Source organism: Nerophis lumbriciformis, linkage group LG10 (assembly GCF_033978685.3).
Source record: "Nerophis lumbriciformis linkage group LG10, RoL_Nlum_v2.1, whole genome shotgun sequence".
NCBI classification, from domain to species: domain Eukaryota; kingdom Metazoa; phylum Chordata; class Actinopteri; order Syngnathiformes; family Syngnathidae; genus Nerophis; species Nerophis lumbriciformis.
In genome coordinates this window covers 37,890,009-38,034,187 of record NC_084557.2, presented here as the reverse complement: position 1 = coordinate 38,034,187, position 144,179 = coordinate 37,890,009, and the positions used below count along the sequence as shown (strand labels likewise).

The window sequence follows — 144,179 nt, the reverse complement described above, 5'->3', positions numbered from 1 at the left end:
GGTGTGAGCATCACGGTGATTGTTTGACAGAAGTAGAGACTGTGTCGACTTGCTGGACTGTGTGTGTCTGACGTGAGGAAGAGGAGAAGAGGAAAAATGGCTGACGGAGAAAGGAAGAGATTAATGTGGGACATTAAGAAGAGCCTGTTCTGCCTGTCACCAAACAACCTCTTTGACATTGCCAACAACGTGGGCCCAGTGCCAGGAGAAGAACAGCCAAAACTGGAGAAAGAAGATCACGAGGGTTGCTTTAATCACATCTGTGAGTTTATTTATAGCGAGCATCACATTAACAAAGAAGACGAAGGTATGACAGATTTTTTTGCTTCTGAAAGATGTTGTTGATGCTGCATTGCAGTCTCAAAAAGTGGTAAAATTTGTAAAACCTGTTGAAAGTAATACCGTTGATGCTGATGCTAGTGTTCATGTGGGGCCAACTGATCTTACTCAGGCAGTGGTAACCAGTGCAGCCAGGCCTGCTCAGTCAAATGACTCCATTTACACTACTACTGTAAATACAGACCATGTTACCCCAATCAGTGATAACATTAATACTGCTATGCCTGATTCAGTTGGTGCCGCACAAAATGTTGAGCTACAAAGAATGTTATTAAGCTATGCGGGGCTTGGGGAAAAACTTAAACAATATATTGACACACCTACCACACAGTCACTCACCTCACAACGTTCACTCACACCACCAGCTGTAAGGAACAAAGATTCATACACACCACACATTTCATACACACCACACACTCGCTATCAACTTGGACACAATACTCACCAGCCAGAAGAGAAGGTGGTCTCCCTCCGAGAACTGTCTTATCTTCACCGAAGAGAATTCAAAATTCAAGGGGGTCAAATTGGCGATAACACATCAGACATTACATACGGTAATGTGTGCCGACAGATTGATGAGGGAATACAAGAGGGTTTCAGTGACCCTGACATTGTCAGGTCTGTGCTCAGGATTATTAAACCTGGCAGTTTCAAGGATATGTTGAGTAACAAAGATGATGTGACTGTGGAGGAACTGAAAGGGTTTTTGCAGTCCCACCTCAGAGAAAAGGATAGCACTGAACTGTTTCAAGAGTTGATGTGTATGAAACAGAATGACAATGAAACACCGCAGCAGTTCCTTTACAGAGTAATTGGTCTCAAACAGAAGATATTGTTTACAGCACGCCTTTCGGATACAAACATCAAGTACAGCAAAGAGACTGTCCAAGACATTTTCTTTCACACAGTGTATCAGGGGCTGGGACACAGACACAATGACATCCGCCGGGAGTTAAAACCCCTCCTCTCAGACAACAATGTGAAAGATGAGGTGATCCTTAAGCATGTGATGAGAATAACCACTGAAGAGAGTGAGAGGCAACGGAGGTTGGGCTCAACACCCCGCCAAAACCAAACTAAAGCCCACAGTGCACAACTTGAGGCAAATGCAGCACAAGCCCAAGGTGCTAAGCAGCAGAATGTTGAACAGGCAGTTGGAATGGACAGCTGTCAGCAAAGATTGAGGCACTTACCAAAGTGGTTGACTCACTAAAACAACCAACACAGGTACAACCACCAGAACAGTCGTGTCAATGTCCCCAGAGGAAATCGACGACTGCTGGGAGAGAGAGGACTAGTGGCTGTCCTAAGTGTGTGGAGCAGGGCCTGTCACTTTGTCGCCATTGCTTCATCTGTGGTGAAGAAGGTCACAGGGCTGTGGGGTGTCTAAAAAGACAGAAGAACCAGGGAAACTGAAGCCGGTCACTGCAAGGGGGCAACCAGTGATCGGACACCAACCGCCCCAGCCACGTGGTGTCCAATACAGCCAGACTAATACAGAGGACACGACCAAAACAAAACCTTCACCATGTATCTGTCCAGTAGTAGCCTGTGCGAAACAGAGACGGGGACAAAGAAATATAACCGCTGAATTGCAATCATCCAACCCACTGAATGCAAAAAATGAACTAATTGCAAGACTAATTGGGAGAAAAGCGCTAATTCAATGTCATCTGAATGGGCTAGCTGTGAATGCTTTGTTGGATACTGGGGCCCAAGTGAGTATGATCGACCGGGCGTGGAAAGACAAACACTTCCCTCGTCTTGTGACCCGGCCGCTCACTGAGCTGATGAAAGAAGAGGATGAGCTGGGAGTCTATGCAGTGAATGGAGACCTCATCCCATTTGATGGTTGGATAGCAGTAACAGTAAACTTACCTGGTAATGAAGACCCTAACCTGTTGATCAGTGTCCCATTCCTCGTGAGTAGCATGGCTTTGGAGAGACCGCTGCTTGGTTTTAATGTCGTGGAGGAGCTGATCCGGGGGCAACCAGAGAAACTCATCCGAACACTGATTACCTTACTCTGCGGGGCCATTTCCATCACAACTGACAAAGCAGAGGCCATAGTGAGCTGTGTATCCATCACAACACCCAGCATGCAACACGTACGCCTGAGGCTAGGCCAACATAACATGGTCATCCCTGCTGGTCAGGTTTCATGGATAAAGTGCAAAGTCCCACCCAGCATGAGTCCATCTAATAGCCCTCTCTTGTTTGAGCCAGACGAGTGCAGCGTGCCACTAGAACAACTTGATGTGAGTGAAGGCTTGCTCGAAATACAGAACCAGAAGCGACCATATGTGACGGTGCCAGTTGGGAACAATACTAAGCATGACATCACTCTGCCTCGAAAGACTGCCCTAGGAAATGTTCAGACAATAGCAAAAGTAGTTGAAACATACTCACCTGACAACACTGAAACGGACTGGTTGGGGGTCGACATGAAGATAAACAGTGTCACTACTTCATCGGCTGATGAAAGTCCATCCTTGTGGGACCCCCCAGTTAATATCACCTACCTAGAAGAGAAACAGCAAGAGACAGTAAAGAAGATGCTGTACGAAGAATCGGCAGCTTTTTCACGAGACAGCGACGATATCGGCTGTATTCCAAGTTTGGAGATGGCGATCAATCTCAAAGACGATATTCCTGTTCAGAGAGCGTACTCTACCATCCCAAAGCCATTGCTCAAAGAGGTCAAAGAATACATCCAGGATCTCCTGGCCAAGGGGTGGATAGTGAAATCCACATCCTCCTACTCGGCACCAATGGCGTGTGTTCGGAAAAAGGATGGAACTATGCGCCTCTGCGTAGACTACCGCCTTCTCAACCAGAAGACCGTTCCAGACCGACATCCGTTACCCCGTATCCAGGACTTTACATACTCCCTTGGTGGCTATTCCTGGTTTAGTATATTGGACCAGGGAAAAGCCTACCACCAGGGGTTTGTGGAGCAGAGGTCCAGACACCTGACGGCCTTCGTCACACCCTGGGGGCTGTACGAGTGGGTACGTATCCCATTCGGCCTCACTAACGCACCCGCAGCCTTCCAGTGGAGCATGGAGGAGATGCTAGGCCCCTTGAGGGATGAGCACTGCATCCCCTACCTCGACGATGTCCTATGCTACGCAAGGTCATTTCAAGAACACGTGGAGACAGTACGCAAGGTCCTTAAAGCGCTCCAACAACATGGTGTGAAACTAAAGCCTGAGAAATGCGAACTGTTTCATCGAGAAGTCCGGTATGTGGGGAGGCTGGTGTCAGCCGAGGGAGTCAGAATTGACCCAAAGGATCTGGAGGCAGTGGTGTCCCTTAAGACCAAGACTCCACAGACAGTGGGAGACATGAGACGCCTTCTCGGATTCCTAAGTTACTACAGATCGTACATCCAGGACTTCTCACGGATTGCCAGACCTCTTTATGAACTACTGCAAGTAAAGCCTGAGATGCAAGGGTCCCTGACACGCAAAGGGAAGTCCAAAGGACCGCAGCTATCCTCCAGAACTCCTGTAGAGTGGACAAGAGAACATTAGATGACACTTGAGCGACTCGTGGACATGCTCACAAGCCCACCGGTACTGGCCTATCCCGACTTCAACCAGCTGTTCGTGCTGCATACCGATGCGTCCGAGCAGGGGCTCGGAGCGATCCTGTACCAGCGGCAAGAGGGGAAGTTGAGGGCCATTGGGTATGGTTCGAGAGCATTAACCCCTGCAGAGAGAAACTACAACCTACACAGTGGGAAGTTGGAGTTTCTCGCATTGAAATGGGCAGTGTGTGAGAAGTTCAGGGACTACCTGTATTACGCCCCTCACTTCACGATATATACAGATAATAACCCGCTCACCTACATCATGAGCAGTGCCAAGCTAAATGCCGTGGGGCATCGATGGGTAGGGGAACTGTCTGATTTCCGTTTTAATGTGAAGTATCGCCCAGGCAAGGTAAACATCGATGCAGATACGCTGTCAGGGATCTTGCTAGACATTGACAGATATATGTCCGCTTGCACTGAGGAGTTAACCCAAGAGGTGGTGTGTGCAACGTGGGAGGGAAACAGAGCGGCTCAGAGGAAAGATGTTGCCTGGATCGCTGCCCTACACATCTCCTCTCTGAACACCAGATAGCAGCTACCTGCACTCCTGCCAACGATAAGCCATGATGAGCTGGTGAGAGCACAGCGAGAGATCGTGAAGTTCAAGGAGACAAGTACAGCACTAACTGATGAGATGCGGAAAGCAGCCAATGTACAGTCTAGAAAGCTCTTACATGAGTGGAGTAAGCTACACTTGGAGAATGAACTCCTGTACAGACGGACTGATTCCAGACAGCAGCTTGTCCTACCTGCAAAATACAGACCTGTGGCATTGAAACATCTTCATGACGAGATGGGACATGTTGGTACGGAAAGGGTGCTCAACCTGGCTAGAGAACGGTTCTACTGGCCCTATATGAAGAGGGAGATTGAGGACTATGTTACCAGGAGGTGCCCATGCATCAAACAGAAGAAACCTGTCGCTCATATGCGGGCTCCTATGGGCAGTATAACGACAAGCTTCCCTCTAGAACTCGTCTGCATTGACTACCTACACCTTGAGACTATCAAGGGAGGTTATCAATACATCCTGGTTGTAATTGACCACTTCACGCGATTTGCACAAGCGTACGCTACGAAGAACAAGTCAGGTCATACCGCAGCAGAACGCATATATAACGACTTTGTCCCACGTTTTGGTTAACCGGCCAAGCTGCACCACGACCAAGGCCGTGAGTTCGAGAACAAACTGTTTCGGACGTTGCAGAAACTCTCAGGAGTTGGACATTCCAGAACGTCACCATATCACTCACAAGGCAACCCAGCAGAGAGGTTTAACCGCACCTTATTGCAAATGCTGAGAACGCTGGCAGACCGAGAAAAGGAGCGCTGGAAAGACCATCTACCACAAATGGTACATGCGTACAACTGTACTCGTGGCATGAGGCCACTGGCTACTGGCCGCATTATCTGCTCTTTGGCCATCACCCACGCCTACCAGTCGATTTGTTATTTGGGTTGATGGAAGAAACAGACCCAGTCACACCAAAAGGGTATGCACAGAAGTGGGCGAAGAGAATGTCCGAGGCTTATCACATTGCAAGTGAGAACAGCAAACAGTCAAGTGCCAGAGGCAAGTCATATTACGACCAAAAGATGAAAGGATCTGCCCTGCAACCGGGAGACAGAGTGCTCGTGAGGAACCTCAGTGAACGAGGAGGTCCTGGAAAGCTAAGGTCGTATTGGGAAAGAGCCATATACCTAGTCAAAGAACAGGTATCAGAAAACCCTGTGTACGTTGTGTATCAAGAAAGTGGAGACAAGCAGAAAACAAGAACCCTGCATCGTAATCTGTTTTTGCCTGTGAGTGACCTACCTGTCGAAACTCTTCCTGGTCCAGTGACCTCAGCACCTGCGGGAAAACAGAGAAAAATAATTCTTACCTGGTAGACTCCAACAACCTGTGAGGGAAGAAAGACACTTACCTGATCCAGTGGGAGTACCTGAAAGGGAATACCAAGGTCAACTACAAGAACAAAATGATGAAGAATACATGCCTGATCGAGTTCCATCACCTGCAAGAGAAGAACTGTGGCAATCAGAATGAACAAATGATGATGAACACTTCCCACTTAACAGTGATGTCAGAAGATCGGCCAGAGAGAGAAGACCACGACACATATTTACATATGATACACTTGGTCAGCCAACAGTAAACACAGTTGAGGCATACATACTATTATGGGGTACACCCTACCATATTCCACTAGCATACCCACCCGCACCTTACATGCCACAAACATATAGTCCATACTTTGCACCAATTCATTGATTTCGAGTTTTGAAGAAACATTTGTATTGAATATTTTGAGACTGTCAGGAGCCATTTTTATTTTGTCGGGGAATGTGTGACACCCACAAAAAGTTGTTATTGTGTATTTTTATAATTTGTTTCAATAATATTCATGTGAATGAGAGGTAATGGTGACACTAGGATCTCAACAGATGTCTAAACAACAGCTAACTACTGACAGTAGGGGGCAGTGTAGGTCTGTTTCACCGTGGGAGTCTCCTGTACACTGACGTACTTCCGCCCAAACTTCACAATCCTGTGGAATATGGGAAAGCGACAACACGTTTCAATTTGTGATCCTTGTGTCCATATTGCAGGTCAGTAATTACCTTAAAGCAGCTATATTTGAAACACAAATAATTTTGTGATAAAGTGCAGTCACTGAGCTTTAGTTTGATGTGAGGATGATGTCAAAGCGCTTTGAGTACCTTGAAGGTAGAAAAGCGCTATACAAGTACAACCCATTTATCATTTATGACGGTTGGTGTTCGTTTTGGGACATTGTGATGTAGTGCAAAGTGGGCTGCTGCAGTTTATATTTCTATTAATAATTTTCTAATCACTTCTGTAAAAGTGACAAGTGCAATGAGCCTAAAGGTGTACAATGTGAGTTTGTTTTTGTATTACAACTTTATATATTGTTTATTGGTCCAGTTCTGCCAATGTTGTTAGCATTAGCCACTGTCTGCTTTCTGTGTGCACTGTAGTGGTGCAGCTACTCACACGTGGGCTTTGCCAAAGCTATGTAGTGACACTACAATGATATGGACACCGTAGAAACAGTATTATGCTGGAAATGAAAATCAGAGATATTGATGAAGAGTACAAATGATGTAAAATGAGAATGGTGTTATGTGTTATGTATTGTGAATTTGATTAATGACAGAATGATTGTTATATTGATTATTATTGTGATAATATAAAAATATGAACATTGAAAAGACAATGGGAAAAAAACAAAAGAAAGAGACAGAATATATTTTTGTGGTTCAATAAAAACACAATCCTGTGGAATTTGGGAAAGTGACAACACGTTTCAGTTTGTGATCCTTGTGTCCATATTGCAGGATAACTATAAGCTGTAACCAGGTACCCAAGCCGGGACCTGTAACAAGTACAAATTTAGAACAGGAAGTATGTGTTAATAATTGCTATGAAAATAAAAAAGGGGGAGTATTAGATAAGCTTTGCTTCTTCCTATTCTTTTTTGGACATGTTGTAAAGAAAATATGTAAAATATGTGACATAGCATGTTCAAAATAAATTTCAACCAACCAACCAACCAACCAATAACATAACTTATTACTGCTCACTGCAGACTTCATGAGAGCCAACATACATAATAACACATCACATAATGTACAAGATCTGCTGTCAGGAGAATGCCGACTGATAAAATCTTGATGCATTTCTGTTGAAATGAATCCTCGCTAAGACAAGGGAGGTAGAGCCAAGCATCTCTTCGTGTCAAATTGGCTGTCAAAATCTACCAACTTGTTGGAATTTGCTTCGGCCTTCTTTAAGTCAGATGAGATGCATGATTTATGATCTACAATAAACTTCCAAGGAGCGGGGAAGCGAGGAAACAGCTGACCACTCGATGATGTAAACATACCAACATAAACTGGTGATCACATTGCTGCTATGTGTTAGCTCTTATAATAACAATATCACTCATACTTGGTTAATGTTGAGGTCACCAAATGTAAATGAAGTATTGTTGGCGCCTTTTGGATGGTTATTTTTTTGGGTTTCATGGGTGCATTGACTACTCTGTAGGCTGACTTTATTTACGTTTTTTTTTACAAGTTAGAATGCATTTAAAAAAAATCCATCTGTCATCATGTCTTTCATAATGATTGTGAACGATAGGCAAAATTCCTAAAAAGTGCAGTTCCCCTTTAAAGTCTCTTTCCAAATATTTTGTTCCTTTGGCCAGGTTATTGTCATTTTGTCACTGTGGTTTCTGATAACACAGTAATTTATACTGTGCTGAAAAGTCTCCATTAGAGTATATATTATGGTGTTTATTTATCATAATTCTTGTTTCACTGCCTTTTATTTAATTTGTTTTCTGTGTTTTTCCCTCATTTTGTACATGGTATGCAATTTAAAAGAAGGCATGGACAAAAGGCATGTTTCTAGCTAATGTTTATTTTAATAAACAATTAAACAATTAAAAAGTTGTAGATTAAGTTGTAGATTAAGTTATATATTTATAGAATGTCACTTTAATGTAGCAAGCTACCTTTGCCGTGTAGCTTGTAGTGTAGCTTGCTACAATTCTCTGGGGATAGCTTCACCTGTAGCTGAGCTACATTTAATCAAGATAAACTTGTAGCTTAGCTTACTACATTTTCCAAGTAGTTTGTCCATCACTGCATGCAAATCAAGATATATTAAGGCTTCTTTTGTTAGAATTTTGATGATTATGGCTTAGAGTTTATGAAAACCCCCAAAACCTCAGAAAAGTTGAGATTTTGAAAATCTGTAAGTCATGATCATAAAAAATGATATCAAATAAAGGCATGACAAATATAGAGCGTTTTCTATTCGGGCTCCAGTACTCTGGAATGCCCTTCCGGTAACAGTTAGAGATGCTACCTCAGTAGAAGCTTTTAAGTCCCATCTTAAAACTCATTTGTATACTCTAGCCTTTAAATAGACCACCCTTTTAGACCAGTTGATCTGCCGTATCTTTTCTCCTCTGCCACCCTCTCCTTTTTGGAGGGGGGGGGGCACAGGTTCGGTGGCCACTGATGAAGCACTGGCTATCCAAAGTCTCCGCTAGGGATGGTCTCCTGCTGGCCCCACTATGGACTGGACTCTCACTATTATGTTAGATCCACTATGGACTGGACTCTCACAATATTATGCTAGATCCACTCGACGTCCAATGCACCGGTTGCCCGGGTCCCCTCCAAGGTTTGTCATTGTCCCATTGGGTTGAGTTTGTTCCTTGCCCTGATGTGGGATCTGAGCCGAGGATGTCGTTGTGGCTTGTGCAGCCCTTTGAGACACTTGTGATTTAGGGCTAATAAATAAACATTGATTGACAAACCTCACCTTGCATGGAATGAGTTTATATCACATATTAGTTTCACATTTAAAGTTGAATTTTGACATGAATTAACTTTTGCACAAAGTTCTTATTTTTTTAGTTTCTTCTGAATAAGATGTCAGCTTTGTTCTGCCTTTTGCTCTATTTTTCCCATGTTTTTTTATTTTAGTTTTACAGTGTGCTGAGGGGCCAAAAACACTTTGGACCTCTCTGCTTTTACAGATCATCTTCATCAGTGTTAAGTGTTTGATTTGATCAATTGAGAAATCACAACTTTATTTGGCTTGTTAGATTTTCATTGTGAGGGAATGTTGTTAATTCAAGAGAGAAGTAGAGTTATTGTAGATCAAATAAATCAATGCATTACAACTGTCAGTCGTAACGATTTGCGTCTGCATCAGCTTGATAATCTTTTACAGTATTATTTTACGGTATTGTTATAAAGATCTGGTTTTCACCAACTCAAGTCCAAACTAAATCAGGCAAAATGCAAATGAGGCAATTTAATGGTGAAACGGTCGTTAAATTTGCTCTGCTGTGCATGAGAGTCAGATTTGTCTTTCTGAACAAAGTAACACGCCCATAAGTGCGCCTGTACACGTGTCATTTCTAAATGCTTTTTAAATTGTTCAGCTTCATGCTATCATATGCTTATAATAATAATAATAATAATAATAATAATAATAATAATAATAATAATAATAATAATAATAATAGTTAGGCTTTAATCACAATCTGTATGCTTGTCTTGATGTCAATTTACCTGATATTGTGTGCACGTGACAACATTGCTTGAGCGTGTGTGGTCACGAGCTTGATGCGCCAGACGGCAGGAACTAGTAAAATAGCTATATCTCTGCCAGGTTACAGTGACAAACATTCATTGTCACTTTTATGTTCTCCTATTAGTACATGTTGGATTTTTTCTTTGTCGTTGTTAACCCCAAATTACTATCCCCCCGTCATTGCGCCCTGTGGGCGCACGGCCTAATCTGTGAACAACTGACTGAGAAGCAGTCCGCTAAAAAATATGCCTGTTTATTCGCTAAGTCTTTGAGCCGGTGTGAAGTCTGGAACAGGACGGCCAAACGTGACGTCATGTCAATGCTATCAAAATATGTTAACGTTTGATTTTACGTGGATTGGATTCCGAAGGAATTTGGTCAGTACCTGTAAAAGTATCGACTTCCGTACCCATCGCTACTTTGAAGGTGGTATCACTGTTTGAGCTCTCTCAATGCACTATTGCTGCTGAGGTAAGACATCACATTTCCTAAAAGGTCCTGAAGGTTTTTGAACACAAAGGTCAAGTAGTAGACCCTGTTAAGAAGAACGCTATTTTATACTAAAAGGTTATATATTTTGAAAATGGGTGTAGGATTTGAGACCAGATAAAGTTGATACGTTTTGGAGGCTGAATATCATCTCCTGCATGGACTGTATTTTCTGAATTGATGACATGACATATGAGACAGCTTGAGAGGTCTGTAAATGCCACTACTCATCTTTCTCCAATTATGTAAGATTAGATCTAGAAGAGCTTTGGCAGCAACTAATGTCTTTAAATTACATTTGGTCTGTGACTTAATCTCCTCCCACATTTTATGAGCTCAAATGTCAGAATGAACAGAAGGTGTTGTTTGACTGCATGGAAATGGCAAGGGGAAAAAAACATGATTTGTTTGATTAGCTACAAGGCAGGAGCAATTCTAGGATTCAAACATTAACATTAGGAATAAACATGTAACACTGTGTGTTATAATGAATACATCGACTGAAAAAACATACTATTGTTGGTAGGGGTGTGACAAAAAAAATTAAAACATGGTAATATTTCCAGAAAAGCTGTCAAAAGTTTTCTGTTTTTATTTATATGTTTTTAAATATCGGGACTCAAAAGCATATGTACCTGTTCGTGCGCAAGGGATTTAAATAGCACATTAGGTGCTCAGCGCTTTATTTCACTCAAATTCAGAGCTGGAAAACCGAGCTTGCCTGCGTGTTTCCCACAGGTCTCGCCCACTCAGGTGGGCATGGCAGGTGAGACGCATCTAAAGGCTGGTACACAAATAAATATTTTCTAAATCTTAAGATAGTTTTGATCTGTTACAGACCCAACACATAAAGGCAAATAATCAGGCATTGATCAGTTTGATCTTTATGTGTGTGGTGTGCTACGATAATATCAACACAGTACACCACGCACGTAACAATTCCGTCCCTCCACAGAGCCAGACTACAGTCCTTCAAACCCGAAATTTCGCATGAACAAACGTGGGTGGGCGTATCAATGTAGATATAAATAGCTCTGCCAATCTGATACCAATATCAGGTTGGATATTGGTATCAGATTGATACTAGTGTGCTGGGATTCATACTTTTGTCGTAGTTTGTCATTTATAGGTTGATTATTTGCAGAACATATTTTTTCGAGGCAAATTCACAAAATTATTCAATGAGCCTCACGTTTCAAGTCAAAAGTGTTGGTTTCAATTTCGGCATGACTATCCCTGTAATTACAATACTTGGTATTTGATCTATGTCAAAAATCCCGGTATCACCCCTGCTAGTTGTAATGTTTGTAGTTGTACTTTGTTGCTGGTTCGATATTGAGACGGTTAGATGGATTTGGATGCTTTAATCATCAGTGTTGGGTTAGCTACTGAAAAGCAGTAACTAGTTACAGTTACTAGTTACTTCATTTCAAAAGTAACTCAGTTACTAACTCAGTTACTTACACCAAAAAGTAATGCGTTACTGTGAAAAGTTTCTTTTTTCTTTTTTTTTTAAAGTTCCAATTAATGCCCTTTTAGCCTTCATTTCAGTACTGTTATTGCACTGGAGAATAATACAATCTGTTGATCAACTTGACATGCATTTGCATCACTCAACTCTGCTAAGCCATGTGGTCTACATACAACACACAAAGACAAATATATGTTACAAAGGCCAATTTGTTTCTGGCCAGAACAAATTGACAAAACTATTTTAAATAGCTGCAACATAACATACATAAGTAACAAACAGCATAATAACAGCATAGCTGTAAAGCAAGAAAGGCACACACTACATACACAAAGTCTAACCAGGCATTTTCTTCCTCAAGTAATTCTGATACAAAATCATGTCTGAAGCCCAGAACACTACACATTTCCCCAGTTTTAGTTTAGAGATAAGGAAAGATTGGCCTGGCCCACTAGGATCCCTCTTTATGTTTGTGAACTTTATAGTCTATACATTTAGAGTGATGTGATAATCAAACACTCTAGAAGTCTAGAATGAAAGAGTATATAAGAGAATTGACAGCAACGTTCCCTCTCAGGAGCGCGCATGTGCAATTGCGCACTGCTCAAGCGTCCTCTGCGCACGGCAAATCTATGCCATGCACAAAATCAAATAAAAAAATAAGCGCATAACAATTTTCGACACGACACGGACACGACAGACAAAACCGTTTTCGTCATCATTGTTCAAATATTGTAACGTCTGTCGAGACGCTTTGAGGACATGAATTCCATCCATCACTTTACTGAGCAAAACTCTTTACTGTCGGCCATAAACACATCACCAAAACATTAGTAAAAAAAAATGATATCTAGCAAAACTGGTCATTTTCTGCAGTACAAACCAGACCAAAAGCAACTTTGTTATATCAACAGCAGCCGCTCGCTCTCTCACGTGCGCCAACACTTGCACATATGGCAACTTAGCCAGTGATGCGTTTACAGCCACACAAAAAGTCGGACAACTCCAACACCACACATAAAGTGTCATTCCAGGTCGTTACACTATGATTTACCAATCAAATGTGTGCTTATTCTAGTGTCATTTATTAGGAATCTTAATTTATAAATATTAATCATTAAAAGCTGTTAGTATATTAAATAAATACTAATAAAAATATATTTTTTACAAACAGGAAGTTGCAGGAATGTACACATGATCCCCTGCTTACATCTCATTGTGCAACATGTGAATGTTTTAATGGGAACTAAATGCAATGTCTGAAAGGGGTACAAATTATTTCCAAAGCAGGACCTCCACCCAGACAAACAATACAAGTACACAGTTCATGAAAAACTATATTTTTTGTTATTGTCATTATAAGTGGGCCTAAACACTTATATTAGAAATGGAAATGACTGCTGTCATTTGATTATAATAATAAGAGAATGTTGTCTGTCTATCTGTGTTGGCCCTGTGATGAGGTGGGGACTTGTCCAGGGTGTACCCTGCCTTCCGCCCGAATGCAGCTGAGATAGGCTCCAGCGACCCCGAAAGGGACAAGCGGTAGAAAATGGATGGATGGATGGAGATGTAAGTTGTTATTTAGTGAGGTTTGGGACAGGTGTGCTGCTGGTGTAGCCACAGTGTGCACATCTAAAGTTGCTCACATGGACTCCACTCAATGCTCAGGGACTTTTTGCATTTGCTCACACATGAACAATTAGAGGGAACATTGATTGACAGAGTGTGTACCTTCAGCGGTGAATGGTGGTGGTGGTGCAAGTAAAGTGGCATCAGAGTATCTGTCTCTCTTTACTAGCTTCGTCGAAGCATGTTGCTATGTGGCTTGTTTCAGCAGATTTGAATTGCTTTTTTGGGCAGTAGATGGCATCTTTGATCCAAAGCACAATTTACATTTAACTAAAATGTTATTTTCTTTGTGCTCGACAAAAGAAAAGTAGTGAAAATATCTCCATGTTAGCAAACTCGACTTCTGGCTCCGCCATGATCAGACACGCCCCCCCCCCTCCACACTCACACTCAGACACACCCACACAGAGCGCATGTCTCTCTCTCTTCTCCGGCTTGTGACACAAGAAGAATCAGAACGCAGCGCTCCGATAAAACACACTTTATACTACATAAAAAGTAACGTAAAATAACGCAGTAACGCATCATGTAGTAACGGTAACTGAGTTACTAAATATAAAAAATAACGCGTTAGATTACTAGTTACCGCCGAAACTAACGGCGTTACAGTAACGCGTTACAAAGTAACGCGTTAGTCCCAACACTGTTAATCATCAACATCGCTTGCATGCACCTGTCTCATGCATCAGGCGTAACTGTTCTAACATTGTCCACTAGTGCGTGTTGACGTCACCACGCAGCCAGCGTATAGATATCACATCACTCTGCTTTTTTTTTTTTTAAAGACAACCTGTCTATCAAATGGACACTAACACAGGTTCTAATACAACTTGAGTTATTCTTGTAAACTTAAAATTACTGCCTTGAAATCACAAGGGTGGACACTCAAAATATCAACATCATATTTCACATTGCATACACTTGTTGATACAGAACATATAATAGACATGTGTCCAGGCCCGGCCCTAACCAATCTGGCGCCCTAGGCAAGATTTTAGGTGGCGCCCCCCCCCCCCCCCCACATCAGCAGTGAATTGTATATACTCACAAGAAATGCTGTAAAATAATATTTCTATTATATAGGCTTTACTTTGCATTTTAATTAACGTGGGATTATTTTTTGTATTTAGAAGTAATAGTACCAAATTTTTTATTTTTTCTCCAACAGTTGTGGCACTGGCGTGGCGCCCCCTGATGGACGGCGCCCTTAGCATTTGCCTATACGGCCTATGCCACGGGCCGGCCCTGCATGTGTCAGTAAACTCTAAACAGTCCATTCATAGTCACGCAGATAGGCTGGAGGATGCCTGTGCTGCCTGACTGGATATCGAGGCGGTGTAGGTGCTGGTTCTGAGTGATCATTGCCATCATCAGGATCAGGATCCAGGTCGTAGTCGAGTGGTGGCAGTTGGTCTTGCTGCGCCATGGGATGGATCTTCTTGAAGAACGAACTGTTCCTAGTGATGGTTTGGCCATTCCATTCAGCTGTCACCATGGAGCCTTTCACATTAGTGACTGTGAGTGGTTCCTTGCTGTTGTGAACTTGTTCTGTTTCATTTGACGACAAAGCACAATGTCACCTGGCTTGATGTAAGATGGTGCTGCATGTCGTTGCTCATCAGAATGTACTTCATTATGTTTTTTTCCTCAGTGTCCCTTTTACGCACTTCTTCGTCAGCACTAATGATTGCTGAGCAGGCTGATGGTATCTTTGTATTCATGCGTCGTTGGAACATCAACTCTGCCGGAGATCTTCCTGTCGTGCAGTATGGTGTAGCTCGGTACTCGCGTAAGAAGACGTTTATTTGTTACTTCCATCGGATGCCTTGCATCGGAGCAATACGAATCACCTTCCCAATCGTACGCATTAATCTTTCTGCTGTCGCATTTGCTTGTGGCCAAAGTGGTGTTATTTTTCTGTGATCGAATCCCATGTGTTGAGCAAACTGGGAAAACTGGGTACCATTAAATGGAGGTCCATTGTCTGTCTTCACAACATGTGGTATCCCAAACATTGAGAAGATGTTGTCCATGCAGGGTATCACCACACTGGAGGAAATTGCATGTAGAATGTTCACTACTGGATACCGTGTGTAGTCATCTACAATCACCATCAGGAATTCTCCTGATGAGAGAGGTCCATAGAAATCTGCACTTACTGAATGCCATGGTGACTCCGGTAGCTTGGACATTTTGAGTGGCTCAGTCCTGGTGACTGGAGTGTTAGCCTGACAGGCTAGACAGGCTTTGATGATTGTCTCTGCTGATCAATGCCTGGAAACCACACTTTTTCTCTGAGCAGGACCTTTGTGTTGGCAATGCCTTGATGGCCTTCGTGAGCAAGTTCCAGGATATGGCGTTGTAGAGATGATGGAATTACAGTCCTACAGCCTCTGAGTATGAGGTCCTCACTTGCTGACAGTGTGAGTTCATTTCTTACATGTCTGTACTGCTGAAGTGTAACAACATGCGGTACTTTGTCAGGGATTGTGTGCCATGAATTGTTCTTAATATGTGCACGGACCTGTTGCAGAATGTCATCTTTCAGTGTCTCTGCTTTGATGTGGTCCAGCATCAATGCCTTGGGCGTAGCCAACTGCGATGTGAAGTTGACATATTCCTCTGCAATCTTGGAAGCTCTCGTGCTTCCGGAAGTCTGAGCTGTAAGTGGATGTCGAGACATGTAATCAACAGGATTGTCAGCTCCTTTCCTGTAGACAATCTTAAAGTCGTAGGGTTGAAGTCGAAGTCCCCATTGCTCTATCCGCTGATATGGGTTGTTCCATATCAGCTCCAACGGTTTGTGGTCAGTCACAAGGGTAAACTGATTACCGTAGAGGTATAGGTGGAAATGCTCACAGCTCCAGATAATCGCTAGGGCCTCTCGTTCTGTCTGCAAGTAGCGCCTTTCGACCTCCGTCAGTGCCCGACTGGCATACGCTATGACATGCTTCTCTCCCTTGTCTGTCTGAAAAAGAATTGCACCTAAACCACATGGGCTGGCGTCCACAACAAGTTCAGTGTCCTTTTTCGGATCAAAGTAGGACATGGTAGTGTCGCTGGTGAGGCGCTCCTTGAGTGCTTGTAGCGCAGCTGAATGCTCAGAACCCCAAGTCCAAGGTGCTCCTTTCTTCTTGGTGCAGTGATGGTAGAGAAGTCTTTGATAAACCTGGAGCAATAGTTTGCCATGCCGAGAAGGCTTCTGATCTCGGCAGGGTCTTTGGGCTCTGACGCTCGATGTATGGCTGCCACTTTGCGAGGGTCAGCTGAGATGCCGTCAGCTGAGAAGATGAAGTCAAAGAATTACAGTCTTTGCTTGTTAAAGGGCCGCTTTCTCTGAGTCTGCAAAAGACTGCCCGCAAAGCATCGTCATGGGCTTTCTGGTATGAGCCGTACCCAATGATGTCATCACTTAAATTCTTGACACCGGGGATGCCGTGCAATACCTGACAGATGGTGTTCTGGAAGACTTTAGCAGCCGACGATATGCCGAAGCTCAGTCTTTTGTACCGTCTCAGGCCTAGGTGAGTTGTAAAGGTGGTGATGTAACGACTATCTGGATGTAGCTCTAGCTGATGGTAGCCTTTGTTGAGGTCCAATTTTGAAAATATACGTGCACCGTTTACCTCATGGATTATGTTGTCCATTGTGGGCGTGAGGAGACGTTCACGTTGTATTGCCACATTTGCTTGTCACATGTCAAAACAGATCCTTACTTGATCTGGGTCTTTAGGCTTTGGTGGGTAACTATTGGAGAGACCCAAGGTGTTGGTCCTGTCACTCTTTCTATTATGTCGTCCTCTTCCAGCTTTCGTAATTCCTTTTCGACCTTCTGTCGGATATGGAATGGCACCTTTCTGTGTGGTTGACACGTTGGCTGTACATCTGGATTAATGTGTAGCTTCACACTGAAATTGAGCTTGACTATCCCAGTGAACAGTTCTGGGTAACTGTCAATCAGGTGATCTGACACACTCCTGATGGTGGGGTCCACAGCATTTACAATATGGATTAATTCAAGCTTGCTAGCTGTGTCATAACTCAAAAGAGAGTGTCCACTGCCCTTCAGCACATAAAAGGTTGTTTGCATGTTTCTGTTCTTTACTTTCACAAAGCACTCAAAAACACCAATAATAGGCAAAGCATGTTTGGACCCATATGAAAAAATCTTGATTTTGGCGGCACTCATTTCTGGCTGTGGCATGAGCATAGTGTATATCTTTTCACTAATAATGTTAACTGCTGCTCCAGAGTCAATCAACACTTCATTGAGCAGTATGTGTGTTCTGGGGTGTTTGGGGAAGGCTTCCCCATTTACTGAAAATACATACTGATCATCACTGCTTGATGAGTCCCTGTGTGTACCACAGTCTGATGCAGTCACTCGATTTACACGTCTTGTGGTTTCCTGTTGTCCAAATGTGGTGTCTTTATTGTGATCATGAGGTATATTTCTGTCTTGAGCTGATTTTCTATGATTTGAGCGGCATACCTTTGCAAAATGGTTTAGTTTTCCACATGCGTTGCAGTCCTTGCCTTTTGCTGGAGAGTCTCCTCTGTGAAGATATCTCCCCCCACAGTTTCTGCATTGTTATAATTTTTATTTTCCCTCTGATTGATTGATTGATTGATTGAGACTTTTATTAGTAGGTTGCACAGTGAAGTACATTTTCCTTACAATTGACCACTAAATGGTAACACCCGAATAAGTTTTTCAACTTGATACAGATATATACTATCATATATACTATCATCATAATACAGTCATCACACAAGATATCATCAGGGTGTATACATTGAATTATTTACATTGTTTACAATTCGGGGTGTGTAGGGGGGGGGGGGCTTAGGTTTTTGTTGTTATCATCAGTCATCAACAATTGATAACAGAGAAATGGATATTGAAACAGTGTAGGTCTGACTTGGTAGGATGTGTACAGCAAGTAGTGGACATAGAGAGAGAGAGAGAGAGAGAGAGAAAGAGAGAGAGAGAGAGAGAGAGAGAGAGAGAGAGAGAGAGAGAGAGAGAGAGAGAGAGAGAGAGAGAGAGAGAGAGAGAGAGAGAGATCAGAAGGCATAAGAAAAGTATGTACTTGATTATTAACAATCCGGGGAGGGTGTTAGTTTAGGGTTGAAGTTGCCTGGAGGTGTACTTTTATTGCGGTTTGGAAGGAGGATAGAGATGCCCTTTCTTTTATACCTGTTGGGAGCGCATTCCATATTGATGTGGCATAGAAAGAGAATGAGTTAAGACATTTGTTAGATCGGAATCTGGGTTTGACGTGATTAGTGGAGCTCCCCCTGGTGTTGTGGTTATGGCAGTCATTTATGTTAAGGAAGTAGTTTGACATGTACTTCGGTATCAGGGAGGTGTAGCGGATTTTATAGACTAGGCTCAGTGCAAGTTGTTTTACTCTGTCCTCCACCCTGAGCCAGCCCATTTTGGAGAAGTGGGTAGGAGTGAGGTGGGATCTGGGGTGGAGGTCTAGAAGTAATCTGACTCGCTTGTTCTGGGATGTTTGGAGTTTAGATTTGAGGGTTTTGGAGGTGCTAGGGTACCAGGAGGTGCATGCGTAATCGAAAAAGGGTTGAACAAGAGTTCCCGCTAGAATCCTCATGGTGCTTTTGTTGACCAGAGAGGAGATTCTATAGAGAAATCTTGTTCGTTTTTTGACCTTTTTGATTACCTTGGTTGCCAGTTTATCACAGGAAAGATTAGCCTCTAGAATGGAACCTAGGTAGGTGACCTCATCTTTCCTGGTGATAACAATGTCACCCACTTTTATAGTGAAGTCATTGACTTTCTTAAGGTTGATGTGGGACCCAAACAAGATGGATTCCGTTTTACCCAAGTGTATGGATAGCTTGTTGTCAGCGAGCTAATATACTGCCTTGGTGGACTCCACAGCTCACTGAGAGAGAGGGGGAGGGGGGGGGGACACGGTGCCGTTCACCTCTACCACTTGTTCCCTCCCCTCCAAGTAAGATTGCATCCAGCTCGATGAGGTTTTGTCAAATCCGATTGCTCTGAGCTTATCCAACAGTATTGCGTGGTCAACGGTGTCAAAGGCCTTCTGAAGATCCAGCATGACCATGCCGCAGTATTTGCCCGCGTCCACCTCATGTTTGATGTGGTCGGTCAGATAGAGAAGGCATGTGTCAGTGGAGTGGTTAGTTCTGAAGCCGGATTGGAATTTGTACATGAGTTTATTGGTGGCAAGGTAATCATCGACCTGTTCATAAACTATTTTTTCCATTACTTTCGAAATGGAACTGAGAATAGAAACAGGTCAGTAGTTGCCAGGTTCCAATTTGATTCCTTTTTTAAAGAGGGGAGTTATCTTAAAATCTTTTGGTACTTAGCCTTGTGAAATTGAGAGATTTATTATGTGTGTGATGATTGGGGCAATGATGGAGGCAGAGTCCCTGAGGAATCTGGAGGGGATATTGTCAAGGCCGGTGGCCTTCTTTGGGTGGAGCGCGCTCAATTTTTTAAGCACCTCATCAGCTGTGACCATTTCTAATTTGAAATCATTGTTGGATACTCCTAGCTTTCTGTAGAAGGCTTTAATGTGTTCGACACCAAAGCGTCCAGAGTGGTGGGACAGCTTGTTGACAAGAGTTGCGGCTATGCTGGTGAAAAAGGCGCTAAGTCTGCTTGTTATCTCCATTTTGTCTGTAATGAGGGAGTCACCCTCCTTGATGCTGATGTTGGTGAGTCTGGTTTTAAGTTTTTGGCTGCTGTTGAGAATTTTCCAGAGCTCACGTGGCTTATTTGTGTTTTCCTCTATTTTGTCGTTAATGTACATTTTTTTTTAAGGATTTAGTCAGATTAGTTTACTTATTTCTTAATTTATTGCATTGCTTTTTGAGAGTTGAAAGGAGTGATTTGAGGTTGTTATTATTAGGTTGTTTATCTACTTCTGTTTTACACTTTTGGTATTCAGAGTATTTTCTGTCTCTGTCTTTTATGGCAGCTAGTAGGTCCGGATTCATCCATGGTTCTTTGATCCTGACTGTTTTCACGGGAGCCATGTCATTTAGTATCTTTAGGAACACTGTTTTGAAGCGATCCCAAGCAACATCTACCAGGTTGCTTGCGAGCACAGGGGACCAGTCCCACTCAACTAATTTTAAATTGAAATTATCACTGGAGTATTTTTTAAGGGATCTGGATTGGGCTGTTATGTGGCCATTGGCTTTGGGGTTAGCTATTTTGCGGGTGCAGAAGGTTAGATAGTGGTCGCTAAGACCACAGATCACGACCCCGCTATTTTTTATTTTAGGCCGATCTGAAGTGAGAATGAGATCTATGGTTGATTGGGTGGAATCACACACCCTTGTAGGTAGTGTTATTAGCTGGGAAAGACAGTGTAGATTACAAAACTTGCTGTAGGATCTGAAGATAGGCGCATCTCTGCGTTGAATATCTGTGTTCAGATCTCCAGTTATAATTTTCTCCACGTTGTCTGCCCCAGCCAAGCACTCCTCCAAAGCCCCATAGAAATCACTCTGTAAACAGTCCCTATCAGTACCGGCTTAGCGTTTTTAAATTTGATTTCCGCCCACACAGATTCAAGGTCATTGTGGTTAAGATCAGTGCGAGTTATGTATTTTATATCCTGGTGAATATACATACAAACACCCCCACCATGTTTATTCCTGTCCTTTCTGATAACCGAAAAGTTTTCTATTTTTATATCTGAGTCAGAAACACTTTGATCAAATTTGGTTTCAGAGAAACACAGGATTTTTACTTTGGTGTTGAGGAACATTTCTCTGATTTGGTCGAGTTTGGTTCCAGAGATGCTCTTCACATTAAGGTGGATGATGTGTAGTCCACTGGAACCAAAAAGAGCATCAAAGTCCGCTGTGTAGTGGTACTGTCCAGAAAAGTTGTTGGTTGTTATTGAAGTTGAAGTTGGAGAGCAGTTCAGTTCGTTGTTTGGCTGGAGCTGCTTAGGGGAGCAAGAGGAGCAGGAGGGAGAGAAGGGAAAGAGAGGCATATTGATCTTCAGCCAGGTGAAGGGGGAGGGGTGGAGTTGGAGAGGGGGGGCCAGGTAGGGGGGGAGGGGACGGGTGTGGGGGTGGATTTCATTTTTGTGGGGTTTGGTCCGTTTGAAAGCAAAGAAAATGGAAGTATGAAGGTGCCCCCTAAATCCTCGTCCTCGACCGTCAGGGACCGGGTAGAGGCCGCGTGGACCCCCGCCACACTGTCTCCACTGCAGACCGGGGTGTCGATGTCGACAGTCAACTCGTTGACCGCCGCTGCGCTGCTCGCCGCCGTGTTGTTCGCTGCCGTGCTGTTCGCCGCCGTGCTGTTCGCCGCCGGGTCGCTGCCTTCACCGATGTCTGGGTCGTCCTTCGCCGCCGCCAAGCCGCCGACCGTGTCAATGAACGGGGCGAAGTCCTCCGTCGAGCCGCCGATCGCTGGAGCACAGGTGAGCTTGAGTTGAGATGAGCTGATAGGAGGTCCCGCAGCTAAGTTAGCTTCACTCACTTGTGGTTTATACTTGTGTTCAAGTGTTGGGCGGCATGGCGTAGTGGGTAGAGCAACCGTGCCAGAAACCTGAGGGTTGCAGGTTCGCTCCCCGCCTCTTACCATCCAAAAAATCTCTGCCGTTGTGTCCTTGGGCGGGACACTTCACCCTTTGCCCCCGGTGCCACTCACACCGGTGAATTGAATGATGAATGATAGGTGGTGGTCGGAGGGGCCGTTGGCGCAAATTGCAGCCACGCTTCTGTCAGTCTACCCCAGGGCAACTGTGGCTATGAAAGTAGCTTACCACCACCAGGTGTGAATGATTGTTGGGTTCTACATGTAAAGCGACTTTGGGTACTTAGAAAAGCGCTATATAAATCCCAGTTATTATTATTACTATTATTAAGTGTGTTAACAGCAGTGGATGCACCTTGTTCTATGCCCTCTGCTTGCTGTTCTGATATTTCTAACATTCTCCCAAAATTCAACAGCGCTTCCAGCGTCATTTCATTGTCTCTGAGCGCCCTCCTGCGGATTCTCGAGGAAGTGCAGCTCTGAATGAGCTGTGCTTTTATCTCACTGTTCACATCGAAAAATTCAGTCTTTGGATAGCATGCGTAACCTCGTGTGTGTGATATGTGTCCAGATTTTCTCCCGGTTGTTGTGTGGCTTTCCTAAACTTGTACACAATATATTGAGTCTTTTTCTTACGGGTGAAGTATCCATCAAGTTTCGTTTTTGTTGTTTCAAAATCATCATCTTCGTCCGCAAGCGTGTCATATATGTCATGCACACGTTCCCCAGCTAAGTGCAGAAGCAAAGCCCTTTTTCTTCCATCATTCACAATGTTCATTGCAACTAGAAAGTTGTCAAATCATTGGATCCACTTAGTCCATCTTGTCCCGACTGAAGTTGGATCCATCTCCGTGTCAAAAGGTAGAATAGTGGCATGGCTTGCTATGGCAGAGTTCAGCATTTTTATTTTTACCTTGCTAGTTTCTTAGCATCCACTGTATGTTGCTAACTGGTTAGCTTTTAGCTTTATAACTCACGTTGCGAGTTGTGAATGTTCAGCATCAGAACCTTTCCTTTTGAACAGTCTTCACGCGAATATCCATTTGAGTCCTTGTCGCCACTGTAATGTTTGAAGGTGTACTTTGTTGCTCGTTCAATATTGAGACGGTTAGATGGATTTGGATGCTTTAATCATCAACATTGCTTGCATGCACCTGTCTCATGCATCAGGCGTAACTGTTCTAACATTGTCCACTAGTGCGTGTTGACGTCACCACGCAGCCAGCGTAAATCTAAATATCACACTAGTGAGCTAACAAAATAAAAAAAGCTTCATAACAATCAAGAGGAAAACAGCAATGCGCCAAGAGATGAAGTCCCTATAACAAGACAACATTGCTCTGAAAAATATCATAGATAAGATGGATCAGAATAATGTGATTGTGACCCGGTAGTAGGGCTGGGCGATATGGCTTATTATTCATTTCTCGATATTTTTAAGCCATGTCACGACACACAATATATATCTCGATATTTTGCCTTAGCCTTGAATTAACACTTGATGCATATAATCACACCAGTATGATGATTCTATGTGTCTACATTAAAACATTTTGACACCGGCTCAATTGGGTCAGTGCTGGTTGCTTCAGACGTTTTGTTGGGTGTGGCACTGGCCGCAGATGTTGACATGCAGAGTTTTAAGCACTCTTTATTCTCTAGCAGGTGACTTTTCAAATGATGGTACAAATTACACTGTTGGCGTTGACACACTTTGTGTGTCTTTTTACACATTGAAATCAGAAAGGACGCGCATTTCTGGAAGCCCGCGCGTCCACGGGACGCTGTTTTTGTTTTTTTTACCGACCCTGCCTTTGAGGCACTTGTGATTATTGGTTATATAGATAAATTGTGATTGATTTACAGGTGAAAGCCGACAAAAACGTGGGGTTGCTTGTTTTTTTTTTTTTTATCGATTATCGCTTTCATGTTTTGTTTAGTTTATATTTATATTTTTCAAATTTCCGTCCCCGTTTATTGCGTTTTTATTGGTCATCTTCAGAGTAATGAACTTTTCGGTACAATTTCTTAGATTTTGATTTGCCGAAAGTTGTATCAGTCACAAAGGCAGTGTTTTTGGCAGTCCGATCCTCGGCTGCATAAGCTAGCTCTTGGGGCGTGGAACGTCACCTCGCTGGGAGGGAAGGAGCCTGAGCGGGTACGCAAGGGTGGAGAAGCACAGCAAGGGCCCTGGAACCAATTCTCTCGAGAGGGGCTGGACTCTCTTCTACTCTGGTGTTGTATGCAGTGAGAGGCGATGGACAGGGGTGGCAATTTTTGTTGCCCCCCGGCTCAAATCCTGCACATTGGACTTTAACCCAGTAGACGAGAGGGTGGGGTGACGGGTCCTGACTGTTGTTTGTGCTTATGCACCAAACATCAGCTCAGAGTATCCACCCTTTTTGGATTCCCTCGAGGGAATACTGGAGAGTGCTCCCTCAAGTGATTCCCTTGTTCTGCTGGGTGACTTCAACGCTCATGTTGGCAACGACAGTGAAACCTGGAGAGGCGTGATTTGGAAGATCTGAACCCGAGTGGTGTTTTGTTTGACTTTTGTGCTCGTCACAGATTGTCCATAACAAAGGACACTCTCGGCCTCAGTTCCATGATTGACTTTGTAGTTGTGTCATTAGATTTGCGGTCTCATGTTTTGGACACTCGGCTAAAGAGAGGGACGGAAATTTCTACCAATCACCACCTGGTGGTGAGTTGACTCCGATGGTGGGGGAGGATGCTGGACAGACCTGGCAGGCCCAAACGCAGTCTGCTGGGAACATCTTTCAGAGTCTCCTGTCAGAGAGAGTTTCAATTCCAACCTCCAGAAGAACTTTGAACATTTCACGAGTGAGGCAGTGGATATTTAGTTCGAGTGGACCATTTTCCGTACCTCTATTGTCAAGGCGGCCGATTGGAACTGTGGCTGCAAGGTGGTTGGTGCCTGTCGTGGTTGTAATCCTAGAACCCACTGGTGCACACCAGCGGTGAGGGATGCCGTCAAGATGAAGAAAGAGTCCTATCGGGTTTTTGGATTCCCTCGAGGGAATACTGGAGAGTGCTCCCTCAAGTGATTCCCTTGTTCTGCTGGGTGACTTCAACGCTCATGTTGGCAACGACAGTGAAACCTGGAGAGGCGTGATTTGGAAGATCTGAACCCGAGTGGTGTTTTGTTTGACTTTTGTGCTCGTCACAGATTGTCCATAACAAAGGACACTCTCGGCCTCAGTTCCATGATTGACTTTGTAGTTGTGTCATTAGATTTGCGGTCTCATGTTTTGGACACTCGGCTAAAGAGAGGGACGGAAATTTCTACCAATCACCACCTGGTGGTGAGTTGACTCCGATGGTGGGGGAGGATGCTGGACAGACCTGGCAGGCCCAAACGCAGTCTGCTGGGAACATCTTTCAGAGTCTCCTGTCAGAGAGAGTTTCAATTCCAACCTCCAGAAGAACTTTGAACATTTCACGAGTGAGGCAGTGGATATTTAGTTCGAGTGGACCATTTTCCGTACCTCTATTGTCAAGGCGGCCGATTGGAACTGTGGCCGCAAGGTGGTTGGTGCCTGTCGTGGTTGTAATCCTAGAACCCACTGGTGCACACCAGCGGTGAGGGATGCCGTCAAGATGAAGAAAGAGTCCTATCGGGTCCTTTTGGCTCATGGGACTCCGGAGGCAGCGAACAGGCAAAAACTTGGACAGGGGAAGAGTTTGTGGAAGCCATGGAAAACGACTTACGGATAGCTTCAAAATGATTCTGAACCACCATCCGCCGCCTCAGGAAGGGCAAGTAGTGCACTGTCAGAACTGTGTATGGTGGGGATGGTGTGCTGCTGACCTCGACTGTGGATGTTGTGGATCGGTGGAGGGAATACTTTGAAGACCTTCTCAATCCCACCAACACGTCTTCCTAGGAGGAAGCAGTGCCTGGGGAATCTGTGGTGGGCTCTCCTATTTCTGGGGCTGAGGTTGCTGAGGTAGTTAAAAAGCCCATCTGTGGCAAGGCCCCGGCAGTGGATGAGGTCTGCTCGGAGTTCCTTAAGGCGCTGGATGCTGTGGGGCTGTCTTGGTTGACAAGACTCTGCAACATTGTGTGGACATTGGGGGCGGTACCTCTGGATTGGCAGACCGGGGTGGTGGTTCCTCTCTTTAAGAAGGTGAAACGGAGAATGTGTTCCAACTATCGTGGGATAACACTCCTCAGTCTTCCTCGTAAGGAAGGCTCAGGTGTACTGGAGAGGAAGCTACGCCGCATAGAACCTCGGATTAAGGAGGAGAAGTGTGGTTTTCGTCCTGCTTGTGGAATGGTGGACCACCTCTATACTCTCAGGCAGGGTCTGAGGGTGCATGGGAGTTTGCCCAACCAGACTACATGTGATTTGTGGACTTGGAAATGTGATTCGACCGTGTCCCTTGGGAAGTTCTGTGGGGAGTGCTCAGAGAGTATGGGGTATCGGACTGTCTGATTGTGGTGGTCCGCTCCCTGCATGATCAGTGTCAGAGCTTGGGCCGCATTGCCGGTAGTAAGTCGGACCCGTTTCCAGTGAGGATTGGACTCCTCCAGGGCTGCCCTTTGTCACCTATTCCGTTCATACATTTTATGGACAGAATTTGTAGGCGTTGTCAGGGCGTTAAGGGGATCCGGTTTGGTGGCTGCAGGATTAGGTCTCTGCTTTTTGCAGATGATGTGGTCCTGATGGCTTCATCTGGCCAGGATCTTCACCTCTCACTGATCTTGGAGGAGTTCAAGTATCTCGGAGTCTTGTTCACGAGTGAGGTAAGAGTGGATTGTGAGATCAACAGGTGGATCAGTGCAGCGTCTTCAGTAATGCGGATTCTGTTGTGGTAAAGAAGGAGCTCAGCCGAAAGGCAAAGCTTCTTCCTGTTCTTTTTCGGACATGTTGTAATGAGAAACTGGAAATATATGATGTAACATATTGTAACTGTATGCATGTTTGAAATTCTCTAAAACCACAACCATATTAAAAGACATTTTTGTTTGTGGAAAAATTGTGGGGGTATTTAAACAATATTTTGAAATTATGTAATGAAGCTAAAATTGCATGACCTTCTTTTGTACCTCTGCAAACTCCTGGGAGTCCCTGTTAACCCTGGTTTGGTGTGTGTGTGTGTGTGTGTGTGTGTGTGTGTGTGTGTGTGTGTGTGTGTGTGTGTGTGTGTGTGTGTGTGTGTGTGTGATGATAGTGTTTGGGGGGCGGGGAGAGAAGGTGGATGAGGATGCACTGAGAGATAGATTTGCTGTCTTGTCTTCTTGATGTTTTTGATAGCATCAGACACTGAACATTTATTTTTGTTTGGGATTTTTATTTTGACTTTGCGGTTACATGTGTGTGTTGATCCAGAACGAAAACGAAGACGTTTTTATTTCAGGAAACAAAGCACAAATCGCTCGAACGATTTTTGTACTATTTTGAAGCTTTAATATTGTATATTTTTTGTTTGGTGTGTAAAATAAGTGTGTTCTTCTACATACATTATCAACATGTGGTCATGTATTACTGACTTCTTTACTTATGAAACCACTAAGTCGGTGGTGGTGAAGAGTTGGACCATCGGCATCATCAACAGAGTCGTCCAGCTCCTCATCTTCACGTACTTCATCGGGTGAGTAACAATCCATTTCTACGATTATTACACACAACTGCAACTAAAAAAACAATTTTCATCAAGTCCTCAAACGATGAATGCTACAAGTTGTTATTGAACCCATAACAACTACATAACTCTCACTAAATAAACTGAATACGTCTTTATTTTACTTGTGCTAAAAACAACACATTCGTTTTTAGGAGTCGACGTCCCACTGGGGTGAATTTTCCTTGCCCTCATGTGGGCTCTGTACCGAGGATGTCGTTGTGGCTTGTGCAGCCCTTTGAGACACTTGTGATTTAGGGCTACTGACTACTGCAAAGTTATCTTTTCCTCTGACTTGACGATGTGTTTGTGAAGAAATGTTTTTTATTCTATAAACTACTGACAACGATACTCCCAAATTTAAACAAAAATATTGACATTTGGAGCTTTTTTTTCTTTGCATTTTCATTTTTAAACAACCCAATTCTAGTACTTATTTTCACTTAAGAGTTCACAAACCAATATTTGGTGGAATAAGCTTGATTTGGATTATCCGCTTCCATGCGTCTGGACATGATCATTTTGCTGTTGGCTGCTGACGTATGCGATAACGTATTGTGTAATTTTCGGATGTGATCTCGCACAGCATAGATCATAAAATGGTACCTCAAGATATGAGCTCTATCTCAGCTAACTGTTATGGTTTAGGTTTGGAGCAAATATTGGGGTTACAAGCCTCTCTCTCTCTCTCTCAACTAGTGGCACCACTAGTTGGCAGCAGTAGGGTTGTACACTATATTGGTACTAATAAAGTCCCACTTTACTAATGAATTAAAAACGATATTATAAAGCCTTTGAAAAATACCTTTTTTTAATCAGCATCCTGCTGTGCTTCGGTGATGTTGCTGAGCCGAGGCGCATGATGTTGAGAGTGTCAAAACACACACAGAGCGCATACAAACAGAAACATAGTGGAGAGGAAGATTTGCAAAAAACGACAATTCTACTGGTTAATAAGGAGGGTGAATATGCAACGTAATATGGAGGTATTTGGAGTCTATCGATAAATGTCACGCTTTAAACACAGGTGCTGCAAGTGCTGCTTAAAAACATTCCTCGCCAAAGATGGCAATACATCTTCAAACTTAGCTAAACAATTAAAAAACAAGAAGTCAGATCTGTTCAAGGAGTTTAAAGAGCAACATGTAATGTCGCACAATTAGATACGTAGATGCGCACACAGCTGTTTGCTTGTTGCCAATTTTTAGCGGAGTCCAAACTGCCCACGTAACATAAAATAATGCAAGTTTATTGACTGAATTATATTACAAATTGCTACAATTTGTGTTTTATATTAAGCAATGTGTGTTGTACCTTTTCATGTCTTATCTGTGCAGCTATATTATTGTTTTTAGTATTTACTAAGGATTGTATTTGTTTGACAGCACAGACAATAAAACGTTCTATTCTTATCAAACCTAATTCTAGACTATGGCAGACTACGTGTAACATGTACACTTGTAAACTGTTCTTTGAATGCAATCAGAAAAGTCCAATGTGTTTAATGTGTTTAGATGTGTATTTAAATATTCTATAATTGTTCTTTGAGTGCAATAGGAAACATACATATGTTTAATATTTTTTAAGATTTTCTGTTAAAATTAAGCCACTATGACATTTTTTTGTGGTCTTGTTTATTTTAAAAAGTATCGAAATACATTTTGGTACCGGTGCCGAAATATTCGTATCGGGCCAACCCTAGTTGGAAGTGAAATAGGGATAGGTATAGGTTCTGATTGTATGATAACCTTAGGTAAAAATATCACAATGTGGTGTTACATTAACAGATATAAAACATGTTGTTTTGAAATGTCCTTATTGAAAATAACAAAAAAATAACTTTTCAGTCTGTGTTGATAACTTCTGGCGACTTTCCAAATCCTCTTGCTGACTTTTTTGTAAACAGCCACTAGCAACAAATCTAGCAACTTTGTATGATGTTATAGGATACTTTTCTTGTGTCTTGGAGACTCTGAGGTTAAAGCATGCTGCAGTTTGCTTGTTTGACAGCACAGACCAAGATAAATCATGAAGCATTTAATACAATGTCAACGAACAGTGGTGGGTGCTGCCATGAGCCCCTCCCCTGTGTGTGTGTGTGTGTGTGTGTGTGTGTGTGTGTGTGTGTGTGTGTGTGTGTGTGTGTGTGTGTGTGTGTGTGTGTGTGTGTGTGTGTGCGTGCGTGTGCGTGTGCGTGTGTGTGTGTGTGTGTATTAGAAATGTATATGAAAAGAAAAGGGATAGGTTTAAAGATCTACTTCTTCCTACTTATTTTCGGACATATTGTAATTGTATGCATGTTAAAAATAAACACCATAACCATAACTATGAAGGCATTGGAATTTAATGGAAAGTCAGAAAAATTGCCATTTTTCTTTTTGACGATATTATGAGCAGTGTTGGGACTAACGCGTTACAAAGTAACGCCGTTAGTTTCGGCGGTAACTAGTAATCTAACGCGTTATTTTTTATATTCAGTAACTCAGTTACCGTTACTACATGATGCGTTACTGCGTTATTTTACGTTACTTTTTATGTAGTATAAAGTGTGTTTTATCGGAGCGCTGCATCGTTCTGATTCTTCTTGTGTCACAAGCCGGAGAAGAGAGACATGCGCTCTGTGTGTGGGTGTGAGTGTGGGGAGGGAGGAGAGGGGCGGGCGTGTCTGATCATGGCGGAGCCAGAAGTCGAGTTTGCTAACATGGAGATATTTTCACTACTTTTCTTTTGTCGAGCACAAAGAAAATAACATTTTAGTTAAATGTAAATTGTGCTTTGGATCAAAGATCCCATCTACTGCCCAAAACAGCATTTCAAATCTGCTGAAACAAGCTACATAAGCAACATGCTTCGACGAAGCTAGTAAAGAGAGATACAGACTCCAATGACACTTCACCTCCACCACCACCACTTAAGGATTAACTCTGCCTCTGCTCATCATTCAGCACTGAAGGTACACACACTCTGTCAATCAATGTTCCCTCTAATTGTTCATGTGTGTGAGCAAACGCAAAAACTCCCTGAGCATTCAGTGGAGCCCATGTGAGCAACATCAGACGTGCACACTGTGGCTACACCAGCAGCACACCTGTCCCAAACCTGACTAAATAACAAGTTAAATATCCATCCATTCATCCATTTTCTACCGCTTGTCCCTTTCGGGGTCGCTGGAGCCTATCTCAGCTGCATTCGAGCGGAAGGCTGGGTACACCCTGGACAAGTCCCCACCCATCGCAGGGCCAACACAGATAGACAGACAACATTCTCTTATTATTATAATCAAATGACAGCAGTCATTTCCATTTCTAATATAAGTGTTTAGGCCCACTTACAATGACAATAACACAAAATATAGTTGTTCATGAACTGTGTACTTGTATTGTTTGTCTGGGTGGAGGTCCTGCTTTGGAAATAGTTTGTATCCCTTTCAGACATTGCATTTGGTTCCCATTAAAACATTCACATGTTGCACAATGAGATGTAAGCAGGGGATCATGTGTACATTCCCGCAACTTCCTGTTTGTAAAAAATACATTTTTATTAGTATGTATTTAATATACTAACAGCATTTAATGATTAATATTTATAAATTAAGATTCCTAATAAATGACACTAGAATAAGCACACATTTGATTGGTAAATCATAGAGTAACGACCTGGAATTACACTTTATGTGTGGTGTTGGAGTTGTCCGACTTTTTGTGTGGCTGTAAACGCATCACTGGCTAAGTGCCATATGTGCATGTGTTGGCGCAAGTGAGAAAGAGCGAGCGGCTGCTGGAAATACGCTATATTGGGAAATAGATGTGCTGTTTATCATTCACAGTCCTTAAGTAAGACAGGGCCAGATATGTTTTTCTTTTTTTTGCATTCTAAATCTTAAATAAACGTTAGCAAAAGTCAGCTAACAATGGAGTCAACTATTCTATTCGGTCCACAAAGCAAATAACCATCTACAAACCGCCAACAATACTCTATTTACATCTTGTGACCTGAATATTAACCAAGTATTAGCAATTTTTTTATTACAAGCGCTAAGGCAGACTCTTTTTTTTTTTTTAGTGATACATTAATCACAGAGAGCTAATTAGCTTGTGCTGCTATATTGACATATTGAACCGGTGGTGAAAGTTAATTCTAGATGATGAATTATTTCTCTCACTTGAATAGTAGAAGGGCGTGGCCATAAACCGCGATGTTAGTGAAGTTTGACATCCAACTTTGACTCGTAGATGGTGAGAAAGGAACACAAAAGAGGCTTGTTGTAGCAACATTTTTTATACCTTTTGTGTAGATTATGAATAATTTTTCATTAATGGAAAGATATAAACATCCCATCAGTCGGCATCCCAGTGAGAGCAGACATTGTACAGTAAGTGATTGTTTTTTTTACGCTTGTAGTTTGTATTTCTTGTTCAGCACTTAGCTATACCGCTGTACGATGCTTATGTGTTTCACTGAAGCTGCATCTGTTTAGCACACAGCTTCTCAAACGTGTTCATTCTCCTTATATTCAGGCTAAAAAATATAAGGTTCTGGATCATCATTTGTCCCAAAGGAGTCTTTGTTGTCTCTCACAAAGTATGCTGTGAGTAGTAAGTTTGTTGTTGGCATCTGCTCCTTCACGCTGCTGTTACTCTTTGTCTATTGCTCCGAAAAAGGCAAGAACTTGACTTGATGAAAGAAACAATGTGAATATGGCTCCCTGCTCTTCGTGCACCATTCTCATGGATATGTTGGCTTTACTAGAGGGCCGTGTCCGCCAGTTAGAGCAGAGTAATTGCGTAACTTTAGACGCAAAGAACACGTTTGCTAGCGTCAGCTGTAGCGAGCTGACTAGCTCAGCTTGTAGCAGCTCTAAGCGGCCTACAAGCCACGGTGAACCAGTTCAGACGCATAATAGATTCAGCCCTTTAGCTAGTCTTACACCCCAGTCTACCGGACACCACAACTTAGTCATAGGGGCCTAAGGTAACATACAGTTTAGTATACCATATTCCCTTGGCCAGAGCACCTAACACTGAAGCTAGTCTTATGGAGCTGACTCGCAACAGGCCTAGTACACACGTACAACATGCTAATTGCACCAGTAGCAACGCAAAATTAGTTGTATACGTTGGCTCTAATGACACTATGATGAGACAGTCAGAGATCCAGAGATTACAAAGAGGAACAAAGCTCCGACTTGTAATCTCGCTAGAAAGATGTCTCGGCATCGAGTGTTTGTCTCTGGCCCCCTGCCTGAGAGAGGCAATGATGAGAGGTATAGCAGATTAGTCTCGCTTAACAAGTGGCTCGCTAGTTTTTGTAGAGAACAAGGACTACTGTTTATCGATAATTGGCCCTCTTTCCGAGGAACACCAGGCTTGCTGAGGCGGGACGGCCTTACCCCAACTGGGAAGACGCCATCACTCTTTCCAAAAATATAGACCACTATTTAAGTTAAAGTTAAAGTACCAATGATTGTCACACACACACAGGTGTGTTGAAATTTGGTCCTCTGCATTTGACCCATCCCTTTGTTGGCCCCCTGAGAGGTGAAGGGAGCAGTGGCTAGCAGCTGTGGCCACGCCCGGGAATCATTTTTGGTGATTTAACCCCCAATTCCAACCCTTGATGCTGAGTGCCAAGCAGGGAGGTAATGGGTCCCATTTGTATAGTCTTTGGTATGACTCGGCCGGGGTTTGAACTCACAACCTACCGATCTCAGGGCGGACACGCTAACCACTAAGCCACTGAGACTAACTGAGTCACACTTGACTAACTACACTAGAGCAAGCTCGAACACAGGCAAGTACAGGGTGTGTTAGCCTGGGTGAGGAGTCAGTAAAAATAGAACTAAGCAGTGCAACGCTGGAAACTTCCTGCACACATTGCATTTCTCATAGAATAATATATAACTCACATTATGTTTTTTCTGTCGTGGCTGTGCCAGAGGTGGACATGCATTCTACTGAGGTGGCAAATTATGACGCCTTAAATCCATCGCAGCCCAAAGCAAATAATCTCAAGATCCCCAGCATATCAATTCCCAGATGTGATCGAAATTATTTAAGGCGCACTGCGCAAAATAGACGTAACATTATTAATATCAGTACTACGAATACCACTAACAAAAATGTCTCAAAACAGCCCACGACCAATGATATGGGCTTTTTATACATAAGATCATTGTCTCCCAAAACGTTATTAGTTATAGAGGTCATTAAAGACAACAATCTTAAGGTCATTGGTCACAGTGAAACTTAGCGAAAACCAGTTTAATTGTTCCCGCTTAACGAGGCATCTCCTCCTAACTATATGAGTGCACATATTGCCCATCCCTTTAAAAGGAGTGGAGGGGTCGCGCTAATATCCAATGAAAACCTTAACCCTAGCCCTAACCTAAGTAATAAATATAAATCACTTACTAAGGCACTTACTATGAGGTCTGTCACACCGAGACCTCTCCATCTGGCTGTTATCTATCAACCCCCTGAGCTTTATTCGGACTTTATCATTGAATTTTCAGTTTGTTGCTGATCTAGTGACGCACGCAGATAATATAATTGTAATGAAGAATTTTATTATGGATATGAATACACCGTCAGACCCTCCGTGCGTGGCGCTCCAGACTTTAATTGATACCTGTGGTCTCACAGAAATAATAAATTAACCCACGCATTGCAACGGTACTACGATAGATCTAGTCCTTGACGAAGGTGTCACCACCTTCAAAGTTGTGGTACTCCTGTACACTAAAGTAATGTTTGATCATTACCTTATAAAATTTGAAGTTCTGACTCATTGTCAATATGGTACTTATACGCAACGCTTTAGCAGCAGCAACATTAATGCTGTCACAACTACGACTCTTGCTGGCCTACGGCCTTCGGTAATGGCACCATTCCCAAATTATGTGGGCTCTATCGATAACCTTACTAATAACTTTAACGATGCCCTGTGCAACGCCATTGATAGTATAGCACCGCTAAAGCTAAAAAAAAAAGCCCCTAAAAGGCGTACAACCTGGTTCACAGAAGAAACCAGGGGATACCTTTTAACTATCAAGTGGAAAGCTGGAACGCAATTGGCGTGCGACTAAACTTGAGGTTTTCCGTCAAGCATGGAGTGATAGTTTAAAAACATATAAACACACGCTTAGTTAGCTAAAACCAACTACTACTCCAATCTCATCCGCCTCAATAAAAACGATCCTAGATATTTGTTCAATACAATAGCAGCGCTAACCGGACAAGGGACTCCTCCCAGTAGCTCCACCCACTTGGCTGATGACTTTATGAAATTCTTTACTAAGAAAATTTAACTCATTAGAAAGGAGATTAAAGATAACATGGCCCAGCTCCAACTGGGTTCTATTAATGCAGACACAAATGTATGTACGACGGAAATTGCTCTCCAAAATTATCTTTCTCTTTTTGAAGAAGTGACATTAGAGGGTCCTCTAATGTTATTGTAGTGGTATGCACTTGTAAACGGGAAAAAACAAACAACATGATTACTTGACCCACTTCCTGTGAAACTTATCAAGGCGCTGTTTGTAATATATCAGTGCTAAATATTATTAACTTATCACCTTCCCCTGGTACTGTTCCCCTAGCATTCAAAAAAGTGGTTATTCATCCACTGCCCAAAAGACCTAACCTCGATCCCGACCTCATGGTAAACTACCGGTTGCACAGCAGCTAAATGAACACTTAGCGTCTAACAATCTCTGTGAACCCTTTCAGTCCAGTTTCAGGTCAGATCACTCGATGGAGACAGCCCTCACAAAAATTACTAATGATATATTGCTAACTATGGATGCTGATGCATCATCCATGTTGCTGCTTTCGATACCATCCATCATAACATTCTATTAAAACGTATCAAAAGACATATTGGTTTGTCAGACTTGGCCTTTTCTTGGTTGAACTCCTATCTTACTGACAGGATGCAGTGCGTCTCACATAACAATGTGACCTCGGAGTCTGTTAAGTTTACATGCGGAATTCCACAGGGTTCGGTTCTTGCACTCTTCAGCATCTATAGCAGCGGTTCTCAAACTTTTTTTGTCATCCCCTACTTTGGACAAGGGGGAGTTTTTAGTGACAGTGGTTTTCTGAAGTGTTCCTGAGCCCATGTGGTGATATCCTTTAGAGATTGATGTCGGTTTTTGATACAGTACCGTCTGAGGGATCGAAGGTCACGGTCATTCAATGTTGGTTTCCGGCCATGCCGCTTACGTGGAGTGATTTCTCCAGTTTCTCTGAACCTTTTGATGATATTATGGATAGTAGATGTTGAAATCCCTAAATTTCTTGCAATTGCACTTTGAGAAACGTTGTTCTTAAACTGTTTGACTATTTGTTCACGCAGTTGTGGACAAAGGGGTTTACCTCGCCCCATCCTTTCTTGTGAAAGACTGAGCATGTTTTGGGAAGTTGTTTTTATACCCAATCATGGCACCCACCTGTTCCCAATTAGCCTGCACACCTGTGGGATGTTCCAAATAAGTGTTTGATGAGCATTCCTCAACTTTATCAGTATTTATTGCCACCTTTCCCAACTTCTTTGTCACGTGATGCTGGCATCAAATTCTAAAGTTAATGATTATTTGCAAAAACAAAAAATGTTTATCAGTTTGAACATCAAATATGTTGTCTTTGTAGCATATTCAACTGAATATGGGTTGAAAATGATTTGCAAATCATTGTATTCCGTTTATATTTACATCTAACACAATTTCCCAACTCATATGGAAACGGGGTTTGTATTATAAAATGATATTGCTGAATAGACAGTATGTCTATTATATTTTAATTCATGTATGTTGACACACACAGAATGAAGGATTATCTGTCCAATTTGTCCATGTGCAAACTGTGACGATGTGTACTAACTTTTCAGATGTACTAAATAAAGATGCAAAATAGCACCTGCAGAAAAGTGATTAGCATTGATACATCACATTGAGTGTGCTGAATAATTATATTTGCATCCCATGTAGTCTACACCCATCAGAGTAGAGACTAAAGAGTTTTGGCTAGGAACAGCTGCTACTACTTTACATTGTGCATTTATCTTAGACGAGATAACACAGACAAATATTTGTTATTTTGACTTTGTATTTCAGGTGGGTGTTTGTTTATGAGAAAGCTTACCAGGTGAGGGACACAGCAATCGAGTCTTCAGTAATGACAAAGGTGAAAGGTTTTGGAGTCTACAATGACAAAGTCATGGATGTTGCAGACTATGTCACGCCAACGCAGGTATGATCTTCTGTTGATCAATGGATACGGCATGACAGATAATAGAATGATGGATGTCTATGTGTTTGTTTAGGGAGCTTCTGTCTTCTGCATCATTACAAAACTGATTACAACAGAAAATCAAGTACAAGGACATTGTCCAGAGGTCAGAGGCTTCTGTCACTTCCATTGTTGTCATTGATGAAATACAGTGTAACCTTAATTTGGTTAGGGTTCGTAAAAAGTGTGTTTATTGAAGCAACTTTCTCTATAAGAACTAACGTAAACATGAATAAAGGGTTCGAGCCTCGACAAAAGTATCAGTCAATCAATCAAAATGTATTGATTTAGGCCTTAATCACAAGTGCATCAAAATACTTTACAAACAACAACATCCTCGGATCTGAATCCACATATTTTAGTAAAAGTTTGTACACTTGTCCCCTGCTTCTCCCGTGCCTTGTCCTCTGCTGGGAGTGTCTGTCCATAGCCTGCTGCTGGTCCTGCCGGGCGGCACAGTATGTCCAACTCTGGGGGTCCTGTCACTGGCCAACCTGACTGCGTGGGGACGGTGGTCCCTTGTTTCCTGGGCAACACACCTGCTGTTTTGGGTTGGGCTCTCTGGGTGGTTGGGGCCGTACTTTGACTCCCGCACACACTGGGAGACATATACTGTACACATTCATACTCACATACACACACAATTATTCATACATATTTACATACATACATACTAGGGATGTCACGTATGAATATTTTTTATCACGGTTATTGTGACCAAATTACCACGGTTACCATTATTATCGCGGTATTTTTTAAATGTGCTCAACATTTTCCAAAAGTACTTATAGTGAAATTTTTCAGCCACATTTTTTTTAAACACATTCAAAATTGTTACGTCTTGGACGCATGGTTGCGATTGCTGTGTTCCTTCCAAGGCAGGAGACAAGTTGGAGCGGAGTGCAGGTAAGATTTTAAGTATATTTAATAAATAAAAGGCAGGACAAAAATACAAAACTGAGGACGCTAGCAAGCGTGGAGCTAAGCAAAAACCAAAATGTCACCAAGGGTGATAAACAAGGAATGCTAGCGTGCACAAACTTACTATGAGGGACGGCGTGGCGCAGTGGGAGAGTGGCCGTGCGCAACCCGAGGGTCCCTGGTTCAATCCCCACCTAGTACCAACCTCGTCATGTCCGTTGTGTCCTGAGCAAGACGCTTCACCCTTGCTCCTGATGGATGCTGGTTAGCGCCTTGCATGGCAGCTCCCTCCATCAGTGTGTGAATGTGTGTGTGAATGGGTAAATGTGGAAGTAGTGTCAAAGCGCTTTGAGTACCTTGAAGGTAGAAAAGCGCTATACAAGTACAACCCATTTATCATTTATTTATGAGGAGAAAACCAGGGGAAACGTAAATGTTGCATGAAGCAAACATTGACCCAGCACTTACTGCTGGGTGACAGGAAACTATAAAGGGGAGTGATTAGCCAAAACACCTGGTGGAAACACTAATTGCCAAAACTAAGACAGGTGAGGAGAATCAGTGCCCATGGAAACCAAGAATAAACAGGGAAAGAGTGTGCACCCAGGAAACAGACTAAAGCAGAAACATAACCAACATAAATCATGCCATGATCCGGGTAACGGATCATGACATAACCCCCCCCCCTTAAGGGACGGATCCCAGACGTCCCAAACAAGAATCCCCTCCCCTACAAAAAAACCCCCAGAAAGTCAAAAGTCACGGGAGGGTGGAGGGAGGACTTGGTGGTGGGCCGCCAGGCCATGTGTCCACCGGGGACAAGTCAGGTGGCGGCGGCGGGTAGATTGTCGCCGCAATCGTCGAGGGGGGCGACCTCGGAACGGCCATGTCTGTGGCCGTTGAGGAGGCGGACGAGACTGGCGCCAGAACCTCAGCAGTCTTTGAGTCCTGTACCAAAGTCTGGGGCGTCGCTGCTGTTGGCGCCAAAAGCGTCCATAAAAAGTCCAGAAACGACAAGGTGGGCGGCGCCGTGGTGCGGCCCGCCGGACAAGAGGAGGTGGGCGGCGCCGAGGTGCGGCCCGCCGGACACGAGGAGGTGGGCGGCGCCGTAGTGCGGCCCGCCGGACAAGAGGAGGTGGGCGGCGCCGAGGTGCGGCCCGCCGGACAAGAGGAGGTGGGCGGCGCCGTGCTGCGGCCCGCCGGACACGAGGTGGGTACGTCGTAGGCGAGGCAGGCGCGGGAGGCGTCGTCGCCGTGGTAACAGGAAGCGTCGTCGCCGTGGAAACAGGAAGCGTCGTCGCCGTGGAAACAGGAAGCGTCGTCGCCGTGGAACAGGAGGCGTCGTCGCCGTGGAAGCAGGAGGCGTCGTCGCCGTGGAAGCAGGAGGCGCCGTCGCCGTGGAAGCAGGAGGCGCCGTCGCCGTGGAAGCAGGAGGCGCCGTCGCCGTGGAAGCAGGAGGCGCCGTCGCCGTGGAAGCAGGAGGCGCCGTCGCCGTGGAAGCAGGAGGCGCCGTCGCCATGGAAGCAGGAGGCGCCGTCGCCATGGAAGCAGGAGGCGCCGTCGCCATGGAAGCAGGAGGCGCCGTCGCCATGGAAGCAGGAGGCGCCGTCGCCATGGAAGCAGGAGGCGCCGTCGGCGTGGGCGGAGCCAGAGGCGGAGCAGGCGGCTCGTCTGTCGGCGTGGGCGGAGCCAGAGGCGGAGCAGGAGGCTCGTCTGCCGGCGTGGGCGGAGTAGGCGGCTCGTCTGTCGGCGTGGGCGGAGCCAGAGGCGGAGCAGGCGGCTCGTCTGTCGGCGTGGGCGGAGCAGGCGGCTCGTCTGTCGGCGTGGGCGGAGCCAGAGGCGGAGCAGGCGGCTCGTCTGTCGGCGTGGGCGGAGCCAGAGGCGGAGCAGGCGGCTCGTCTGTCGGCGTGGGCGGAGCCAGAGGCGGAGCAGGCGGCTTGTCTGTCGGTGTGGGCGGAGCCAGAGGCGGATCAGGCAACGGAGTATCTGCGGGTGGTGGATGTCTGAGCTGGACTGCTGTGTTGGCCGTAGGGGGAATCATCACCTGCAGTGCGGAGAGTATACTTCCCATCTGTCTCTCCAAAGCACCAAGGCGGGCGTCTTGGCGTTCCGCTATGGCGTTGACGCAAGCCCCAAGAACGCCAAACTGTTCCTCTTGTTGTCCAAGTTGTTTGTCCTGTTGGTGCAATGCCCATTTTACTTGGTTGGTCTCTGCGGGGTCTTGTGTGCTTTGCAGTGCTGGAGCAGGAGGTGGAGAGGATGGCGTTTGCAGGACCACCAGGGTTGATGGTGGCGTAAGAGTGGCAGGCGTCCGGGCTGTCGGCGTGGGAGGAGCCAGAGGAGTGGGCGACTCAGAAGTGACAGGCGGGGTCAGAGTGGTAGGTGGCTGCAGGACAGAACAGGATTGTTCCTCCCTCTCCAGTTCCTTCAGCACCCCTTGGTACCATTCGTCCACCCACTCTGCTCTGTACTTCTCTGGCGGATCCAACTTGCTTTTTGGCACTGGAGCAGGAAGTAGGGCCGAAGCAGACAGCGCCCCCGCTGGAGGAGAGGCAGGCAGCATCCTCAGTGGAATGAGGTCTGCTTGTCCCGCTGACACGCTACCAGCACTGGCCCCCCGTCCCTCAGGAAGCAGATTCCAGATGCTAGATGGAGCTGGTGGGGGGAGCGCTTGTGAGAGTTCGGCGGGAGCAGAGGGCACGGGTGGGTGGGCTCTAGGAAGCCTGGAAGCTGGCTTTGTGCGTGTGCGCCGCTGGCGCCTTTCCGGACAGTTGCCAGCAGGTGGTGTCTGAGGGGAGGAGAAGCCGCACGGGAAGAGCCTGGCAGACAATGTTGAGGGCAAAGTGTCCGTGTTGTACCCCTTCTGCGCCTGCGCTGAGCTGGCCCGCTGCCGGAGCTTTCGCGTACCAGGTGGGGTAGACGACATCCGGGTGGCTTGAGAGTGGGGGAGGAAGCGGGTCTCTGCTTCCGACAACTTCGCCATAAGCTGCCCCCATGCTACCATGGCGTCGGCCGGAAGGTCTTCCTCGGACAGCTCGGCTTCGTCCTCGTCTTCCCATGGCTGTGTGTCCGCTCTGAGCTCCAGGAGGATGTTTTGCTTGTCTTTGTTGGACAGGAACACTTCGTCTGGCTGGGTCAATCTGTTACGTCTTGGACGCATGGTTGCGATTGTGGTGTTCCTTCCAAGGCAGGAGACAAGTTGGAGCGGAGTGCAGGTAAGATTTTAAGTATATTTAATAAATAAAAGGCAGGACAAAAATACAAAACTGAGGACGCTAGCAAGCGTGGAGCTAAGCAAAAACCAAAATGTCACCAAGGGTGATAAACAAGGAATACTAGCGTGCACAAACTTACTATGAGGAGAAAACCAGGGGAAACGTAAATGTTGCATGAAGCAAACATTGACCCAGCACTTACTGCTGGGTGACAGGAAACTATAAAGGGGAGTGATTAGCCAAAACACCTGGTGGAAACACTAATTGCCAAAACTAAGACAGGTGAGGAGAATCAGTGCCCATGGAAACCAAGAATAAACAGGGAAAGAGTGTGCACCCAGGAAACAGACTAAAGCAGAAACATAACCAACATAAATCATGCCATGATCCGGGTAACGGATCATGACACAAAATGATGTACTTAGTATGAGAAACATTATTGTAGATACCCGTTTCATGTACCTCAAGTAGAAATTAAATGTGGATATGTAAGCAACATAACGTTACAAAGTAATACAGCAGAAAGTATATAATAAATTAATACAAATAAATGTGGAATGTGCAAGATGGCAAATGATGGCCATAAGATGTAATGTAACTGCACTTTTTTTCCTTAGTACACACAAATAGTGTTCATATAAAAGAGGTCAAGTCTTACACATTTCAGAGAACACCTCTCAACTATTTGAAAGTTTGGCAATGAAAGATGGCAGCACTGCGTGAGGTCGTTTGCCATTGTTGACAAGTGAGCACAAGCAGCTGCTTCTGGAAGGCATCAGGTATGTTCATTGTATGTGTGATGTTGGTAGATGATGATGAACTGTAGCTGTGGCATCAAACTTGCCCGCTGCACGCACACTCTGCAAATAAGGGAAAAGCAAATGTATTACGGTATAGACTTAGACTTAGACAAACTTTAATGATCCACAAGGGAAATTGTTCAACATACATATATTTATTAGATGCTGATTATTATTATACTCACCTGACTGACAGACGTACAATGACACACTAACCCTAATGTTCCTCTTCTAAAAGCAAAACATGTAGTGTTTTTGCTTGGATTTGTTTTTAACACTAAGTTTTAACAGTGACGTAAAGTAGCAGCAAAAAACACAAACAGAAGTACATTTTGCTCTGTTGCAGTATCGCTCTCATCGATAGCACCCAATCACAAGTAACTTTAGGTAACACTTAATAAAGTGTAACAGACCAACGATGGCATGTGCATTTTCAAACACTTTCCATCATGCAATCAGCTATATGTTGACTTACCTTACACTCAACGTGTAGTTGAGGATGGTGGTTCTGGAGTTGCCTCATCATTTTTTAAGTGTTGCCTCCCTTCGTGGGTACTTTTTTTCTGCATTTTCTGGTAGTGGGCTGACTATCCTCAATTATTTTACCATCACAATGCTTTACGAATCCAAAATACATCAAGACTTCAGATGTTGTCCATTTACTAGGTGGGCATAATCTCAAGAGCGAGGTCCTTGTGTTGTTTTTCGCCATTGCAAACAGCGCTCGTGCACATTTGCCTTTTTCGGAGGCGTTGCTGCTGCGTTTCCAGGAAGTGAGCAATGTCGTCTAAAAATGCATTAATAAATGATGGTTTTTCGATAATTAAAAAATTAAACGGTGTTACTAACCGTCCGGGATTTTACCGCCGTTTATCATTACACCGTTTACCGTTACATCCCTAATACGTACATTCATACATAAGCGCACACATTGGTACTTACCCACATAAATAGGTACAAAAGCTTCCACATACATATACAAATACAGTACATACATCTGCACACACATTCACTGTACAAACATACATATACACATTCTGTACATACACAAGTATATGCACACACACACTCATGCATATAGTCACGTTTCATTAAACATATATCAACGTTGTTCCCCGAGGGTAAATTGGGTAAAACACGCACACTGACAAATATTTTACCTATTGGAAATGTAATGGACCCGAGTGGTGGAAATTTAAAATCTAGTAAAATTTAGTTTAAAACAAATATAAATATTAAGAACCCAATGTAGTGAGAGCAGCCGTCCAAAATAAGGAAAGATAATTATGCTTGTTCACAATTTATTACAATCCGAATTAGGGTACAGTCACGACAGGCGTAGTGGGTCAGTGTCCTGGCTCCGCCCACTTCCACGGCGTCCTCCTGCACACAGAATTAAATCGGAGGCAGGCCACGGGGATAAAATCATTTAAAAACACGGAGACGCTCTCAGGGCTGACGTCACACTTACACGCAAGACAGGGCCCCTGCTGTAGTTCCGCATAGAAACATTGGGTACGCCCACTCTGCTCACCGGTCTCCGGTGGGACCTACGCGTCCCGTCTCGCTCCGCCTCTTGGTCGCTCCCGGGAGTCACCGCAGGTCTCTTGGTCCCGATCGATCCTGCCCACAGGACCACACAGCCAGCGCACAACGCACAAGCCTGCAAGCCCACAGCCAAAGGCAGTTGATCACCCCCACAGATCCACAATCCACAACACTTACTTCGGAGGCAGAGTTTCCTCTGCCCCTGCGTGTTGTGGGCTTCTTGGGGTCTTGCGGGGTCTGCTGTGTGTCCTGGATTCCTTCCCAGCCTGCGGGCGTCCACCCGGACGCTCTTAGCAAAGCCTGTCGATACTCTCCGGTGTTGTGCCGGTGTTGTGCCGGGTAACGCACCCCCGGCGTAGAATGCACCCCCTGACGCGGGAGCGCGCTTACGTCACTTGCTTACATCACTCACTTACGTCACTCACTTACGTCACTCACTTACGTCACTCGTCTCGACTGTAATGACCGAAGTGGCTGAAATCGCCTCTTTTAAATCGCCTCTTTCGGCATAAAGTGAAATAATCCAAGTTTTCCTTACTTGTGGATGGATTCAAAATTGTAAAATTGTGAACCTTTAATGATTTCGCCGTCATTCAAGTGGCTGAAATCGCCTCTTTCGGCATAAAAAAGTACATAACAAGGTGAAATAATGGATGGATGAATAAATAAATGAATGCATCTGATATCTACCATTGATTTGGTTTTAAGAAGTTTGAAATTGAACATTCACAAATAACGTTACCAAAAGTACCCGAAGTACCAGAGGTGGAGTTATGGTGGGGGTGCATTTTCAGGCAAGACGTTGATTCAACCTGCCTGAGAATGCACCCCCCATCTATCTCTGGCTAGGAAGGTCATAGAGACATGACACTCCCCCTGGTTACTCAATTTACACCCCCTGTATACAGTGAAAACCATGTGAACATTGGACCACCAGAAGTGGAGTTATGGTGGGGGTGCATTTTCCGGCAAGACGTTGATTCCACCTGCCTGAGAATGCACCCCCCATCTATCTCTGGCTAGGAAGGTCATAGAAGCATGACACTTCCCCTGGTGACTCATCATAGCCCCCCCTGTGTAGAGTGAAAATCATGTGAAAATTGGACCACCAGAAGTGGAGTTATGGTGGGGGTGCATTTTCCGGCAAGACGTTGATTCCACCTGCCTGAGAATGCACCCTCATCTATCTCTGGCTAGGAAGGTCATAGAGACATGACAGTCACCCTGGTGACTCATCCTTACACCCCCTGTATACAGTAAAAACCATGTGATGATTGGACTACCAGAAGTGGAGTTATGGGGGGAGGTGCATTTTCCGGCAAGACGTTGATTCCACCTGCCTGAGAATGCACCCCCCATCTATCTCTGGCTAGGAAGGTCATAGAAGCATGACCCATAACCTTGGTACAAGACACTATATTGTATCAATATATAAATGCTGGATATTCTGGAATTATTTAAGTAACATTAATAGTGCATGTGTGGAAGGGGTCCTCTGGGTCCTACTGTCTCACTTTCTTTTAACTATGTCAGGGGTGCCCAAACTTTTTGACTCGGGGGCCGCATTGGGTTAAAAAAAATTTGGCCGGGGGCCAGGCTGTATCTGTATATATATATATATATATATATATATATATATATATATATATATATATATATATATTGTGATGTGCGGTCACAAACCAACCTCCCAGAGACAGTTCTGTTAGGGTTCAAACGCAGCAGCGTTGCTTTATTCAGTCACTTTTTTGGAATGCAGGTTAACTTAAATTCCTCCTGGTTGGGGCTTTCATTTAAATAAACAAATTATCGCATTCCTCATGCCTTGATCAGGTCTCCTAAATTGCCTGGAACATATAGCAGAGAAATCTCTGATCAGTGCAAAGTTCAATAAAACACAGCATTCAATGAATCAAACATCTTACACATTTAGCAGACTAATTTACAAACTATATTTCAGTGGAGCAACACACTTACCACCCGATGGAAGCAGAAATTTCCCAGCAGGGAGCCAGCCACACAATGAGTCAAACACTGAGGTGCTATTTAAATCAAACACAGTGATTGCCAACCCGACACAGCTGCCTTGGGGCAGGTGGCCACACATCAGCCTGATTGAGGATAAAATTAGGGATGTACTTGCCTTCAATGACCACACCTAGAGGGTGGCGTAGTTTGACCGCCTGGTGCATGCTTTCGTTGTGATGGCTGGCCCTCCGCCTAGTCTCACCTGTTCGGGGGTATTGTGATGCTCCACAATATATATATATATATATATATATATATATATATATATATATATATATATGTGTGTGTGTATATATACATATATACATTGTCTTTATAATCTGTTTTGTCATTTAACATCAATTAATATTGATGTTCATCAACATTTAACATTGTCACGTTATTGATGGGAAAATTCATTTTTAGACAATATGATTTGCCTGAGCGGCTAGGAGACACCAAGAGTAACAAGCGGTAGAAAATGAATTAGAAAGAAAAGATTAAAAAATAAAAAAATAACAAAATACAAAATAGAAACTTTTTGTTTAACTTGGGACTTCCTGTGGGCCGGATTTTGGATGCTGGGGGGCCGGATCCGGCCCCAAGTCGTCGTTTTGCTCTAGGTAATACAAGACAGTCTTGATTTTAAGCATTTGAAAATTGGTTGATTGCTTAGCATATTGCTTTACTTTAACACATTTAAAAACAGATTCTAACATGTAAATATTTCTCGGTAAATGATGACGTATTTCAAATGAGGTTTGCCACTAACATTTTTAAACAAAAAATATTGATGGCACAGATTAAATCAAATAATCAGAACAGCCTAATACAATTACATATTACTAGAGTTTATTTTAATTTCAGCAAGATATTTGAAGAAATTCGAGAGTGAATATTGATGCATACTCTTTTTCGGAACAGATGATCTCAGCAAGGTCTGTCACAGCTGTGGGATGGAGGAGAGCGATAACCCTCAATGGGTACATTTTCACTGTGCAATACAGTCAGGCTGTGAAATAGCAGGGCGTAGATAACATAATTATTGTAGTAAAATGGAAAATGTATTTTGGTGACAATGCATAATGCGTATGAGTTCAAACAGTGTACCTTCTGTTTTAATGTGTTTGTGTACAAATTGGTTGAATGATAAAGAGGTAAAAAAAAAAAAATTGTAATAAGCCCTACAAATGTTAGTGAAACCAACAAATACGGAACAGTTTACTGAACTCTTCCATGACCTACTCCCTCATTTCATTCAGAAGCTGGAAAAAGGTCTCAGTCCACTTCATGTGTAGTATGAGCAAGTGGATTCTGTGGCTGTGAAGTCTCGATATGGAGCTGTAACAGTGATAATGATGAATTATTTAAATCCGGAATTTATATACATTTAATGGCCCAACTTGTCTGCCTCCTCAATTCCATCCTCCTCCCTCACCTTAGATCTGCTGTGACATCTGTGAGAGGTGGTTTCACCACGAGTGTGTCCTGAGGCCAGATGTGGATGGGGATTACCTGTGCCCTGCATGTTCATGATGAGGGATGGGGGGTTGGAAGTATTAAACTATATTTATGTTATGACCTTCTGCCCAATATATAATAATATTTCTGTTTATAAATGTATAGTTTCTTATGAGGAGTTACATTTTATTACAAAAAAGTTTTCTATTTTGATTGTCTTTGTGTTCACTTTATTTGACGTTTGACTTTGAATATTGTATACCGTATTTTCCGCACTATAAGGCGCACCTAAAAACCACAAATTTTCTCAAAAGCTGACAGTGTGCCTTATAATCCGGTGCGCCTTATATATGGGTTAATATTAATATTAATTTTCATAAACTTTAGGTCTCGCAACTACGGTAAACAGCAGCCATCTTTTTTCCCCGTAGAAGAAGCGCGCGGTGCATGCTGGGATATGTGACGTTTCATTTCCATTTGTGTGTTTATGTAAAGACCCCAAAATGGCTCCTATTAAGTGTGTTGTCTGTCTAATTATAAATAATGCAGACGAGGCGTGTTAACTGAGTTCTCAACGTTTACTCACAGCGTGCTCATAACCACATTCTAACTGCCAGCATAAAACAACGCTTCTCAGGGCTACCGCGCATGCTCGTCACTATCGTTGCATGCTGGGTAGTGTAGTTGTTATATTTGCTAGCTCATAACATCACATTAAGAGACACGCTTACGCGCTTAATTCAATACTCGCCGTCATTCCGGGTGGATTGACAAAAGACCTCCAGCCGCTAGATATTGGTGTCAACAGGGCATTCGAAGCTAGACTGCTAACTGCGTGGGAACAGTGGATGACAGAAGGCGAACACACGTGACGTTCAACAAGACAGGGAGACTTCGACGAGACGGAGCCGGCCATTTTGGATCCCACATTCGCCCAACTTTTCAATTCGGACACCGAAGGAGAATAATTCGAGGGATTTATGAATGAAGAATAACTTCAGAAAGTGAGCGTTATGTTTATTTTGTGTGTTGTGACATTAACGTTTGAGCAACATTATGTTGCTATTGCTCTGCACTATTTTGAATTTTACTATGTTTGTGATTGCACATTTGCGTACATTTTGGGAGTGAACAGAGTTGTTAGAACGCTGGTTTTTAATATATTATTAAAGTTTGACTGACCTATCTGACTGTTTTTTTGACATTCCTTTAGCGCAGTTAGATGCGGCTTACAACACGGGGCGGCTTATAGGTGGGCAAAGTTTTGAAATATGCCGTTCATTGAAGGCGCGGCTTATAACCCAGGGCGCCTTATGGTGCGTAAAATACGGTACATAAATTATTTAACCATGTGTGGATTTTGTTATTTGTTTGTATTAAAAGAAATCACATTATGCCTTGTTTGATAAGAAATTATATTTCTTCTCCTCTGACCTGAAAAAACCTATTTAATTACAAGACTGGTTTCAGATTATATTATCGTAATACCGATGTATTTATGATGTTTGGTGTGACAGGGACTTTATCTCTATTGTGAGGTAAACTTTGTTAGAGAAGTCCCATGTACCAAGAGCTGGGGATACTGTACATACCAAGAAAAACATAGGAGGTGCATTCTCAGGCAGCTGGCCTGAACGTCCTGCCTGAAATTGCACCCCCCCAGAATATCCAGCATTTATATATTGATACAATATAGTGTCTTGTACCAAGGTTATGGGTCATGCTTCTATGACCTTCCTAGCCAGAGATAGATGGGGGGTGCATTCTCAGGCAGGTGGAATCAACGTCTTGCCGGAAAATGCACCTCCCCCCATAACTCCACTTCTGGTAGTCCAATCATCACATGGTTTTTACTGTATACAGGGGGTGTAAGGATGAGTCACCAGGGGGAGTGTCATGTCTCTTTGACCTTCCTAGCCAGAGATAGATGGGGGATGCATTCTCAGGCAGGTGGAATCAACGTCTTGCCGGAAAATGCACCCCCACCATAACTCCACTTTTGGTGGTCCAATTTTCACATTGTTTTCACTCTATACAGGGGGTGTAAGGATGAGTCACCAGGGTGAGTGTCATGTCTCTATGACCTTCCTAGCCAGAGATAGATGAGGGGTGCATTCTAAGGCAGGTGGAATCAACGTCTTGCCGGAAAATGCACCCCCCCCATAACTCCACTTCTGGTAGTCCAATCTTCACATGGTTTTCACTGTACTTAGGGGGGCTATGATGAGTCACCAGGAGGAGTGTCATGCTTCTATGACCTTACGAGCCAGAGATAGATGGGGTGTGCGTTCTCAGGCAGGTGGAATCAACGTCTTGCCGGAAAATGTACCCCCACCATAACTCCACTTCTGGTGGTCCAATTTTCACATGGTTTTCACTGTATACAGGGAGTGTAAGGATGAGTCACCCTGGGGAGTGTCATGTCTCTATGACCTTCCTAGCCAGAGATAGATGGGGGGTGCATTCTCAGGCAGGTGGAATCAACATGTTGCCTGAAAATGCACCCCCACCATAACTCCACCTCTGGTACTTTGTGTACTTTTGGTAACGTTATTTGTGAATGTTCAATTTAAAACTTCTTAAAACCAAATCAACGGTAGATATCAGATGCATTCATTTATTTATTCATCCATCCACCCATGACCTTCTTCAAGTTAAAGAAAATGTCATATTTTTAAAATACGAGTATTGGATCACGACAACTCGTCAAATGAAGCAGCAAACATTCGTTCTCCTTGATGTCTCTAAAAAAGTACATATAGAGGTTTACTTTGGTGTAAATATTCTTTACAGTAAGCTGTCAAGGTAGACAATACTACATTTTCGGGACAGCAAATATTCCAATATTAAATGCTTATTGTTTTCGCCTTATCTGAATAGCCTGAATGACGGCGAAATCATTAAAAGCTCACAATTTTGAATCCATCCACAACCCAGGTAACAAGTGAACGTTATGTGAACGTTAGGAGAATGTTGTGGCATTGTTTTGGGAAGGTTAGTTTGTAACGTTAAAAGAACGTGAGTTTTTTGAGTTCTTGCTTGGCTAGCAGAACGTTAGCCATGAACGTTTGGCTAGAACGTTTAGGGAACTGTTTAGGAACATGCTATTTACGTCTGTTTTTGTGCTATATTGTCAGGACTAACACTCAAACAGAAAATTCAACTCTAATTCTTTATTAGTGATAATTATAATACAATAGAAATGGAATGCAGTGGTCTTGGTCATGCGCGTCAGTGTACTCCTGCCCCTTCTTGTTGGTTCTCTTCCTGGAAGTAGATAATTATAGATATTCACAAATACAACAAAGACAGCACTGGAATGTAGATGAATTTAATTAAATTAAAACATGACATAATTTACTCCTTGTTTACCTGCTCAATGCTCACTGGTCTCACTGTCCCGTTTGCTTGGTTCTTTTCCCTTTCCCTTTCCCCGTTTTCTTCTTCTTCGCTTCTTGCAAGTAGTTATAATCGCAAATTCAACAAAGAACTGGGATCTTAATGAATTCAAATGAAGAATTGGCATAATTACTTCTCATTTACCTGGTCACTCATCTCACTGTCATTCTCACTGTCCGTTTTCTTGGCTTTATCCTTGTTCTTCGCTTCCTGCAAGTATTTATAATTGCAAATTCAACACAGAACTGGGATCTTCATGAATTGAATTAAAAAATTGGCATAAGTACTTTATCATTTACCTGGTCACTCATCTCATTGTCACTCTCACTGTCCCTTTCCTTTGTACACTTCCCTTTGCCCTTCTTTGCCGTCGCTTCCTGCAAGTATTTATAATTCTAAATTCAACAAAGAACTGGGTTCTTAATGAATTTAATTTAAAAAATTGGCATTATTACTTTATCATTTACCTGGTCACTCATCTCACTGTCACTATCTCTGTTCTTTTGCTTGTTTCTTTTTCCTTTTTTGCCCTACCTCTTAATTCCTCCTCTTCTCCTGCAAATAGTTATAATTGCAAATTCAAAAGACATGCAGTGGAACTTCAATAAAATGGAATTCAAAATTGGGATATCTTATCTTCTCCGTACCTCAAACTTTGAACCTCCCTTTCGAAAAGTGGCCCGTTTCAAGACCTCTCCAAGCTCACAATCCACTTCAGCTGTGGTCGTCTGTTTGTAAACACCCCTGCATGCCTCTGGAATCACCAGCACAATTTAGAATTCCCTTTAGAATAAATACCGTAATAATAACAGCTAGATCGACCTAGAGAGCATACATGCAACATGTTCAAAGATGCAAACCTATTATTAACACTTACTATGTATTATTCTGTAAAAGGGCAAGTCCTCAAACGCCACTTTTCCTGTCTTTCCACGGAGGCCAAGCTGCTCCAGGACTTTGTTTGTGGCAATTTTCCTCAGCATTGTCCTCACCGTGTCTGCCAAATTCTGCCTACCAAGAGCAGTAAGAGCTTTCACCTATACAAATAAATAAACAACAATATTGTACTTGATTAGAACATGTTTTTTGATAACTGAGCAAGATAATTTTGCAGTGGGGAATTAAAACTAATTACCAGCTGCTTTCTGAGCAGAAGATCAGTGTCGAGCCGTTCACAGAAGGCCTTAAGCTGCTCAAGAGTCTCGAAAGGCTTCTCAATGAGATCTTGAACATCCACAGCTTCTGGCCCCACAGACTGTGCTGCCAGCCCTCTCAGCATGTGCATAATTTCTCCCTGGTTCTCAACTATATTTTAAACTTTCATGTTCAACTGGAAAACTGCAAAGACAACAAAAGTCAAAGAGGTAATTCGTCTTATTACTGCCAGTTGTAACAGCCTGTTTACCACCACCTATCAACAGTTAAATAGCCAACTAACGTTCACTGTCAAGGGCATTTCTGCTGCTTCTTGGAGTGGTTTGGTACTGACTCGTACTGGCTGGAGTGGTCTGGTACTGGCTTGAGCTGGATGCATTATTCCTGTCTGGACTGAGCCTGAAAGTGCTGCTTCTCGCTGGGCTGTGAGGTCGGCCTGGATGCCTTGGAGTGGTCTGGTATTGGCTGGTACTGGCTGATGTGGTCTGGTACTCGCTGGAGATTGGAACGTTAAATGGTGGGAGTTCTGGCAGTGGGGGTGCCTGGACGAGGATCTGTGGTTTCTCTTTTCTGCACTTCTTTTTTAGCTGAATTTCATCTTCGTCTAAACCAACGAAGACAATAAAAGTTATGCACCACTAAGTAGTGTTTGAGTATTGTAAGTAAACAGTCTTTGAAAAGTGACTAACCGTCAGCATCAAACACATCCTCCTCATCGTTTCTATAAAGTTCAGGGGTGATGTGGCTCCGTTTGGTTGACATTTCTTCTTCTTCTGGGCTCGAAAACATTCCAGCTTGTTTTTCGTATTGAAAGGCCTTGTCAAAGTCTTCTGCAAAATTTCAAAGTATCCTGATGACTCAAGATTAATGTAACTTATGTTGTTTAAGATATACATGTTATGACTTTGACAATATTCCCTTACCAGTCAATGTTTTCCTGAAAACCCGAATTGGCAGCCTATCCCAGACTTCTTTGTCAGGAATCTCAGCTTTACGGATTCTGGAGTGGGTAGGATTTGGCTTTGGCCAATAGCAGAAGCTATTCTGAAGATAAAATAAACCAGTCATGATGAATGACATAATAATGAATAATAAGCTACAATATTATGCCTATGCACAGTACTTTTCAGAAAAAGTAATAACCTTTCCATCATCTTTTGTCCATATCGTTGGGACAACAGCGACTGAACGTTCACCAAGGAACTCAACGACCACATACAAAGGAGCCATCTGGAAAACAATCAGATAATATTACCATTTCGATACTGGGGGGGCGTGGTCGGGGGGGGGGCGTGGTTAACAGGTGAGGAGTATATGTACAGCTAGAATTCACCAAGTCAAGTATTTCATTAATAAATATATATATATATATATATATATATATATATATATATATATATATATATATATATATATATATATATATATATATATAAGAAACACTTGACTTTCAGTGAATTCTAGCTAAATATATATATTTATTATATATATATATATATATATATATATATATATATATATATATATATATATATATATATATATATATATATATATAAATAAGAGAAATACTTGAATTTCAGTGTTCATTCATTCACACACATAACACTCATCTACTCATTGTTGAGTTAAGGGTTGAATTGTCCATCCTTGTTCTATTCTCTGTCACTATTTTTCTAACCATGCAGAACACCCTCTCTGATGATGCATTCTGCTTCGTCTCCTTGTTGCGTATACAGTTGTGCACTGCACTATCTAAAAGCCCTAGATGTTAATGTCACATATGCATGTACAGTAGATGGCAGTATTGCCCTGTTTAAGAGTGTCACAACATTGCTGTTTACGGCAGACAAACTGCTTTACGGTAGAAGAAAATGTGACTGCTGTTGTTGTGTGTTGTTGCCGCGCTGGGAGGACGTTAATGAAACTGCCTAACAATAAACCCACATAAGAAACTAAGAACTCGCCCTCGATCATTCTACAGTTATAACGTGATTGGGCAGGCACGCTGTTTATATTGTGGAAAAGCGGACGTGAAAAAGGCTGTCGACACGTCACTCAGGTCCGCCTGAATTTCGGGAGATTTTCGGGAGAAAATTTGTCCCGGGAGGTTTTCGGGAGAAGCGCTGAATTTCGGGAGTCTCCCGGAAAATCCGGGAGGCTTGGCAAGTATGCGTTCATGGAACGTTCAGGCAACATTCGTGCCATATGGACCTCAAACCATGCTCGAAAAACACAACACGTTCGCAGAACGTTAGGGAAACGTTACAACATACTGTCTAAAAAGTACATTTGCGGAAAAAAACACTTCTAAAAGCATAACGGTCGCTGTTTCCATTGCAGGCAAATTCTATTTGGTAGTTGTAGATCATTTGGTAAAATGACTGTTTTGTTGTTGTAATTTTCGAACACACCACCAGGGTGTGTACATCAGGGAATCAGTTATTACCACTCTCTCATGCAGTGCGTATGTAAAATTGCTGTCCTCCTGAAGTCTTTATTAAAGCCAAGTTATTCATGCAGCTCGACATGGTTCTTCCTATTGGTAACCACAAACAACAACATGGTGTCAGAGTAGTGGACAAACTTCTCGCCTGTGAGTACTTTTTGTACTAAAATTTGCCACCGGAGATTTTTTTCCTGCCGTGCGGTGGACACGCCGATCCATAATGGCGGACGGGTTTCGTCGTCCAGACCCAGTCGTCTTCAACGACAATGTCGCGGAGAACTGGCGCATTTTTGAGCAAGAATATGACATTTTCATTGCTGCTGCTCACTCGGACAAGCCCGCGAAGACCCGCGCATACATCCTATTAAACCTCGCTGGTCCAGAAGCGATCAAGAGGGAGCGATCGAGAGGGAGCGCTCGTTTGCGTACGTGCCAGAGGTGCATGCCGCCGGCGCGGGCGGTGCTATTCTTGCTCCTGCGGAGTCGCGGGAAGATCCCGAGTGCCTGAAGAGGAAGTTCAGAGAAATGTGCAATCCGCGAACGAACAAAACATTGGAAAGGCACAAGTTCCATTCGAGAATTCAAAAGCATGGGGAGAGCATGGAATCATTCATCAGTGATTTGAAGATTAAAGCCAAAACATGTCAATTTGGAGATCTAACTGATGAACTCATATGTGACAAAATTGTGTGTGGCATCACAAACGACTCTCTGAGAAAGACATTACTGAGGGACAGTGAATTGACTCTTGCCAAGGCAATCTCAATCTGCCGTATTCACAAAATGACAGAGGAAAATATCAAAACATTGGCTACACAAGCTACCAATATTGATGAGATTAAACCCACACAATACAAGCAATTTAAAGGCAAATTCCAGAAAATTGCCCAGACTATCACAAAGTGTAACAATTGTGGAGGGAGTCACACAGCAAAAAAGGAAATGTGTCCAGCGTTTGGACAACAATGTCACAACTGCATGAAACAAAATCACTACAAAAAATGCTGCAAGTCAAAGCCACAGAGCCAGTCCAAGTTTACCACAAACAAGCGCTATGGACACTCTGTGCATGATGTGACAATGGATCAACAAAGCCAAAGTGAAAATGACACATTCTATGTGGATGGCTTGGAAATTGAAAATTGCGTTGACACTGTAAATCCACAACAAAGAGACCAAGATGAAGGATTTGTCACAGTGTGCATAAATGACGTGCCAACTGAAATGAAAGTGGATACAGGTGCTAAATGCAATGTAATGTCATTAAATACTTTCAATAGAGTAAACAGCGGCGTGAAACTCGCCAAACAAAACAAAAGCACAAATTTGGTTGCTTACGGAGGAGCCAAAATCGAGACACAAGGTGAAGCTACACTGACATGCTTTTTAAAGGCACAGTGCCACTTACTGACATTTTTCATAGTGGATAAAAATGTGACATCGCTGTTGGGCTTCCGTGCATGCCTGCGTATGGGGCTAGACGAGTTGAGTCCCAATGTGCACCATGTCACCACAGAGAACACTGGAGAGTTCAGCGCACGGATCCTCACACAATACCAAGATATCTTCAGTGAAGAACTCGGAGAACTACCAGTTGTTTACACAATGACAGTGGACCCCAATGTGCCGCCTGTTGTAAGGCCGGCCCACCGCATCCCCGTAGCGATGCAAGATTGTGTGAAAGCTGAACTTGAACGCATGGAACGCATAGGCGTTATTACTTCAGTCACCGAACCAACAGATTGGGTGTCATCCATGGTCGCTGCGCACAAGAAAGGCAAATCAGAAATCAGATTATAATCAACCCCAAAGATTTAAATGAAGCACTAAAACGGCCCCACCACCCCATGAGATGTGTGGAGGAGGTAGCAGCACAAATGTCAGGTGCAACAGTGTTTTCGGTGCTAGACGCAAAAAATTCATTCTGGCAGATCCGCCTGGACAAGAAGTCCTCAATGAAGACAACATTCAGTACTCCTTTAGGACGTTACAGATTCCTTCGCATGCCTTTCGGTATTAACTCTGCAAGCGAGGTATTCCAGCGCACAATGGATCAACTCTTTGCTGGATATCCATGCTCAGTCATTGTCGATGACATCATCATCGGAGGTCGTGATGTGGCGGAGCACGACGCCAACCTAAAAAAAGTGCTTGAACGTGTGAAGGAAATAAACCTCAAACTCAACCCGCAGAAATGCAAGTTTCGACTTGACCAAGTATGCTAAGTTGGTCATATCTTCACAAGTAAAGGATTGAAAGCTGACCCCTCCAAAACTGCTGCTATCACGGAGATGCCAGTCCCCACAGATGTCACTTCACTTCAACGTTTCCTGGGAATGGTCAACTATCTTGGCAAGTACATTCCAAACCTCAGTGACATCGCAACGCCACTGAGGAAGCTGACTCACAAAGAGACGGCATGGTGCTGGTTCCAGCAACATCAAGATGCTTTCGACCGCCTGAAAGCATGTCTCTCCTTTCCACCAGTATTGGCCTACTACGATGTCAAAGAGCCAGTCACGCTGACCTGTGACGCGTCATGTTTTGGACTAGGAGCTGCTTGCATGCAAAATGGAAGGCCAGTAGCCTTTGCATCCCGCACCCTTACAGAAACAGAAACTCGATACGCTCAAATTGAGAAGGAGCTTCTAGCTGTTGTGTTTGCGTGCACCAAGTTCAGAGAGTATGTGTATGGCAAGCCCACCATAGTAGAAACTGACCACCAACCGTTGGTGACTATCTTGAAGAAACCAATTCACAATGCCCCTGCCCGTCTTCAGCGGATGCTGCTACGCCTGCAAAGCTATGACATAAGCTTAGTCTACAAAAAAGGAAAGCACATGTACATAGCTGACACTCTTTCAAGAGCCCCTAATGCGACAGACAGTGAGAGCCCATCTGATAGTGGTTCTTTCGACGTCATGTCGGTGAGCTACATTTCTACGGCCCGCCTGGAAGAGCTCAAGAAACACACGGAGGAGGATGAAGTACTGCAGACTCTCAATACAGTTATCCAGCGTGGATGGCCTGCCAGACAGACTCAGCTGCAGCCTGCAATTGAAGTTTTCTTCCCCTACAGAGACGAACTCACTGTGGAAGATGGAATCGTCATAAAAGGGCAGAAAGCAGTTATTCCCCGGTCACTACAAAAAGAGTACATTAAGATTGTACATAAAGGTCACCCAGGCATTGAAGCAACCAAACGCAGAGCAAGAGGTATCATCTTTTGGCCATCAATGTCACGAGACATCACTGAAGAACTACTTTCTTGCACAGTGTGCAACAGCACAAAACCACATCAACAGAAAGAACCGCTCCATCTCCATCCAGTTCCAGACCTTCCCTGGTCCACAGTTGCTACAGACATTTTTGAATGGCGTGGACAACACTACCAGGTGCTAGTGGATTCCTATTCTGGATGGTTTGAAATTGACCTTCTACAAAACATCACAGCGACAGCTGCAATTTCCAAATTGAAAAGACATTTTTCAGTGCATGGTATACCACACACACTGCTATCTGACAATGCAAGACAGTACAAGTGTGAACAATTCAGGAAGTTTGCTGAGGAGTGGGACTTCATCCACACCACTAGCAGCCCAGAGTTTCCCCAGTCGAATGGACTTGCGGAAAGAGCTGTCAGGAGTGCCAAGCAACTGATGGAGAAATCCCACCGGGACAAAACTGATGTCTTACTAAACCTCCTTAACCTCAGAAACATTCCCCGAGATGCGGACATTGGTTCCCCTGCCGAACGGTTAATGTCAAGACAAACGCGCGCAGCTATCCCAGTGTGTACCAGACTACTACAGCCAACAGCAAAAGACTCAAGACAAGTACACGCTCGACTAGTCGACAAGAGAACTACGGTGAAACGTCACTACAAGTCAAGTCGCCCACTGAGTCCCATGGCAGAAGGGCAAGTGATCCGTATGCAAACTCCTGCTGGACATGACCGACTTGGAATAGTGGAAAAGTTGTGCGAAGAGCCACGTTCCTACATCATCCAATCCGATGGGAGAAGATACAGAAGGAATCGTCTCCACATCCTCCCGGTTCAAGAACGACCACCAATACCTCTCCAGAACGACGAAGCAGACTCTCAGGATAGTAGACATACCGTGGTGGACTTAGTCCCTCCCACACCACTGAGAGAAGAGACAGTGATTAGGCAAACGGAAAGTGCATCACCAATTCGACCCAGATTCATGACGCAGACTGACACAGCTTATACAACACGTGCAGGTCGAGTGTGTAGACCCAATCCAAAATATGTGCAGTAAGAAAAAAAAAAAAAAAAAATGTACATGTGATTTATTTTGAGAGATAGTATTTTTTCTACCTGTTCTGTGATGTGTTTAGATATTTCATACAGATAGTGAATTGTTTGTACTTACCCTACACAGTTAAGAGATTTAATCTCTGTTACATATAGATATTAATTTCACTTATCTGCTTTTGTTTTTTATGAAAGACTCTTAACTAAAAGGGAAGGATGTAGATCATTTGGTAAAATGACTGTTTTGTTGTTGTAATTTTCGAACACACCACAAGGGTGTGCACATCAGGGAATCAGTTATTACCACTCTCTCATGCAGTGCGTATGTAAAATTGCTGTCCTCCTGAAGTCTTTATTAAAGCCAAGTTATTCATGCAGCTCGACATGGTTCTTCCTACTGGTAACCACAAACAACAACAGTAGTGTGTGTCAGATAGGTTTTGATATGTTCTGAGAATGTTCTTAGAACGTTCTCATCTTGCATAACCAAACGAGAACCATACAGTAACGTTACGCTAACGTTAGGTGTTACCTGGGAAGTAAGGAAAACTTGGATTATTTCACCTTGTTATGTACTTTTTTATGCCGAAAGAGGCGATTTCAGCCACTTGAATGACGGCAAAATCATTAAAGGCTCACAATTTTACAATTTTGAATCCATTCACAAGTAAGGAAAACTTGGATTATTTCACTTTATGTACTTTTTTATGCCGAAAGAGGCGATTTCAGCCACTTGAATGACTGCGAAATCATTAAAGGCTCACAATTTGGAATCCATCCACAAGTCAGGAAAACTTGGATTATTTCACCTTGTAATGTACTTTTATTAAAGGTTCACAATTTAGACTCCATCCACAAGTAAGGAAAACTTGGATTATGCCGAGGCGATTTCAGACACTTAAATTACGGCGAAATCATTAAAGGTTCACAATTTTGAATCCATTCACAAGTAAGGAAAACTTAGATTATTTAACCTTGTTGTGTACTTTTTTATGCCGAAAGAGGCGATTTCAGCCACATTACAGCCGAGATTAGATATACTTTTCGAGACGCGTGACGTAAGCAAGTGACGTAAGCGCGCTCCCGCATCAGGGGGTGCATTCTACGGCAGGGGTGCGTTATCCGACACAACACCGGTCGCTTCCCTCGGTCCCTCTCCTCGGTCCGTCTCCTCGGTCCCTCTCCTCGGTCGCTCTCTCTCCCTTTTAAATGTGTGCAGTCCTAATGCTCCACATGTGCGTCTGATCTCAGGTGTCGTCCGATTGGGCACTTTGGTTGTCGGGGGCAACAAGCTAAAAGGGGCAACGTCTTAAAATGCCAGCAAAGTCCACAATGAGTAAAAACATGCAATTGAAAATACAATCAAAGTCCACAAAGTGTAAAAACATGCAACTAAAAATACAATCAAATTCCACAGCAATAAAAACATGCAATTAAAATCCACAACAATAAAAACACTCTAAGACATGCATGGCAATGAAACATAAAAAATAAAATCCCCTACTTGTGTCCCATCACATTACTATAACAATTTACAAGGTTAATACAGTTAGCTTCTCTTTCTTCCCCTCAATTTATCTGGTTTCTTTTGTAATTATTATTTACATATATGTATTGCTGCATTTGAAACAATTGATAATAAAAATTATTATTATTCATTATTAATAGTGCTATTACTACTGGTATTTTTATTGCTACATTTACAGTGCAATAATGTTCATTGTCATTTCTGTGTTATTAAAATTTACCTCACTAACTGCTTCTTTGCTATCACTTTTCGTATCATATTTGTACATATTGCATTTGCTGATGTTCTTCTGTTGTTGTTATTGCTGTGGTGGTCTCTCTGTCTTATTCCCAAGACAAAAATAAGTGGTGTACACTTTGAAAACAATATGCTATCTGTTGTGTATTAACAGTCCTAGTTTTGTCCTGCTGAGATATCGTCATGCCTCCTGCTCTTGATGTCACTTCCTGTATCATACAGAGTTGTTGTTGACCTGGATAGTAGTAAATGTGAAGCTACAGAGCAACCAACGTTTATGTGTCCTTATTATTATTGGTGTAATGCCCAACCATATATATGGGTACATAACAATTGGCGATGAGGTGGTGCGTCCTCACATTGTGTGTTTTTTTTTTGACGAGCATTAACGAGCAACCGCGGGATACAGGCGGGGGTGCTGTCTACTTGCTGGAGAGTGGATGACCAGCATGTTACAGAGCACAGCTCTATTGCAAGAGAAAGGCACGTTTCCATGGTTAAGGACACTTGGAGAAGAGAAGAAAAGACATTGACATACATCCAATTTCTGAAGCAGAGGAATATATTAGGGACATTTTTTTGAACATGGCTACACTGATTGGACATATTGGACCTTTTGAGGAGGACACAGAACAGTGGAGTTCATACACTGAGAGGTTTGAGTATTTTGTACTGGCTAACAAAATTGAAGATGATGTTTTGGTGCCAACATTTTTGAGTGTTATAGGAGGTAAAACATTCATCCTATTGTGCAGTCTACTCCAGCCTGACAAGCCAGGGGACAAATCCTATAGGGAAATAGTGACAATATTGGGGGATCACTACTCTCCTAAGCCACTGCTAATTGCAGAGAGATTCAGATTCCATAAAAGGAACCAAGAGGAGGGTGAATCTGTCTCACAGTTCATAGCTGTATTGAAACGGTTGTCTGAACATTGTGAATTTGGACTTTCACTCAGTGACACCATATGTGACAGACTGGTGTGTGGTCTACGCAGTGAGGCCATCCAGAAACGACTGCTTACGGAAGCTGATCTAACCCTGGAAAAGACTGTGCGTATAAGTACATCAATGGAGATGGCTGCCCATGAAGCACAGCAGTTAAGTGCCTCAGTTCAAGTTAATACATTGTCTTTGGAGCCACAAAACAAGGCGACAGCTGGCAATCCATGCTACCGCTGTGGGAGGCCGGGACATCAGTCATCAGAGTGTTGGTGTAAGGACTTGGACTGTAGAAACTGCGGGAAGAAAGGACACATCGAACGTGCCTGTAAAGCAAAAAAGGCTCAGACGAGCAAACAGCACACTGAGACCAAGAAAAGTGGTTTCCAACGGAACAAGAGAAAACGGGTGAATATGGTGGAACGCAGAGGTGTGGACTCGAGTCACATGACTTGGACTCGAGTCAAACTCGAGTCATGAATTCGATGACTTTAGACTCGACTTGACAAAATGCAAAGAGACTTGCAACTCGACTTAGACTTTAACATCAATGACTTGTGACTTCACTTGGACTTGAGCCTTTTGACTTGACATGACTTGCTACTTTCCCCAAAACCCAAAGATTATAATGATAAATGGGTTGTACTTGTATAGCGCTTTTCTACCTTCAAGGTACTCAAAGCGCTTTGACACTACTTCCACATTTACCCATTCACACACACATTCACACACTGATGGAGGGAGCTGCCATGCAAGGCGCTAACCAGCACCCATCAGGAGCAAGGGTGAAGTGTCTTGCTCAGGACACAACGGACATGACGAGGTTGGTACTAGGTGGGGATTGAACCAGGGTTGCGCACGGCCACTCTTCCACTGCGCCACACCGTCCCTCAAAAAGTTATTCAGTGCTCCGTAGCTTTCATTTTGTACGTGTCTGTCTATCTATGAGCGTATGTGCTGCTTGTCAGCTGCTTGTCAGCGTGTGTGCTCTCAGTACAACAGCCAATCAAATTAGATCTATGTTGTTTTCATCACGCAGCATTCATCCAATCAAATTGTAGGACAACCACCAAACAAGAGTTGTCAAACAACGTGCCAGTGAAAAAGATTTATACCAAAGTTGGTTTCATTCGGGTATTAAAACTACGACTTGGTCAACAAAAAATGAATTGCAGTATGCTAAACATGCAGTTCGAATATTGCAGACGGAGACGCAACAACTTCCAACTTCGTTCGACATTTGAAGATGCACAAAGAAGGGTAAGTTTTGAATGTAAGCTAACGTTTATTGGCTAAGTAACGTGACTTTGATTTGCTGTGTAGTTAAATCAGTGAGGCTGTCAACTCACTGCTAACGTTATAACCATAGACATCTTATAAGTAGACGCAGCATCGAGCGCTACTGCCTACTGGCGCTGACGAGACGCGGGGCCGCCATCTTGGAGTGGTGATCCGCTCCACTCAGTGCAATTCATTTGACAGGAGCAATGCATTTAATTCATTTTACCTCACTTAATACCACTGATTTTCACACGTTTTTTTGTCATACGTGTAGCTATAATAAAGGACACATGTTTTGGCGTGTTTTATTATACCTAGTTTGCTTAACAGTAATAGAATAATCTTATATGCAATAAGTGACCAGACGTCCGAGATCAAAACTGGGAATATAATCCCAGAGAAGGGGGAAAAAATGGTAAGCTATTTTAAAGTTGAAGAAACAATATGATTAGGTTATATATACATGCGTATATCCTACATAAACAATGTATGAATACATTATATATATATATATATATATATATATATATATCTTAGGGACCTATAGACTGTATCTCTGTTGCTGCAGCAGCAGAGAGTTTATTCTGTCTTGACACTTTGTATTGATATTTTGTATTACATTCTTCCCTTAAATGATAATGTTTACAGTGATTGTTTTATATGTATTTTTTATGTATGTCGCTTTGGATAAAAGTGTCTGCCAAATACTTAAACATAAACATATATAAACACCTGAAAGTCTTTATATCAGCTAAACCATCAATTTGTTTCACTGGATGCAGAATAAAACCAAATTCTGTCTTACCCAACAATGCTAGTATTTGAATATTGTTACTTGAAGACTTATTCCTGGTTACAATTATACTGTTAAGAAAGTATTGTTTTATATTTTGCCTAAAATGAGAACGCATCATAATCAGTGGCGGCTGGTGAATTTTGTTTTAGGTGGGGAAGAAAGTTTGTAAACCAAACCCCTGTAGGGGGGTCATCCTCCCTCAGAAGATTTCTTTGTGATTTTCACATACAAATATTAAAGATCTTTGCTCCTTCTCAACTGTTTGGTAATATTCTTTTCACAAAACAAACCAATAGTACATTAATGTTAAATATTACTTGTGAATAGTAGTCCCTTGATTCCTATTTTCAACACTCATTTGAACAGGAAAACGCTGAACACCATCTTTGTTTTCTACCTGTCAACTGTTAATTTTCAGCTGCTCGCCGACTCCTCATCACCACTTCAAGATGGCGGCCAAATTGCTCGCGTCACAGCAGCCAATGCTGCGTCTACTTATAAGATGTCTATGGTTATAACGTCATTGGAAACACGGCAATCTGTTGCATCTACTGCAGATCGCAGTGGTTAATAGTGCTATTATGAAGTGCGATGTCAGCACTATTTTTTTTTCCTGCAATTTCAAATGCACTTGTTTTAATAAATAAATAACAGCATTTGAAAAGCATACACAATCTGTGTAAATATATTAGTCTGTGGTTAAAAGGACTTGAAAGGACTCGAAACTCAAAATGCAGGACTTGGGTCTTGACTTGAGACTTTCCAGTCTTGACTTTGTACTTGACTCGGGACTTGCCTGTCTTGACTCCGGACTTGACTTGAGACTTGAGGGCAAAGACTTGAGACTTACGTGTGACTTGCAAAACAATGACTTGGTCCCACCTCTGGTGGAACGTGACCAAGATGAGCCGAGCGACTGTGACTCTGATGATGAGATCACAGTGCATGTTTTATCCGTCAGGGACAGTGATGATGGATATTGGGTCACACCACTGTTGGAGAACCATCCTATAAGAATGCAAGTAGACACTGGTTCACGCGTATCTATGGATGGGGACACAGAACCACTACAGGAGATTTTAAAGACACATCCCCCCGTTTTTGATGGAGAACTTGGCAGCATGAAAGACATTACAGTTAAGCTGACAGTGAAACCAGGAAGCGTGCCAAAAGCTTTCAAAGCGAGACCTGTTCCATATGCCATAAAACCGAAGGTGGAGGCAGAATTAGCCAGGTTAGTGAAGAGTGGAGTACTGGAACCAGTGAGCACAAGCGAATGGGCAACACCGATTGTTCCAGTCATGAAAAAGGATGGAACTCCACGGATCTGTGGTGACTTTAAAGTCACATTGAACCCTGTCCTACATGCTGAGAAGTATCCTTTGCCCCTTATTGAAGAGCTTTTTGCAGGCCTAGCTGGAGGCCAGATGTTTAGTAAGATAGATTTATGTCAGGCCTATCTACAAATGCATGTGGATTCAGAGTCACAAGAGTTGTTGACTATAGTGACACACAAAGGCCTGTATAAGTACCGCAGGCTCTCTTTTGGAATTACCTCTGCCCCAGCACTTTTCCAAAGAGCCATGGACCAGATTCTCAGTGGGATACCAGGGGTCCAGTGCTATCTCGATGGCTCATCACGGGACCGGATGAGCAGTCACACTTGAGAAATCTGGACATCACACTGCAAAGATTGGAGGAATAAGTGTGAGTTTTTCCAGCCTTCTGTTTAATACCTGGGACATGTAATCGACAGCACAGGACTCCACAAGGCACCATCAAAAGTGAAGGCTGTTGTAGAGGCTCCATCTCCGAAGAATGTAAGTCAGCTGAGGTCGTTCCTGGGCCTCCTAACATACTATGCAAAGTTTGTGCCTAACCTTGCAAATGTATTGAAGCCTCTGCATGAACTTCTGAACAAAACTAAGAAATGGAAGTGGACGTATAAATGTGAGACAGCTTTCAAGGAAGTGAAGACAGCGCTGTCACAATCTGAGGTCCTCACTCATTTTGACCCCACATTGCCAATTCAGCTGGCATGTGACGCCTCACCTTATGGTGTGGGGGCAGTAGTGTCACACATAATGCCATCGAGCGATGAAAGGCCATCACTTTTGCATCAAGGACATTGAGTAAAGCAGAAAGCAATTACGCCCAAATTGAGCGTGAGGCACTATCTATAGTGTTTGGGGTGTAAAGATTTCACCAGTACCTTTATGGCAGAAAATTCACGCTACTGACTGACCATCGGTCTCTCACCTCCATTTTTGGTTCCCATACTGGCATTCCATCGCTTGCTGCCAGCCGTATGCAACGATGGGTTCTTTTACTGTCTGCCCACCAGTACGACATTAAATATAAGAAGGCAGATCAGCACGGAAATGCTGATGGGCTGTCAAGACTTCCACACATTGAGCCGAACCAGGCTGAGATATTCTACTTCAAGGAAGCGGCTGCTACCCCAGTGACCTCAGCTCATGTGAAGAGACACACTCGCAATGACCCAATCCTGTCTGAAGTTATGGACATCATTGCTTGCGGCAGAAAAGGAGATATGACCCAAAGCTTAAAGCCATATCTGATGAGGAGAAATGAGCTTTCAGTCCAGTCTGGATGCTTATTGTGGGGCTATCGTGTCATTATTCCTCCACCATTAAGAGAAAAAGTGCTTGATGAGCTTCACTCGGGGCACTGTGGTGTAGTGCGAATGAAAGAAATGGCACGCAGCTATTTCTGGTGGCCAAGCCTGGATGCAGCTATAGAAGAAAAAGCCAAGTCATGCTCTGCCTGCCAGAAACTGAGAAACCTCCCACAGCTGGCTCCCTTGCATCCGTGGGACTGGCCTGAGGAACCATGGCAAAGAGTCCATGTTGATTTTGCTGGACCACTGGAGAACCACATGTTCTTAGTTGTAATTGACGCTCACAGCAAATGGCCTGAGGTCGCTGTCATGAAGAGCAACTCGTCAGAGAGAACCATTGAAGAGTTGAGATCCATTTTCAGTCGTAATGGTCTGCCACAGCAATTGGTTAGCGACAATGGTCCACAATTGGTGTCAGAAGAATTTAAGGCGTTCATGGGGGAGAATGGTATTCAGCACATCAAGTCTGCGCCCTATCATGCGGCTACAAATGGGCTTGCGGAAAGATTTGTACAGGCTCTGAAGAAAGCTCTCAAGTCCTCTCCAAGCACGCAAACCCTTAACAGGCGCCTCAATGCTTTCTTGTTGGCATATCGAAACACCCCTCATGCTACCACTAAGGTGTCCCCTGCCTCAGCGATGTTCAAGAGACAACTCCACACTTGACTAGATCTCCTGAAACCTCTAAAGACAAGAGAGGTTGTGCACCAGCAACAGATGGCTCAAGTGGAAAGACGGGCAAATGCAAAATTGCTTCATGGTAGGAGACCGGGTTCTTGCTAGGAACTACACCAACGATATAAAGTGGGTGCCTGTGACCATTGTTTCCAAAACAGGTCCTGTTTCATATAGTGTAGAAACCAGTGACCATCGCATCTGGAGAAGACACCTCGACCAACTGCTGCACACTTCTGGTTATCATGATGACTCACGCCAGCCGACATCTTTTGTTCCAGAGCTGTGTCCTTCCCTGGAGCAGCCTCAAACCCCAGACACGGCTGATGTTCAAAGTACACCTGGATCTGCTCCTGGCACACCAGAACCTGCACGAGTACCTGCCTCAGGTTTCACTTCACCCAGACCAGAACCCACACCATCTACAGTGACCGAAGTGCCTAGATTTCGTGTTTACCCTCAACGAGAAAGACGACCCCCAGATAGATCATTGTAGTCTAGGCACTGACCCGTGTCATTGGGGCAGAATAATCCCCAGGGTTCAGTTTGGGATTGAGGTAGTCCACCCTCATTCTCTAGTTCAGGCAAGTGTTGTATTTGTTTAAAGTTATCGTTGAACAGTTTATATTTCACAAAAGAGACTGACGTGTATTTTGAAGTTGGCTTTGATTTTATTTTTGTTAAGGGAACCTTAAAAGTAAAAGGGGATGGATGTTGTGTATTAACAGTCCTAGTTTTGTCCCTGCTTAGTTACCGTCATGCCTCCTGCTCTTGATGTCACTTCCTATGTCATACAGAGTTGTTGTTGACCTGGAGAGTAGTAAATGTGAAGCTACAGAGCAATCGACGTTTCCGTGTCCTTATTATTACTGGTGTAATGTCCAACCATATATATGGGTATATAACACTATCCAGTACTATATATCAAACAAACATAAGTCCAATTTAACATGGTGGTGATGGATCGACTTTCAATGTTGACAAAGCTGTAGATAATTTCTGAATGTTTCTAAGCCCACATTGCTTGTCCATTGCTGTGGACTCACATTGAGCTAGCAAAAGTTGAAAAATGCTCTAAGAAGTTTAAAAATAAATCACACAAAGTTGCACTGAGCACGGCAGCTACAGACACCACTTAAAGTAAAGTTAAAAGTTAAAGTAACAATGATTGTCACACACACACTAGGTGTGGCGAAATTATTCTCTGCATTTGACCCATCACCCTTGATCACCCCCTGGGAGGTGAGGGGAGCAGTGGGCAGCAGCGGTGGCTGCGCCCGGGAATCATTTTGGTGATTTAATCCCCAATTCCAACCCTTGATGCTGAGTGCCAAGCAGGGAGGTAATGGGTCCCATTTTTTAAAGTCTTTGGTATGACTCGGCCGGGATTTGAACTCCCAACCTACCGATCTCAGGACGGACACTCTAACCACTAGGCCACTGAGTAGGTCTTCTCTGCTGACTGAATGAGCACCAGGGATCATTCAGCCCGCTCACAATGGATGTGCTGCTAGGCATAAAATAGCTGCACTGTAATGCTAAAAATGGGTGTATGAAACTTAGATACCAATAATTCAACACCAAAGTAGACTTTGGTTCGTAAATAAAAAATAAATGTACATAAGGAGTTTGTAAATCGAGGTTCCACTGTATTATACTAAAGGTGTGATGATAAGTTCAGCTCAAGATGAGACAATACACCAAATTAGGTTCACGGGACGAGAGGATATTTTAATATTACTTCTATCCATCCATCTTCTTCTGCTTATCAGAGGTCAGGTCGCAGGAGCAACCTAAGAAGAGACTTCCCTCTCCCCAGCCATTTTGTCCAGCTCCTCCCGGGGGGTCCTGAGGCTTTCCCATGCCAGCTTGGAGACATCCCCAACGTGTCCTGGGTCTTCCCCGTGGCCTCCTACCGGTCGGATGTGCCCTAAACACCTCCCCAGGGAGTTGTCCGGATGCCTGACCAGATGCCCTAACCACCTCATCTGGTTCCTCTCGATGTGGAGGAACAGTGGCTTTACCTTGATCTTCTCCAGAAGGACAGAGCTTCTCACTCTATCTCGAAGGGAGAGCCCCACCACCCGATGGAGGAAACTCATTTCAGCAGCTTGTACCCGTGAGCTTGTATTTTCTGTCAAAACCCAAAGTTCATGACCATAGGTGATGATGGGAACGTAGATTGACTGGTAAATTGAGAGCTTTCCCTTCAGACTCAGCGCCTTCTTCACCACGACAGGCCGATGCAGATGCCGCACCGATCTTCATGTCAATCTCACGATCCACTCGCCCCTCACTCGTGAACATGACTGCAAGGTACTTCAACTCCTCAACTTGGGGCAAGATCTCCTCTCCAACCCGGAGATGGCACTTAACCCTTTTCCTGGCAAGAACCATGGACTTGGACTTGGGGCTGTTGATTCTCATCCCAGTCACTTCACACTCAGCTGCAAACTAATCAAATGAGAGCTGAAGATTCTGGCCAGATGAAGCCCTCAGAACCACATCATCTGCAAAAAGCAGAGATGTTATCGTAGAGCCACTAAAGCGGATATCCTCAGCACCCGGACTGCGCCTAGAAATTCTGACCATAAAAGTTATGAATGGAAATGGTGACAAAGGGCAGCCCTGGCGGAGTCCAACCCTCACTGGAAATGGACCAGACTGGAATGCGGACCAAGCACTGACACGAATATTACAGGAAGTGGACTGCTACAATCAGACGGTCCGATACCCCATACTTTCTGAGCACTCCCCATAAAACTTCTCAAGTGACATGGTCGAAGGCCTTCTCCAAGTCCACAAAGCACCTGTAGACTGGTTGGGCCAACCCCCATGCAACCTCAAAGACCCTGTCGAGAGTATAGAGCTGGTTCACAGTTCCACGACCAGGACAAAAACCACACTGCTCCTCCTGAATCCGAGGTTTGACTATCCGGTATATCCTCCTCTCCAGTACACCTGACTAGACCTTACCAGGAAGACTGAGGAGTGTGATCCCACGATAGTTGGAACACACCCTCCGGTTCCCCTTCTTAAAGAGAGGAACTGCCACCAGGTCTGCCAATCCAGAGTTACAGCCCCTGATGTCCAAGCAATGTTGCAGAGTCTTGTCAACCAACACAGCCCCAGAGCTTCCAGAGCCATAAGGAACTCTGAGCAGATCTCATCCACTCCCGGGGCCCTGCCCCAGAAGAGCTTTTTAAATACCTCTGCAAAATCAGCCCCAGAAATAGGAGATCCCACCACAGATTCCCCATAGGATGATGTGTATTTGGGATTGAGGAGGTCTTCAAAGTATTCCTTCCACCGATCCACAACGTCCTGAGTCGAGGTCAGCAGCACACCAACCCCACCGTACGCGGCTTTGACAGTGCACTGAGGCAGCGGATGGTGGTGTAGAGTTGCTTTGAAGCCATCCGGAAGTTGTTTTCTATGGCTTCGTCAAATTCCTCCCAAGTTCAAGTTTTTGCCTCTGCAACCACCAAAGCCACGCGTCGCTTTGTACCTGTACGCTTCCGGGGTCCCATGAGCCCAATGGACCCGATTGCACTCCAATTATCGCCACGACAGGCACCAAAACACTCTGCGGCCACAGCTTCAATCGGCTGCTTCGACAATAGACGTACGGAACATGGTCCACTTGGACTCAATGTCCAGCACCTCTCTCATGACATGTTCAAAATTCTTCCGGAGGTGGGAATTGAAACTCTCTCCGATGGGAGACCCGCCGAATATTACTTTTAAAAGACAAAATATAGGAATGAACACACTTATTTTATTGTATTGAAGTCAGTAACAAAACAAAGTAGGTGCATTTTGAAAATAAATTGTAACTTTGAATTATATGTGTAACTTTAAATAATATTTTAAGTGTTAAACTTTATTTCTGTTCAATCATGTTTTTTAGAAGCACAATGAAAGACACTGTGGGACTCTTCTGTCCCACAACAGTGATCTTAAAACGATACAGCAGCTTCACAAGGTCTTCAGCATATCTTATATCACATTTTTTAAGTGTATGAGTGATTTGGGTAGTCTGTCTTGTCTTGCTGTTCCAAGTAACAAGCAATCATATCCAATGTGCTTTTCCATCAAATACCATGATTATCTTGTGAGATGGCAGTTGATGCGGCTTTTCCTTGGACATATACAACGGCTGCAGCTGTTAAACTCTGATGGGGAAAAAAAGCAGCCACACGTCGAACCAGCCTAAGTAAATGAGTGACGCGAGGAATACTGTGCAATGGTTTGCAAGGTTTAGAATATGCACAAAGCACTGAATGTGCCGTTCCAGTCACATCACATCATCAAAATAGCGACACAATAGTTTTCATTTAAGCTGCAAGTCAGTGACAGCTGTTTGTAAAACCTCAGCTATGTTTACTTAGACTTAGACTTAGACTTAGACTTCCTTTTTATTGTCATTCAAATTTGAACTTTACAGTACAGATAAGAACGGCATTTCGTTACATAAGCTCATGGTAGTGCAGGATAAAAAAGCAATTAGGTACATATATAAATAAATAAATAAATAAATAGATTACTATACAGATAAATATATTGCACTTTTTCACATGCATCCACGTTTATGGATGTATGTTATATTGTCTTTTTTATTCCAGCGAGTTAATCCATTTTGGGGGGAGTTGAGGGGATAATTTAATTATGATGCGTTCAAGAGCCTTACGGCCTGTGGGAAGAAGCTGTTACAGAACCTGGAAGTTCTGCTTCAGAGGCTGCGGAACCTCTTTCTAGAGTCCAGCAGTGAAAACAGTCCTTGGTGGGGGTGGGAAGAGTCTTTGCAGTTTTTCTGAGCCCTGGTCAGGCCGCGGCTTTTTGCGATCTCCTGGATAGGAGGAAGAGGAGTCCTGATGATCTTTTCCGCCGTCCTCACCACTCTCTGGAGAGACTTCCAGTCTGAGGCATTGTAGGCTCCAGTCCAGACAGAGATACTGTTGGTCAGCAGGCTCTCTATAGTGCCTCTGTAGAATGTGGTGAGAATGGGGGGAGGGAGCTGTGCTCCTTTCATCCGACGCAAAAAGTGCATGCGCTGCTGAGCTCTTTTTACAAGAGCTCCGATGTGTAGGGACCAGGTTATATTGTCAGTTATTTGCACCTTCAGGAACTTGGTGCAACTTACTATCTCCACCGCTGTGCCGTTGATGTAGAGTGGAGCGTGGCTGGACTGGTGCTTCCTGAAGTCAACGATGATCTCTTTGGTCTTGTCGACATTCAGGACCAGGTTGTTGGTTCTGCTCCAGTCAACCAGATGTTTCACCTCTTCTCTGTAGTCCATGTCGTTGTTGTCACGGATGAGGCCCACTACTGTCGTGTCGTCCGCATACTTCACAATGTGGTTAGTAGTGGACCTGGCGCAGCAGTCATGGGTCATCAACGTGAACAGCAGCGGACTCAGGACGCAGCCCTGGGGGGAGCCGGTGCTCAGGGAGATGGCACTGGAGGTGTTGTTGCCCACTCTCACAGATTGGGGTCTGTCTGTGAGGTAGTCAAGCAGCTAGTTGCATAGGGGTGTACTGAATCCTAGGGGGGCCAGTTTGCTCACCAAGTGCTGCAGGATGATGGTGTTAAATGCTGAGCTGAAGTCCAGAAACAACATCTGCACGTGTGTGTCCTTTCCTTCCAGATGTTCTAAGCTCAGGTGGAGTGCAGAGGAGATGGCGTCCTCTGTGGAGCGGTTAGGGAGATAAACAAACTGGTATGGGTCGAATGTGGGGGGAAGTCTGGAGACAATATATTCATTTACCAGCCTCTTGAAGCACTTCATTATGATGGGGGTGAGTGCAACGGGGCGGTAATCATTGAGGGAGGAGATTGTGGGATTTTTAGGCACTGAAATGATTGTGGCCGTCTTAAAACATGATGGTACCACAGCCTGGGTCAGCGAGATGTTGAAGATGTCTGTGAGAACCCCAGCCAGCTGGTCTGCAAATCCCTTAAGCACCTTGCCCGGAATGTCATGTCAATGCCCTCCTGACTGGGGTTTTATACTGAGTACCAGTATTTGTTTGTACTGGTTCATAATTAAGTCGGCTCATTTGGATCGGTATTTTATGTTCCAGCTACCGACGTAATTATTACACGTTCAGTTCAGATGCCACTGCTGCACATTAAAATCAGCTTTGAATAATGACAAATAAGGAAGCAACACCACACAAAGGTTTGCAACACAACCATATTTCCTCCTCAAAAGTTCCTCAAAGTCACGCATGCTATAAAAATTCAACCAATATCAACAACGCACTTTACTCACGATGGGTCGTGACGTCAACTGTCCTCCTAACGATCCATTAATCCACTGTCCAATATTAACCCACTCAAAAAAGTGAAAAATGGAGTTTCTATCACAATCCGTAAAGTTGCTTATAAGCAAGATAGCATCCATTGTGACTGACAGGTCTCTGTTGCCGTCTGACATCACTCCACTGCTCCGCGTTTTGCGTGGCATTAAAACATATTTGGCTTGAATGTTTTAGAGTTTGTACAGTGTCTTGATTACAAATTGGACGATCGAGCATTACATTTGCTCATCGATCTTTTTATTTATGATACACACTACTCACACATCGGTAGCAAAACACTCAATATGGCTTCCCGTCCGTCACTCAAATGTGTCAGTGTGCAACAAACACTTGTTATGTTACAAAATGCACACACACATAGCATGCTAATTGGTTGTATTGATTTGTATGATATTTTTAATATGATATATCATGTAAAAAATGTGTGCTCTGCACATGCATGCCATATCTAAATATGATTTCCAGCTGAGTGTAATTGTAATTAACAGGAGTTAATGATGGATCTGTGTGCTCTTTCCAAGAATATGACATAACTGCATTTTACCTTACACTGCACACATAGTTGACTTATTTAAGACTTAATAAAACAGGTGATGATAAAATATTTATTTGGTCAGAGATGTTACAGTACATCATGTTGAAGGTGTTATGGTTATGGTTATGGTTTAATTTGTGCTAATCCATCCATCCATTTTCTACTGCTTAGTCCCTTCGGGGTCGCGGGGGGCGCTGGAGCCTATCTCAGCTACAATCGGGCGGAAGGCGAGGTACACCCTGGACAAGTCGCCACCTCATCGCAGGGTCAACACAGATAGACAGACAACATTCACACTCACATTTCCACACTCGGGCCAATTTAGTGTTGCCAATCAACCTATCCCCAGGTGCATGTCTTTGGAAGTGGGAGGAAGCCGGAGTACCCGGAGGGAACCCACGCAGTCACGGGGAGGACATGCAAACTCCACACAGAAAGATCCCGAGGCCGGGATTGAACTCAGGACTACTCAAGACCTTCGTATTGTGAGGCAAACGCACTAACCCCTCTTCCACCGTGCTGCCAATTTGTGCTATTATAAATGCTAATTAAAATGAATTGTTTCACATCTTTATGTCCACAAATTATATATAGTACCTATCAGAGTACAGATACATACCGGTACCGATAAGGAATGTCAATAAGGGTATCGTACCGATAAAATCTTAACGAAATACCCAAAACCAGTGAAGTTGGCACGTTGTGTAATATAATGATTTGTAAATCCTTTTCAACTTATATGCAATTGCATAGACTGCAAAGACAAGATATTTATTGTTGGAACTGAGAGACTTAGTTTTTTTGCAAATAATCATTAACTAATAATTTAATGGCAGCAACACATTGCAAAAAAGTTGGCACGGGGGCATTTTTACCACTGTGTTACATAGCCTTTCCTTTTACCAACACTCAGTAAATGTTTGGAAACTGAGAACCTTTTCAGGTGGAATTATTTCCCATTCTAGCTTGATGTACGGCTTGAGTTGTTCAACAGTCCGGGGTGTTCGTTGTGGTATTTTAGGCTTCATATTGTGCCACACATTTTCAATGGTAGACAGGTCTGAACCACAGGAAGGCCAATCTAGTACGTGCCCTCTTTTACTATGAAGCCACGCTGTTGCAACACGTGGTTTGGCATTGTCTTGTTGAAAGGGGCGTCCATGATAACGTTGCTTGGATGGCAACATATGTTGCTCCAAGACTTAGATGTACCTTTCAGCATTAATGGTGCCTTCACAGATGTGTAAGTTACCCATGCCTTGGGCACTAATACACCCTCAAACCATCGCAGATACTGTCTGTTGAACTTTGTGCTTGTTACAATCCGGATGGTTCTTTTCCTCTTTGTTCCGGAGGACACAACGTCCATAGTATCCAAAAACAATTTGAAAGGTGGGCACGTCAGACCACAGAACACTTTTCCACTTTCCATCAGTCTATTTTAGATGAGCTCAGGCCCAGCGAAGCAACAACACCCAGAAACGCTGGGTGTTGTTGATAATTAGCTTTTGCTTTGCATATAAGAGTTTTAACTTGGACTTACAGATGTAGGGACACACTGTGGTTACTGACAGTGGTTTTCTGAAGTGTTCCTGAGCCCATGTGGTGATATCCTTTACACACTGATGTCGCTTTTTGATGCAGTACCGCCTGAGGGATCGAAATTCACGGGCATTCAATCTGTGATTTCTCCAGATTCTCTGAACCTATTGATATTATTACGGACAAACGATGGTGAAATCCCTAAATGATAAATGTTGTTTTTAAACTGTTGGACAATTTGCTCACGCATTTGTTCACAAAGTGATAAACCTCACCCCATACTTGTTTGTGAATGACTGAGCATTTCATGGAAGCTGCTTTTTTACCCAATCATGGCACCCACCTGTTCCCAATTAGCCTGTTCACCTGTGAGAGGCGACGAGCTGGGGTAGCAATTCTTGTTGCCCCCCGGCTCAAAGTCTGCACGTTGGAGTTCAACCCAGTGGACGAGAGGGTAGCTTCCCTCCGCCTTCGGGTGGGGGGACGGGTCCTGACTGTTGTTTGTGTTTACACACCAAACAGCAGTTCAGAGTACCCACCCTTTTTGGATACACTCGAGGGAGTACTGGAAAGTGCTCCCCCGGATGATTTCCTTGTCCTACTGGGGGACTTCAACGCTCATATTGGCAACGACAGTGAAACCTGGAGAGGCGTGATTGGGAAGAATGGCCGCCCCCGGATCTGAACCCGAGTGGTGTTTTGTTATTGGACTTTTGTGCTCGTCACAGATTGTCCAATACAAACACCATGTTCAAACATAAGGGTGTCATATGTGCACTTGGCACCAGGACACCCTAGGCCGCAGTTCCATGATCGACTTTGTAGTTGTGTCATCGGATTTGCGGCCTCATGTTTTGGACACTCGGGTGAAGAGAGGGGCGGAGCTTTCTACCATGAGTTGGCTGCGATGGTGGGGGAGGATACCGGACAGACCTGGCAGGCCCAAACGCATTGTGAGGGTCTGCCGGGAACGAATTTCCTATTCCCACCTCCGGAAGAACTTTGAACATGTCACGAGGGAGGTGCTGCACATTGAATCCGAGTGGACCATGTTCCGCACCTCTATTGTCGAGGCGGATGATTGGAGCTGTGGCCGCAAGGTAGTCGGTGCCTTTCGTGGAGGAAATCCTAGAACCCGTTGGTGGACACCAGCGGTGAGGGATGCCGTCAAACTGAAGAAGGAGTCTTATCGGGTTCTTTTGGCTCATAGGACTCCGGAGGCAGCGGACAGGTACCGACAGGCCAAGCGGTGCGCGGCTTCAGCGGTCGCGGAGGCAAAAACTCGGACATGGGAGGAGTTCGGGGAAGCCATGGAAAACGACTTCCGGACGGCTTCGAAGCGATTCTGGACCACCATCCGCCACCTCAGGAAGGGGAAGCAGTGCACTGTCAACACAGTGTATGGTGAGGATGGTGTTCAGCTGACCTCGACTGCAGATGTTGTGGATCGGTATAGGGAATACTTCGAATACCTCCTCAATCCCACCAACACGTCTTCCTATGAGCAAGCAGTGCCTGGGGAATCTGTGGTGGGCTCTCCTATTTCTGGGGCTGAGGTTGCTGAGGTAGTTAAAAAGCTCCTCGGTGGCGAGGCCCCAGTGGTGGATAAGATACGCCCGGAGTTCCTTAAGGCTCTGGATGCTGTGGGGCTGTCTTGGTTGACAAGACTCTGCAGCATCGCGTGGACATCGGGGGCGGTACCTCTGGATTGGCAGACCGCGGGTGGTGGTTCCTCTCTTTAAGAAGGGGAACCGGAGGGTGTGTTCCAACTATCGTGGGATCACACTCCTCAGCTTTCCCAGTAAGGTCTATTCAGGTTTACTGGAGAGGAGGCTACGCCGGTTAGTCGAACCTTGGACTCAGGAGGAACAGTGTGGTTTTCGTCCTGGTCGTGGAACTGTGGACCAGCTCTTTATTCTTGGCAGGGTCCTTGAGGGTCCAACCAGTCTACATGTGCTTTGTGGACTTGGAGAAGGCATTCGACCGTGTCCCTTGGGAAGTCCTGTGGGGAGTGCTCAGAGAGTATGGCGTATCGGGCTGTCTGATTGTGGCGGTTCGCTCCCTGTACGATCAGTGCAGTGCAGTGCCGCATTGCCGGCAGTAAGTCGGACACATTTCCAGTGAGGGTTGGACTCCACCAAGGCTGCCCTTTGTCACCGATTCTGTTCATAACTTTTATGGACAGAATTTCTAGGCGCAGTCAAGGCGTTGAAAGGATCCGGTTTGGTGGCTGCAGGATTAGGTCTCTGCTTTTTGCAGATGATGTGGTCCTGATGGCTTCATTTGACCAGGATCTTCAACTCTCACTGGATCGGTTCGCAGCCGAGTGTGAAGCGACTGGGATGAGAATCAGCATCTCCAAGTCCGAGTTCATGGTTCTCGCCCAGAAAACGGTGGAGTGCCATCTCCGGGTTGGAGAGGAGATCTTGCCCCAAGTGGAGGAGTTCAAGTACCTCGGAGTCTTGTTCACGAGTGGGGGAAGAGTGGATCGTGAGATCGACAGGCGGATCGGTGCGGCGTCTTCAGTAATGCGGACGCTGTATCGATCCGTTGTGGTGAAGAAGGAGCTGAGCCGGAAGGCAAAGCTCTCAATTTAACGGTCGATCTACGTTCCCATCCTCATGAGCTTTGGGTTATGACCAAAAGGACAAGATCACGGGTACAAGCGGCTGAAATTAGTTCCCTCCGCCGGGTGGCGGGGCTATCCCTTAAAGATAGGGTGAGAAGCTCTGCCATCCGGGGGGAGCTCAAAGTAAAGCCGCTGTTCCTCCACATCGAGAGGAGCCAGATGAGGTGGTTTGGGCATCTGCTCAGGATGCCACCCGATCGCCTCACTAGGGAGGTGTTTAGGGCACGTCCGACCGGTAGGAGGCCACGAGGAAGACCCAGGACACATTGGGAAGACTATCTCTCACGGCTGGCCTGGGAACGCCTCGGGATCCCCCGGGAAGAGCTGGACAAAGTGGCTGGGGAGAGGAAAGTCTGGGCTTACCTGCTTAGGCTGCTGCCCCCTGCGACCCGACCTCGGATAAGCGGAAGAAGATGGATGGATGGATGAATGGCACCCACCTGTTCCCAATTAGCCTGTTCACCTGTGGGATGTTCCAAATAAGTGTTTGATGAGCATTCCTCAACTTTGTCAGTGTTTTTTGCCACTTGTGCCTGCTTTTTTTAAACATGTTGCAGGCATCAAATTCCAAATGAGCTAATATTTGCTAAAAATAAAGTTTTCCAGTTTGAACGTTGAGTATCTTGTCTTTGCAGTCTATTCAATTGAAAACAGGTTGAAAATCATTGTATTCTGTTTTTATTTACAATTTACACATAGGTGCCATCTTCACTGGTTTTGGGTTTTGTACATCCCTACTCCTGACAGATGGATTCTTACCCAGACTCATACTCTCCCTGTCACATGTCAATTTCATAATGGGATAATCTGGAGTAAAGTTGGAACAGTTTGATACTCTGTAGCAAAGATCACTGCCACGCAGACATTTTAACATTGTCCAGCTGTTAAACCCTGTCTCTATTTTATAGTGTCAATGCAGTTAATTAATGCTTGACATCAGTATTAGAAAGGTACTTCCTGTTTTTTGGAGGTGGTACAGGGACCAATGCTGTCCTCATCATACACAGCATTTGGTTAGGATGTAAATGCAGAGCCATTTTATTAGAGTCATATACTTTATCGGGGTCTGTTAAACTTTGCAAAGTCATATTGTATTCTAACAAACATAAATATGGTGGTAAGAGTGTGACTGTGTAGATGTATGAAAAATAAAAATGTTTAACCAGGTCATAGAATTTTTATGTGACCCTACTTAATGATTGACAATCACATGGACCACTTTACTGCATTTTAGTCGTTTTCTGACGTTAATCGCACACTTTTTATGAATAACTTTACTTTATTGACTTTGTGAAATTGTGTGCTTTATAGAGTGAGAAGAAATATTATTGTACTCACGACAGCAACTGCACACGATTTGTTAACAAACCGGGAAGTTATGGTGAGGACATGTTTATTAGCAATATAATTGTACTATATAAAACAGGTCCTTTTATATTAAATTGTAGAAAATTAATTGTGGTACTGTTTTGAAATTGTTTTTTCTCAGGAATACTTACAGGGAGATGTGTTGCTTTCAACACCACAATCAATACATGTGAAATTAAAGGATGGTGTCCTGCTGAGATTGATACCATCAACAGGTAAGATACAGGTACACAACTACTCATGCATACAATTTATGTCAGAAGGCTGTCGCGAGGCCTCTCATATTTTAGACAAATTACTTTAATTTTAGGGTATTTGCATTGGCTCCTTGTTCATTCCAGGAATTGGTCCCGATACCGAGTCTTGTGGAACCCCACAAGTTACTCTTCTTGGCTGTGATTTAGTCTTATTAATTTCCACATATTGAGATCTATTACTTAAATAACTACTTAACCTACTCAGTGGCCTAGTGGTTAGAGTGTCCGCCCTGAGATCAATAGGTTGTGAGTTCAAAACCCCGGCCGAGTCATACCAAAGACTATAAAAATGTGACCCATTTCCTCCCTGCTTGGCACTCAGCATCAAGGGTTGGAATTGGGGGTTAAATCACCAAAATGATTCCCGGTGCGCGACCACCGCTGTTGCTCACTGCTCCCCTCACCTCCCAGGGGGTGATCAAGGGTGATGGGTCAAATGCAGAGAGTAATTTCGCCACACCTAGTGTGTGTGTGACAATCATTGGCACTTTAACTTTAACTTTAACTGTTGTGAAACACCTCACATGTCATAATTTTCCAATTTTTGCAGAAGTAAGGAATGATCGGTTGTGTCAAAAGCTTTACATAAGTCAATAAATACTCCAACTGTGTGTTGCTTTTTTTTCTATTGCTGTAGCTATGTTTTCTACAAAGTCCATCACTGCTAGGGATGTAGATCGATTACTCCTGAACCCATACTGATGGTCATTCAGTAGCTCATGTTTTTCAATGAACTTATCAAATCTATTTGGGGACGGCGTGGCGAAGTTGACCGTGCCAGCAACCTGAGGGTTCCTGGTTCAATCCCCACCTTCTACCAAACTCATCACGTCCGTTGTGTCCTTGAGCAAGACACTTCACCCTTGCTCCTGATGGGTCGTGGTTAGGGCCTTGCATGGCAGCTCCCGACATCAGTGTGTGAATGTGTGTGTGAATGGGTGAATGTGGAAATAGTGTCAAAGCGCTTTGAGTACGTTGAAGGTAGAAAAGCGCTATACAAGTATAACCCATTTACCATTTATTTACAAATAATTTCTCAATAATCTTTGCAAATTGAGGTAGTAGAGACACAGGTTTATAATTTGAGACCAAATGTTTATCACCATTTTTATAAATCGGAATAAAGGTAGCGATTTACATTTTTTCAGGAAAAGTTCCAGTTAATAAAGATGTATTTGTCAAGGTGTGTTGTTGACGAACCCCAAGATGCAGAGAAGGCAGAAGGCATTGTGCGGCAAAATAAGATTTAATGTTCATAAAATAAAGGAAAAAACACAAACCAGGAACTAGGAATGGACAAACTGGAAACAGTGAACAGGGATCCAGCAAACAGGGACTAGGAACAAAAAGACAGTAAGCTACAAACAGTTACAAAATATAGCTTACCGCATACAGCTACCCTGATAGACACGACAGGTCGGAACGACAATGATCCAGCAATGACTGGAGGAGAAGGCAGGTTTAAATAGTAGCTGGCTGATTGACACCAGGTGTGGCCAGGTGCCAATCAGCCACAGCTGAGGGGAAGCAGCACTCAGGAAATGAAGACAAAATAAAAGCGCTGACAGGAAACTAAGACAAACAGAGAAAAAACTAACACAGTCAAACTGTCAGGGACAAGCCTAACAGTAGCCCCCCTTCCTATAACGGATACCAGACGTTCTAGAACCCCCCCCCAAAAAAAAAAAGTCTAAAGTCACGGGAGGGTGGAGGGAGGACAAGGAGGTGGGCCACCAGGCCAAGTGTCCCCGCAACCAGCGGGGAAGAGTTAGGTGGCGACGGCGAGTTGAACGCCGCCGCAATTGGCGAGGCGGCTCGACCGCCGGCGTGGCAGGACCCACTGGAGACGATGGTGGTGGCGCCCTCTGCTGGCCCACCGGAGAGGATGGTGGTGGCGCCCTCTGCTGGCCCACCGGAGAGGATGGTGGTGGCGCCCTCTGCTGGCCCACTGGAGAGGATGGTGGTGGCGCCCTCTGCTGGCCCACCGGAGAGGATGGTGGTGGCGCCCTCTGCTGGCCCACCGGAGAGGATGGTGGTGGCGCCCTCTGCTGGCCCACTGGAGAGGATGGTGGTGGCGCCCTCTGCTGGCCCACCGGAGAGGATGGTGGTGGCGCCCTCTGCTGGCCCACCGGAGAGGATGGTGGTGGCGCCCTCTGCTGGCCCACCGGAGAGGATGGTGGTGGCGCCCTCTGCTGGCCCACCGGAGAGGAGGATGGTGGCGCCCTCTGCTGCTGGCCCACCTGACAGGATGGTGGTGCCGTAGGTTGTAGACCCACCGGAGTACATGGTGGCGTCTGCCGGCCCACCGGAGTGCATGGTGGCGTCTGCCGGCCCACCGGAGTGCATGGTGGCGTCTGCCGGCCCACCGGAGTGCATGGTGGCGCCGTAGGTTGCAGAACCACCGGAGATGATGGCGCCGTCTCTTGCAGACCCACTGGGACGAGAAGTAGCTGTGCCTCCCTAGCTGCACTGCTACTCATAGCCCCTCCCCCAAGCGACGGATCCCAGACGTCCCCAGATAGGACCACAGACGACAGGGGTGGGTGGGAGAGGGCTTGAAAAGCGGCCGAACTTTTCTTCAGATTAGCCATTAAGTCCAAAGCTTTGTTAAGCCTCTCCGCCATGGACATCTCTGCGAGATTCGAATTTGGCTGGATCATTATGTCAAGGTGTGTTATTGACGAACCCCAAGATGCAGAGAAGGCAGAAGGCATTGTGCGGGAAAATAAGATTTAATGTTCATAAAATAAAGGAAAAAACACAAACCAGGAACTAGGAATGGACAAACTGGAAACAGTGAACAGGGATCCAGCAAACAGGGACTAGGAACAAAAAGACAGTAAGCTACAAACAGTTACAAAATATAGCTTACCGCATACAGCTACCCTGATAGACACGACAGGTCGGAACGACAATGATCCAGCAATGACTGGAGGAGAAGGCAGGTTTAAATAGTAGCTGGCTGATTGACACCAGGTGTGGCCAGGTGCCAATCAGCCACAGCTGAGGGGAAGCAGCACTCAGGAAATTAAGACAAAATAAAAGCGCTGACAGGAAACTAAGACAAACACAGAGAAAAAACTAACACAGTCAAACTGTCAGGGACAAGCCTGACAGTATTACATATACTGTATAAGTAAACAGCTTCAGGACACAATCCTCTCCAATTCTTTTAACAAGTGACATATCCACGTTGTCAGCACTGACCACTTCTAACACATCACTTTCACAAACTCCACCAAGAAACATTTAATTTTTAATGTCAGATACACGCTTTAACTTTTTGTCATCATTAATATTACAATTAATATTTTTAGCCAGATTTGGGCCAACATTCACAAAAAAACAGTGAAATCCTCAGCTACTTCTTTTATATTTTCAATAATTGAGTTGTCATCTTTTACCAAATATGCTGTAAAATAATTTTTGCTCGATTTTTTAATCATAGTATTAAGCACAAGACCGCGCTATTTTTGAACCCAGAATGAAACTTCTAAGTCATGGTCTCAGTGTGTTATGAGCAGTGTTGGGACTAACGCGTTACTTTGTAATGCGTTACTGTAACGCAGTTACAGCTTTCCTTAATTACGTCCAAAACTCAGCGCGACTTCCTGCCGTATATTAACTCAAAAGGCGCAAAGCCTGTGGAGGCCTGAGGTACCTCCTGCATTGCAAACAGTAGGGGATCCAGCCATTTATCCCAATTTGGTTTGTCCTCGTGTGTAAACTTACGGATCATGGTTTTCAGCGTCTTATTTAGCCGCTCCACCAGCCCGTCAGTTTGTGGGTGGTATACGCTGGTGCGGATCGCTTTAATTCCCAATAATCCGCTTAGTTCCTTTATCGTGCGTGACATAAAGGACGTGCCATGGTCGTCAGAATCTCTTTCGGGATTCCAACTCGGGAGATGACCTGAAACAGCGCCTGCGCGACGCACTTTGCAGAGATGGAGCGCAGTGGCACTGCTTCGGGATAGCGCTTTGCGTAATCCACCAGGACTAGCACAAAATGATATCCCCGTGTGCTCGGGTGGAATGGTCCAATGAGGTCCATACCCATTCTTTCGAAGGGGACCTCCATGAGCGGCAATGGGCGCAAGGGCGCCTTGGGGGTGGCTGCCGGGTTCACCTGGCAGTCCAGGCAGGCGGCACACCAGCGGCGCACATCTGCCCGGCCAATAGAATCGGACCATGACCCGATTGAGTGTTTTATCATATCCCATGTGGCCAGCCATGGAATTGAAGTGCGCCGCCTGGAAAACCATTTCCCGGCTGCGTTTCGGCACCAACAACTGGGTGATTTCTTCTCCTGACTGAGTGTCACGGCTCACTCGGTATAATCCATCCCTAATAATTGCAAAATGAGGAAATACCCGCGCTGTTCCAGGGCGCACCAGCTGACCGTCGATGCAAGCCACCTGGTCCCAGGTCGCGCGCAAAGTATCATCTCGGGACTGCTCGAGGGGAAATTCCTCCATAGGGTGCCAGTAGAGGGCCAGGGGGGCTTCCCGCGAAGCCCCCGGCGGTTCCCCCTCAGCAGTGTCGGAACCCTGAGAACTGCGCGGATATTCCCCCTTCCTACGGTCCGTGAACGTACCCCTACGCATTGTGTCACTAGACTGTTAAACCCCGGCTAATTTGTGCCCAAAATTACGGGGTGCGAAAGGTGCGTACTTACAGCTACCTTGACCCTATGCTTTTGTCCCTCATACCAAATTTCCACTGGCACCATAGGGTACTCGTGCACATCCCCATGAACACATCTAATTTTTAGCCGTGTTCCCTGCCTCAAAGCCCAGATCCAGCAGGTTCTGGTGGATCATGGACTGCTCGCAGCCCGAATCCACCACCGCCCGGTATGTACTCCCTTGTATCCTTACCGTAATACAGTACGTCTCACCCGGGCCGGGGGAGGGCACTGAAGGGCCGGCTACCCGGATCACCCGCCTCACCTCCACCTGCGGAGGTCCCTGACGTGCGTGACCGGGCCGCCCACGCCTCCAGCACGCCTGCCCAAGCGTTTGAGGGGTCGTCTGCGCGGGAGATGTTATGCAGGCAGCAGCTTGGACCTGCGGAGAAAGAGCAGAGGGAGAGTCACATGGGTCGTGCTTTGCGATTTTCGCCGGTCCAGCACCGCCCTCCTCAGGTCGGGAAAGTGCACTCGGGAGGCCGCCGGCAGGCTGAGCGCTGCTCTTTGCGCCTCCCCTGTAAGGAGTGGCAAAAGCCGCACCCCCCACTCCTCTTTTGGCCACGCGCATGCCTTTGCCGTGGCCGCAAAAATGTCAATAAAGGCATGGGGTCTTCCTTCTCCCCCATGTGCTGCACGGTGACGGCCGCTGATGTTGACCGTGCCGCTCCCACCCTTTGCTGGGCCATCTGCTGGCGGACCGCCTCGAGCTGCTGGGGGCTGGTTGCTGCCACCTCTTCGAGCACACCCGCGAGAGCCGTCAGGGGGTCTACCTCCCCCGCCCATGTTGGGCGCCAAATTGTGGAAGTATCTTCCCTCCGGGTTCTCTGGACCATTAATCACAAACATGACCGCTCCTTTTCAGGGTTTGAACACTGGTTTATTTTGCAATAAATTGTCTTTCGTGTGCTTTTTAGCAATTGTCTTTCAGCTTGTCTTTCTCGCTCGCTCGCTCTCGCTCTCGCTCTCGCTCGTGCTCCAACTCCAACTCTCCTCTCCTCCCCGGCTGCTGCCTTTTAACAGAGCGACAGGTGATTAGATAAGCAGGCCCAGGTGGGCCATCTACGCACCTGTTGCTGATCTCGAAGCCGGTCCTGGCACACCCCGCTTCGCTGCAGGTCCGCAGGCCACGCCTGCCCCACACAGGTACTCGGGTAATAATGAACAGCCTTTATGCCTTGAGTGACAGCAAAACAAAAACAACCTCCCCCCAACCCTAAGGTGAATTCAGCTATTAAAACAAACAGCACACCTTCCCTAACTAACTTAAAGACTTCCAGATTACTTCTCTTATCTAAAAAAAACAAAAAAAAACCCTCTGCTCCCCCATATCATTAATCTATTAAGTACTCCACCTGATACAGGGAAAATAACTGAATACAGAGAGACGCATTAGGTGTAAATAGAATAGAAAAAGGTAAACTATTAAATGTTTAAAAATAAATAAATAAAATAAATAAATAATTAAAAACAACAGCAAAAAACAGAATATATATAAATCAAATCAAATCAACTTTATTTATATAAATACAATTCAATAGCTATTCTTGTTACATGTGCATAGCTTGCATGTAAGTAGTGCATTTAGATCAGCAGCATTTCAAAATAAAAATAAAAATTAACTATGTTGTTTAAACCTTCACAGCTTAAACCAGCCTGCAATGTGTGAACCCTATAGAAAAGTATAAATGAGAGAGAGAGAAAAAAAAACAAAAAAAACTTGAGACAAAACCCTACAAAATAAAATAAAACCAAGGAGGCATTGTCGGTCATGAAGCGTGTTATTATGTGTCGTAGTGGTAGAAAAAAGTTACCAGCAGTTAAATGCTCATGAAATACAGGTGGGGTGCATATTATAAGGAAGAGTAAAGCGGGAGCTAGAGGCCAACACGTCTTCACGCCATGCGTCCTCAACCGGAAGTCAATCACATAGCCTTTTGACCAATCATTAAGGAGATTGCCTGAAACTGAGTTGGCCATACTCCCTTTATACTCCATTCTGGCAGAGGTAGTGCAACAGCACCTGTTGCTGGTTTAAAGGTGGTATAAACCAGTGATTTTCAACCTTTTTTGAGCCGCGGCATACTTTTTACATTTACAAAATCCTGCGGCACACCACCAACCAAAATGACACTCTTAACACAGTATATAATACATATAGTTAATAATATAGTTTCGAAATGTATTTATACTCACCTAGTGTGAAACCTGGGCCTGAGCATCTAATTTACAATGGCTTTACAAGCTTGCAGTATTAATGTTTCTGCCACAGTGTGGGACTTTTTTGATTTAGCTACGAGTTCAGCAACAAGGTAGCTAGCTTTGAGGGCTCTCTCGTTTAGCTTTGTGGGTTTTCTCAGAAAAGTTGCCTGTTTCTCATTGTTTGTACGTAAGCGTATAAAATAGTCAATCAGCTTGTTTTGAACAGAAGGGTGTTTCGTTTGGAGATGGCGTTTAAGCTTGCTTGGCAAAATGGCACTATTGGATAGCTCCTTTCTTTTACCATGAATTGATTAACGTGGACCCCGACTTAAACAAGTTGAAAAACGTATTCAGGTACCATTTAGTGGTCAATTGTACGAAATATGTACTGTACTGTGAAATCTACTAATAAAAGTTTCAATCAATCAATCAAAAACTCACCACACACCAATCCAATCCAATCCAATCCACTTTATTTATATAGCACATTTAAACAACAAAATGTTTCCAAAGTGCTGCACAACAATATTAAAAACAATTAAAAACAATATAAAATAAATATGATTAAAAACGATTTTAAAGGGTAAAACCAATTAAAACAGTAAATAGAAATCAAAATTTTAAAAACACCAAGCACTGCGGTGCTGTCGCATCCCCGGTGAAAGTAAATCCAAATGAAAGATAGCTTTCGCTGTATTGCCTCAAGCTCACCGTCTTGTCTTTTTTATTTTGTCAACCACTCATACTAGGGCCTTCATCTGGGTCAGAATTTTGTCCAGGACCCTGTTCGGCATTTGCATTTTCCCTTCTCAAAAACTTCTCCATCACTGTCACTTGCTCGCCTCCTCTTGCTGCGATCCCAAACTGTCACTGTCACGCAGCGCTAACTTGATTGTCTTTACAGGTATTTATCGCCCTCTGCTGTCACCTACTGAAATAGAAGAGTATTACATTATCTGTCGCACTTTATTATAGCACAGACTAAGGCTGAAACGACGCGTCGACGTCATCGATTACGTAAATACGTCGACACTGTTTTTGTGCGTCGACGCGTCGCATACCGTATTTCCTTGAATAGCCGCCGGGCGCTAATTAATTTAAAACCTCTTCTCACTCCTGCGCTTACTAAAAGGCGTGGGGTAAATTTAGGCCTGCGCTTATAAATTTGAGTGATGTAAGGATACCATCATGAAAAGCACATTTAATACAAAAAACGTTATTATGGTCTTACCTTTACTTATGAGTCCATGCGCAGCTGCTTCTGATCAAAAGCATCGATAACTTGTTTATAGACGTCTTCCTTATCTTTCTTCAGTTTTAAAAGTCTCTCTGTCTCGATGGAGATATTCCTTTAAGTATTACCTCCTGCTTTGATTGAAAGTCCAGTTTAGAAAACTGTTTTACTTTAGATATGTAATCCTCCATGTTAAAAGTGCAAGCAAACGATCACTGCTCACTCTTGTTGCTTGTTGTCTTCTTCTGCAGCACCGGTCTTCTGCAGTACCGGTAGTCGCAAGAAGGATCACTAGCGCCCTCTACCACCAGGAGGCGGGAGTCATTTAATGACTCATATTTGACACATGCAGCTACGGTATATTAATAAAACATAGCTGCTTACTGTTCTTTTTAGCATATTCAATACCTTGGACCTTAAATCCTACTGAATAGCTCTTAATCTTCTTCCCTTTATGCGATTTCAAATGATTGAAATCAGCCTCCTCCATTTTGAAAATGATGACAGGTGAAGTGTCACTCATGACGTGATGAGTTTGACCCAGCGGAAGTTCTAGACATATGCTAATTATTTTGCGAAACGAGTTTGACCCGGCGAAAATTCCAGACATGCGCTAATAAAATTAATATTTTGCGAAACGAGTTTGATCCGGCGTTAATCCTGAGCCGGCGGTAAGGCCAAGCATGCGCTAATTATTTTGCGAAACGAGTTTGACCCGGCAGTAATTCGAGGCATGCAAATACTATATAATCGGCGCCAATTCAAGGAAATACGCACTTTTTTGTATTGGATGTTTATCTTTATTTTTGCACATTTTAAAGCAAAATAAGCAATACTTTTGCTTTTGAAATGCTCATACTATTGCAGAATATTAAGATTTGCACTGTATGTTTATTTTATATTTGCACATTAAAAAGCAAATACGCTACTTTTAATTTTTGTTAAATGTCAAAAGTTTTAAATGTTTACATTGTTACAGAATATTTTGTAATGTTGTTGTCTATGTTGACTGAGTGGCCATACTTTTTTTTTTTGTAAATAAAAGCCATGCCTTTTGAAAAAACTGGCCTACATTTATTTTTTTCATCTTCATTTTAAATAAAAAAATAATCGGTAAAAAGAAAAATAATCTATAGATTAATCGAAAAAAATAATATATAGATTAACTGATTAATCGAAAAAATAATCTATAGATTAATCGATAGAAAAATAATCGTTAGCTGCAGCCTTAGCACAGACACCCAACAATGGTTAATTAGGAGCTATTACATAATTTCCCACGGCACACCTGACAATCTCTCACGGCAAACTAGTGCCGCGGCACACTGGTTGAAAATCACTGGTATATACCAAAGAAAATGCTCACAACTGTTAAAGATTTTTGAGGGACATTCCCATAACCAAGTGGAATCACCACCATTCAATATGCACTACGTGTTACAGGAAACTACGATAAAGATATCTACAATCAACCTGATTGTCAGTGATGTGTTGACGCATACAACATGTCAAAGTGAATGATTTAGACTAAATAAAAACTAAAAAACAACCCGAACAATAGTGCAACATTATAATAACATTTTAAAAGTGCAATATTAAATAAAATATTAGCTGTAACATAGAGGAAAATAGGCTCACACAGACGCAAATTCAAAAGGTTCACTTCCTGACTTGCCAGTGAGTGTCAGTGAATCATCACCCATAGCAACAACTGACAAACTGACACAGCAAACGATTCAGCTTGGGCAGGAAGTGAAAAGAAGAGTTAAATTGAAGCAAGAAACATGTATTGCTGTTTCTATATGACTAATACATTATAAAAATGCAGTTAGACGAGCAGAGGCATAAATAATGACATAGTACCTGATTTATTCTCTTAATTTGGGTTGCGTGGCAGGTGCACGTCAGTGACCGAGTTAATGGCGATGACAACCCGTGATTTAGTAAAAAACCTGCGGGTTTTGAGCGATTTGTTCATGACTCGCACATCGCTAATGTGTAAATTTCCTGATTTAGTCCCTGCTGAGGAGAAATGAGCAAGCGCATTGTCTTTGGGTGTTGTTTGCTGATAATACCGATTTGGATAACTGGTGCGAACTGTCATTGAATGTATATTCTACAGTAACAACATGACTGCAAATTGTTCATTACTTCACTTGGACTGCTTTTGTTTTTGTGCATGCGCTCCCTGCACGTACGCGTGGACGAGACAGAGTGAGGTATGAGGGGCCGTTAGGGACATTATTCAGAATTACCTCTTACATACACTACTGAAATGCTCTCACATAAACAACTGAAATCTTTTTCTTTTATACACACTACTGAAACACTCTTATAAACACTACTGAAATGCTCTTACATACACTACTGAAATGCTCTTATAAATACTACTGAAACACTCTTATAAACACTACTGAAACACTCTTACATACACTACTGAAACACTCTTATAAACACTACTGAAATGCTCTTACATAAACAACTGAAATGTTCTTCTTTTATACACACTGCTGAAACAGTCTTATAAACACTACTGAAATGTTCTTACATACACTACTGAAATGCTCTTATAAATACTACTGAAACACTCTTATAAACACTACTGAAACACTCTTACATACACTACTGAAACACTCTTATAAACACTACTGAAATGCTCTTACATACACTACTGAAACACTCTTATAAACACTACTGAAATGCTCTTACATACACTACTGAAACAGTCTTATAAATACTACTGAAATGCTCTTACATATACTACTGAAACACTCTTATAAACACTACTGAAACACTCTTATAAACACTACTGAAACATTCTTACATACACTACTGAAACACTCTTATAAACACTACTGAAACATTCTTACATACACTACTGAAACACTCTTATAAACACTACTGAAACATTCTTACATACACTACTGAAACACTCTTATAAACACTACTGAAACATTCTTACATACACTACTGAAACACTCTTATAAACACTACTGAAATGTTTTTGTCTCACACACACACACACACGCACACACACCTGGAATTATTTTTCACTAGTATGTATAAACGGATTTCACCTGTGTGTGTGTGTGCTTTTTACACGTCCGTGTGAGAGACAACAATTTCTGTAGTATGTGTGCAAAGATTTCAGTTATGTGTATGAGCGCATCTTACCAGTGTGTATGCAAGCATTTCACCAGTGTGTGTAAGAGCATCTTAGTAGTGTGTGTGAGCGATGTTGCATTCCGGTTCCGGTCACCAATAATCCCCGCCCCTTTTCAGACAAGTTTTTTTTTTTTTTTTTTAAAGCCAAGTTGCTGACAAAATGTCTGCCGACAAGTAGCTTAACCGAGGCGGGAGCTCCACTTCATAATTTGAGGGCTTCAGCGGAGAATATAAGAACACTTTCAATGCAACAAGGGTCGCCCCTGCAGGACGCGGCACCTGAGCGGCCACACAGGTGCCTTTCTCCTCCCGACAGCCAAGCAGCCTGGAGCAAATGTTACCTTGCGAGTTTACACTGCAGCATCATCAAGTGCAACGTTTTAGTTCATGGACATCGAAGCAAGAGGAGGAAAAGGTAATTAGACATTATTTATTTCTAAATGATTGTTGAATCCCTCAAAATGTAAGGCGACATGGCATTGTAGTGCGCTACAATGGTAACATGTCGAAATGTGAGTCACGTCGTGGTACGTCAGTAGCTAATCAAATACTAATGATAATGTATTACAATTATTTAGCGTTTTTCTATCGACTTGATAAGGGGTCCCCAAACTACGGCCCGCGGGCCGGTTACGGTCCACCAAAGTCCAACATCTGGTCCGCTGGAAGAAAAAAAAAAGTTGTATTATTATTTTCAATCTGTCTTTTCTAATCCATTTGTTGGTGTCCCCTAGCCGCTCAGGCAAATCATATTGTCTAAAAATGCATTTCCCTGTATGACTTATATTGTCTTGGCTGTTTTCATGTGATCTGATTGTTACATTCTTATTCCAGAGTCACCACACAGCTGCGTGACCATTTCAACAAGGACAGAATAAACAACCTCTGGATTCATGGAACTTCTCTGCACACAAATATATTAATTGGAATATTCAATCAATTTCACATAGGAACATTGTGATTATTATTTTCAACAGTGTGTTGAAAACAACCTTTTTTGGCTCAGAAAGGTTCCTTATGTCTTATTATTCATATGCTTTCAATACTTGTCGGTGTGTAATTCCAGACATAGATGTAAACATTTTTCACTTGAAAATGATGGCAACTATGGAATAGACATTTTCACTTTAATTCTGCACTTTATTCAGTGAACAACATGTGATATATAAGGTTTGTTAAAATGTTTTCTTCTCTTGTGCAGTGTATTCTGCAAGTTAACATTTTGTAAAAAAATAAATAAATAAGGAACCTGTTATACAGACAATATGAAGTTGCCCACTTTATTATTGCAAATATCAAAATAACACTGCAATATGTTTGTGCTGTAAACATTTATGTTTCTACCGTTGAGGTTTTTAAGTTATTTTATGTTCTGACGAGTAATGTCATCCAGCCCCCACCATCACACACACTTTGTCAAAATCTCCCCAAACTTGTCCCAAATGTTTGTGCTACACAATTTTTTTGTCTTATGATTATTGTATTTAGGCTAGGTGTAAATATTAACACATTAACTTAAACTATAATTTTAGACAAACAATATATATTGTCTGACTACAAGAAGCATTGAAAAGTATATAAATAATAAGGCATAACAGGGGCGTCACTAGCTTTTAAGGACAGGGGGGGCTTAGCCCCCAGGAGATGCACAGGATGCGAGCGAACGTAGCGCACGAGCAAAACACTTCACAAACGGCTAACAAAGACTTATAAATAATTCATTGTTATTATTATTATTTCATTCGGTTTATTTTCAATCTGTGTTCAGTACAACAACAAACATGGCTTTGCACAGTGATATTTTGTTTACAGCATCAACAAGAAACAATTACTTGCATGATCCTTCACGATACACTGAAACACGATGAAAGTGGTGGCATTAGCCTTTATGTTATTAATTCACAACATAGAGGCTAATGCCACCACTTTAGCTCACAATTCAATAATTGTTTGTTCCCAAATATTTTGAAGTTGCACAGATTACATTTTGGGCACATATGTGACTAAAATGGTTGTAAATTAAAGCCCTGGAAATATTACTTAGTTACTTGAATTAAAATAATATCTGGATCGGGTTAATTTGGCTTATATATAATATATATATATATGTATATATATATATATATATATATATATATATATATATATATATATATATATATATATATATATATATATATATATATATATATTATGGCAAGCCGTTAAGGAAATTAAATATATATGGAAGTCTGAATAGAAATGAGAAAGGTTTATATATACTGTAAATAAGAAAGACTTAGAGTCCGTCTGCTGATCTGAAAAAGAGCCAAAGCTGTCAAAGAGTTGAGGGATCATCTTCAAAGTGCAATGCTGAAACAAATAATGCAAACAATAAAATGTAACTTCCAGGGCTTGAGATTAACGTAGTCCCGGGGACGTTAAAAAAATTGCACGTGACGAAATGAAATGCTCCCCGGGACAATGGCTTTTAACCATTGTTTTTCTTTTTCTTTTTATGTATTTATTAATTTTACATTTGATATTAAATGTCTTGGTTTTTCCTCCCTCTGAAAATATAATACAATAAAACAAATATATTTAATGATGTTTTTTTCATTATTTTAACAATAGGATAATGTATATTACTTTATATAGACTCTACCAGAAACACAAAACTTAAAAACTAAATTATTTACAATTGCAGACACAAGGTTTCGTGCAGCTTCACTCATTGTAAAGGAAGACGGAAGTCCACGCAGGAGAAAAATGACTACAAAGATGGTGTCTGGGTTTTTCTTATATATATATATATATATATATATATATATATATATATATATATATATATATATATATATATATATATATATATATATATATGCAAGGTCGCAAAGAAAATGCGGACTGGATTTTGAGTGATGTGGGCATTTTCTATATGAACAAGTGGAATGGATTGGATACCGACGCACTAAAGGGGCTCTCTACCTTACGCTATGAAGTGAGGGGAAACTGAGTGAATAATGACAGGTTATATAATTATTTATTTAAACTCATATTCGGGCCACTTTATAATGAATATGTCGGCATGTATTTGTAAAAAAAAAAAAAAAAAAAAAAATTGTCCCCAAATTATTTAGGGGGGTTTAAGAATATTTTAGGGGGGCTTGAGCCCCCCTAAAACAGGCATAACAACGCCAATGAGGCATAAGGAACATTTTTGAGCAAAAAAAAAAGGATATTTAATATGCTTATGTGAAATTGATTGAATATTCCAATTAATATATTTGTGTGAAGAGAAGTTCCATGAATCCAGAGGTTGTTTATTCTGTCCTTGTTGAAAAGGTCACGCAGCTGTGTGGTGACTCTGGAATAAGAATGTAACAATCAGATCACATGAAAACAGCCAAGACAATATAAGTCATACAGGGAAATGCATTTTTAGACAATATGATTTGCCTGAGCGGCTAGGGGACACCAAAAAATGGATTAGAAAAGACAGATTGAAAATAATAATACAACTTTTTTTTTTTTCCAGCGGACCAGATGTTGGACTTTGGTGGACCGTAACCGGCCCGCGGGCTGTAGTTTGGGGACCCCTTATCAAGTCGATAGAAAAACGCTAAATAATTGTAATCCATTATCATTAGTATTTGATTAGCTACTGACGTACCACGACGTGACTCACATTTCGACACGTTACCATTGTAGCGCACTACAATGCCATGTCGCCTTACATTTCGAGGGATTCAACAATCATTTAGAAATAAATAATGTCTAATTACCTCCTCTTGCTTCGATGTCCATGAACTGAAACGTTGCACTTGATGATGCTGCAGTGTAAACTCGCAAGGTAATATTTGCTCCAGGCTGCTTGGCTGTCGGGAGGAGAAAGGCACCTGTGTGGCCGCTCAGGTGCCGCGTCCTGCAGGGGCGACCCTTGTTGCATTGAAAGTGTTCTTATATTCTCCGTTGAAGCCCTCAAATTATGAAGTGGAGCTCCCGCCTCGGTTAAGCTACTTGTCGGCAGACATTTTGTCAACAACTTGGCTTTAAAAAAAAAAAAAAAAAAAACTTGTCTGAAAAGGGGCGGGGATTATTGGTGACCGGAACCGGAATGCAACATCGCTCACACACACTACTAAGATGCTCTTACACACACTGGTGAAATGCTTGCATACACACTGGTAAGATGCGCTCATACACATAACTGAAATCTTTGCACACATACTACTGAAATTGTTGTCTCTCACACGGACGTGTAAAAAGCACACACACACACAGGTGAAATCCGTTTATACATACTAGTGAAAAATAATTCCAGGTGTGTGTGCGTGTGTGTGTGTGCGTGAGACAAAAACATTTCAGTAGTGTTTATAAGAGTGTTTCAGTAGTGTATGTAAGAATGTTTCAGTAGTGTTTATAAGAGTGTTTCAGTAGTGTATGTAAGAATGTTTCAGTAGTGTTTATAAGAGTGTTTCAGTAGTGTATGTAAGAATGTTTCAGTAGTGTTTATAAGAGTGTTTCAGTAGTGTATGTAAGAATGTTTCAGTAGTGTTTATAAGAGTGTTTCAGTAGTGTTTATAAGAGTGTTTCAATAGTATATGTAAGAGCATTTCAGTAGTGTTTATAAGAGTGTTTCAGTAGTGTATGTAAGAGCATTTCAGTAGTGTTTATAAGAGTGTTTCAGTAGTGTATGTAAGAGCATTTCAGTAGTGTTTACAAGAGTGTTTCAGTAGTGTATGTAAGAGCATTTCAGTAGTGTTTATACGAGTGTTTCAGTAGTGTATGTAAGAGCATTTCAGTAGTGTTTATAAGAGTGTTTCAGTAGTGTATGTAAGAGTGTTTCAGTAGTGTTTATAAGAGTGTTTCAGTAGTATTTATAAGAGCATTTCAGTAGTGTATGTAAGAGCATTTCAGTAGTGTTTATAAGAGTGTTTCAGTAGTGTGTATAAAAGAAGAACATTTCAGTTGTTTATGTGGGAGCATTTCAGTAGTGTATGTAAGAGCATTTCAGTAATGTTTATAAGAGTGTTTCAGTAGTGTGTATAAAAGAAAAATATTTCAGTTGTTTATGTGAGAGCATTTCAGTAGTGTATGTAAGAGGTAATTCTGAATAATGTCCCTAATGGCCCCTCATAGTGAGGGACCGCCGTAAGCACTAATAATTTTTCTCGGGCCGGCAAAATTTTTTATTACATAAACTTAGTAATTGTGAAAATATAGACATTTTAAGCAAGTTGCAAAGAGCCCCTATAAGGTTGTCAAGGAGTGCGAATTACCAACGTACACAAGGCCCAGCCACACTGTCTGGCCTCTGTTAAATACGCTTGAACTACTTTACATACCCACATCAGAACAATGAACAAGAAAAGTGAATCCCAATGCTGCAACGTTTCCTTTGACTTGATTCATTTTCTAGTTCAGTTACCAGTCGGGGCAATTTAAAAAAAAAAAAAAACGTCTCTCAACTCTGATTTGGCCATCATCGTTCACTTCAAAGTTGTTCAAAAAACTTGATGTGGTCACGAACATCACATCTCTACCACAGACAGTTATGTACACACCAGTAGTGCATTCACCTTTCACCCAAAATCAGTTGACTCCTTATAAGCTTTGACTTACTCTATGTTTCTCTCTTTTTTTAGTACACCGATGATGGAAGTTGAGAATTTTACTATTTTTATTAAAAACAGCATCCGATTTCCAACCTTCAACTACACTAAGTAAGTGTGAGTACAGTAACTGTGATAAAATGCAACATGAATAATGGCTAGCGATGGGATTCATGGCTGTTTGAAGGGAGCCGCCGGATCTTGAGGAGCCGTTCCTTTAAAAGAGCTATTCAAAAGACTGACTCCCTCCATCCATTTTCTACCGCTTGTCCCCCTCAAAGTCCATCCCAGCTGCACTCGGGTGAAAAGAAGGCGGCGTACACCATGGGCAAGTCGCCACCTCGTCGCAGGGACAACGCAGTCGGGGATAGGTTGATTGGCAACACTAAATTGGCCATGGTGTGTGAATGTGAGTGTGAATGTTGTCTGTCTCGTTCTTATATATAATTTTTACTAAGTAAATTGTTTTCATCAAGGAAACAATAACTTGCGGCAGTAATACCTTAAAACAAAATGTAAACATTACACCAATATAGACACTATTGGTGAAAATTATTTTGAAATATTAATAATAGCCTAATTTGGCTTTTGTTTCCATTGTGAACATTCCCCATGATGGTGCCATTTCCCTATTCTTTGACAGTGACGTCACTATGTCCGATGTGCATCCAAATGCTCCTTTTCCTTTGACTTTTGTTCATTTTGTTTTATTTTCCAGTTGTGAATATCTCTTTCTAATTCTGAATACAGGGTCCAAATTTCAGCCGCTTATTAAACTGAGTGTGAGCGCATTATACTTTTCACATGAATAGAACCTTCTAAGTCAGGTTGTCATTGCTCCTTCAATAAATAAAGCCAATAAAGCTTTTGATTCTGATTGTCATTTGGAATCTGAGAGGGCAGCGTGGACAATTTGCATGGAAACAACTCTCAAACGAATTAATTACAACTGTGAATCACTTCTCAATGTTCACTTGAAAGATCCGTTCAAAAGACCCAACTTATTCCTATTCCTAGACTTCACATCTCTAATAATGGATTGAGAACGTTTTTAGCACTTTAACTTCTCCGTATTTTGTCATAATATGACAAAAAACACATTTTATTGAGTTCTCGTTCAATGTGTTTTCTTTATTTTCATGACTATTTATATTGTAGATTGACTAAGAATGGCTTGTGGAGTTAGCGCAGGGGGCGCTGGAGCCTATCTCAGCTACAATCGGGCGGAAGGCGGCGTACACCCTGGACAAGTCGCCACCTCTTTGCAGGGCCAACACTAGTTTCTTCAAAATAGCCACCCTTTGCTCTGATTAATGCTTTGCACACTCTTGACATTCTCTCGATGAGCTTCAAGAGGTAGTCACCTGAAATGGTTTTCACTTCACAGGTGTCATAGTTTTGATGCCTTCAGTGACAATCTACAATGTAAATAGTCTTGAAAATAAAGAAAACACATTGAAATGAAAAGGTGTGTCCAAACTTTTGGCCTATACTGTGTGTGTATATATATATATATATATATATATATATATATATATATATATATATATATATATATATATATATATATATATATATATATATATATATATATATATATATATATGGGCTTCACGGTGGTAGAGGGGTTAGTGCATCTGCCTCACAATACGAATGTCCTGAGTAGTCTTGGGTTCAATCCCGTGCCCGGGATCTTTCTGTGTGGAGTTTGCATGTCGTCCCCGTGACTGCGTGGGTTCCCTCCGGGTACTCCGGCTTCCTCCCACCTCCAAAGACATGCGCCTGGGGATAAGTTGATTGGCAACACTAAATTGGCCCTAGTGTGTGGATGTGAGTGTGAATGTTGTCTGTCTATCTGTGTTGGCCCTGCGATGAGGTGGCGACTTGTCCAGGGTGTACCCCGCCTTCCGCCCGATTGTAGCTGAGATAGGCTCCAGCGCCCCCCGCGACCCCAAAAGGGAATAAGCGGTAGAAAATGGATGGATGGATGGATATATATATATATATATACCGTATTTTTCGGACTATAAGTCGCAGTTGTTTTCATAGTTTGGCTGGGCTCCAGTGCGACTTATATATGTTTTTTTTCTTTTTTATTATGCATTTTTGGCAGGTGCGACTTATACTCCGGTGCGACTTATACTCCGAAAAATACGGTGTGTATATATATATATAATTATTTTTTTATGTTTATAATTTTTTTATATGAATAGTGTTCATTTGCCCAGGGGTTAGTGCATGTGCCTCACAATAATAAGATCCTGGGTTTGATCCCTGGGATCAGTGTCATTCTGTGTGGAGTTTGCATGTTCTCCCTGTGACTGCGGGGGTTCCCTCCGGGTACTCTGGCTTCTTCCCACCTCCAAAGACATGCACCTGGGGATAGCTTGATTGGCAACACTAAATTGGCCCTAGTGTGTGAATGTGAGTGTGAATGTTGTCAGTCTATCTGTGTTGGCCCTGCAATGAGGTGGAGACATGTCCAGGGTGTACCCCGCCTTCTACCCGAATGCAGATTGGATAGTTTCCAGCCACCCCCACGACCCCAAATATAGCATATAAATATAATAAAAGAGCAGATCCATATTATCTTGAGAGCAATTTGTAAGATAAAAGGCAGTTAAAAAGTTTAAAACAATCAAACAGTTCAAAGTCTCATGCTGGTTAAAAGCCAGTGAGTAAAAATGGGTTTTAAAAATTGTCTTAAAAGTAGCCGAAGGGGCCTGTCTCACATGGAGAGGGAGATTTCTCCAGGGTTCGGGACCTGCAACAGAAAAGGTCCTTGCCCCTCTGAGCTTGCGCTTTGATTTTGGTACCTCCAGGAGCAGCTGATCAGCTGACCTGAGGGACCGGGTGGGGGCATAGAGGTGGAGCAGCTCAGAGAGGTAAGGCGGGGCAAGACCATGTAAAGATCTAGCACTTAGAAATAGTGGTGCATGATCATTTTTTGTGATTAATCACACGAGTTAACGTGTTAATTTTGACATCCCTAATAAATATCCATCCATTTTCTACCGCTTGTGCCTTTCGGGGTCGCGGGGGAGCAGACAGACAAGCATTCACACTCACATTCACAGACTAGGGATAATTTCGTGTTACCAATCAGCCTATATCCAGGTGCATGTCTTTAGAGGTGGGAGTAAGCCGCAGTACCCGGAGAATGTACATATATTAGGGCTGTGAGCGTTAGCGCATCCATCAATCCATTGTGTGCGTGTGTGCTAATAAAAAAAACTGAAAAGTGTAGAGCGAAAAATATGTAACCATGATTCGTTACGACTTTTAAAATGTGTAAAAGTGCCAGGGGTGTGAATAGTTTTTCAAACCACTGTATATGATATACTGTATGATGCGTGTTTATGTGCAGAGGGAATTTCCTACCCACCATCACTGACAAATATATCAAGAAGTGTAACTTTGACAAGGTCAACAACACGTATTGCCCAATCTTCAGAGTGGGAGATGTGGTCCGTTATGCTCATCAGAACTTCACCAAACTGGCAGACAAGGTAAAGTTTTGTTCTTCATTTTTCAAAATGCAGACATTGCATGATATGTGGCATGTACATAATGTGCCCACTTCACTTGTTTTGGGTTTTGTATTTAACAGCCAAAGACCTTGTCTAAACAGTCAATCCGTAACACATGTTTTTTTGTCTTTTTTTCTCTTGTGGCCAAGTTTGCGGTAACAGGCTGTACACAGAGCGTAAAAGAATACAAAGCTAGGTGGTGTACACACACGGCACTTCGTGTTTACCCTCCAAAATAAAAATAAATATAATACATCGGCTGTAGTTTACAGTTACTTATACCCAGGTACTTTTAAACGTTTTTAACACATTAATCCATAAATGAAATATGATTTTAGCTATTTATAACATATAAAACATATGTATGCATTTTAATTGTTTTTAAACTATAACTAGTATTATGAACTATGACTTTACTTAAAACTTGTGTACTGATATTTTACCCTGGTTACACTGTGTCAAACAAATATTTAGGATCATGTTGAGATGGATGAGATTGGAGTAATAATTTGTTTTAGCTAAGGCAAAAGCGTGTTTATAAGTTATTAAACTTTTACTTCATGCCAGATGAAATACCTCTACTTTAGTCGCACGCCATTTGCGTTCCAGCTTTCTACATGATTGCGTGAGTGGGTGACATCCAGGTTGCCAGTTACGCACCGCGATCTTTGTCTACCTACTGCCACTGGTAAAGTTACTAAACAAGTCAGACCTTAGTATACCTAAAATACGTTGTTACGATTCTCAACTTATTCATGACAAAGCCAGGAACAAAACAATGATTTGTATCGGGGATGCCATTGAAAGATGGAGACGATTGAAGGGGGAGAAGATTTTTTCATCTGCCACCAAATTTGATAATTTTCTCCTTGATAGGTAAGTAAGGCACTTACATTTTCTTATTACTTGTAATAAATGGAAACGGACATTTGGTATGTAAACTATATTGTCCAATACAGTCTATGATCTTGTCTAACAAAGCTAGTATGTTCGTGCAACAAATGCTTAGCATGCTAGCCCGGTCAATGACACATCGACATATAACGGATGGGGAAAAATATATGCCCGTTAACCTGTTTGTCGATGTGTCATCCAACTGACAGGGAAAAGTATATTTTTGACAAATAAAACCTACGTGGATATGGGTAGTGTCACTGCCTATTTCGTTCTCAATATGCAGATAGGCTGAGGAAAGGGGGTTCCAACATCAGCACGGCTAATTGGGGTTTCTGGTAATGTATGTGCATCAGACACATGAGGTGGTATTTGCTTGGCACAATATAATGTATTACATGTAATAATTTTCTACTTTGTGTATTGACATGGTAGTAGGCTATATTATTTATGCATAACGTGGTTTTTGCGTATTTGTGTATGATGCCCTTTTGATGTACGTACATGGAAGAGATTGCAGTGTGTCAGGTTGGATGCAACATGGAGTTTTGCTGAACGAAATGTGGCTGTACTGTTGGCCTTGGCTTGCCATCAAAGTAGGCTTATGTGATATATAATTGTGGGGAGGCGGGGCGGCGGACCGACGGCGCCCGCTCCAAGATGGCGGCGAGGAGGCGTGGACGCTGGGAGCGACGCCGCAATCAGCATAAGGTGCGTGGAGCGCGCAGCTGTGGACAGGGCAATCACCCTCTCGGACCGTATAAGAGGGCGAGAGACGTGAACATCAAGAGGAGAGACGGAGAAAGACGGCGGACGGGAGGACGGGAGGACGGGAGGAAACCATCCTCTGCGAGCGACGGCGACGGCGACGGCGACGTGCTGCTGTAAAGCAGACGGCGAACGACGGCGACGTGCTGCTGAAAAGTAGACTGCGAACGACGGCGACGTGCTGCTGAAAAGTAGACGGCAGACGGGAGGAAACTATTCGTGTGCTCAAGTGAGAAAATGCAGCTGCTGAAAAGCACGCAAAAGATTTTGTTATTGAAATAATAAGGAAGTCTAAACCGTCTCACGAAAATGTATTCCCTGGATGGTCCTGAGAACCCGCACGACAGCGTAGGACTGTCACAATTATATATTATATATTATTATATGTAATTATTTCAATGGTGGTCCGTGCGTTCAAACTAGACATTTTAGCAGGGTAATGCCAACAATCTGTCCGACTCCCGACTAAAATATTGCTGTGTATCTTTACAAATACATTTGGCTAATCGACATTAGTAAAATTACTTAGTAAACCATCTTGCAAGAAGCATAAACAAGATAAACCTACAGCGTAGGACTCGCGGATGGCCATTTGAAGTTCCTTGGAGTAGGATTCGGATTCGAATGTGTATCTGGCAACCTCAGTCAGGGAGAGTGGGAGGGGACTACAGAATTTTGACTGTGATTGCAGTACCATTTTTGGCCACATTTCTACATATGGCACCTTTTAAGTAATTCATAAACTACTGCATTTTCTCCGACTTAAATTTAGCCTGTCCCGTTAAACACACCAATAGCTTGTTTGTAGACGTATATTACAACTCCTGATAGGAAGTCACCATTTGTTATAGTACATGCACATTAATGAACATATCAAATGTTAATGTGCCAAATTGTAGCCAAAGGCTAATTTCCATCTGCAGTTTCCAGCAGGGTCATTGTGTATATAGCAGGGTTTCTTAACCTTCTTGACCTTGGTGCCCAACATTTCCACTACAGAGAGGCCCGGGGACCACTCCAATATTAACACTGAATTTGTAATCTTACTCTTGATTTTGATCATATTCAATAATTACACCTAACCTACTTATAGTATACTATACTACATTGTCAACTGATATAAAAGCATGTGTCAATCACAAATATTATTATTTATTTAACGAATAAACCTTAAGCTTAGGTCAGGCAGTACTAATCAAATAAACAATACATTTACATGCAATAAATATTATGTTGTGCTAAAATAAACAAGCTAAATTAATAATAAATGTTTCTTAACTAAACTGTCAATTAAATTAAAGTGCTAAATAAAATACAGCTTCACCACTTTAGTCATAATGTTTGCGCTTAAGAAATTTCTCTATGACATTAGCGCCAAACTTCTGTTTGTTTTATACTGTCATTACTGCCACAAGTGGTGGAAATGTGTATTACAACTAGGTATCACTGCGGCTTATATGGACCACAGCTGAAAAACAGATATATTACATTCTCGGGGGCGCTCGCAGCCCAACAATGGGCTCTATGGTTAAGAAACACTGGTATATAGTATATGCCATCAATGTGCCGGGGACCATCTCTTCGCAAAGAAACACTCCCAGGGCTTTATGGTAAGTTGATTTTTAATGCTCATTTTTTGGCTGTTTTTTTCTGCCAGGGTTGAGGACCCCTGCTCTAAGAAGTCTCAAAGTAACAACCTTATCAGGTCGCTTGCAGCTAGGGAAGATAATCCAGATTATAATGTTTATGTTTGAGCAAGCGAAAACAAATGACATTTTTTTACTCTAATTATCTATTTCTGGTCCTCAAATTCATCATGCAGGGCAGATGACGTCTTCGATGTTGTCCAGTTAGTGCAAAACCACAAAAGTCTGAGTGTCCACGCTGTGCCCGCATCCTCCAATAATTTTTGTCAGCTTTGGGGTACCTTTAACAGCTGCCAGCACCTTAAAATTTGTCGATACACCAGGGCAATGCTTACTCCAGTCAGCGGAAGGCGGGGTACACCCTGGACAATTCGCCACCTCATCGCAGGGCCAACACAGATAGACAGACAACATTCACACTCACATTCACACATAAGGGGCAATTTACTGTTGCCAATCAACCTATCCCAATATTTTTTTATTTGAATTACAGTGCAATATTTGTTTTAGCTTTGGCTTTAGCGATGAAGAATGACCACGTGGAAACACAATGCTAACACGCAATGCTAACCTCAAAGCTAATCATCATAGCTGCGCTGTCATCTTGACCAAGTTTTTGGCCAAACAACACATGCCTGTGTTTTCAGCACATGAATGCCCATAATGTTAAAAAACATACAAACCCCGTTTCCATATTACTTGGGAAATTGTGTTAGTTGTAAATATAAACGGAATACAATGATTTACAAATCATTTTCAACCCATATTCAGTTGAATATGCTACAAAGACAACATATTTGAAGTTCAAACTGATAAACATTTTTTTTTTTCAAATTATCATTAACTTTAGAATTTAATGCCAGTAACACGTGACAAAGAAGTTGGGAAAAGTGGCAATAAATACTGATAAAGTTGAGGAACACTCAAACACTTATTTGGAACATCCCACGGATGAACAGGCAAATTGGGAACAGGTGGGTGCCATGATTGGGTATAAAAATAGATTCCATGACAAACAAGGATGGGGCGAGGGTCACCACTTTGTCAACAAATGCGTGAGCAAATTGTTGAACAGTTTAAGAAAAACCTTTTTCAACCAGCTATTGCAAGGAATTTAGGGATTTCACCATCTACGGTCTGTAATATAATCAAAGGGTTCAGAGAATCTGGAGAAATCACTGCAAATAAGCAGCTAAACCCGTGACCTTTGATCCCTCTGGCTGTACTGCATCAAAAAGTGACATCAGTGTGTAAAGGATATCACCACATGGGCTCAGGAACACTTCATAAACCCATTGTCAGTAACTACAGTTGGTCACTACATCTGTAAGTGCAAGTTAAAACTCTCCTATGCAAGGCCAAAACCGCTATTCAACAACACCCAGAAACGCCGCCGGCTTCGCTGGGCCTGAGCTCATCTAAGATGGACTGATACAAAGTGGAAAGGTGTTCTGTGGTCTGACGAGTCCACATTTCAAATTGTTTTTGGAAACTGTGGACGTCGTGTCCTCCGGACTAAAGAGGAAAAGAACCATCCGGATTGTTATAGGCGCAAAGTTGAAAAGCCAGCATCTGTGATGGTATGGGGGTGTATTAGTGCCCAAGACATGGGTAACTTACACATCTGTGAAGGCGCCATTAATGCTGAAAGGTACATACAGGTTTTGGAGCAACATATGTTGCCATCCAAGCAACGTTACCTTGGACGCCCCTGCTTATTTCAGCAAGACAATGCCAAGCCACGTGTTACATCAACAGGGCTTCATAGTAAAAGAGTGCGAGTACTAGACTGGCCTGCCTGTAGTCCAGACCGGTCCCCCATTGAAAATGTGTGGCGCATTATAAAGCCTGAAATACCACAACGAAGACCCCCGGACTGTTGAACAACTTAAACTGTACATCAAGCAAGAATGGGAAAGAATTCCACCTGAGAAGCTTAAAAAATGTGTCTCCTCAGTTCCCAAACGTTTACTGAGTGTTGTTAAAAGGAAAGGCCATGTAACACAGTGGTGAACATGCCCTTTCCCAACTACTTTGGCACGTGTTGCACCCATGAAATTCTAAGTTAATTATTGTTTGCAAACAAAAAATAAAGTTTATGAGTTTGAACATCAAATATTTTGTCTTTGTAGTGCATTCAATTGAATATGGGTTGAAAAGGATTTGCAAATCATTGTATTCCGTTTATATTTACATCTTACACAATTTCCCAACTCATATGGAAACGGGATTTGTACTTAAAGTATAAAAATAGTTAGATTTATAATAATCCTCTTTGAAATTTGTTTACCACTGTCATGTTCGGTACCTATTAACAGTGATAAACGAGGGTCAACTGTGAATTCACTTTTTAGTCTATCCACCCCAGTTCACATTTTCAATGTTCTACCTTGTTAGGGAGGCGTGATTGGAATAAAGATTGGCTGGATGTGTGATCTGGACAAATCAGATGATCAGTGTAACCCTTCATACTCATTCACCAGACTGGATGCAATGTCACAGAAGAATGCTGTCTCCCCAGGTTACAATTTCAGGTAAATTCTGTATCTCCAAGGTTGTAAAGCTTGAAGTTTGAAATGTAAAATGAAATGTTCTTTTCATGTTTGATATTGGTTTTATATTTTGAAATATTTTTAAAATCATCAATTGGTCACACACAAATGATATTCGTGGCACCCCCCTATAGTTGTGGTCCAAAAAGTATTTTAAAGACATGCTCACGTCAGACCCCGCTGTAGAAAAACAATGGGGGGCATAACATTTTTTCAGGGGGTCCCCTGCCAAAAATGTATTGCCTTCCCGCCGCGGCAGCACGCAGGCTTGTTTAAGTTACACTCCTGGGGCTTCGTCTGGCCACAACTGATTATTACGTGTGAGACAAACTCTTGGTGGTTTAAGGATATGCGTTTGAAATTATTTAAGCCTTTATCGTGTCCAAGAAATGAAAAAGTTGGCCATTTCTATTATTCATCACAACATAACAATGGAAAATTAATCAAATTCTGCACTTGTATACATATAAGACATGAATATGACTTTAGACCAATAATCTATAGAATATGCTTAGAAAATCTTGCGATATAGCGGAGCCTCTATATTTGAAATGCGATGTGACAAGGGACGACAGTAGAGGAAAATGTTTGCCAACAATTTATCAACGGTTAAAGAGTTACACTATGAAATGTCTACATTTTTTTTACAATGTTGTTTTTTATTGTAGGTTTGCCAAGTATTATAAGATGGAGAATGGAACTGACTATCGCACACTGGTCAAAGCCTATGCCATAAGGTTTGATGTGCTTGTCAATGGAAATGTAAGTAAACATTTTGAGGGTCTGTTATCTGCCAAGTACTTAGCTCGTGTTACTTTGGGTGAAATAATTATTTTTACCCCCGCTGATTTGGTAAATTAACACCCTAAGAAAGATACAAACAATTAATCGTTTTTATGGTAGGCTTATTATTTCAAAGAGTGGCAGAATATAAAAAAAATACACTAAATAGATTTTATAAATTCATTAATATTTAATTGATTTAAATAAGTATTTGTATTCAATACAAAATGTGACTTAGTACTTGGTGGATAAACCCTTGTTGTCTAGTAAAAATGTCATGTTTCTTGGAGTTTGTCACCAGGGTTGCACACATGCGAGGCCGTAACAACCATTGAGGACACCAAGATCATGTCCTCTGTATTTTTTAAGTGACAAAAAGAAGATGATTTGACTGACTGAAAATATACATTATGTAGGACATTGTGTGCGCTGTACATTACCATGCGGTAGATCATCCTTTCTCAATATACAATCTTTGGTCATGCACAGCCTGCTACACCTCCAGACAACGTCACACTATTAAGTCTACTTTTACTTTAAACATTATCTAATCCAAAATGTGTTGTCAACATAACATTAACTTTTAAAGCAAATGTAAATTATCGAATGACAAGGCGCTTCATTTGAAATTTTACCCCAAATGTATTCCTGGCAACATCATGCCCTGTTACTGATCAGAATATGAGGACAGCTCATTTTACTACCAAAACCAATTGCTCAGACTCATCAAAGACTCTAACATATATGAAATACTCAAAAGGGACCCCACAAGTGGGTACAAGAGGAGAATCATTGAGTACTTACAAACTCTGCAAAAATCAGAAGCCATCAACCGGGCATTGTATTACCGATTATACCCACAAGAAACATTCCTTGGCATTTATGACCTTCCAAAAATACACAAAGATGGGGTTCCACTCAGACCCATTGTAGCATTAACTCTGTGACATAGAATATTGTTAAATATGTGGCTCCAGCACCCCCCGCGACCCCTTAAGGGACAAGCGGTAGACGATGGATGGATGGATGTGGCCAACATTGTAGCACCTTTGGTTGACAAATCTCCACGTCATGTCCAAAACTCAATTGACTTTGTAGAGAAGATCAGATATCTAAAACTGTACAAAAAGGAAACTATATATTTTCATTTGACGCCACCCCCATCCGCATTCCCCCACGCCCCCTCACCCCCTGTTCACCAGGATGCAGTCTTGTAGGTGATTACACTTTACAGGATAGATCCACACTTAATCCAGAACAGATTTGCCTTTTGCTGGAACTTTGCCTTAACACTACATACTTTCAATTTATGGTAACGTTTTACCGACATAAACATGGTTGTGGCATGGGATCACCTGTATCCCCAACAGTAGCAAACCTTTACATGGAGAGCATGGAAAAGAGAGCTCTGAGTTATTTTAAGGGAACAGCACCAAGTCATTGGTACAGATATGTGGATGACCTATGGGTAAAAATCAGAAACCACAAAGTGCAAGCCTTTACCAAGCACATCTGTGGACAAAAACATCAAGTTCACATGTGAGGATGTCATAGACAATAAGTTGCCTTTTTTGGACTGTGATGTCCACACTGGAGAAAATAGGCCTCCATGTCGGGGTTTACTGAAAACCCACACATACCGATCAATACATACTTTTTGACTTACACCACCACCACAAACTGGGCATTATCAGAACCCTACAACACAGAGCTGATAATGCTCCCACCAGAGAAAGAGCATAGGCATTTGAGGGAAGCCCTCAAAACCTGTGGTTACCCCAGCTGGTTGTTTGCAAAAGTGCATCCAGTTCCAGAATTAACAAGAACAGAGTAGATGAGGAGGAAAAAGGTGACAGACACAAAAATATTGTTATTCCATAAGTATCAGGTCTATCTGAGAAACTCAGAATTATTAACCAACAAAACATCACAGTACACTTCAAACCAGGCAGCACCCCGAGACAGAGACTATTGCACCCTAAAGACAGTCACCCCACACCCACAAAAAAAATCTGGTATATGCTACCTCGTGTAATGCACTGAGTCACATATTGGGGGAACAAAACAACCACTAAGCCGTCGCATGGCACTGTATAGACAGCTAAACTCTTCAGCTGTCTACCTGCACCTCAGGGACAGCACTCCTTTTGAGAACAAAAATGTACAGTTTCTGGACAGGGTGGATGGATTGTACAAAAGAGGAGTGAGGGAAGCCATCTATGTCAAGGTTGAAAAACTATCCCTTAACAGAGCAGGTGGTCTGCGACGCCACCTGTCTCCCAAATACAACACTGTCCTTTCAAACATTCTTAAAATAATCTGCAATTTAGCCTCCAACAAATAACAGGAGTTAAAAACATTCTGGTCACAGAAGGTGACCACAATGCCATTTGTTTACAACTGAATGAAATGCTAACTTGGGTGGTTTCAGATGATACAGTTGCCTCGCGAAGCTGGGAGGCCTGTGATGAAGTCCAGCGCAATGGGGGACCATGGTCATGGCGGAATAGTCAGTGGGCGCAGAAGGTCGGCCAGTTGATGATGGAAAGCCTTGCTTCTGGCGCAGATCTTGTAGGCAGTGACACCCTCCTTGACATGACAACCAATCGTGAGCCACCAGAATCTCTGGGGAACCACCAACAGTGTGCATCTCACACCGTAGGGATTGTACAGAGGGCGGTGGTGGCAGTCTGCAAGACATGTGACTTAATAATAATAAATCTTCTCCTGCTGTTTATTGCTGTACAAGAAGAGGGCAAAGGATGCGGCCAGGAATAAGCAACCTCCCATCACATCTATGGTGCCCATAGCGTTTGTTTTGGGGCCAAGTATGTGTGCATACTCAGTGGCCTAGTGGTTAGAGTGTCCGCCCTGAGATCGGTAGGTTGTGAGTTCAAACCCCCGAGTCTATAAAAACAGGACTCATTACCTCCCTGCTTGGCACTCAGCCTCAAGGGTTGGAATTGGGGGTTGAATCACCAAAAATTATTACCGGGCGCGGCCACTGCTGCTGCCCACTGCTCCCTCACCTCCCAGGGGGTGAACAAGGGGATGGGTCAAATGCAGAGGACAAATTTCACCAGTGTGTGTGAAAATCATTGGTACTTTTATTAGTGTTGGGCGATATATCGAATATATTTGATATATCGAATATACGCGATATATCGCAAGCTTGTCTCTGTGAGATATAGAAAATGACTATATCGTGATATTCGAGTATACGTTCTCACGCAGTTGCTTTTAGCTGCGGGCATTACACTAAAGGCTTTTCTCACTCTCTTTCTTGTCTCTCCTTCTCACAGAGACATAAAACAAGCGCACCTTCTTACATACGTCACATACTGTCGCGCGTGCAACGTCATACGCTCTCACGGAGCAGAGAGGTATCGGCATGGGTAACGTTAGCTGTGATGCTTGCGGTAATACGAGAGAAAGAAGGTGTGGATCTGGTAACAAATGAAGAAATAATGAATTCCCAAGAAAAACAGCAGGGGCTCCATCGTCTGGCAGGAAGATGTCGAACAGACAACCGTAGTATGTCAAGTGTGCGGCAAAAGCGTTGCTACAAAAAGTAGAAGCACTGCTAATGTGTAGCATCATTTGAAAAGTCACCCGCTAGAGAATGAAGAGTGCTTGAAACTCTGTTCGGTGCCACACCAACAAAATGCCCAAGCCACCATTTCCACATCAATATTGTATGAAAAAACGAGTCAACAACAGAAGGAGATAACGTCCGCAATAACCTACCACATAGCGCAGGACATACACTATTTGATTTCCTATTATGCAGCTAATTTTTATTTGACAGTTATTGAAATATCTTGTGTGACATCATGCACAGAAGTGCACTTTAAACTTGAGCTTTTAAACTATTGTAGTGGCGTTCTGTACAAAAAGTGCACTTTAATTTAGTGTTGTTTTGATATGTCATCTTAGTGATATCATGCACAAAAGTGCACAAATAGCTTGTTTTAAAATGTCTTGACAATCTTGCACTTTCTGTTTTGAAATGCCGTGAATGTGTGTGCCACTGCTTAATAACGGTTTAATAATACAGTTTTGGTGAATTGACTTAGTTGTGATTTCCCTCTCTGCATGAAAGTTAGAATGAGCATATATTAATGCAGTATGAACAAGAATGTTTTAATGTAGACACATAGAATCATCATACTGGTGTGATTATATGCATCAAGTGTTAATTCAAGGCTAAGGCAAAATATCGAGATATATATCGTGTATCGTGACATGGCCTAAAAATATCGAGATATTAATAAAAGGCCATATCGCCCAGCCCTACTTTACTTTAGCATTGCTAGAGGTAGACTGTACCTTCACAGCAGAAGTTGCTTGAGAGTGTCCTATTTGTTGCTGATTTATTTATTTGTTGGATAATGCTTGGTATTATGTGTGTTAACCTCATGGGTCCTCCCTGTTCAAACTACCCGAGGGTTTAACCAGGTTCTGACGATTAAGAAATAGGAGCCCTAGAAACAAGCCAAAAAACTCTATATCGTAAATTGAAGTTCTGGAACGTATCGGCATATCAGTAAGAAAGCCAATACCGCACATCACGAAAAATAACCATGTTCAATACACCAGCCATTTACAAAAGGGGTTCAGTCAAGTCCTTACTTTATTCAAGTGTTTTTACTGTTGGTCTCATGACAATTCTTTTTTAAATTTCGGTCGGGACTAGAGTCCCAAACCCCAAGTGAGAACACCATTTTTCTTCATTTCAGGCAGGAAAGTTCAACATGATTCCCACACTTATCAACATGGTGGCAGCTTTTACATCAGTTGGAGTGGTGAGTGTAATCTGCATATGAGTGTGTGTGCATGAATGTGTGTAACATAGTGGAAATTTACTCATTTTCTACCAGGCAACAGAGGACTCATTCTGTATAAACCCAATGTTTTGTTTTTTTCTCCAAAGCAAAACAACAAATAAGATGTAATCTTATACATTTATAATGAAGATGCAATTGCATTAAAGTTAATTGAAATGACATTGTCTTTGATGGTTTTGATTGTTTATATTGATGTAAGTACAACACTTTGACATTGCTGGTTTTGATTATACATATTTAATTTTGTCGTCATGTCAGTCTGTATAAACTAAGTAAGGACCTTTTTAGCTCCAAGAAACAAATTTAATCAATTAAACACTAATTCGGTAAAAAAAAGGGTACATAAACTCCCACTGCTGTATATGGAGGGCCACTATTTTATTTTATTTTTGCTCAAGGGTGCAAGTCCCCTCTTGGCAATTTCCTTAAAAAATAATCATAAGGTTTGCTGAGCAGGGACGATGAAGGAGGTGTTCTGCAGTGGCTCTGCTGGAATGTGACATTTTATATATATTTTAAGAGCCCTTTTTAATAACTTCAGCCGTCAATCGCATCTTACATTGTAGTAGTATAAACAGGACACAAGCCAAGGGACTCTCCAGAGCCCAAATCCACCAGAAAGATCTGTTGCTGATTCAACTCTGCTGCTGAACATGAAGAAGATGATGGTTGATGAGAGTCAAGACAACCGGTTGAGTTTTTCACACCTTTCAAGTTAGAAGAGAAAAGAGTACTTCCAGCCTGATAGTCCCCTGTTAGTAGGGTTGACACGTGTTTGTGTGTGTGTGTGTGCGTGTTTGTGTGTGTCTGTTGAGCCAAAACACTGCCAATAAGAATTGGTATCCTGCAGAAAATAGGCGTGGCTAAGATGCACAAGAAGTAGTTTGCCTCTGCGGTAACTCTGGTGAAAACTGTAAGATTTAATTCAAATTCTGCTTTTTTTTTTAAATTAAAACTGACAACGCTTGGCCAACTATATGCATGCCTATCACTCTGGGTGAGTTATACTCTGTCAAAACATAGATAACAATTATTATGCCCAAGACATGAAGAGGGAAGCAATCAGAGTCACCTGTGGCCGTAAACGAGCTCGAGGCTGGCGCTGAGATGGCGTCATCAACTTTAGAGAAGTTGCTGGATAAGATACTCGAGTCTATGAACAAACGTTTTGACATGCTTGAGGAAAAGCTTGAGGCTCTTACAAGCAAGCAGGCGTCATTGACCAACAGAGTGGAGGACATGCAGCAGCAAGGTTCCGAACACGAGCGCCGCGTCGAAGCGCTCGAACAAAAACTGACTGAAACGCAGAAGAGCAATGAGAAATTGGCAGCTAAAATAGACGAATTGGAAAGGCGCTCAAGACGTAATAACATAAAAATAGTAGGGATACCAGAGCAAGAAGAAAAGGGAAGACTTACGGACCTGATACCAAAGTTGTTTGGAGCGAGTAACTTCTCCAAGCCAGTGGTGGTCGCCTGTGTGCACCGTGTCCCGCTCGCTTGTTATGGTGACGGCAAGCGCCCCAGGAGCATCATCAAAAGAATACACTTCTACCAGGAAAAGGAGCTACTTCTTCAACTGAGCCGCGGCCAGGAGCTGATCTACAAAGACCTGCGCGTGTTCCTGTTTCCAGACTACACTGCCGAGGTGACATCGCAAAGACGGGCCTTTCGAGAGGTAATGAACATGCTGCGGGAGAAGGAAATCAAGTTTATGCTACGTTTTCCAGCTTGTCTGCATGTGGAGTACAACGACCAGGTAAAGGTGTTTACCTCTCCTACAGACACTAAGACTTTCATTATAAAACATCTTAGTGGCTAATCATCAATAACCTCTCTACCATACAAGGCTTATAATAAGCATAAAGCAGAAATACACTTTTTCACTGAGGTTTATTTCACCGGAGGACGCAGGAAAAAAGAAAACACTTCGCTGCTGAACTATTGCTTGGAGTAGTGAATGCAACTACTAGCATGCGCCCTGCGCCTGAAGATGGGGGTGGGGGACTTTTGGACTGGGGAATCGACCAACACGACTTCGTATGGATAACATCACAATGGAGATTTTACTCCAAATATTGAACTACACACGATGGGGACAGAGGGAGGGGGAACAATGGGGTGTGAATGTTGTGTATGTGTGAATCTGAGCATGAATGTGGAGTAGAGAGGTGCACAATCATATTTCAACTTGCCAATTACAAAGGTTTTTTTTTCACGTAAAGATAAAATACCATAAAAAACTTTAATGTCAATTTATAAGAAAAAAATTACACTAATTTCATGGAACGTCAGGGGCTTAGCCAAAAATATTAAAGCAGGGAAGGTTTTTTCATACTTAAATTAATTAAAAGCAGATGTTTTATTCTTACAATAAACACATCTCTGTAAAGACAACCAACACAAACTTAAAGCTAGCTAGATATCTCAGGTTTATCATGCACCCTTTACTTCACAAGCTTGAGGTGTAGCCATTTTATTTCATAAAAATGTGCCTTTCATACTTACATCAAAAATAATTGACCCTAACGGAATATTTATTTTATTAAATGGTCATATTACATCCTACCCAGTAACTTTTTTGAATATCTATGGACCAAACACCGATGACTCAAACTTTTACCATAGAGTCTTTGGTCTACTTCCTGATGATAGCTCCTCTTATATCTACATTGGTGGTGATTTTAATTGCCTTTTGGATCCCACTTTAGATAGAGTGTCTACTAAATCTCATGTAATTGCTAATTCAACTAAAACCATTAATAATCTTATGAGATCAAGACATATTATAGACATATGGAGAACAAAACATCGTAATAAAAGGCAGTATTCATTTTACTCCGCTGTACACAATTCTTACACAAGAATCGATTACTTTTTAGTGGAAGCCTCTGCTCTCTCCAATGTCAGTAATCCTGAGTACCACAGTAGAGTCATCTCAGATCACAGCCCTGTGAGTCTGCAGATCCAAATTGATCTCCTTAAAACCAAACAAAAATGGAGATTTAATCCACAATTATTATAATATGAAGATTTTAAAGAGTATATGAACAAGATTATCCAAGAGTTTATTAAGGTGAATGATAACGGAGAGATCTCAGACTCTACATTGTGGGAAGCCCTTAAAGCTACTGTGAGGGGATATATCATTTAATTTGAAAGCTCAAAACAAAGAGAAGTAAGAAAAAGGCATAAAGAATTGGAAAAATAAATGGAAGAAATTCATATAAATTCTCTTTTGCAGTCTGACTACAATAAGATGCTGAAACTGAAAAATTAATACAATTCTCTTCTTCACGGGGAAGTATCTAAACTCTGACTGAAAAATAAACAAAAACATTTTGAAATATCTGATCAACCACAAACACTTCTGTCTAGACAGCTCAAAGGAGATCAAGCTAAAGCTGCTATCCACAAAATATGCTCAAAAACAGGTGAAACATGTACAGATTTACAGGACATCAACAATGTCTTTAAATACTTTTATTCAAAATTATATAAATCTATTTCGGCTATATCGGTTAATGATTTAAATGATTTTTTTTACTCCATTAAACCTACCTCAACTGAGTCCAAATCACCAGAATTCTTTAAACAATACTATTTCAACGGAAGAACTGCTAAAAGCACTGAAATCTTTCTCCGTGAATAAAAGCCCTGGTCCAGATGGATTTGGAGTTTTATCAAGCTTTTAGTGAAATACTGTCCCCTATAACAGTGGTCCCCAACCATCGGGCCACGGCCCGGTACCGGTCCGTGGACCGATTGGTACCGGGCTGCACAAGAAATAAAAAAATAAAAATAAATACATTTATTTTTTGTATTCAATCAACATAAAAAACACAATATATACATTATATATCAATATAGATCAAATAAGTATGCAGGGATACAGTCCGTAAGCACACATGATTGTATTTCTTTATGAAAAAAATAAAATAAAATCCTCCTTGTATGAAGCTCATATATGTATAATACCAAAAAAAGGGAAAATATCCACTCGATCCAGCCAATTATAGACCTATCTCCCTGCTCAATCTAGACCATAAGATTCTAACTAAGGTACTCGCAACAAGGTTAAGCAACCACATAACAAAAATTATCCATCCGGATCAGGTCGGTTTCATCCCGGACAGACCTTCTTTTGGCAATGTACGGAGATTATTGAACTTGTTGTACTCGGACTGCATAGGAAACAAAAAGGCAGCCGTCCTGACTCTGGATGCTCATAAAGCTTTTGATTCAATTGAGTGGGCTTATCTATTTCATGTTCTCAAATTATTTGGGTTGGGAGAACATTTTATAAAATGATTGGCAACACTAAATTGGCCCTAGTGTGTGAATGTGAGTGTGAATGTTGTCTGTCTATCTGTGTTGGCCCTGCAATGAGGTGGCGACTTGTCCAGGGTGTACCCCGCCGTTTGTAGCTGAGATAGGCTCCAGCGCCCCCCGCGACCCCAAAAGGGAATAAGCGGTAGAAAATGGATGGATGGGTTAAAATAATTTATTTTGCACCAAAATCATATGTCATAACTAATAATATAATATCGGATAGTTTTGAATTGCATCGCGGCGTGAGACAGGGCGACTGCCTTTCGCCCTTACTTTTCAATTTTGCCCTAGAACCACTGGCTATTGGCTTAAGAATGAACTCTAATATTAAAGGATTTTCAGTGGGCACATCAGAGAGTCTCATCTCACTTTATGCAGATGATGTACTTGTTACTTATTGAGCCAGAAATTGCATTACCACTTCTTTTAGAATATGTAGACTCTTTTGGTAGAATATCTGGTTATAAAATAAACTGGTCCAAAAGCGAGTTTATGTTCCTAGGAGATAATGTTAAGATCAGTCAAAACCCAGTTAAAGTTGCAGAAAACTATATATCCTATCTCGGCTTAAAAATATCTAAAAATTATGAATCATTACTAAAATTGAACTTCACTGAAACCTTTGAGAAACTGAAAGTGTGTATAGAGTATTGGAAGACCCTACCTCTCTCTATGTTAGGTAGAGTGAATGCTATCAAAATGATTACCCTGCCGAAATGTACCTATCTTTTTCAAAATGTGCCAATTCTAAGTTCCTGCAGATTTTTTCTAAAAACTTGAATCTTTGGTTCTAGATTTTGTGTGGGGATATAAAAAACGCAGAATATCTAAAAAGCACTTGTTCAGATCTACAAAGGAAGGGGGACTAGGTCTTCCAATGTTCAAAAATTATTATTGGGCATCAAATCTGAACGCATTGACCTATTGGAAGATGGGGTTCCCAAAGAACGAATCACTTAATTCTGCTCCCTTGTGGTTGAAATTGGAACTGTTGCTTTCTCAAATTAAAAAACAATTGAATATTTCCAATGTAACTATGTGTCACAATCATGCATTTATTCCATCGATAACAGACAGAACATTTTTTAACTGGTACTTAAATGGAATTAAATGCATAAAAGTGTGACGACCGGGGCGCATTGTGATGCGGGGTTCGTTCTCTCAGGAATGCAGACGGGCGTCAGACACAGCGTGCAGGTAAGAAGGTATGTATTTAATAAATAAGTTATACTGGAACAAAGAAAAGGGTGCTCATAGCACATAAGGCAAAAACTAAAAGAGCTAGCATGGGAGCTAGAAGGTAAAAAAGGAGTTTAGCGTGGAAGCTAACAGGTACAGAGCCAGAACAAAAGTCGTCAACTGTTGCATGAAAACAAACTACGAAGCAAGAACGAATGACAGGGAGGACAGGCTTAAATAATAATGTCAGTGATGACAAACAGGTGCGTGTCGGGAACAAACGCGGCAGGTGAAAATAATAAGTAGCCATGGCAACAAACTCAGGTGTACAAAACAGGTACTCAAGGAGTCCAAAACTAACCAAAAACACAAGTATCTTGAAAACGTAAACAAAAAATATGATCCGGGCAGCGGATCATAACAGTACCCCCTTAAGGGACAGATTCCAGATGTCCCCTAGAAAAAGTAAAACCCCCCCAACTATAACAAAGTTCAAGAGTCAAGGGAGGGTGGAGGGAGGATTTGGCGGAGGGTCGCCAGGTCACATGTCCCCGAATCCACCGGGGACGAGTCAGGTGGCGGCGGCGAATGGAACGCCGCTGCCGGAGGCGAGGCGGGCGACCACGGAAAGGCCACATTTGTGGTTGTCGAGAAGGTGGGCGTGAGTGGCGCCAGAAGTTCAGCAGCCGGAGAGTTCTGCGACTACGTCTCGGGTGTCGCTGCTGTTTGTGCCACTGGCGTCCATACTCTAACCTCCGAGAGCGCCGCTTGCGCCGCCAGAACACCCGAGGTCGCTGAGACGACGAGGAGAGAGCAGACCTCGCCGTGGAAGCAGGAGGAAGCGTCGTCGTCGCCGTGGAAGCAGGAGGAAGCGTCGTCGTCGCCGTGGAAGCAGGAGGAAGCGTCGTCGTCGCCGTGGAAGCAGGAGGAAGCGTTGTCGTCGCCGTGGAAACAGGAAGCGTCGTCGTCGCCGTGGAAACAGGAAGCGTCGTCGTCGCCGTGGAAACAGGAAGCGTCGTCGTCGCCGTGGAAACCGGAAGCGTCGTCGTCGCCGTGGGAACAGGAAGCGTCGTCGTCGCCGTGGAAGCAGGAAGCGTCGTCGTCGCCGTGGAAGCAGGAAGCGTCGTCGTCGCCGTGGAAACAGGAGGCGTCGTCGTCGCCGTGGAAACAGGAGGCGTCGTCGCCGTGGAAGCAGGAGGCGTCGTCGCCATGGAAGCAGGAGGCGCCGTCGGCGTGGGCGGAGCCAGAGGCGGAGCAGGCGGCTCGTCTGTCGGCGTGGGCGGAGCCAGAGGCGGAGCAGGCGGCTCGTCTGTCGGCGTGGGCGGAGCCAGAGGCGGAGCAGGCGGCTCCTCTGTCGGCGTAGGCGGAGCCAGAGGCGGAGCAGGCGGCTCGTCTGTCGGCGTGGGCGGAGCCAAGGACGAATCAGGCAACGGAGTATCTGCGAGTGGTGGATGTCTCAGCTGGGCTGCTGGGTTGGCCGTAGGGGGAATCATCACCTGCAGCGCGGTGAGAATACTTCCCAGCTGTCTCTCCAAAGCGTCAAGGCGGGCGTCTTGGCGTTCCGCCATGGCGTTGACGCAAGCCCCAAGAACGCCAAACTGTTCCTCCTGTTGTCCAAGTTGTTTGGCCTGTTGGTGCAATGCCCTTTTTACTTGGTCGGTCACTGCGGGGTCTCGTGTGCTTTGCAGCGATGGAGCAGGAGGTGGAGAGGATGGTGTTTGCAGGACCACCAGGGTTGATGGTGGCGTAAGAGTGGCAGGCGTCCAGGCTGTCGTTGTCGTTGCCGTGGAAACAGGTGCTGGTGCGGAAACCAGACTTGGAGTCGGTGCTGGTGTGGAAACCAGACTTGGATTCGGTGCTGGAGCGAGAACCAGCCTTGGAGCAGGTGCTGGGCGTGACTTTGGCGGAGGTGGTCTGGCCGGGGGTTGCGGCTTAGCATACCGAAGGTCTGGTGGCGGAGGCCGGCATGGAGGTTTGGGCTTGGCTGGGCGCAGCTGTGCCCGCCCACTAGCAAAGCACCCAGTCCTAGCCCCCCCCCCTCAAGAAGCGGATCCCAGACGCGTCTTGTGCAGTCTGGAAAAGTCTTTAGGGGTGGGAGGGAGGAGGTGAGGAGGTGGGTAGGCTCCTCCCCTTTTGATTGTCCAAATTGACTATTCTGCTCTTCAATAGTGGACTGTAGGGACGACCAGGAGGGAGAAAACAGAGGAGTGGGCGGAGCTTGAGCCATAGGGGGTGGGGCTTGAAAACCAGAATGTGACTGGTACTGACTAGACTTATAATTAACAAAAATGTCCTGATAGTATTTAATTGTTGAATTAAAGTCATTTGGAGGCGGCTGACAGAAAGAGGTGACTGAATTTAAAAAAATGTCTTCGTCTATGACGTCATCACCAGTGGACGGGATGACGCCATCCGCGCGGGTCTCCAGCTGACTGACAGCCCAATCAGTGAACTGTTTGGCAAAGTGAGTGATGGGATTACCAAACATCGGCGGAGGGGAATCCTGGGCTGCTTGGCTGTGTTCCGGAGGGAACAATTGCGGGGGTGGCGCGTCTCTGTCGCGAGCTGAAGCCGTTTTGTGCGACTTCCGCCTTCGCTGACGCGTGCGAGCGGGCTGAGAGCGGACCTCCCCGGGCCAGATGGAGTCGATCGGGACCAGAACACCTCCAGGTCCCCATTTCATCTCCTCATCTGGAGAACAGCGGAGCTTCGTACTGTGACGACCGGGGCGCATTGTGATGCGGGGTTCGTTCTCTCAGGAATGCAGACGGGCGTCAGACACAGCGTGCAGGTAAGAAAGTATTTATTTAATAAATAAGTTATACTGGAACAAAGAAAAGGGTGCTCATAGCACATAAGGCAAAAACTAAAAGAGCTAGCATGGGAGCTAGAAGGTAAAAAAGGAGTTTAGCGTGGAAGCTAACAGGTACAGAGCCAGAACAAAAGTCGTCAACTGTTGCATGAAAACAAACTACGAAGCAAGAACGAATGACAGGGAGGACAGGCTTAAATAATAATGTCAGTGATGACAAACAGGTGCGTGTCGGGAACAAACGCGGCAGGTGAAAATAATAAGTAGCCATGGCAACAAACTCAGGTGTACAAAACAGGTACTAAAGGAGTCCAAAACTAACCAAAAACACAAGTATCTTGAAAACGTAAACAAAAAATATGATCCGGGCAGCGGATCATAACAAAAAGACATGTATGTAGAGGACAGTCTTGCGTCATTTGAGCAATTGCGAATCAAATTCAATTTGTCTCAATTCAGTTGGTTTTGCTATTTGCAGGCAAAACAATTTATTAAAGAAAACATTTCAAAGTCTCAGCTGGTATATGAAAAACACCCTTTCTTAGAATTACTAAATTAATCACCCACAAGTAGTGGGTGATTTATCGCCAAATTTGCCAACTGTTTCATTATGCCTATGACGTCAGCAGACAGCGTTAAAAGAGCATGGGAACAGGAACTAAGAACAACAATACCCAAACTGCATTGGGAACGGACACTCTCAAATTCACAATTGCTCAATTAACAGCAGTCTTAGGCTCATACGGTTTAAAGTGATTCATCGTTTTTACTACTCCAAAGTCTTCTTACACAAATTTTATCCTGATACATCTCCACTTTGTGATAAATGTAAATCGGCTGAAGGATCACTGTCTCATTCGTTTTGGGAATGTCCAATTATTCAATCATTTTGGTCCAGCATTTTCTTTTTTTACTTGGAGGTATATCAGAGAAAACTTGTCCCTGACAGGGATACAAACTTGTTTGGGTGGTCTTCAGAAACACAAAAACTTCCAAAATATATTACAGCTGTGTTGCTGCTCGGGACGGTTTTGGCCACTCATTCTCAAAGACTGGAAAACCCCATCTGCATCCAACTTCAGGAACTGGCTAAATGAACTTGTGAATGTAATGACTCTTGAAAAAATAAGATTTATAAACTCTGCAAATATGAATAAATGGGAACTAACCTGGAAACCTTTACTGACATATATTGAATCATAACTTATAGACATTTAAAGAAAAAAAATGAGAAAGAAAAAAGAAATTACAAAAAAAAAACCTGCCATCTTTTTTGTAGTTGTATTCCTTTTTTTTATTATCTTTATTATTCTTTGTATTGATCCTACACTATTATTATTTTATTTTTTTTGTATTGTTTTTTTTGTTACTTCTGATATGGTTTTGCCACGGTTTACTTGTTTATTTATTTTTAATAAAAAAAAAAAAAATTGTGACTTTTTTTGTATTGTTTTGCATCTGATCAATTTCTGTGACTTTCCTTTTCTTTTTTAAGTGTGAACGGTGGAGAGGTCCTTGGGAGGTGATCTTGGGATCACTTCCTGAGGATCCTTGATGCCGAGGAATGTTCATCCATCTTGCTATGGTCTGGATAGCCTGCTGATCCTGAGCCAGAGCGGGATGGATGGATATATATACAATATCTGGGTATTTTTTTTTCTAATAATGTTTATACTGTAAACTTTGAGTTGTTAAAGTTTAAGTGCACCTCTCTGCTCAAGTGTGCATGTGAGTGTGTATGAGTGGATGTGTGCTTTGCGTGAGCAAAGTATGACTGTGAAATGTAACTGTAAAATTCAATAAAAATATTTGCAAAAAAATAAAAATAAATAATTGGTATCGAAAAGAAAATGACATTGTAAAATAAAATTGTTTTGGCAACAAATAAATACAAAGAAATTGGAAAAATACCCTATTTTTGGTGGATATTTTTTTGAATCATGACATATTTTATTCATATATTCATATTTGTGTACACTTTTATTGTTTTTTATTGTTTCAAAGGTTTTTATGGTCAACTTTACTACGCACCGCAACCTTCGTCTAGCTACTGCTACATTAGGTCAGCCCAGAGCCTGGGGGTCTTCAAAACCCTCCTTAAGACATATCTCTTCTTGCTGGGCTTTGACCTGAGCTGAGTCCGCCCATTAGGCCACCATTTCTAGTCCCCCCCTCCCACACCTTCGCTTTAGTTTTATTTTTTCAATTTGTCGCACTTTTATTATTATTATTTTTATTCTGCAAATTTTTACTTTTTATTCGACCCCTTGCATTTGCACTATCTTGTTCAGCACATTCATTGTTTATGTTCTTTGTTTTTTTTTGTTTTTGTTTTTGTTTATTTTTTTGCTCAATGCTTTTTAACCTGTAAAGCACTTTGGTTCAATTTAAAAGTTGTTGAAAACGTGCTATATAAATAAAGTTGACTTGATTTGACTTGACTTGGCTACTGGTAAAGTTACTAAACATGCCAGACAGTCAAATCTATGTTGTGATTAGCTATACACGATAAGTATTATAGGCTAATCTTGATATTAACTGGACACTTAATTCTCAGTTTAGCCCGGGAGCTCTTTATTTATTTTACCTCTTGATCGAACACCGGCATCTCCTCCACCTCCGGTTAGTGAAGTGCAATACATCCGGGTTACAGCAGTAAGGAACAGGCTTTCACAATAAAGGTTTCAGCCGTAAACATTACATCTCCCTTCAACAAAAATAAGATGTGTATATGGGGATTATCAGTGGCATGCAAAAAAAACAGAGGCATTTAAACACAATTCTGAGCCACAATATTTGAGTCATAGTATACTGTAAATCTTTAGCAGTGCAAGTAACATCGGTACACCATATAACATCAGTATACCCAAAAGTGCTGCAGTATTTATGTGTGTTACTTCTGGAACAAAATTAACAGCAGTGAACATCTCACCATGTAATCTATTAATGCAGTGCAATGTTACAAATCAGGTTCTTTTTTTTTTCATTTTTTTTTTTCAATCTTTTCTTTTTCTTTTTTTTTTTTTTTCTTTTTTTAGGGCAGCGATCCGCCTACACCCTTTACAATCAATTATAAGTCGAGGACTTGCCTCGGCCTTATGACACGTACATATCTTGTGCGTTGGCAAGGCTCGGTGTGAGCAGGTTCACACACCGAACTGGTGTGATAATGTTGCGCACCTGGGTCCTCTGGTGTAGTGTTGGAGTCATCATCGCTGGCCTCTGGCTGCTGTGTGATGGGTGTGTGGTTGTCTAGCAGGTGTCGTCGGTTGCGTCTGAATGACTGTCCATCACCGGTCTCGATGTGGTAGCTCCGTGGTGTCTCAGCTGGTCGGATGACTGTCGCTGGTTTCCACGTGCCATCGCCCTGCTGGAAACGGATGGGTGCTCCGGCGCGCAGCGTTGACAGCGGTCTGGTAGATCTGTTGTACTGTTGTTTCTGGTGCAGCTGGCAGTTCTCTCTCCTTGCACGTACAGTAGCCTCGGGGGTCACCTGAGGTTGGAGTTGTTGAGTTGTCGTGGGCAGGATGGAGCGCAGTCTGCGGCTCATCAGGATCTGGGCTGGGGATTTTAGTCCGTCAACTGGTGTGTTTCTATACTCCAGAAAGCAGAGATAGGGGTCTTTATTGTCCTCTTTGGCCTTGGTGAGGATTCGCTTTGCAGTTTGAACAGTCTTTTCTGCCAAGCCATTGCTCTGCGGGTAATGCGGGCTCGAGGTGATGTGCTGGAAACCCCATGATTCTGCGAACTGCTTGAATTCACTTGAGTTGTAACATGGCCCATTATCACTGACAACTCGGCGGGCGATTCCTTGCCTCGAAAACACTGCCTTCATCTTGTGAATGACAGCGGCTGTGGTGATGTTATGCAGGCGCTCAATTTCAAAGTATCTGCTGAGGTAGTCACAGATGATGATGTAGTTCTCAGAGTTCCATGTGAATAGATCTGTTGCTACAGTCTCCCATGGGGTCTCTGGAATGTCATGTGAGAGCATGGGTTCTTTGGTGTTGGCACTACGATGTGTTTGGCATATGTCACATCTTTGGACTGTTTCCTCAATCTGTTGACCCATGCCAGGCCAAAACATTATGTCTCTTGCCCTGTGTTTGCTCTTCTCAACTCCTAAATGTCCTGTGTGGATGCATTTTAGCATGTGTGGTCTGAGCTTGTATGAAATTATTATTTTCTCACCCTTTAGGAGGATCCCGTCGGCTTCTGTGATCTCGTCACGGTGGTTCCAGTAATCGCTGACGAGTGGGTGACATCGTTTTCGTGTCTCCGGCCAGCCTGACCGGATGACTTGCTTTAGCTTGGAGAGCTGCTCGTCCTGAGCTGTCTCCATTTTGATGTTGTCCAGCCTGTCAGTACTCACCGGGGCTGTGCTAATGACAGTATGCACTTGTGTCTCCATAGCCTCAGATAGAGACTCGTCCTCTTCATCCATGGATTTTCTCGACAGTGTGTCGGCTACAGGGATCTCTTTGCCTGGTCTGTGGGTGAGAGTTATGCTGTATTTTTGCAATGCAAGCATCATGCGCTGTAAACGGGGTGGAGCAAGGGCTAGGGGTTTTCGGAGAATGGTCTCTAGCGGTTTGTGGTCTGATTCCACAGTTATGTTTCGCCCATAGAGGTACTCATGGAACCTCTTACACCCATACAGGACTGCATACAGCTCCTTCTCGATTTGGGCATAATTTTGCTCTGTGCTGGTGAGCAGCTTGGATGCATATGCTACAGGTCTTCCTTCCTGCATGATGGTTGCACCCAGGCCGTTTTTTGACGCGTCCACTTGCAGTGTCACTTCTTTTTCAGGATCAAAGTAAGCCAACACTGGCCCTGGCTCCGCTGTGATGATCTCTTTCATCTTCTGAAACGCATTATGATGAATAGTGCCCCATATGAACTCCGTGTCCTGTCTTAGCAGTAGTCTGAGTGGTGCACACACCTCAGCTAGGTTGGGTGCAAATCTCGCTAGGTAGTTGACCATGCCTAGCACGGTTTCGAGCTCTGCCTCATTTGTTGGTGGTGGCATGTCTCTGATGGCTCTCACCTTAAGTGGGTCTGGTTTCAAACCGTTGGCTGTGAGCTTATGGCCAAAGTAGCTCACCTCAGAAACACAAATGCGGCATTTATCTGGATTCAGGCGTATTCCTCTCTCTCTGGTGCGGTCGAGCATGGCCCGGAGATTGCTGTTGTGTTCCTGCTTTGTTTTTCCAAACACGACGATGTCGTCAACGATGCCAGCTACTCCTCTCAGGCCTTCGTATGTCTCATCCACCCTCCTCTGGAACCCGTCCTGGGTGGACACGATGCCGAAGGGCAGCCTGAGGAAACGGTATCTTCCGAAAGTAGTGTTAAATGTAGTGAGCAGTGAGGATTCCTCACTTAACTTGATTGCCCAATACCCTGATCTTGCGTCTGGGATGCTGAAATACTTTGCCCCTGCTAACTTGGATGTCACGTCCTCCAGTGTGGGTAGGGGGTAATATGGCCTCATTATTGCCTTGTTTAGGGGTCTTGGGTCTAGGCACACTCTGAGTTTGCGTGTCTTGGGCTTTTCGCACACTACTAGGGCATTAACCCACTGGGTGGGCTCTGTCACCTTGCATATTATTCTGTCCCTTTCCATGTTGTCTAGCTCTATTTTTAGACGGTCTTTAAGAGCAAATGGTACCCTCCGTGGTGGGCAGACAACTGGTGCTACTTTGGGGTCTATTCTGAAATTGCATTCACCTGGGAATGTGCCGATGCCATTAAAAACATCTGAGTACTCACTTAGGATGTGGTCTGACTGGGTGCTGTTCACTTCGTCACTGTCGACTGCGTACACTACTTTGATGAGTCCCAGGGCCTTGCAGGCTTTGTAGCCTAGGATGGGTGGGCCTTTACAGTTCACTATGTAGAACTTTTCTGTGGTTGACTTAGCTTTGTATGTACTTGCTATTTTGCAGTAGCCGTTCACTTCCAACGCATGTCCGCCGTAGCCTGTTAACTTACGGTCAGCAGTCATTAATTGTGTACTGGGCATTAGTGCATTAAAGTCTTTGGCTGGTATCACACTTGCTTGTGCCCCAGTGTCTAGCTTAAAAGTCAATTTTCTGTTCTGTGGCCCCAATCCAATGGCTGCATATGCACTTTCCTCATCTTCTTTCTCTGTAGTAACAGTGTCCACAAATAGCTCTGAGCTATCATCTTCATTATCTTCACCAACTGTGTGGATTTCTCTGTGCACTGTTCTACCTGGGGTGTGGGACTTAGTTTTGCACACTTTTGCATAGTGATTGAATTTTCGACACTTTAAACATTGTTTACCTTTTGCTGGGCACTCTGTTAATTTATTGTGGTGTCCTCCACACTTGCTGCAGGCATATTCATGCACTTTTGGGCTGTCATGGTGCCTGCTAGCTCCCTTTATGAAATTTGGCCTTCCAGGTTTGCGGTGGATTGCGTGTACTTCGTGGCTACAGTTAGCCATAGCCTTTAGCTGCACTTGTGATAGCTCATGGGAGCGGGCTATATCGATCGTTTTTTCGAGTGTGAGCTCCGGCCCCTGGCTGAGTAATTTTTCACGCACTCTGGGTGAGTTGGTAGCGAAAATTATACGGTCCCTGACCATCTCATCACTGTTTGTGTAGTTACAGTCTTTAACTAGTAGCTTGAGATCTGTCACAAAGTGCTCAAATGACTCACAGTTTCCTTGCGTCTTCTCCTGGAATTTATATCTTGCAAATATAGGATTTGCTTTAGGGGTGAGGTATTCTGAGAATCTGTCGTAGTATGTTTTTAGCAACTTAGCTTCATCTTCAGTCAGTGTCCACGTGTTGCTGATGTCCCGTCCTTTGTCGCCGATCCACAGCAGAAGAAAGCTGCATTTTTCCTCTTCTGCTCTCTGCTTGAGCGGTCCTGTGAACATGAGTTGTGCATGTTGCTTGAATCTCCGCCACGCATCTGGTAGATTAGATGAATCCCAGTCCATCTTCGGGGTAGGTACGCCAAACGCTTCCATTGTTGACTTCTTCCCCGCCTTTTTTTTTTTTTTTTCGACGAGTTTACTTTTTTCTCGCGGGTCCGTCGTCTTATTACTATCACTCTGACACCATGTTGTGATTAGCTATACACGATAAGTATTATAGGCTAATCTTGATATTAACTGGACACTTAATTCTCAGTTTAGCCCGGGAGCTCTTTATTTATTTTACCTCTTGGTCGAACACCGGCATCTCCTCCACCTCCGGTTAGTGAAGTGCAATACATCCGGGTTACAGCAGTAAGGAACAGGCTTTCACAATAAAGGTTTCAGCCGTAAACATTACAATCTACAAATCTAAAAGCCGTTGTTACTGTAATGTTTACTGCTTAAACCTTTATTGTGAAAGTCTGTATCTTTACTGCTGTAACAGGATGTATTGCACTTCACTAACCGGAGGTAGGGGGAAGTGCCTGTGTTCGAGCAAGAGGTAAAGAAATAAATAAACAAAGCTCCTCGATTTATAATTCATTGTAAAGGGTGTAGGCGGATCACTGCCCTAAAACTAAAAAGAAAAAAAAAGAAAAGATTGGAAAGACAAGAAGAAAAGAACCTGATTTGTAGCATTGCACTGTATTAGCTGAGATTAGTTGAGATGTTCACCAGCTTATCTACTGTCGATACAGAGTGATTCCCTTGTCGAGTTATTTTAACATTCACAGGAGTAGCTCAGGACCTGTCGATCTATCGAAAGCAAATGTTCACTGCTGTTAATTTTGTTCCAGAAGTAACACAATTAAATACTGCAGCACTTTTGAGTATACTGATGCTATATGGTGTGCCGGTGTTATTTGCACTGCTAAAGATTTACAGTATACTATGACTCAAATATTGTGGCTCAGAATTGTGTTTAAGTGCCTCAGATTTTCTGCATGCCATTGATCTCCATATACAAATCTTATTTTGTTGAAGGGAGATGTAATGTTTACTGCTTAAACCTTTTTTGTAAAAGTCTGTATCCTTACTGCTGTAACAGGATGTATTGCGCTTCACTAACCAGAGCTAGTGGGAAGTGCCGGTGTTCGAGCAAGAGGTAAAAAAATAAATAAACAAAGCTCCCGGGCTAAACTGAGAAATAAGAGTTTTCTACGTCCAGTTATTATCAAGATTAGTCTATAACACTTCTCATGTATAGCTAATCACAACAGTTACGAGTCTCAATTTATTCATGACAAAGCCAGAAACAAAATGAGGATTTTTTTCGGGGGTGCCTTTGAAAGATGGAGACGATTGAAGGTGGAGAATATTTTTTAATCTGACGCCAAATTTGCTAATTTCCTCCTTGATAGGTAAGAAAGGCATTCGCGTTTTCTTATTACTTGTAATAAATGGTAATGGACATATATATTGTCCAACATATAGGCTAACGGGGAAATATATGCCCGTTAGCCTGTATGTTGATGTGTCATCCAACGGACAGGGCAACATATATTTTGGACAAATAAAACCTACGTGGTGTCAGTGTCTATTTCGTTCTCAATATGCTGATACACTGATGAAAGTGTGCCAACATTAGCACGGCTAATTGCGGTTTCTGATACTGTACGTGCATCAAACACACATGGGGTGGTATTTGCTTAGCACAATATAACGCATTACATGTAATGATTTTCTACTTTTTGTATTGACATGGTAGTAGGCTATATAATTTATGCGTAATGTGGGTTGGCTCATAGAATCGTACTCTGCACTGAAAGATGGTGATTGATTAATTGATGGAGTTTAGTTTATTTTGAACATGAACACACTTACAGTATAATACATCACACATAATTTCATATAATTTCTCTTTACATCATGTCTGAAAAGGAGTACGAAGAAGCAAAGCTTTTTTAATCCTACCCCTTTCCCACTTCAAAGCGTCTTCTTTTTGTAACACAATATCCCGTTTTCATTAAGGTTGAAGGTATTTCTCATAATTCTTCTTCCTTGTAAGGACTATTAATTTTAACAACATTTTAAACTGGATCATATCAGTACATTGTATAACGTATTTACTTAATCCATTCTATAGTTTAATTCCACATACTGATACATACTTGCCAACCTTGAGACCAACGAATTCGGGAGATGGGGTGGGGGCGTGGTCGGAGGTGGGGCGGGGGCATGGTTGGGGGCGTGGTTAAGAGGGGAGGAGTATATTTACAGCTAGAACTCACCAAAAGTCAAGTATTTCATATATATATATATATATGAAATACTTGACTTTTGGTGAGTTCTAGCTATATATATATATATATATATATATATATATATATATATATATATATATATATATATATATATATATATATATATATATTTATTTTATTATTTATATATAGATAAATAAAAGAAATACTTGAATTTCAGTGTTCATTTATTTACACATATACACACACATAACACTCATCTACTCATTGTTGTACTTGAAAGTGCAATGCTTTGCAGCCAGGAGCACAGCTTGCTGCTTACTAAAAAAAACCAAAAAAAAACCACATACCTTTCACTATTTGAGTAGCCTTTGTTCTGCCATTTGCGTACTGGCGAGCGATCTCTGAATCCAGGAACAATCCTTCACGGATTTGTTGAAGACACCCGCAAATGAGAACGGGATGTTGGTTCCAGCTATCAGCATAGCCATCTTTGTCTCGGCATAAGTTACACCCTCGGGACTCCATTTAGCGAGGTGGCCCATAATACTGGGCTGTGCTGCGCTGCCGCTACCTTGTGCTTCGCTGACCGTTCGTGAGTGAGTATATCTTCTTTGTTCTTCTGCTTCGTCTCCTTGTTGTGTGCGCAGTTGTGCACTCTCTAAAAGCCGTAGATGTCATAACGTGATTGGGCAGGCACACTGTTTATATCGTGGGAAAGCGGATGTGAAAACAGGCTGTCGACACGTCACTCAGGTCCGCATCCAGCTCCGGCTGGAAATCGGGAGATTTTGGGGAGAATATTCGTCCCGGGAGGTTTTCGGGAGAGGCGCTGAAATTCGGGGGTCTCCCGGAAAATTCGGGAGTCTCCCGGAAAATTCGGGAGGGTTGGCAAGTATGCACTGATATGCTAAAGGTCTTAAATGTTGTACGTGCATACGAATGTTTTTAGTTAGTTTTTCCTCTCAGGTTATATTTCTCCTCTTTAGTTGAGAAGAATTGTTGTACATTCTTGGGTAGCAGGTTATAGTTTGCTTTGTACATAATTTTAGCAGTTTGCAATTTTACCAAATCGTTGAATTTCAATATTTTTGATTCGATAAATAAGTGTTTTTATGTTCTCTATATCCAACATTGTGTATCAGTCTAACTGATCTTTTTTGTAACACTGTTAATGAATGAAGTGCACGTTTGTAGTTATTTCCCCATATTTCTGCACAATAACTCAGATATGGTAACACTAGCGAACAGTAGAGAATATGGAGTGATTCTAGGTCCAAAACATATATTGCTTTGTTCATTATTGAAATATTTCTTGCCACCTTATGTTGTTTATGTTATATATGAGATGTCCAGTTAATATTATCATCTATTATTACACCCAAAAATCTAGTTTCTTTTACCCTTTCAATGTCTACTCGGTCTATTTGTATTTGTGTATGATGCTCTTTTGATGTGTGTACATGGAAGAGAATGCAGTGTGTCAGGTTGTATGCTACATGGAGTTATGTATGGAACTCAGTACCTGAGGAGGTTAAACTGGTCACAATTTACAAGGCCTTCACAAAAAAATGGAAAATGTGGCCTATAGCTGCCAGCACTAAAAGATGAGCCTGTTTTGATGCTAAGATAAATTTGTGAATGTTGTGATGTTGTAATATATTTTTTATCATATTGTATATGTATTGTGTGCTTTTTTTCTTTTGCTTTTAAATTGTAATTTTACTGCCTTTTTTTACATCATGGCCAGGGGACTTTTTTAACCATGTGTAGTCATGTGTTTTATGAAATTGCATTGTCCCCTTTGAAATAAACTAATCTAATCTGAACGAAATGTGGCGGTAATTTTACTGTGGCCTTGGCTTGCCATCAATGTAGGCCTATGCAATTTATTATATATTATAATATAAAATTGATTTGATGGTGCGGTCAAACTAGACATTTTAGCAGGGTAATGCCAACAATCTGTCCCGACTCCCGACTAAAATATTGCTGCGTAACTTTACAGATACATTTGGCTGATCAACATCAGTAAAATGTGGCATAATTACTTAGTAAACCATCTTGCAAGAAGCATTAACAAAAGAAACCTACAGCGTAGAACTCGTCGATTGCCATTTGAAGTTCCTTGGAGTAAGATTCGGATTCGGCTGCGTATCTGGCAACCTCAGTCAGGGAGAGTGGGAGGGGCCTACAGAATGTTGACCGTGATTGCAGTACCATTTCTGGCCACATTATTACATATGGCACCTTTAATTGCAAATATTACATCCATCCATCCATTTTCTACCGCTTGTCTCTTTTGGGGTCGCGGGGGTGCTGGAGCCAATTAGGGGAATACATTCAGTTATGTTAAATTATACTCCACATAATATTTACATTTACATTTAAAAGTACAACCTTTTACAATTTTTTTTTTTAAATAATCAACTGCTATATTGTAGAGCTGAGGGATTATTTCAAATTAATTCGAAAACTCGGCTGGACTTTTAGAGGAGATGTTTCTATTATAATCTTTAAGAATAATAGGTTAGTCGCACTTTGCAATGTTGCTGTATTTATTTCAACAAGAAAGACAAAGAAAACTTCTGCCTTTCTGAAACATCAGGATTTTTTGAGGGGACCTCCAACTACAGAACATGATCATCCTGTGAGCAAAGCTGATTGTTGACTGCCATATTACCTTTTATTAAAAAACGTAGCAAATAAAGCAATCAAATAATAAATCTTTCATAATCCGTAGCATAACTATTACAAATGAATTCTAGCTTTAAAATCAATGTTAAATAGTCAATAAATAGTAAAGGTATTTTTACAGCCTCATAGTGCTGAAAAATCTACTGCATAATATGTAAAACTAATTTTGAAAGTAACGAAGTTGATCAGAGTGCTTTCCAAATTAGATAAGTAGTCAAAAATTAACAAAAGTAGTTCACTATATTATGTCTAAAAATACACAATTTCTCTCTGAGCAGGAGATACATCTGCCTAAAGCAACACACGTAGGCCTACTTATAATTAATATAAAAAACAACTTTTGCTTCATAACATTTTGAAGCTTTTTTAAAACTTGATTTCGAGCCCCTCAGTCCTCCCGTCTTCTTCGACGGTGTTTTACCTGCGAGCCCAAGTCTAAAACTGTTTCCGGCTGTTGTAAGCCTTGCCCTCAGGCACCCACCCATGTCAAATCACTGCCATTAGTTTGAAACCGTAAAATTAACAAGCAAAACTGGAAAAAAAAGAAACAAAACCGTAAAAAAGGAGAAGCGGATGTGGAAAAACAAAAGTTGAACATAACCTTTGAAACACACACAAAAATAAAAAGTGTACAAAAATATGAATATGCATGTCATGATTCCAAAAAATATCCACCAAAAATATTGTATTTTTAAAAAAAAATTATTTATCTGTTGCCAAAACTTGTTTTGGTGCCATCAAATGTGATTTTTTTTTTTCGGTACCAAATTTTACTGGCAGTGCTCTTGCTCCATATGTGTGTGCATGTGTCTGTGTGTGTGTGTGTGGTCAGCAGGGATGAATGACATCTGTTGATCCAAGTATTAAGGCTCCTTTACATCTAGAGCCCTGTATTTATATCACCCTGTTCCTCATCATTACTAAAACAAGTTATTATCATATAGGGTACTGTCCTGTGTGACATCATACTGCTCAACTTCCTGAAGGGAGCAGATTTGTACAAGGCCAAGAAATTTGAAGAGGTAAGTTCATCTATAAAAGACACATATGAGGAAACCATAGATTCGGAAATGGTTTAATTGATGTTAAGAACAAACAAAAATAACAAAATACTTGGTAGAATATTTCTCTGTTCTGTTAATGCTTATAAATTGCCATTAGTAGAATTAAAATTTTGCAGGCTTTTTTTTGTGATTGTTCGCAGCAGCATTTTTTAAACAATTGCAATGTTTAAAGGCATATTCTTTTAATCAGCATTACATCCCCTTGTAATTTTATGAATTGTAATCAGTATCAAGTGTTCTTTGTAACCCTAACCCCAAAAATCATAGGATTTCAAGAAATCTAACAAATATGCCGCATTTTCAACTTCAGTTAAACAATTTAAACATTGTGGAACTTTTTAGAGATGCCTGAATTTGCAGGGATTGTTACCAAAAATTGCAATGGAAAGTTGTTTTTTTTTGGTGTTTGTTGCAATAAAATTGCCAGGAAAAGTGAAAGGTGCTTTAAATTTATGTGACCTTTCCACTGTAATTATAATAGGGAAATTTGATGAAGAAAAAGTTATTAATAAAAAATATATAGTAACTGTTTGGTTGCGATCTACACTACAAGCTCATACCTGTTCCATTTGTACAAGAACAGCGCAGACTGGTTAATGTTTTTATTCATTTGGAGAATAAATTAAATTAAATTAAAAGTGTAATTTAATTTAATTAAACCGTGCTAATCTTAAAGGACATTACTATGAAAAAGACCCTTTGTATACCAGCTGTACGCTGACGACAACTATAGTATAGTCAAGCTTCATTTGTAGTATTCTCCCTTGAAAAGATGTACTGTAGTAAAACAATTGCTCTCACTTTTGTGAAATATTGTGTAAAGAAAATGTCTATTAAAGGTATTTTATATATATTCTTTATTCATAAAGTGTTGATTTATGCTTTTGTATTTAAGATATACTAACCTAAAGTGTGGTCTATCTACGGGCATGCTTATAGTTAACACATGTGACCAATTCACATACATGCGTGCATACAGGTACATTGTAAAACAAACAACACCAAAACCTGCGATGTTATTATCATTATTATTATTCCTTACTGTCTGATGTTTCTGTTGTCCACAATTTGCAGACATTGTCATTCACATTTGAGCATGTTTTACGGATGAAAGTCGACCATAAACTACCGCAATTTCCAGACTATAGCGCGCACCTTAATAAAAGCCGCACTCACTTAATTTTTGGACATATATATTTTGTTCATCAATTGGATGCACTGAGAGGCCAATGAAGGAACACATTACTTCCAGATAAAGCTACACTTTGTCTTTGAGACACCCACGCTCAAAGCACTGGCACCAGCTCGACATGGTGATCGTCAAACAAACAAGCCTCAACAGAATGCTTTTTGTTTACTAGTACCACAGTGCAGACTGTGATACTGACATCTCACAAGTGTGCAGCAAGTTTAGATTAAACCTGGAGATATCTTGGTAAAATGTAGGAGTTTGCCAAGTCTTTTGAGGAAGCAAGCGTTCTCTGCAGGCCAATCACCCAACTCTGCACCTGGGAAATGAGACAACTGCCAGGTAGCAGTTCAGAAAACCGCCTTCTTCTTTGGGATGAAAACCCCTAAAAAATTTGACTTTTCACCAATAATGTCCTCATTAGTGTTGTACCGATACCAATATTTTGGTACTTTTCTGTACTTTTTGATACTTTTCTAATTAAAGGGGACCACAAAAAAATGGCATTATTGGCTTTATTTGAACAAAAAATAACACATGTTTCCTATTGCAAGTTTGTCCTAAAATAAAATAGTGAACATACAAGACAACTTGTCTTTTAGTAGTAAGTAAGCAAACAAAGGCTCCTAATTTAGCTGCTGACGTATGCAGTAACATATTGTGTCATTGTCCATTCTATTATTTTGTCAAAATTATTAAGGTCAAGTGGTAGAAAATGAATTATTAATATACTTGTTCATTTACTGTTAATATCTGCTAACTTTCTCTTTTAACATGTTCTATCTACACTTCTGTTAAAATGTAATAATCACGTATTATTCTGTTTGTTTGATACTTTACATTGGTTTTGGATGATTCCACAAATGTGGGTATCAATCCGATACCAAGTAGTTACAGGATCACACATTGGTCATATTCAAAGTCCAGGGACATATTTACTAAGTTTATAAACATAATATACTTTTTTTTTTTTTTAACAAAAAAAAAAGGATTGTGTGATGCTAAAAAATATCGATGTCACCATATCGACTAGATATGCTCCTGTACTTGGTATCATTACAGTGGATGTTAGGTGTAGATCCACCCATGGCGTTTGTTTACATTGTGACGCGGGTGAGCTACGGTGTGTAGTGAAGCATGTTTAGCTATTCCTCGTCGTGCAGGGATGATACTTGTTAGAAACTTACTTTATTTGTCGCCATGGAGGCGAGGGATTAGTGATTTAGAAATAGCTACAAGATTGCAGACTGCGGATGGACTTGAGCCGCTAGCTACCTAGCCATGTCTTAAAGCACCTCTTACTGGCGTCCATTCTCCCTTTTTTGTCTACACACTGTGTCTGCTTGTAAGTACTCTGTGATTGTGCGTTGCTCGTAAAACCAGCAAAGACACGACGTGACGACGACGAGTGTGCAGGGGCTGGGAGACCGGTACTTTATGGAGGCGGTGTAGTACCGCATATGATTCATTAGTATTGTGGTACTATCCTTGTACCGGTATACCGTACAACCCTAGTCCTTATAAAATACAAAGGCTTATCAAATCAGAAATCCCTTCTGCAGAGAAAAACATGTCAACTCCATACAAAGGTGTTCCAGCAGTGATTCAAACCCTTGGTCTCTTGACTTTAAACCACTAGGCCACCAAGCACTATTGGTATATTTATCATTTCGCTCTATACATAAAACTTAATGTCCTTTAAATGATGATAGATTAGTGTACAATGTTACAGGACTTATCTAAACTGTCTCTTTTCTATTCTAGGTGTTGGACAATTCCGTGGATTCTCTAAACAACAGGCTTTATCGCTCCCAGTTATCGCTTCAAAACGATGTGACTATGGTGAATTCCAGTGACTGGGGAGCATATTCCATTGACTCTTATAGTGGGTAGGGTTAAAAGGAGGAGGAAAGAGTAGGAGGATCCAAGGCTATTCTCAAAATATTATGTGACAATGTATTTAAAGAAAACAAATGCAAAACAAAATTGCATGTTGATATGTAGGCTCAGTTTTTGAGTCATCATTAAAGACTTAGTTGTGTATTAACAGCGTAAAAAAAATATTTATAAATACCGCAATGCACCCTTGTATGTGTGACATAATTCAATACACGCACTTGAGCAATGGCTTACCGTCTCCCGTGTCTTCTTTCACCGTTATAGGATCACCCGATACATATATAACAGATACGTACATAATAATATATATGTACTGTACATATGTTTTCCAAATGTATCTTTACATTTATTTATATTTATTTGCAGTCTACTGTATTATGCCTACTATTATGGGCATTATTATTATTATTGCCAGTGTTTTACAAAAATGTTCACCTTTGTGTCATTATTCAAAAGAAATATGTTCTAAGTAAAAGCACAATTAAAGAGAAATCTGTAACTAGGAATTGGACCCCGAACGTAGGTGCGACAAGTATTCAAGACAATCATTTTACAAACAAGCAGTGTTGGGTTAGTTACTGAAAACCAGTAACTAGTTACTTTACTAGTTACTTTATTTCAAAAGTAACTCAGTTACTAACTCAGTTACTTACACCAAAAAGTAATGCGTTACTGTGAAAAGTAACTATTTAGTTACTTCTTTTTTTCTTCTTTTTTTTTTAAAGCTCCCATTAATGCCCTTTTTGCCTTCATTTCAGTACTGTTATTGCACTGGAGAATAATACAATCTGTTGATCAACTTGACATACATTTTTATTTTCCTTTTAACATAATTAATGAAAAACAGTGCAACATAAAAAGGCATTCCTCCTTTCTTTAAACTTGGACCAATGACCATTAATAAAAAACAAGTTAAAGTGCAACATAAGAAGGCACATCATCTTCCTTGAAACATAGGTAGTGAAATAAAGCCTGACATCTGGAGTGATGCTGCTGTCTTCCACACTTGGAGCCATGGATTGTAGAATCCTTGTTTTCAGTGGCAGGATCATTGACACAGATGGTGAAGTTTCAGTGCTCAGTAGAGATGTAACACTTTTGAGGGGTTTAAGCACCTGGAGGACCTCACCTGCCACTCTCACATCATCATCAGACAGGGTGACATTTGTCTTCAGGGTGTTGTGGGTCAATGCAGAGTATATAGCTGCCTGCTGCTCCAACATATCATAAGTGGAGTTCCACCTCGTTGGGACATCATGTATGAGCAGGCAGCTTTAGCATTTCTTGCTTTGTCTTAAGCACATGAGCAGCTGTTGTGCTTGGGTGGAAGTAAGAAACCTTCCTGATCCTCCCAAAGAGGCGCTCCATCCTATTGACTGAGATTCCCTTCTGTGATGCCAAATTCACTACATGTGCAAAGCACCTATCTGTGGTCCCAGTCCTGCCTCATTCTCTGTAATTATTTGATTTTTGGCATTATCACGTGTGACTGGGATATCTTTATCTTCCAGTCCTCCACTGCTTGTGTCAGTACCTGCGCAAGGTGACTCTCGTAGAGGGGGCGTGTCTTCTCATCTCCCAGTCTGCTGTGATGAAGTGAGCGCTTATAGTTCCCCATAAACGTCCACCCGTCTGTCATGAGCGCAACAGATGATGCTCGGGATAGTTCATCCACAACTTTTTTCTTCTCCTGCTCATAAAGATCTGGCACAATCTTATTGCTGAAGTGGGTGCGCGACGGGATGTCGTAACGTGGTTCAAGCACGTTCAGCATGTGTTTAAAACCCTCGTTTTGCACAACCGAGTCTGCACTTATAAACACACCAATTCAATGGCGGGGGCGTTCAAGCTCCTCCGTTACTCCGCTCGCCATGACCACGCTGTGTGTGGACTGAACGTGCCAACAACTTTTTTTTTTTCACTTGTGTGCCTCCCCCCACACACACACACACACACACACATAGACCGCGCCTCTTTTCTTCTCTCCGGCTTGTGACAGAGGAAGATTCAGAAGAACGTCACCGCAGCGCTTCTGTTTCTAGCCGATACTACATCAAAAGTAACGTAAAATAACGCAATAACGCATCATGTAGTAACGGTAACTAAATTACTGAATAAAAAAAAATAACGCGTTAGATTACTAGTTACCGCCGAAACTAACGGCGTTACAGTAACGCGTTACTTTGTAACGCGTTAGTCCCAACATTGCAAACAAGGTGGAAAAACAAACAGGTACAAACTTTACAAAGAGGAAAACTTATATTTATGTGGCTAAAGGAAAAAAAAAAAGATATTTTTTTGTCTTCAAGAAACGCATACAACAAATTTAGATGAAGAAAAAAGGAGAAAAGATTGGGATGGTCCGATTTTTTTTTCACATGGTCACAGAAATTCAAAAGGTGTTATGATTTTGATGAAAAGACAATTTAATATTCAATTTAACTCTACGGAAAAAGACTCACAGGACAATAGTTAATATTAAATATGATTAGTCAGGGTCAAAAGATGTGTGTTTTGAATCTGTATGGGCCAAATGGTGATGAACCTTCTTTTTTTGAAGAAATAAGGGATATGTTGCAAGAACAACGAGGGGACATTATTACTGTGGGGGACTGTTACTCCCTCCGAGGTCTTAATCAAGGCTCTGTCGCGACTTGGTCCGGGGGTGTTTGCTTTTCCAGGATGCAACGGAAAGTTGGCTCGTGCGAGACGGGAATGGAGGTACATGATTTATTTAATATATCAAAAAAGGAATAAATGAAAGCGCGCACAGTGGCGGAGAATAAACTATGAAAAAAACAAAAAGACTATAAACATGGAACCAAAACTTACTGTGACAAGGGACATGAAGCAGGATCATAGAGGAATGGACAGAGCATAAATGTGGTGCGGTATGGGGTGCGAGGTCGTCAGAAAAACAAACTGAAAAACACTGAACTTAAATACTATGGACATGATTAGTGAAAGCAGGTGCGTGACTCAAAACGTGAAACAGGTGCGTGACGTGACAGGTGCGTGACATGACCGGTGAAAACTAATGGTTGCTATGGTGACCAGACAAGGGAGTGAAAAAGCCAGAAACTAAACAAAACATGACTAAGACAAAACATGATTACACAGACATGACAGAACTCCCCCCTTACGGACAGATCCCAGATGTCCAAGAAAAAACTTAAGAGTCATGGGAGGGCGGGAGGGGGACATGGCGGTGGGTCGCCAGCCCAAGTGGCCCCGAATCCATCGAGGCATAGTCATGTGGCGGCGGCGAGTGGAACGCCGCTGCAGCAGGCGAGGTGGGCGACCCGGGACAGGCCACATCCGTGGCCGACTGGGAGGTGGGCGCACTTGGCGTGGCGGGCGACCAGGTAGCGGCCATATCCGTGGCCGACGAGGAGACAGGCGCGTCGTCATCTTTGCAGGCGTGGAAGCTCGGCGTGGCACGTCAGGCGGCAAAGCTCGGCGTGGCACGTCAGGCGGCGAAGCTCGGCGTGGGTCTTGGCATGGCGGGTCTTGGTCTTGGCATGGCGGGTCTTGGTCTTGGCATGGCGGGTCTTGGTCTTGGTCTTGGTGTGGGTCTTGGTCTTGGTCTTGGTGTGGGTCTTTGTCTTGGTCTTGGTGTGGGTCTTTGTCTTGGTCTTGGTGTGGGTCTTTGTCTTGGTGTGGGTCTTTGTCTTGGTGTGGGTCTTTGTCTTGGTCTTGGTGTGGGTCTTGGTGTGGGTCTTGGTGTGGGTCTTGGCATGGCGGGTCTTGGTCTTGAACTTGGCGTGGAGGGTCTTGGTCTTGAACTTGGCGTGGAGGGTCTTGGTCTTGAACTTGGCGTGGAGGGTCTTGGTCTTGAACTTGGCGTGGAGGGTCTTGGTCTTGGACTTGGCGTGGAGGGTCTTGGTCTTGGACTTGGCGTGGAGGGTCTTGGTCTTGGACTTGGCGTGGAGGGTCTTGGTCTTGGCGTGGAGGGTCTTGGTCTTGGACTTGGCGTGGAGGGTCTTGGTCTTGGACTTGGCGTGGAGGGTCTTGGTCTTGGACTTGGTGAGCTGGTACCGGAGCTTGGCGTCGTGGAGCTGGTACCGGAGCTTGGCGTCGTGGAGCTGGTACCGGAGCTTGGCGTCGTGGAGCTGGTACCGGAGCTTGGCGTCGTGGAGCTGGTACCGGAGCTTGGCGTCGTGGAGCTGGTACCGGAACTTGCCGTCGTGGAGCTGGTACCGGAACTTGGCGTCGTGGAGCTGGTACCGGAGCAGGTGGAGGTGGTCTAGCTGGGGGTTGCGGCTTGGCATGGTAAAAGACTGGTGAGGGCGGTCGTGCTGGAGGCTGTGGCTTGACGGGTCGGAACACTGGTGAGGGCGGTCGTGCTGGAGGCTGTGGCTTGACAGGTCGGAAGACTGGTGGTGGCGGCCGTGAGGGAGGCTGTGGCTTGACAAGGTGATGCTGATCCACCCCACCTGAACAATTCCCAGCCCTAGCCCCCCCCTCAAGGGGCGGATACCAGACGCGCTCCCTGCGGTCTGGAACTCTCTGTAGGGGTGGGCGGAGGAGGGCAGAAACTTCCCCATTAAATTGTCCAAATTGTCTTTCTTGTGCCTGGGATTGAGTGGGTGAAAAAAAATTGTTTTGTGTCTTGGATGTGGCTTGAGTCCTGGGTAGCGGGGAATCAAAAGAAAAAGAATTCAGAAAAAAAAAATCCTGGTCTTTGACGTCATCCGGGCGAAGACGGGCTGGCTGCTGCTTGCTTCCGCCCGGAGGGAGAGGGGCATGTGGGAGCGGCGTGTCCTGCAGGCTCGCGGAAGTTCTACCTGACGTCCTTCGTCGGGAGCGGCGCTTCCGCGGCTGAGGTGACGCTGTGTCGTCCTGGGACCAAATGAAGTCTCTATACTCCATGGAGGAGTAGCGCCGCGTTTCCTCCTCCATCGCGCACAGGACCGCCCAAGAAGCCTCGTCGAACATGTCCAACTCAGGTGCGGAAAAGCGGGTCTGCTGACGACCTACTGTCGCGACTTGGTCCGGGGTGTTTGCTTTTCCAGGATGCAACGGAAAGTTGGCTCGTGCGAGACGGGAATGGAGGTACCTGATTTATTTAATATATCAAAAAAGGAATAAATGAAAGCGCGCACAGTGGCTGAGAATAAACTATGAAAAAAACAAAAAGACTATAAACATGGAACCAAAACTTACTGTGACAAGGGACATGAAGCAGGATCATAGAGGAATGGACAGAGCATAAATGTGGTGCGGTATGGGGTGCGAGGTCGTCAGAAAAACAAACTGAAAAACACTGAACTTAAATACTATGGACATGATTAGTGAAAGCAGGTGCGTGACTCAAAACGTGAAACAGGTGCGTGACGTGACAGGTGCGTGACGTGACAGGTGAAAACTAATGGTTGCTATGGTGACCAGACAAGGGAGTGAAAAAGCCAGAAACTAAACAAAACATGACTAAGACAAAACATGATTACACAGACATGACAGGCTCAAGTTGTTCGTTTTTCTCAAACAGACATTTATTTTCAGCCACGCCTTCTCCTTGTAACAACGATGCCAACACAATGCCAAAATAATGCCGTCAGAACTAATAAATAAGAAAAACAGAACTTACAATTAGTCTGACATCCAATAACATAAAACACATTGATTTCACATACATATCAGAAAGAATCATACCTCATTGGCCTCACAAACTCCGAGGGAATAAAGTTTATTTTCAAGCCGAGACTCCATTAACCTCTTCCATTTGCAGTCCATTTGTCATTTGCTGCTTCCCTTTTTCCGTCACATATTAATTGTCCCCCCAACAATGTGACCAAACCGGAACAAAAAATATGTTCCTCTCCAATTTACATGAGTTTTGTAACAAAAATAAAGTTAACTTATACTTGCATGAAATTACCAAAGAAAATACATTTTTAACCACATTCAATGTAAATATGAACTTATATTTATACATTGTATTTATTTACTCTAACCAACTATGAAATTATATAACATATATACAATGTGTCAGCAGCTACAGGGACTTTAATGTTGCCTTGGATAAAGTTCTGGACCGAAAAGAGAATTCTTCAATGGATTATCTCCTCAATCTTTACAAAAGATTCAACATGTTATGGATGCATTTTATTTGATTGATATCTGGAGATTCAAAAATCCTAGGTTAGTACACTATACACGGAGAAGATAAAACCAGGCAAGACTTGTTGACTATTTTTTTTAATATCATTTTCATTGCTAAAAAAAGTGACTGCAATATCAATCGATGACAAATTGTACAGGACTAGATATTGGAAGTTTAATCAAATGCTTCGACTAGGCCGTAAGGTGAACCCGTTTTTCGTTTCATCTCGTTCCCATGTCTGGGCACTAAATAATTTTTGGTTCTTAAAAAAGATATTATGGTTTTTAATGAGAAAAAAAAAAGTTCTCCACTGGACATCCAGGCACATTTTTTAAATTAGTGTTTAAAGTCGGGACTATTTCTTGCTTGGTGTAACAATATTTGCATCTCAAGAGGTGACGTTTTTGTCATGTGCTTCACATTCGACCAATCGGGTAGCCGCACAGATGCAAGATGGTGATGTCAACAACGTCTAGCGATAGAGAGGAAAATACTCTAAAACACCTTAAAAAGGTTCAAAAAAAGAACAACAAAATATGCGACATGCATGTTACGTCTGTTAGGAATGAAGAGGTGAATGATTTCACTATCAGAAGGAGAGATACACAGGAGTTGTTTAAAACGGTGGCTTTGCTGTGATGGCGAGTCTCATAAAGTAGCCGAAACATTCAAATCCTGTATCGATGTTGAATTTAAAGATATTCCTGATGACGCTGGCTTTCACCCGACTTGTTACCGGCGGTTCATTGATAAGAAGCCTTTGGATTCTGCCGAAAAACTGGCCAATCGGCTGGATGTGGGTCAAGATGAGTTTGTGGCATTGGACATCGCTTCAGGCTCGACAAGTGACATTCCAAAGAAAAAACTAAGATCGAAGACGGGCCTGCCTATCGGTTCTGCTGGCCCTGTGCACACTGCCATTTGTATCATTTGCAAGAAAACGGACAAGAGAATTACTGTGAGAGCCAGAGGGACCAGCTTTCACAGGCAGACACGCTTTCAGCAGGTAAACACACACACACACACACTACACGTAGCACTTACACACATACAAACCATTTAATCATATTTTATTTTTAGGCCAGTTGATGAACGCTGCCAGGATAAGGCAAGACAGTAGCATTCTCTTGCATATTGAAGACAGAGACCGTGTGGCCATGGAAGTGCGGTACCACAGGTCCTGTTACAGACAGTACACCAGGTTCATGACAAAGTCTGATGTAACAGTTACTGGAACCGCAGATGAAGAAGTGTGAGTTATTAAATTGCATTATCAATTATATACACACTATCCATTACAATTCATATTATAGATGCATGACAGATACAGTGTCAATAATTATGAATTGAATATAGAATAAATAAAAGTTTCACTTTTTGAATGGACTTTTCCATATTACATTTGTTTTAGATGCACTTGTAAAGGCTGTTTGTATGTAGCTACAATCTTGACTGCATACCTTTTGACACATACCATATTAAATGTGTGTGTGTGTGTGTGTGCAGGGGCGCCGAAAAGGGGGGGTAAAGGAGACGGATTCTAGGGGCCCATGATGGAGGGGGGCCCAGAGAGGCCCCTAATGATGATGAAATTATAATACAGAAAAAATAATGACACTGTGTTGGGGGCCCTGTAAAGATTCTTTTCATGGGGCCCAAAATCCCTAGCGGCGCCCCTGTGTGTGTGTGTGTGTGTGTGTGTTTCTTTTCAGATGTGAACCAACCTTTGATGCCAGCTACAACATATTCTGCGAGAGGATCATCCACCAAAGGATAATTGTTAATCAAGAGGTGCTGAGAATGAACCAGCTACGACGAATGTTTTTAAATACGGTGCAAAAACATGAAGATTGTGATGCTTCAAACTACAGGTAACAACAGAAGCTTTCTTTTGGCAGCGATGTAAAACACTTTCATGCTGGAAAATATCAAAAGAATAATAAATAATTCAAAAAAAGGCTTTGATAGTATATTTAAACTATACTTATGAATATATCTTTATTTACACCCTTGTGCTCCTCTTTCCCTGTGTTCTTATGTTGCAGGCAGGATAAATTAAAGAGATGGCTGACTCTGGACTTTCCCCAACTGGTGTTTTAAGCGCAACATCTGCGAACTGGATTTTGTTGAGACATTGTCTGCAGATAAGCTGATAGACAGGCTACCTCATCCATCAGGTACAGACACAACTGAGTCAACTGAAGTAAGCCAAGGTGAAAGTGACACTGAACACATGGCAAGAACAACAGCTGGTCCGTAAACTACTGAGAACACGAGGACACTTTATAGTGCACCGCTGATATTGAAGCAGCTACTATGTGACTCTCCCGGTATGATGTGTGTTGCAGGTCCCAGGTAGCCAGGACAAGCAGTCAGATAATAATGTCCTGTTATACAGGAGGAAAAAAGCACACAGAACGTTTCAGTTGTTCACAGACTGGTCGCTCTCATCAGAATGACAAGACACTTCCGGTCTGCAGGTGATCGCATTCAATTGGGAAGAAACGCCCTACTGCCCCCTACTGACCAATGTGAATATTGATAAATGTGGAATGACAGCTCCAAAAACGAATTCAAACCATAAAATAAAATAAATGTATCAACACAAAAATGTGACACATTATGGGTGGGTCACACACTCCCCGACAAAGAAAATGACTCCCGGCATTCAAAACAAAATACTCTTTTCA

General features: G+C 42.7%; 1 protein-coding gene across 1 annotated transcript; it reads left to right on the top strand.

Annotated features, from left to right (window-relative positions):
* Window positions 1-27,722: 27,722 nt before the first annotated feature.
* On the top strand, window positions 27,723-135,554 carry LOC133612319 (P2X purinoceptor 3-like). Its single transcript, XM_061969627.1, has 12 exons — window positions 27,723-27,844; window positions 36,990-37,125; window positions 37,199-37,270; window positions 78,839-78,908; window positions 79,017-79,110; window positions 96,067-96,144; window positions 99,401-99,542; window positions 105,269-105,405; window positions 106,092-106,185; window positions 110,946-111,011; window positions 132,176-132,253; window positions 135,249-135,554. The coding sequence occupies exons 1-12, from the start codon at window positions 27,723-27,725 to the stop codon at window positions 135,375-135,377; spliced, it is 1,218 nt and encodes a 405-aa protein (XP_061825611.1). The 3' UTR covers window positions 135,378-135,554.
* The last annotated feature ends 8,625 nt before the right edge of the window (window positions 135,555-144,179 follow it).

Bases quoted from the DNA above. Each gene is read 5' to 3' on its own strand.
- LOC133612319 (XM_061969627.1), top strand. From the start codon at position 27,723: ATGTGGTCATGTATTACTGACTTCTTTACTTATGAAACCACTAAGTCG. The intron at 37,271-78,838 runs GTCAGAGGCTTC...TGTGCTTTATAG, and splicing joins TACAAGGACATTGTCCAGAG to AGTGAGAAGAAATATTATTG. The intron at 132,254-135,248 runs GTAAGTTCATCT...TTTCTATTCTAG, and splicing joins AGGCCAAGAAATTTGAAGAG to GTGTTGGACAATTCCGTGGA.